Below are 124,470 nucleotides of genomic sequence, written 5' to 3'. Positions count from 1 at the left end.
AAAAATAAGTATTTTGCACAAGAACATTTAGTGGTAAAAAATGAGCTTTAGAATATGCCACATAAAAGATGAAAATATGACAAGAATCCAAGATAGATCCTAAACCTGCTACTGTTCTCTGTCTGAACAGGCACTATTCTTGTCTTAATTGCCCTTGATCTTGGTTTCTGTATAAAACAGCCCTATCTCATCCAACTATAGTATCTGCCTGTGATCAGCAAATATCCTTTTTTTTAAGCAAAAACACAGGCCGGGCTGCACAGCTACCCAAAGAAATCTTCAAAGATGTTTGAATTCTGTAGGAAGAAATATTGCTGGAAGATCAGAAGGTGGCATTTCTATTCCAGAGTTCGTAAGTAACCAATATGCACTGACTCGGTGAGCTGCTGTGCTGCTGGAGGGGTGGTGTCCCTCAAAATTGGGAAATTATTCCTTGTGCTGTTTGAAAATCCCTACAGTAACGTTTGCCCAAAGAAATTTTAGTGCCTTTGTCTTACTTTTGTCCATTTCTCATGTTCCAGAAATTTCATCCTCTTTGGTTAGAGATGGTATTCAGTCTAGAGGAGCATCAGCACACCCAACCTCTGAGGCATGAAGACTTCAGTGAGGAAAGGTGTTGATGCCGAATGTGGTCTGCACTCTGAGACGTGGCTTTGCGTACACTTAGTGATTCTTCTGTACACGCTCTGGAAAGTACATTTAGCAGATTTTTTTAGCACTAAGGTGTAATCTACATTAAATATTCCACCTATTTTTCATGCATTTCTGCATAAATCACCTGATAAAGCTGTACCAGTATTTTGTTTAATAGCAGAAGCACAACAACACAATAGAAACTGTGATGTGGTTTAAGGGTTGTCATGGTGAGTTTTCTTCCTCAGGCTTCAAACATCACAGGATGCTGATAATGTGAATCCAAACTACAAGAGTTAAGTTTTTTCTTCCATCTGTGTCATAGTCTAGCTGAGCTATGATTATTTTTTTAAATGTCCACACCGTTAAAAAGTCTCATTAAGAGCATTTTACTTTGGCATTATGTCAGCCCTCATTTTGCCTAAGCAATTTATGTTGTCCAAAGGCTGCCAAGAGAGCTGATGTTCTGCTTGGAGCTGATGGCAAAAAGAGCTAATAAAGTTAGAAGAGTACTGGGTTCAGCCTGCTATATCGACCTCAAAAAGCTCACAGACAGCTCAGGAACTCTCACTGAAGGGAGTTGCTAAAAAAGCTGGTATGATGCAGTGATAAGAGGTCTCCAGATAATGAAGCAGCTGGGGATTTGGGGATTTCTTACAGGTGGTGCTGCATGAGTTGGTGCAGGCCAGAGGGTTGTAGCCGTGCTGTCCCTCTTTCCTAGGTCTGCTGTAGGTGGGGAGCAGTCTGTGAGTGAGACTGAGCCTGCCTGACCTGGCTGAGAGACCATCTTTGTCCTGTGTGCTGCACAGAGTAAGAGGGCTCGTCCTTCCCCTTTTCTCTAGGACTGTGATTAGGGCTGTCCCCGTTCCTGTGAAACGTTTTTTTGTTTTGTTTTGTTTTTTGTGTGTTTTTTTTTAGGCACTGTTGTCATGGGAGAGAGGAGTGAAGACTTCCACTAGCTCAAGCCCTGCTGCTCTGCCTGGCTTTACATGTATGTCCCTGTAACTTGGGTTTATTCTGTTGTGTTCAATCACTGTAAGGACGTGAGTGCAGAAAACCTAACTCCTTGTGCTTTGGCAATGCATGGAAAGGGGGGCACCCCATGTGCACATCAGGTCTGAACTAGCAGTCTGACTTCCCTCCAGAGGGAGATAAGATGAATTATCCTTTAAAATATCCTCTAAAAAAAACTGTCTGGAGGGATTTGGGATGGTCACTATGGACTGGGTGGCTGAAGCTGGGGACAACCCCATTTTAGCCAGTATGGGAGCTGTGTTTCTGCAGTCCTGGGTGTTGTGTGCTTGCAGGAGGGCAGGATGCTCACCAAGCAATTCATGTGTGTTAAGCAATGTATGCTATGTAGTGACATGGAGCAGGTGGGGGCTGTCATGCCCCTGGAAATACAGTTAGAAACAGCTCCAAACAGCTCTTGTTATCAGCAGTCTCAGGCTGTAAAACGGTGAGCCTTGCTGGTTTATATTTATGCTGATAGGAAGTTCGCATGTACTTAAGTGCAGTTCCTTGTTTTTCAGCTGCATCCGCATGTGGCTGAATCCGGGTGAGTAACTGCAGGCACCCTGGTGGCTGTTTTTGTCTGGTAATGACGGGTGCTTAGCAGAAACTGGGGAACCCCACTACAGACAGGAGTTTTTTCTGGGTGTGTTTTGGGTATGTTTTCCATTTGCAGTGTCTCTTACTGCTGTGATTGCTGTGGCTCTGCTCTGTGTTTTTACTGGGAGAGCAGCCTCTCCTCTTGTGCTGATCCCATTTCTAACACCATCCTTGATCTCCACTGCCAGCTCCCCAGTGTAGAAGCAGGGGGCTAATGAATATGAGCTGCAGTTTGGAACTGCCAACACTGCAAGCTGGTTTAATAAAAGATATTAAATTGTTTCCTGGCTGCAGTTCTCCCTTGCTGTGATGTTTGTCATCTTTTTTTTTTTTTTTTGAAGGCCCTCAAACTTCACAGCACGAGTGAGACTACAGGGATGGAGAAGGCTGTTCTAGAAAAGCAGCAAAATTGGTCTAACTGGAAAGCAGTATTTTACCACCATATTCGGTCCTGCAACAGAGAAGGCACTGCTGTCAGCAGAAGGAAAATGGCCTTTATTAACAAATACCCATGGCAGAGCTCCACTATACATGTGAAGGAGGCCAACCAGCAGTCACAATGAGCTGTGAAGGAAGGGAGCTGGGCCCGTGTTGTGGTAAGCTGGCATTGTTCGGGTCTGGAGGGTGGGAGAGAACCACCTGCAAATATAAGACACTGCAGACCAGGCCCTGCATTGCTGTTCTGGTGCATCTGTGAAAGGCCTGTTTGTCTCTAGGCAGGCCCTTCACTAGGCTGAATTAAGCTAATTCGCTAGGTTGGATTAAGCCAACGTGAGGAGTGTGAACTCACCAAAGTAGTTTTGACTCCTGTTGAAATGCTCTTCTAATTTGTGCTTGTGAGGAGGATGCCACTACATTAGAGTAAGGCAAGGTTGCCTGTACTGGTAATCAAGAGTGGTATTTGAGCTGTCAGAAAATGGCTTTGCTAGATTTGGTTATTAAGTACAATAAAGAACAGAATGAACTAGTGCTGAATGTGTGTGAGAAAGATGTATTTAGATTTTTTTTTTTTTTAAGCCAACTCACTGCATACTTAGTAACTGGAGAAGCTGAATTTGAGGAGTGCAGGCACAGATGGCAGAAAACTCTGCGCATTTGCTGTCTATATTAACATATGCATATGTTGTGCAGCATTAGGGACTTGCACCCATATCTGCTAACCTCAATCAAAGAAAGTAAAAAAGGTGATCCAGTTTTTGTAAGAAATGCAATGTTTTGTTTTATTTTTTTTAGAAAATAAATAAGTCAGAAATTTACAATACACAATTCCAGTATTATGTTAATGCCGCGGGGGAGATATGGTCTCTTCTTGTATGTCAGACCTGGTTTGGAACATCTCATTGCCCATGTCTACTTTAGCTGTTTTTTATAGCAGCACTTCATGATGCGTTTCTCAATGCAGTTTCTAGGTGTAACAGGTCTCATGTAATAAACGCTGCATGCTGTAGGTTTGCCATGACTGAGCTCACTTTTCCAGGAAAGACAGAAAGCTGAAGAACAAGTTGAGGGGTGAGGAAGGCTAACAGGTTGCCCTGTGGAGTGGCACGTTTGGGAGACAGACTGTCTCTGCAGTCAGGAACACCGCTCGTTGTCTCAAACTAAGGGCAAAAGTTTCACTAATGAGAGGCGGGAAGAAGCAACTTTTCAGAAAGGATTCTCACCTGTTTATCTTCTATGGCTGGTTTTAAAGACTCTGTACTGTCTGCAGCTCTGTATTGCCACAGCAAAAGGTGGCTTGAATGGCTAAGTGCATTGAAGGGTCAGTTCAATGCAAGGGTCTCTGGGTAGCTGGTGCTCAGACATAGTAGCTGCAAATCTGCTCAACTGCAGGTCCAGGATTATGTGCAGCAGTGTTTTGTTTTCTGTGGTTTCCCCCCTCCCCCCCCCCCCCCCCCAACACTTGTTCCTTGAAAAGATTAAAAATGTGGAAGGTTCAACTTCTATTATCTTACTGCCAGGATGAGCAGTTGTTGTAATAAAATAGTGGCAGTTCCCCTTTCCTTTTGTATCCCTAAGCATATTTTCTTCCACCACTTTTATTGTCTTGCTTATGGACAAAATGGACAACTGAAGAAAGATGAGTCTCTTTTTTTCATTTGGTCAGGTCAGTGCTTCCTCTCTCCTTATGAAGTCTGGTGAGTACAAGTGCTGAATTTTGCAAAGCCCATGTGAGTTGGTGCATTTATGCTTTGGCAGGCCAAACTCCAGTTCTTGGGCTAATATTTCAGGGCTTGATATAAGGAAGGCCAGAATGTCGCTACTCTGTACTGAATTATTGCTGTTTTCTGCCTTTTTAGGATCCATAAACAGAGTCTATCTTACATGGGGCTAGGAAAAGAGTTGGACCATATGTTTCCAGTTCCTTCCTTCTGGATGAGTGAGAACTTGCCGTGTCAAAGCTGTTCAGTGCAGAAGGTCATAAAACAGGTGAGAGAAAGTATGTGTGGAGGCAGGGGACAGTGATGTAAGTTCTGCATTCACAAAATAAGGTTTTGCTGTCCTAGAAAGTGGAAGTGTAAAGATGGCTAAGATGAACCTATCCTTTTTTTCTGACAAAGCCAAGATATTGGGAACCTGGACCTCCAAGTGTGTTTTGCTGGAAGATGTGATTTTAGTGAAGACAGATGACAAGAAGTATCTGCTAGGGCTGAGTGAGGCTGAGGACCATTTGCCCTTTTTAAAGTCATACAACTGGGCAATTTTCCTTCAGCATCAGGCTGTGGAACAAGACTTTTATGTTATGTCATCAACAGGGGGAAATTGGTATTAGTCCCAGGCAGGCATAATTCATAGCAAAATGGGAAGTGACTAAGGCTTTGGGGGAAGGTGTGAACAGTACTCTGGCAAACAGAAATGATGTGTGGTCTTCCCCTCCAGGCCCCAAAGAACATGGGTAGTTGAGGAGGCTGGCTTTTCCAGCAACAAGGAACATATTCTATAGATTACAGCTGAGCCCTCTGTTGTCATTAACTGGGATGGCAGCCTGTGAAAGAAGCTTCTGTTTTTTGCTGTTCTTTCTGCTACAGAATGGATAATTCAATGTATTTTTTTATGAGCTGAGCATAGCTTTCTGTGCAAGGTACTCTTATGGGCAATATAACTGGCTGGCTCTTAAAGTAACACAATTATTTTCAAACAGCTTAGAAATTTTGGTAAGTGCTGTTATCCTAAGCCTGTAATATGGAGCTAAATTAGCTCCATGGGAAAAAGTTTCTCTGACGCTCTAAAAATGTCAAATTATTGTAGGTGAGAACTCTGCATGTGTGTTTGTGTTAGCAGGAATAAATGCTAAGGCTAAGGCTCTTAGACTCCTCATAGTATTATTGCCTTATAATTGTCCAACAAGCCTGCTGAAGACTAGCAGGGTCTTCAGGAGATACTGGATCTAGATCTAAGAACGTGCCTGAAGACATGTCAGAGTTATAAATTTAGAATTAGGAGTGGGAATCAGCCCCTGGGGATAAGTGGAGGTTAAAAAGAAAGAGGAAAAGCTAGAATGCTAGTAATGCACATTGCCACAGAAGGAAATGCTCTTTTATGTTTTATGGATACCATTGCACTGAAAAATCTCCTCATCTGACTACCGGGGGGAAAAAGTTAAAAAGCCAACACTGGCTGTGCAAAGGAGTGGTATGCTAACAAAAAAAAAGATGGCATGAAGCTCTATCAAAACAACCCTCCTTCCTATAAAGAGAAGCTGTGTCTGTTAGCAGGTAGTGTTGCCAGAAGGAATGGCGCTTTACAGGACAAGAGTTTTTGCTGAGCACCTGACACCCACACTTATGTATATTTCACGGGGTGTTATTATTATATTATATATGCTTCTGTACATTTCACAGGCTGGTTGAAGCCTGTTAGTTAGGCTATTGTAGAATGTCTTTCAGTTAAAGTTTGTTCAAAGGAATCTAGCTCTGAGACTGCTATGATGTGAACAGATCTGTGATGAATGACGAAGGAACTTGGTCTGAAAATTGTCTGAACCCAGACTCAGGTATTAATGTAGACACTGCCATCAGTGTCAACAACTAGCTTGTCTTCAGCCACAGGTCCCTTCACTGCAGAATCAGGTTAGTGCTAAGACTGTAGAAGACAGTGAAGCATGCTCTGGAAGGTGAGCTCGTCAGACTACTTTCAATACCCAGAATACCAAAGTAGTAAATCCCTGAAGAATTTCAGGGGTTTCCCAGCATGGAAAGAGTAGTTTGTAAAGCTGGTCTTTAACTTCACTATATATGTCCATAAACATTCCTGAAGTGGAACAGTAAGTAAAGGAAGCATCTCTCAAAATCTACTTTCCTCAATATTACCATCTGTTTCAGTTTCTGGGGGTTCAGCCATAGCTATTGTAAGCCTTGACACCTCTGCCACAGGGATCTTCTCTTCCAGTTGCTCTGTAGAGTGTTGTTCTTCCTTAGGAATGCTCAGAACTGCTTCATTCCACATCTCTGGCTCTTCAGGAAAGACTACTTTTGCACAGTTCTTCATGATCTCCTGCACCTCTGTATTCAGGCTTTTCAATTTCTCCTCATACTCTGCCACTGCCTCCTGCTGAAGCTGCAAACAGAGACCTTGAATCATTCTCTAAACACTGAAACAAAATAGAGTTCAGGCTGCGAATGGTATAAAAACATGCTCTAAGAGAGGCCAATATGATGAAATATTAGCACTTTGCAATTTTGGTTTCAACCCACTACTGAATGACTTATCTCCATCCCCCAGGCAAATGTTATCTTCCCTGAGGACAAAGAGGGGAGGAAGGCTGCATGCTGATTTACATTATTCTGTTTTGCATCATAATTTGATGGATGACTTGTCTGCACATTCTTTGCATATCAACCTCTAAAGTACATGAACATGTTTTCTGTGTTCTGAGAGTATGAGTAGCTCAGGAATGAGCCTCACCTCTTCTAAAAATACAAGTTCCATCACATTTTAAATTTAGGGTTTTGTATGATTGGATGGAAGCTGTTGCTGGGAGAGGGAGTGTATGAGTGCAGCAACTCTGCCTCAGCTCTGTCGAGGCTCCTGTGGAGCCACCTTCTAAACCATTCATTTTCTCAACATACTGAGGGAGTGGGTGTCTGAAGTATGTGTGCAGAGGATGAGTGTAGCTGTAATTAAAGAATACACAAGGAAGGCTGATCCCCTGGGGTAGTGTGGATTTACTGTATGGAGTAGCAGCATTGAGCCTAAGAATCATTGCCCTTACCTGGCTTTCTTTCTCCTTGATTGCTCTCAGATTATCTGCCTGCTTCTCTTCCAGTTTCCGCTGATACCTGGCTGTTTTTTCTATCACCTTTAAGAGAAGAAAAAAAGAAAAAAAACACCAAATTTTAAGTTTTCATAAACAAATGCTTGTAACAGCAAGACAGGGTTATAAAGCACATGCCCACAGTAACGTTCTCACTCCCAATTCTGAACAACTTCTGCTGGTTCTGAGTTACTTGCCCAGTACTCAAGACCATGAACACCAATGCTACATAAGCACTGCAAAAGTATACATAACATGTACATGCACTCAACACACACAGGGCCATGCTCTAGAAGGGGATTGGTAGGACAATCTCCTCTTCTGTAAGATTTCACACATTATTAATTAAATAGATGTGGGGTTATGCTGCCAATTAGTAATGCTTACAAAAAAAAACGCTACATATTACCTGAATTAGGAAGTCAGAAGCTAGACTGCTCTGTTTGCACTATGTCTGCAGCCTGGTGGGAGGACTGATTAAATCCTGAAGGACCTGCAGTGTCTTAAGTGTAGTAACTGTCTTCAGCTGCACTTTAGTTGACTAAAGTACATGTTCAATCCTCAATACAGTAGCAATTTAATGGGATTTAAATACCTTAGAGAACTCGCATTCTGTCTGTGACACATGCTGATGACGTACATGAGACACCCCCACTTTGCAGGAAACAGACATGCTGTGGCAGATTGTCACAGAACTTACCAGTTTGATTGTTTGCACCACTTCCTGAATATGAGAGTTATTTATTTCTTTCTTCAACCTTTAAAGAAAAGAAATGTATAAAAAAAAATAGAATCCATCTGTTATCTTGATACAAAACCTGTTTATCAATACTGATAAAGTGTCATACAGCAAGATAGGACTGCTAGTGCCCACACAGAAAGACAGGTGTGGTATACTTGCTTAGCGTCCTCCTACATTACAAGCTTTCTCCAATTTTAGGAAAAGGCAAATAAACACCATTCAAATTTGACAGAGACATTAGTTAAACAATTGGATGTAAAATTCTTTTTTTTTTTTTTTTTTTCAGTTTAACAGACAGCAAAATGACCTTACTCTGAGCAAGAAGCAGAAGAGGCAGTGTACCCTCTTTTCTATACCCTTAAACATACAGAACTGTTAAAATTGATTCATATCAAGCAGTACTTGAGTACACAAGCCTGGTAGCAGAATATTATTTTTATAACAAAATGATTGTAAAGGAAGGATGCAGCCATTATATGCCCAAATACAACCTCTTAATTGAGAGGGCTGCTGAAATTTAGTACAGATTCTACAGAGGCTTGGGAAGACCTGGTTTTGATTCTACAGGGCAAAGTGCCCACTAAGGCATGAAGGCAGGCAGGAAATATTTAGAAGCACTCTTAGAATTCAACTGAACTGGCTGCAAGGTACGTTATCACTTTGGCAAGTAACTGAGACATGTAACAGAGCCAAAGACACAGGGGCCACAGGGGAGGGTCATCTCCAAGGTACCATTTCTCCATCATAACGACCTTGCCCTGTATTTTTGTATTAGCTCCTAATCCCTGCAGAAGGGAATATTTCTTTAGAAATGCTCTATGCCTCTCTGGCTATTCAGAAATCCAGTAAGTGACATGGATCTTGCTGACTGCCATACACAAAAAGAATTAAGCCTAGGCAGAAAGCTCCAGAAGCCGCTGTCAGCAGCAACTGCAGGAATGACATTATTATTGCAGCTAGGGAGCAGATGTTTGGCTTCACTGTGTATATGCCTGCGTACTGAAATGAAATTGCAAAAACAATGCTATGCTATGAGAGAGGGCAGGCCAGCAAACCTTCCTTGACCCCCTGTAGCTCTGCCACTACCTGTTTGGTTGCTTTAGAAAGTTTTCTTGATGGTGACAGAGACTGTGGAGTAGCACTGTTCCCTGCCTGAAGCAGTATAGCTAGCATTCCCCATAGGTAAAGACCAGTAACATCTTCCTCAGTACCTCTCCTGAGCAGCCTTGTCACTAGTATTCCGCATCATGGCTTGGATTCGGTCCACTCTCTTTGCCTCCAGCTTCTTCTTAATATCTTTAATATTACTGTGGAGAGAAAAGTGTGCTGTGAGAGACAGGACTGCTTATAAGCCCCACAGGCTGACAGAGCAGCGTTAGCCCACCACACATACTCTCTGAAGAGTGCCTACTGCATAGAAAAGCAAAGTTGAGTGATTGCAAGACAAAGTTGCAAGTCTTAAAAATATTTTAAGTCCTGGAGGTCTTTTTTTTTTTTTGTTCTCTTGAGTCAGAGCAAAAGTACAGGAGAAAACACATTATATAATTAGGTTGTATTGTATACCTACATTTGGATTCCTCTGGAGCAGCAGCACACTTACTGAAAGTACTTGAGGGAAAGGCTGTGGATGTGGTCTACCTAGATGTCAGAAAGGCTTTCGGCGCTGTTTCGAAAACTGTGTTTGGTTTTGTGCCCCTCACTACAAGAAGGACAGGAGGTGCTGAAGCATATCCAAAGAAGGGCAATGAAGTTAGTGAAGTGTCTGAAGAACAAGTCTTATGAGGAGCAGCTGAGTGGGATAATTTAGCCTGGAGAAAAGGAGGCTCAAGGGAGACCTTATCGCACTCTAATTACCTTAAGAGAGGTTGTATCGAGGTGGGCATTGGTCTCTTCTCCTAAGGAGCAAGTGATGGGACAAGAGGAAATGGCCTGAAGTTGTGTCAGAGGACGTTTAGACTGGATATTAGGAAAAAATTTCTTCACTGAAAGGGTTGTGAAGCACTGGAATAGCCTGCCCAGTGAAGTAGTTGAGTCACCATCCCTAGAGGTCTTCAAAATATTTTTAGATATGACATGGTTTAGTGATGGACTTGGTAGTGCTAGGTTATAAAGGTTGGACTAGATGATCTTAGAGGTTGTTCCAACCTAAGTGATTCTACCTTCTATGATTATACTTAAACTGCTAAATTAAAAAAAAAAAAAAAGAGAGAAGGAAATACATGGTTATATGAGAGCTAAAAAAGAACACCTGAGGCAGGTAGAATGGAGTGTCAACTACGGGATGTGATCCACAAAGCAGAGACCATAAATGCTTAGAAGACATTCGATCAGTGAGTAAGATAGTTTAAAAGAAAAAAAAAATAAAATCAAACAACTAAGAACTCTGTCCTTGACTGAGGCATATGTGGCCATCAAAAATGCTACCTAGAGGCCAGGGAAGGTGACAAGACAGGTGGAGAAAGGTGTTAGTGTTAGATGTAAGAGTCTGCTGACACAAAATCAGTGCCTACATGCTGGCCATCCAGGTACAAAATGATTACAGCAGGACAGTTGCTGAGGTGTACATGAGAATGGCCATCAGATTGTAGCCCATCCATCTGGAGTCCTGCATCCAACAGTGGAAAGAAGATATGCTTAAGGGAAGCAAAAGAAAGAGAACAGCCTTAGGGTAATTTTTCCCTTCTACACCTTACCAGTTTCCTGTCTATGCTCCAGTTTCTATGCATTTATCTCCCATGCACGTCTCTCATACTTAGAGTTTAGCTCTACTTTTAGACTGCTTCTTGCCCTGAGAGGCAAGGAACTGCATTTATTTGCTCTGTGGAAGTACTCCCTGAGTACTTCACTGGGTGTTCCACATTTCTTCTCTTATGAGAAACAGTGAGTAATCACTTCCCTGTTCTTCTTCTCCATACCATTCATGATTTTACACATTTGTCACATCCCCCTCAATCATCTGTTCTCCAAGCTGAGTCCTGTTTAATTTCTTTTTGTACAGAAATTACTCCTTACTGTTGATTATCCTTGTCACTCCTTGCTCTTTCAAAGGTTTTTGTTTAAGATGGCATACTGAAAAGGTGACTGCACTGTGGAAATACATCTGGAGGTTATGCTGACTTTACTATCTGCCTCTCCCACACGCTTCTCAATCTTTCTTCCATACAAGATCTCAAGAATCTTGCTCAAGATCTCTGAATCTTTCTCAGGTTCCTCACAGCCAGCTGTAGATGTAACTATACTAAATGATATTCTATTGGTAGGAAACCATTACCTAGCTACTCAATGGGTTTTTCTTAGTCCTGTCTGAATATAATTAATAGCCGAGAGAAACAGAATCTTTCTTGATGGGAGGATACAAAAAGAGGAAGTTTTGTCTGACTTAGCAACTAAGGGTTGTGAGAGGATTTAATGACAAAGAAGAATGAGCAAGGATTTTAGCTTCAGGAAAGTGTTACTGCAAGAACAAACGGATACATGTCTGGCTAGAAATTAGTGAATCGATTCTGGCAGCCTATTTAAGTAGCGGCCAAAACTCCACTCACTCTGAGCTGGTAAGTCTCTGGAAGGGATTAAGTGATGTACTGACTACAGCAGGCAGAAATGACATCCAGTGACTGACACTTTTACTTCCTATCTTTCTGAATTAGTCAGTCAAGGCTACTTACTACAGCTCAAACACTTGTACCTATTTAGTTCCTCGTGGTAGGAACACCATGCTGTGAGTCACAAGACAAGAGCTGTCTTCCCAACACTGCCACTGTGTAACTGTGAGAGAGCCTACATCACATTGCTGTGCCTCAATTTCTCACCAAAGAAATACTTCTCTTCTCCCATATTCACTCGCTCACTGTAGTACATTGCTCTGAGATCTAACAGAAAATGCTACCCGAAATAAGAGCTATGCATTATCACTTTGCTATTCAAGTACTAAATTTACCTTTCTGATGACTCCTTCAGTGCCTTCAGCTCAGCTGTCTGCTTCTCTTTGGCTAACTCCGTTATCTTGGTAACTTGCTGTTTGAGGGATGAAAACAAGATCAAAAACAAACAAAGATGAGACATAGTGCACCATCAATATCTAATTACCACCAGATTCAACTTTATCCCTCCCTGTACTGAATTCCAAGGGCCCGCTTGGAATCCACGAGGCTCTGTACAAACCCTTGCACCACATCAGAGAGCTCAGACATGCAAAAAGATCAGACTGTGCTAGTGGACTGACTGCACCAAGGCTTCAGAAGCATACTCTGTGAGCCAGGTCACACAACTCCAGGTTGTCTTTGTGGACAGCCTCCTATCTTTCTGTGCTGGAGACAACAACAGATTCATGGTACTTGTGGGTAAATGGGAAATAGCACTGGAGCCTACCTTCTAAACAACAAGCTAACAAGAGGATGAGCCTCCTATCCTGTGGAAACTATTGCTATAGTGTCAGTTCAGTGAACCTTCTCTGCACTGCTGAGATAGCTGGAAAGGAGAAAATCTGTCTGCTGGTCTAAGTGCCGTGTAGAGAGAACTCAGTTTTTTATTTCATTTTTGTAGCTTTGATCACTAAATCTCACATTTGACAGAGTTGGGAGATGGGGAGGTTTTGTTCCTTTGGCTTCTCTGTCTGGTGATAAGCATGATTTCTACATAATCTAGTTCTGAAGAAACTGGTTTTTTAGATTTTTTTTCAGGGTTGGTATACGATAGCCAGTATGGCATACAGCTTTACAAGGTTCTTGTCTAGCCAAAGTGCACCAGGGAAATTTAAGACATGATGCAAATTCCTCAGCAAAATAACAATAGGAAAAGGCCTCAGATTCCTGGAGTCACCCCCTTTTCATTACAATGGGTAGGTAGCATATGCCATACTTACTATTACTGTCTGTGGACTGCAATTTTTCTCCAGGCATTGTGTCTCTTGCTAGTGTTTGCTCAAGGTGGTGGGCCCAAGGGGGCAGGAAACACTCGCGCGCTGCAGGACCAACTGGCAACACCTCATGTAGGTACTTACTTTGACTTCAACTAAGACAAACTGGAAGGCACTTTCCAAATTTCAAGAGGAATGAGATCCAGCACTGCTGTCAGTGCTAAGGGATGGTCCTCAGAGTACTGTCCCTTGCAGGGCTTTCCATTCATTAGCATGGATGTGTGCCAATAGAAAGCACTGGATGTATTGTTGGGGCTGCTCTGTTCCCATGTGTCAGCTGTTCTGGTTGCGTGACAGCAGTGGATGCAACTGCCCCTACAGCATTGTCTGTAATGTTCTGATGCTTACCACTGGTGAACCTGCAGGGCTTCCGAGGTGTCACCCTACCTCTGATGGTATTGCATTGAGCAGGCAGCTGTGAGAAGCATGGTACAACCTGATGTACCCATGCTCCTATACAGTTTTGCACTTGGCACCATATGAAGCCAATAAATGCTATGTTAACCTGAAGCTAAGCTATCAGAAGAGATTGAGACAGAGCCTGATGTGCACCAGGGCAGTTGCTTCTCATATTTTTTTCAAATTGCAGGCCTTTAAAAATGTTTCTGCTGGATGTTGTAGCTTCTACCAACTAAGTATCACTGTCTACATTCTTTTAATTATACTGTATGGACCTAACAATTGCTATGAGGAGTGTTTTCTGCCCCGTGGCCACATTTCTGAGTTCACAGTTCAGTGAAGAACTTGGTTTTTCACATTGTCCTTGAAGGGGTTCTCCCAGGCTACATTTTTTGTCGACAGATGCAGTCCTTACCTCTGTGGCATGCTGTTCCTTCCTCCTTCGAATCCCATCATAGTGTTCTTCCCCCAGCTGGATGAGGTCCATCTTCAACCTCTCTTTCAGTTCCAAAACTTGGCTATCTATGCTTTCTGCCATTACTACAGGATTTGCACATGTAGTATCAACATCAGCTATTGTCAGACTCCTGCAGAACAGATACAGCAGCTGTGCTGCTTCTAGAGATGCTTATATGCTCCCAACAGTCCCACCCATCCATCCCTCAATAAAACCAGGGAGATGTGGATGTCCACATCACTCCATACTCCCCTCAGAGAAAGGGAGCACACTGCTCACCCGTGTTTATCTGAGGGGTTTTCATGACCCAGAGGCCAGATACCCCTGCTGAAAACCTTGTGCTGTATTTACCTCTTCTTCTGGGTTTTCCTGGAGTGTATTGCCCTTTTCTTGCCTCCATGGTAGATAGGTTCCGAAAAGAGGACAGAATATTTCTGCAGCAGCTCTTCCCTCCGTTTACTTCCTTTCCGTTCCAGCTCCTTTAGCTCCTTCTCCTGTTTCTTCAGCAGCTTCAGAAAGAGCTTCATCTGCTGCAGTTCTGCGAGGCTGGCTGTCTGAGGCTCTAAAATATAAAAATAGAGGCCGTTTTCTCTCACACACTATTTCTCACCCTTCTGTGATGTCTTTTGGGGTCAGACAGTTTTTTTCAGCACTGCCTTCATTCAGCTTTTCCTCTCTCTTTTAAGCTTTACATACAGCTCAGTTCCCCATCTGGTGGATGCCTGGCCTGGGGACAGCCAGAAGAATTGCTGCCTTTTGGTATTTTGGCCGCAAGAACACAATAGTGGTAACGTGCTATTAGGTCTATCTCAGGACTTGGATCTTTTTCCACAAGTCTAAGCATCCCAAACACACCCCAACTGTTAAGCTAGCTGGCAGTTCTAATTGCAAGTGAAAAGCTTTGTTATTTAATTACTTTTTTTTTTTTTTTTTGCAAAGCCAAGTTACAATGACAGGAGCTTTTATTCCTTCCAGTTCTAACAGCTGGCATTCCCTCAGTTGTCAGGAATGAGTGAAAGGCCTTTTAAGGTAGGTGAAAATATGAGGAGGGAAGGTGCCTGTGAACTGTTGGAGAACTTTGTTATCTGACAGTAGCAAGTCACTAAGATGTGGTTATCTGTGGCAGAAAAGCCACAAAGAGTTATCTTCTCAGGGGAAGTAACTGGTTTTTGGCGTGGAATGTGTAAAAATTAACAGAACTCGTGGGCGTGTCTGCAGTGCAATGCTGCACAGGGTGAACTACTTATAAAAGGCTTGAAGGCTTGTATTGAGGAAACTCAAGTATACAACTTAAATGCAAGTCTCGGTCAACAAGTTTAGACTTTCAAACCAGAGCCCACTACACTTCCATATTATGCGATGCCTCTTGCCAGAATACATATTTAATGTAATCATAGTACTGTCTCATGGAGCATTTTTGTTTATGAAGAACTTAAAAACAACCAACCAAACAAAAATGCAACCAAAACCAAAAACCACCACCACCAACAACAAAATATCTGCTGCATATAGCAATTATTTGGCAACATGTCCTGAGGGCAACAGGTTTACTCTTGTACCTTCTGTTCAATTTTGTAGTGTAGGCACACTGGTTATTAGTGTTTTGTATTGATTTGTACCATACTGCATTGGGACAAAAAAAAAAAAAAAAAAAACAGAAAAAAAAAACAGCTGAACAATACCTTATTACATGTCTGGTTTAGTCAAAGTAATGGACTCATCAAATCTGGCCAGAGCAGAACTTGTGTGATATCTCTAAGCCTCCTACCTTGCTATGAAGTTGAAGTGCGGCAGTGTTGCTGCAGCCTGTGGCCCCAGAAGGCTAATGCTTGAGTGGTCCAAAGCTCTTCTCACTAATCTGTGCTTATTACATCAGTGGCTGAGCGGGCATAAGACATAGACCATGGCAACTCCCAAGTCTCTTTTTTCCTGGAGAACTGCCGTGAGCCCATTCCCAGCCTGAGAGCTTGTTATGCACCAGAGCAGTTGTCAAACTGGGCAAATGGTGCTGTAGGCAGGGGAAGGGGGTTCCGACCCCAAGGGATTCAAGTAGTTTGTCCTTTATGCTGGCTACATCCAGCAGGGCTGAGTCAGGCCTTTATTAATTTACAAACAGGTTTCAATTCTATCCTGGTTGGAAATTAGGCAGCAAGGGAATACGAGATAACTGGCAAGGCCTCAGCCCATAGGAACAGCATAAAGGGAGTTACCTGTAATCTGTGTCACTTCTATCACATTTTCATCCTTGGCCAAAGCCATTGCTCCTGAAATCACAAGAAGTTCCTGTTTATGTTCTATCTTGAACCTTTGGGTTGAAAAAGGACAGTAGAGAGCTCATCAAGAACACGAGCCACACAAAGGTTGCTGGTGTGAATAGAAAAGAATTAATTAAGCTACTGAGATGCAAAAGTGCTTGGGAATATTGTTAACAGGCACAGCAGAAAAAGAACAGGATTCTTGACTTTGATGGAGAAAAAAGGGCATTTGGTCTGTAATAACTGAATATTGCTAGTGATAATTTGGAATGTGTTAACTTGCTTTGATTAGTTGAGGAGGATATTTGAGACTATAATGAAATTTGAAGAAACAGATTGCTTCAATGCCAACATATTTTAAAGGACACTAACTACATTAATACAGCTAATATGGAAGAAACACCGATTAGCTGTCAATTACTACACAATAGATCAGAACAGAATGAGTTAATCTAAGTGCATGGTAGAGGACATGCTCTTACCTAACTTGAAATTACTCTATCAATCAGTTTGGATTAGAAGCATATTAAAGGAATGTTCCCTCTGGCACTTTCACCAATGTATCTTTAATGTTTGTTGGTTTGTTTTGCAAGGCCAAGAGGGTGCCAGAATGAGAGGAACAAACAATGTGATATCTTTCTCTGCTACTCCATATTTGAACAGAGTAATAAATGCTTTTTATAGTAGTAAAAAATGAAAGAGACTTTGTCTCTTGACTTCTGGTCAGGCAAATCTGTAATTATTTTTTTTAACTCATGGCCGAGCAGAGTTGTATGGCTTTTGCTCTCATTATGTTAATAGGTCCCCATTTGATCTAGTGGTCAAAACTGGACTGTGCTCCATTCACAGTCTTGCAGAATGCCAGATGTGGGATCTGCTTACTCTGAACTTGTAGTGCATCTTATAAAAGAGTCTCATGATGAATAAAATTACCAGTCTATACGGCTCCCCAAATATTACATAACAGAATGCTGGTTTAAGTGCAGTTTCAAAATGTAGAGCTTTCAAAGAGATCTGAACATACTTAAAATGTCAGAAGTCAGAGCGATCTATAGAAAAAGAACCTTGAACAACAAAGAGGTGAAGAGCAGGAAGGTGTTAAGTGATAGAATCAAGCCAGATCTTACGACCTTTCTCTCACAAGCGTCCAGAACTCCCATGTCTTTGCTCAAAATTAAAGTCCAACCTCCAATTTCACACTTGGGATAAAAAGCTACATCTCTGCCACAGACCACTTCTCCCTCGATTCCCTCCTAAGGTAGTTACCTCCCAGGAAACAGTGATACTAGCCCAACAAGTTAGCCCCGACTTGGAGAGAAAAGACATTCATGCCAGTTGAGCCTTCAAATTGATTCCTAGTATTCCTAGTGGGTATCTGGGATTACTTTTTTGTTGTGGAGTAAAAGCAGTATACACGTCACATCTGCTCTTGCCACAACAGTCAAGGCATACCTACACCTTTTGCCCTTAATGACAAGGCTTTCCCTTCTGTAAACTCATCCCACACCCACAGCTTTACCTGCAGGTCCATTTGCAAAAGGGGTGGTGAATTTCCCAGTGGAGTCTGGTATCCCATTGCTTTCAGCAGATGGGAAGTTCCTCTGCATGTCAAGCCTCTAAAACAAAGATCAGAGGTAAATCAAAGCACAGCAGATGGAAACTGAGACCATCAGATTAGCAAACAAAAGCTGTAGCAAAGACACACAAAGCTGTTGTATGCTTTCTCCCATGTTGGACTAAGGAAATCTGACTGTTTCACACCACTAAGATTCCTTCTTCACTGGCAGTGGTATTAACCTCAGAGAACTAAGACAAAAGAAACTGTAGCAATGTATGAAACAGCCTCTGAAGTTTCTCCCACTGCTGTTAGTCTCAGACACTTTCCACTTCTATACTGAGGGTAGTTCTCTGCCTGCCTCTGGCTAGGAACAACAAATTAGACAGCCTTGTTCCAGGTTAGTGGAAATCCTGTTGGCAGCCCCTCTATTTCAGGCTGAATTCACACAGCATATTTTAGACTATGACAGAACTTGGGGAAACTTACCTCCACTGAGCCATCTTTTAGCTTAACTGACTTCTTATCTTGCAGACTGAAGAACTTAATCGGGTTGGATAGAGCAATAGTCAGATCTAGAAACAAAAAGGAGGTCTTTGCTTGGATTATCAAATAACTCGCTGTACTCCACTTTTTCTTGCCCTGTCTGGCCTAAATTGGGAAATTGTGGAGAAGGGATATTTTGTATTTTCTACTTGTAACAAGTTTCTCTCTGACATCACAGAGGGAGGGGACTGTCTTTACCTCAGTCCTATTCTACAGTGATGGCTCACAACTGATGTTTACAGCCAACTATAAGGAGCTGAGAAGAGTGTATTACTCCCAAAAGCTCCAAAGGCTAAGACTGCCAGCTTGCACACTTCCCTACTCCAACCCTAGTTCAATCCTGTATAAAACTGATATTTCTTATGAATCTGTGTTAAAACCATCAATTTCACTTGATTTCCCCCATGAATAATGTTCCTGTATATGAACACAGAGAAGGAGAGAGCAAACACAAGATGCCTGCAGTTAAAACCAAAGTATTCACAAGAACTTCTGTGGCTGATGCCATCAAAATTCTGCATGGCTTTGTTCATGATTGTTAAAAGGCTTTCCTGTTAATACCTCCAGGGGGTTGTTTTCCTCATTTATTTCTCAATCTCTCTTTGACCATTCCCTTTTTAAAGGAAGATCTCTGTATTCCAGTACCAGCAAAAACCTCCCCTCTCTTCATACAGGGAGGAACTTCTCTCCTGTGCTTCCTGCACAACCCTTTCTGTAAAACCCTATTGCTGCCAGTCCCTCACAGTCACCTCTGCACTTGGAAACTGCTCTGTGCCACTGTGCAAATGTAGTATGTGCACCATGGTCCACACAGGGAACAGGTCACAATAACAGCACAAGTGGCCACCTCTCTTCAGCTAAAAGCAAGGGTATGACAGGATGATGGTATGTGCTCAAGTCCCACTCTGACAAGGAATTAAGGGTGCAGTGGGAAAGCACCTCCACAGCTGGAAAAATGCTTCTAGATTTGAGAGCAGAAGATCGGAACAACCCCCCCCCCCCCACACACACACACTAATGCATACTACCTGCCCAAGCATCAGGAACATAATCCTTTACTTCCAGGTACACAAATAGAGAAGGCATAGTGAGTGGCATGTTGCTTTCACTGCGGAGACAAACATGGTGATAGCCTGAAAACAGAAAGCAGAAGAGGTAAGCTGACCCAATCTCTCTCCCTTCTCATCTGTGTACTCCAACAGTAAGAGTATCTGTCTACAGGAGGGCATTGTGAATATATTAAGGCATTAAACCAAGGCTTTAATAGGATGAATTGAAGGCACCACTGCCTACAGGTATATTCTACATCAGAGATTAATTAACAAAATTAGCAGATGTCCATATTTTCTTCACCAACTTCAAATGGATAGATCTCAAGGTTACAAAAGTTGAAGGGATTTCCACAAAATTTACCTGAGTGCACTGCAATAATGGGAATGACACGATGACCAATGAACTTCCCTCCTTCTTCATAAGCCACAATTTTTAGAGATGCCAGCTCAGGCATCATGATCTAAGGAAAACAAAACAAAACAGAGTAAGGCAACTATGTTCTGATCTCTAGTAGCATATTGGGTTCACTAGGTAGAACTTTACTCTCTTCTACTTCCAACAAAACAAAGCCATCTCTCCAGGAAAGTCATCGTCTGTTTCCACATCTTGTAATTTAAGGCTGCAGTTTGTCACAGACATAACTGAATTTACAAAAACTCCACAAAACACAGGCATCTCAGAGGAGAGACTTCAGGAGGGCAGGCTGCCTAAAGAAAGAACTGTGCAATAAATCCACTGAACTAGCATTTCCACAAAGCAATTCGCCAGAGAAGGAAATGAACTTGGAAGGATAATTTAGCAAGCTTGGTAACTTTGCCATAAGAGTTGCTTCATCAGCCTCCCCCATTTCCTTCTGCCATAAAATGAACTAAAAATTATTCTGTCAAAACTGTAGCTTGAAAAGTGTTTTCTGAAACAAGGATAATATTTATCTACCACATCCCAAGTAGGCTGAAAATATCTGCTATTTCACAGCGTGCTTGACAGAGATGAATTGTGTAACACGTATTTTGCCTTTGTAACTTACAGCAGAAAGGCCAGAGCTTACTATCACCCTTGACTTAACCTCCCCCCATGCCCTATAACTGAACCAGTGACCACTGAATTCTTGAAGACAAACAAGGCAGCTTTCTGTAATCTGGCACAGCTGAAAACCTCCTGCTGGTCCCATTACTTGTCCTGTACATCTGCACCAGATTCACAGTTTAACCACAGACATTCAGTTCCTTTCATGCGTGAAGTCTTCAAAGCTGATTAGTGAATTCAGTCTAAAGTGTTTCACAAAGGGGAGATTCTTGATGCCTGTTATTGCCAGAAATGTTCACAGCTCCCCTTATCCATACCTGGAAATCTTCATGGGGAGTTGTTTTGGACAACATTATTTGGGTATTATCTGAGGGTGCAACACGTAATAATGCCTCGGTGTGTCTAAAGCTGATGACTGAGATCTCCAGAAGAGAGTCCCTTCTGTTGTCATTGACCTCTCAAAGCAGTGCTTGTGACCAACAGGATCTGTAAAGATTCTCCATCTAAATGACAAAAAATGATACTACCTTTTCAAAAACAAAAGGCTCCTCTTTCCATACAGGGTTAATGGAATTGGCAGTGGAGGTCAGTTTGGTTCTGTATTTGCGTTTTGTGTCCCGTGGCAACCCAAACAGCTCTACTTCCACATATGTCTTCACACTACGGTCTGAGAGGAACTGACCAGAAAGTATCTAGAAACAAGCAGAAACATAATTAGCAACTGCTGAAAAGAATAAAACAAAAGAACCCACCCATACTTTCACCCTTTAAGGCCCCCTCCAGCCCCAAACATCTTTTCTGCTGCAGCTTCCAATCCACATTAGGCTTTTCGTCGCCCGTGTTTCTTGCTTCAACACTTCTTCCAACCTCCTCCCTCCCCATCATCACAGCCTTGGCTTCTTTGCGTGGCAGATGCTAATTTTCCATTTTCATGTGATTATGATTAATTTGATATAGTGAAAAGACTGGGAGTTGCCATGGTAACACTCTCCCACAGGACTCTCTGGGTTCATTTGCCACTAAGAACCCTACTGGGTAATAAATAGAGGGGACATACATGCCAGTTATACACGTGGTGACAGCAAATGGCTGTCAGGGGAGGAACAGCACCACGGTTTGTACTTGCCGTGACAGACAGGGTACTTGCCACCAGCACGTCAATGCGGTCCACAGAGAAAGGGTCAAATGGCTTGTCTGGACGCCGCATGAATTCATGCTTGAGCAGATAGCCACACTGGCCATTGAACTCAAACAGAGCCATGTTCTGCTGCATGGGGACATCTGAGGTACAAACAGAGGAGAACAATGAGAAAAATTACTGTGGGACCTCATCAGATGTCTTGTGTAGTACGCATGAGCTGAAAGATGCTGTACTTTTATAGTTTGTGCTAGCCAAGGGTTCATAAAGTCCTTTCAAAAACTAATTAAGCCTCTCAGCACCCTACAGGGAAAAATATTGCAGCAGCTGTTATAAGAAAGGTAAAGTGGTTTGCTTATGATTGCACCATAAATCATGGGTAGAACTAAATTAAAACCTACTCTAAGAAGTACCCACTATTTTGAGTGTGAAGTAAATAGTTGTCTCTACTCCTTCCTCCTGTCATTTTGGGCCTCCTCTCAGTCCATCTCCTCTGCTACTTATTGTCTTGTGGACAGCGTCTTGTGGCTTCTGCATCTGTCTTCAGTAAGATACACTCTTTGTAACCAATCTATCACTCTCCCTTTTTAAGTAAATCGTTTTTTTTCTCCTACTGATCCTATGAAGTCTCTTACACTCTTTATACATGAGATAGCAAAGAAGGAAGAACAGTAAAGAACACCATTATCTGGAGGCTTTTCTACGTCTCTTTCTTATGCTGGTTGTACAGCAAGGAATGGCCTTTCTTTCCTGCCCAGGTCAGTATACTGGAAATAATAGGACAGACAGTCCAGTCCTGTAGCCAGATGGAGCTATGCCTGCTGCCTTGTAAAAGAGGATGCAGCTTAGAGGAGGCAGGAGCTTCTGGTGCATCCATACAAGTTATTTACTCTGACATCATGTTACAGAACAGCCAGAGATGGTACCCAGATACTGGATGACAGCAAGCCCATGTATGTGTGCATGCACAAATATGTAGGACAGGCATCACAGGCACTGCATGCCAGGTTTGTGCCAGGCCTAGAAAAGTGCTTTTGGTCTGAGGGAGACTCAGGCAGAAGAGCAACACTTTGGGAACAAGGCACACAGAGTAAATGCATTCAGGGAAACAGTGGCCATAGGAAATAGCAGTGAAGGAAGAGACAATGAACATGAGCACACAGCCTTACCCACTAAGAAGCTGGAGGACAATGCGACACTCACCCATAGTCTGGAAGTTCAGTGCCACCATCTGACAGCCAACATTCCAGAACATCTGGGGCATGTAATTAGAGGAGTCCATCCGGGTGCCTTTGGGGTAAATCCGGCTCATCTGTCGCTTGTTGTATCTACATTTGCTCTATTGGAAACAAGTCTGGAGCACTCCTTATGTACCCTGGGGCTAGCTCGTGTATTCAGATTAAAGAGTTGTTTAAGCTCTTCTACGAATGCTCACAGCCTTCTAAAAAGAGAGGCCCACGCAACAACAGGCTCCTTTCCCACATCCCTTTCTGTTTAAAAGCAAACAGCTGACAGTCTTGGCTTTTACTACACCAGGATACAAGAATCTGTCAGGAATCTCTGTGAACAGCCCCCCAGCACACCCTGGAAGATCCCATATCTCTAGCACCTGCACTCTTCATACCTTTGATGAAGAGCTTACCAGGTCCTGAAACCAGAAAGCCAGTTGGACATATCTTAGCCTTAACTCAAGCTTCATATTAGCTCCCATGCTCCATACCACCAACTACCATGGGCAAACATTGCCAAAAGGATACTCTACAAACTGCATAGGGAACTTGGTTAGCAGATCATAAGCCTTCAGTTCCGTGAAGGAAGAGATGACATAACTCCGGTTCTTCTCTAGAAACAGGAAATAAGAAAGTGTTTAGACATAGGAAGCACGCAGCTCCCAATTCTGTGTGTGGGGACCAATGGGCTCAAGAAGCACTCAACCTGTTTATCACCACTTTCTTCCAGCTACTGGTTTCTATCAAGGCAATTTACCTTTCTCTGGTCCAGATGTGGTGACAGTTTGGAGGACCCTATCGTGTACAAAGAAATTGCATGCATTTGCAGCATTTCAGATATTTCTCTGTAACCAGCCAGGATCCTAATCACCACAGAAGAGGAAGGCCAGTTTCATACATTAAGAAAAGCTGGGCTGAATCCTGCCCTCAGAAGCAGCAAAGCAAGATCACATAGATGTCATTAGCCTTAAGCTGCTGCTTTTCATTTTCACTGATGTAACAGAGCAGTATCTGACATATCGTTGTCTTTTCCTTATCAATTCCTTACTACAAGGAGAAGGACAGAAGGAGAGTGTTTGTATTGTACATATGTTGTGGGAGAGAGAGAAAATGGCAGGAAATAGGTTCAAGCAAGTCACAAAAGAAAGTGGAGAACAGCAGCATTTGAAAGCCGTGTTCTCCTGGTCAAATGGAAATACTCAGGATCCTGAAAGAACTGAATATAACTTACGGGCAGAGACTTCAAAGGAGTCAAATTTGATAGGCTGTATGTAATTAACTAGGCTGGACATTTCCTCATACGCTGTCACTTCCAAACCAGCGGTGCCCTAGGCAGAAAAAAAATAGAAAAAACACATTAGAGAAGACAGATGAAACCTTTTCCAGAGGTGAAACAAAACACACCTGGGCTTCACATGCAATGAGCGCCAATGGCTGCCCTGACCAAAGCACACCAGTTTCTTTGGCTTCCTGATCTAACAATTACATTGTGGGCAGCATTGTCAAGGGCACACTGAATTTCTGGGTAGCTTGGCAAAAACTGAAACCAAGACATACAGAAAGGTATCAGTACATAAGAAGTCTAGGACCTCTTTAACCTCTCAAAGCATGGACTCTGGGACAAACCTGGGACATTTTTTGCCTCTTATGAGTGATACTAGGGAGAAGGAAATGGGAAACAGATCTCTTCTATTCAAGGCATTGCTGATCTGCTTCTTCCCTCTTCTGCAGCAGCACTTCATGTTTCTGTAACAACTTTTATCACACTAAGGCTGAGCCTCTCTAAACACCCTGAAGGCAGATATTTATCACCAAATCATGCAGAATATCAGAGTCAGAAATTATACCTCTTCAGCTATATCCTCTATGTATACTTGTCATAGCACAGGTTCACTTCCCTTTGCATTCTGGAATTAATCTCCATTCAGTGTGGTCAGGCCCGAAAAAGAAAATAAAACCACAGAAAAGGAAGAGAGACAGTAGTGACAGTACCTCATCTGACTGCATCTTTTTAATTTCCTCTTCATCCAGGTTTCCCAGCTGCTCATCCTCTTCCTCTGGTTCCTCTTCAGCCACATCGCCTGCCCAAACTAAGCGCACACAGCCCACATCAGTAGTACTTAGCCAGTAGCACATGGAGACAAGACATTGTGGCTGCTCACACAGCCTCCGGCTCTAACTCTGCTGACAGGGAAGAACTCTACAAAACCTCACAATCACATCACAGGAGCAAGAGTGGAATATCATATCATTATTAGCAAAATCCAAGTATGAATAGGCCAAACTGGACTAACACACCCAAGAGACCAAGTCATTCTTCCTGCAGGCCTCCCAAAAGCGATGATCACAATGCTGTTTTCCCCACCAAGGTCACACACATTTGTGGGACTGAATGTCTGATTTCTAGCTCCTCTGTAGGAGTGCACATCTTGTCTTCATAAGACTTCATGAGCTCCTGCCATGACAGGGACTGTAAAATTCACTGTTGTACCATTGGTAGAACTCTCTACCTGAGTCCAAGAAATGATGACCTTGGGAGGAGGAGGATGGGAGGAGAGTAGGGTCTGAATGTCTTATAGACCTTCAAGAACCTCAATGTGAGGACCAGTAATGAGAGATGCTAAGCTGGACCTCATTCTCACCAGGTAGAGGTAGATGATCCTTTCCAACCCAAACTGTTCTATGATTCCATTATTCTAAGGTGAATTTGTAGTTATCAGAGAGCTACCGGTGGTAAGAAGTTCTGCACTCTTCCACAAAAACAACATGTTCATTTGTGTATCAATGAATTACCAACCCATGCAGCCATATGCCTCAGAGTAGGCAGAACTGACTGATGGTCAGGGAATTAAGTTGGTTGTCTCTTTTGGGTTGGAATGAAGCATCTGAAAATATTCTGAAGATTTAACATACCTTCCAAGCTTATACTTCGTGAGATACCTGAATGAATGACTGGTATCGGCTTGCCTCAAGCTAGTATTGGGCGATTTAGAAGGTCTCCAGCAGGCCAGACTTGCTCATCTAGCTATAGTAGTCCCGTTTTCCCCTTTAGACATACCAGTATCTTCAGCATCCATAGGGGCTGGCTGCCCAATGAGTTCTGGTTCCACATTCCTCCCTTTCTTCAAAGAATTCTGCCTCTTCCCAGATACAGATTGTTTCTTTTTGTTCTTAATCAAGATTTTCCCTAAGAGATCCTTAGGACTTGGCAGGGGAACTCCTGGCTTCAGCTGCAACAGAGAAACTTCATACTGAACTTTCATCTCAAAGATAGAACTTGAAACACTCAGCAGTCCTGCCCCTCCCAGTGCCATTCCTCTGGCCATTTACTGGTGCATGGAAACATCTCTCACCCACTGTATAATTTAATTTTTCTATCTGCTGGCTCATCCTACTATATCTATGCAGATTTTTCCTAAGACTTCACTTTCCTGATGTCAGTTTCACACTGGCATTTTGTACCTTTCAGTCCTTTCAAGTTCTGCTGCTTGTGCATGCTGTTTCCAGCCACCCATCCTGCACCACAGCTAAAAAACCATCTACATGCCCTGGAGGCATCCACACACCTCTGGCTTTCAAATGCCACCTACTTCTCTCATTATCCCAGAGCCTCAGTCCTAGATCAGCACTCACGCCATATTTAAACTCTCTGCCTAAGGCAGATTTGAAAAGAAAAATCCTGAAGTAGGTGGGTTTGTGTGTGTCATACAAGGATGTGTGACTCAGACTGTGCTTCTAGACCTACACTCCCCGTACAGATAGCAACAGGCCTATTAATAATTTAGCTAATAGAATCACCCTTATCTGGTTCTCTCTTCCCCCCCCCCCCCCCCCCCCAGTTTCTCCCCATTGCCTGGACAAAGACATGAGTCTGAACAGGGGGCAACTGGCAATTCGCTCACTGCTTCTTTTCAGCTCTTCTGATCTCAGTGCTAAAGGCAGATGCTTGGACTAGGTGTTTTAACTCCCCTCTCCCCTATTTAACAAAAAGGAATTGCCTCATACTTTGCAGAACACAGGCACTGCCCATTATTTGTAAATCACTATCCATTCTTAAGGCAACTGAAGTAGTGCTGTGCATAAGGATCACTGAAAACACCACCTTCTCAACAACAATACGTGCTTGCACAAACTGTTGACTAGGGTCAAGCAGAGCAGGAGCTTTATTCAGCTATTCTAAGCGTAAAGTTATGCATGTCACTGACCTGTCCATCTATGCCCACAAGGGGATATTTCCAGGGTGTGAACAGGGATTTAGAAGCATTGGTAGGAAGAGTCTGAAATGCTGCTAAGCCCTTGTTCCTGTTTCTTTCCAAAGCAATTGCTGGCAGACAGATCTGAAACTATACCATGTACGAAAATACACTAACTCATCTTCGTACAACCAGTATAGCTTGATCACCTAGAGCTCAGTTTCCAAAGTCATTCAGGTGACAGTGCATTAAGAACAGAATCAGGCAAACACTTAGAAAAACCTCTGTGACTGCAAGGTCTTCCCTCCTCTTTCCGTGTTGCTCTCCACTATGAACCAAGCTCATTTACCTGCTGCACCCTATCTTTGTCACTGTCCTTCTATGTGTTGTGGCATCTCCTAGCACCGGGACTGACTGCTTTTTCAGAAAGACCTCTCCACTAATCCAAGTTCTTTAACCTCCTTCCCCAACTTCCACTTACTGGGTATTTTTCCAGTGGCTCTGTCAGCAGCATGTCTCCGAATATGGTTCGGCAGTACTCAGCCATCTTTGCCTGCTGCTTGGGCCTAGTATACAACGAGAGAAAACAGGAATGAACAGGAGAACAGATGCCCAAATCCAGAGCCTAGCATGAGCAACCATCTTGAGATCCACAAAACTCTACCCAGAAAACCATCTCTTGCCTTCTCACAAATACACGTATCCTGAAATCCCTTCCCAGGCTTCTCATTTTTTCATACTCTGCCACACCAAGTTAAAAGGTTACACACTTGTGGTTGCACTCACTCTGCAGCTTACATCTCACCTTTTGGCTCTGACCCCCTTTCAATTGATGCAAAAACCTCTAACAGTGTTTCATGTCAGCTCAGGCACTCACTTGAAACCAAGGAGCCCTTGCCTGTCTGCTCTGGACAACAGAGAACACAATTCTCCCACATTTGGTCCCCAATCACCAGACACTCACGAGTCCACGTGGTTCTCAAAGGACAGGATGACAGGGTAGAGAGATGTTTTAAAAGCACTTTCTGCAATGGCCTCGATTGCATCCTAAAGGAGAGAGAATGGTCACAGAGATGAGATCAGCAATCACTAATAGCATATCCATCTCCCCACTAAACTAATCCCCAAGTTTCAGATCTCCACACTCATCCTTGTCAGGGGGTTCTTTTTAATGTAACTAAACTTCTCTGGCAAGAAAGTGAGAGATGTCTTCTCTTTCATAGCTGTCCAGATTTCCAGCTCCAACCTTAAAGCCCTATAATTCTCTTTCACACAGCTGAAGTCAATAGTTTGCATAAACATGAAATTGAAGACCTGAAACTCAGTTGTTTTTTTCCTTACATGGCTTAATGTATCCAGAAATGACAGAATATCTAGCAAGAGAGGCAAGTCACTGCCAGATGCACTTCCAATTGGTAGAGAAAGGTATACACAGCACCAGATTAAACTGCCTCAAACCTAAGTTACATTTACCTCTGAACCTGTCCAATTTTCTATCATTTCACCTGCTCATAAAATTCTTCTGTCTAGCAGCAGAGAAAACTGGAATGTTCAGTCACCAGCAGCGCTGACATTTCAAATGCAAATACCATGGAAACATTCCCAGCATTAATGATGAAAAAATAATCGTATTTCCCTCAAGTCCCTGTTAAGCTGCCACAAACTTTCCACTATTTTCTTCCCTGGTGCTGCTAATTGACATGGTAAAGAAACATCATTTGTTCCTCTGCAATTACCTCCCAGCTTTTAGTCTGGTGTGTTTGTGCACTAACTTCACACAGTCCATGGCATACTGCACTACGACACACAGGCTGCAAATTAAACAAGGCCAGGGTTAGCACCATGACCTCAACCTGGGCAACCTCCTTCCTCCTTAAAAAATATTCCCCAAACAATTAAGCAGTCCCCTACGGCCCCCCCAAATCCTGTTTCAGCAGTGATTTTAGCACTGAGGGGTGCTGCCCCCAGCAGCTCCTCCATGGACCACTTGGACTCTGCCCAAGAAACCTTCAAGGTTCAGAGGAGGAGAAACTACAAAAGCAGCTGCTAAAAGGCCACAGGCAATGGCAGAAAAATGGATAGAGGTGTGGAGGGAAACATCTACACATTATGTAAAACTAAAACCTGGGCATATGTTAACAGGTTATAATTTCCTTGAGGTACAGTCACATGTTTTAGCAGAACTCTGCAATTACAGCAGCTACAGCTGTCATTATTTCTCCTATCTGTAGTGAACTGCTGTGCAAAATGCAGCAGTGCTATTACAGGATTTGGGAAATTACTGACACTGAATAAGACAATACCTCTGATCATTACTAAGGTTGTGGTGTTTTTTTCCCCCCACACATAAATATTTTAGTACTAGTGAAGTGTGGGAACTGGGGGAAGATAGGGAATAAGAATAAAGACAAAAAATAATAAAGAGTGACTCTGCCTTTTGGCAGCTGCTCTATAAATGAGGGCAGAAAAAATAAGCGTGGTGCATTGATTTTTAACTGGTGCATTGATGTTTGTAACTTCTGTGGTTAAATACCCTAAATTTTCAAGGGAGAAGTAGGCTTTGGACTGTGCTTCTGAAGCCCGGCAGCTAAATCCTTGGGGAATACGTCTGCCCAGCATGCTAGAGAGCAGTTGTTCCCCTGAACACATTCCACACAGTCATGTAATTAGGAAGTAATTAGAACTTTTTCCTCCAAAGCACCGCTATCTGAGACTGTAAAACACACAAACCTGCTGTAGAACAGTTAGAAAATGAACTCATTTTAAACATTTGTTTTCTAAAAGCCACCTTGATTGTTTCTCCGACTTGCATCCATCCATAAAATCCACCATCCTCACGCAACTTTCTATCCATACGTCCATCTTGCTACACAACTGCGTGTATGCAGGCACACCTACTCAACTGTCTCTCCATCACTTTTACTTGACTGCCTGCGTTTCAGTCATTCCTTCATCTTCATCCAGCTAACAACTTCTCTGGTGGTCCTCCCGCTCCAAAAATGTATGCAAACTCCAGCCTATTGCATATTTGCTCATCTTTCATTCTACCTACACATTCATTCACTTTGCCATCAGTCTTTCCCTCTCAAACATTTTTGCCCTCAGCCCATGCAGTTGACTGTTACCTCGGTCAGCTAGCCTCCTCGAGCTGAGATCAGTTTAAAACCAAGCAGGACTAAAAGTGAGGAGAAGATTCTTTCTGTACCTTGAAGAGGATCTCAGTTGTCATGGTGAATCCATGAGTGATGATCGGCTCCTCATCTGGGGGACGGCCCTTCCAGCAATCCAGCTCTACGCAACGACAGCCAGCCAGCAGTGTCTGGCGATACATTTCAGGAGACGAGATACCAGAAAACTGACCAGCTGCAGGAGAGCACAGGCAGGGAGGCTCTTTAGCTATTCATGTGGGACACTTTCTGCATAAACTAGAGCAACAGAACTCTGCTGTCTTTGAGCAGGTGTGCATGGCAGAATGACAAGACATTTTAGGTAACAGGGTGACATTTCTTCTTACACAGCATTTAAGTGTCAAGCCCCTTACTGTGCTTTACAGCCCTCAGCCCTCCAAACTTCAGGGTAGATGCACCTGCCTGATTAATTGTCAGGATCATTCATCCATCCCTGGTGATGGTACATACCTGCTGGAGCTGAAGCAGATTCTGGAACTGCCCATACCTGTTAAATATGTGTTGTGTGATGAATTGATGAAGTAGTGTGAGAGTGGCTGCGTCATGTCCTGGTACAGCACCAATTTATCCAGCGCTATCACATTGTTCTCAGGGCCACAGAGAAACCAGACCATCCCCTCTGGAGACAACTGCCCTACATAGAGAACAAAGATGTTAATGGTACTGAAACAAAATAGTTCTGGCACCTCGTCCCAGTGCACTGCAACACAGAGGTTTGTGAGAATCAGGCTGGTTGTTCCCCTGGGAAAGCCAGGATAGCAGAAGGTGTGAGATCCTCTACTATTTTCATGCTACCTTGACAGCAGGACATGACATAAAAACAAGACCTACGGGCCGAGCAAAACTCACCTCTTTGGATGTTAATCCCACTGGGCTCATATTTCTCTATCAGGCTCTGCACCTGCTCAGGTTTTGCTGGTGGGAAAAGGATGTCATTGAGGCGAGAGTCTCGCTGCTTCTTGTTGATGAACTTTGCCAAGTGTTCCTTGGTCATGTAGGGTTTTGCTTTTAAATGGCTAAGGGGAGAGAATTATAGGGGAGCAGAGGTAAGGCATGTATACTACTAAGAAAACTTCACAAGAGATTGGTCCTTGCCCAGGTTAGCAATGGGCACCCAGTTCTCTGGGCCCAATGTTCTGTCTGCGTTCCTTCCTGTAAAAGATGCTTCTCTCTGTGGCTATTTTTCTTCTTTTATATTCTTCCTAACTAATGTGCTACTGTTAAGAGGTTGTATAATGGAAGAAGGCGGCATAATTTGAGCTTCTGACTTGAACTCTAAAGGTAATTTCAGAACACATTGAATAGAAATTAAGTCCATTTAAGAATCCACAGGTTTAGCTACTTGAAAAGAATTCACTAGCTACTGGCAAAGCTCTGTGGTTCTAATGCTGTACATGGTCTTGTCTAAGGCTAGCCAAAAGCAGTATCACATTAGCACGATCTAGTGTTGACCTGGAATCAGCCCTTCCGATAGTGACTATTTAGAGCCCATGCAGCACAGTGACACCTGATCCCTTTTATCAGGGTTGTCAGTGGAAGAGTAAAGTGCACTGGCACTGTTTTGTGACATGGGTACCTGCCTTTATAGGCAGGCTTGAGAGCAGCCAAATAATAAATGTAGCAACCCCTCTCCCCACCTTTTTGCCTATCTTTTGCCACAAGAGATCAAATCCTTTTATGTGGCTTGAGGGAAACTTACTGTGAGGTAAATATCTCATCAATCTCAGGCCGTGGACACAGATTCATGAGGAAAGTTTTATACACAGTCTCAGGAAAGTCCTCTGGATTGATGGCATCATTCTGAGAATGAAAGAAGGACGTGTCAGTACCATTAACCCATGATGGTTTTCACCTCTGTTAACACTCAACACCCCCAGTCCAGCACTCAATTGTGAAAAGGCAAATAAGCAACTGGAACATCTAGCAAGGTGTTTAGGAAAGAGGAGATGGAGTGGAGAAACATTATAATGGCCTACTTCAGAACAGACAGTTATTTAAACTGTCCCTTGGTGCCTCTTGTGTGATGATATAAGACTAGTGCGTGGTGAACTGACAGGAACTGTTAGAGTTCCAGATTGTACTCTGCAGGTTGGTAGAAGTGCTAAGAGTAACCATGAGACCTGTTGCTTCAAAGAGCAGTGAAACAGGCAGAAGGGAATGTGCTGTTTCTTGTGCCACATAATGCAAGTGACAGAGCTGCAAGTGCTATTGCTTTACAAACAGTAAGAATTGATCTTAGCAGGCCTGCAGTTAAGGCAAGGTAGCTAGCAAAAGGACAGGGTTTCAAAGCAATTTAAGAGCATCTGGGTGACTGAAGTTTTTAAAGCCAAGGGAATCACAGTCAGGGTAGTCAGAAAGATTTTTCTCAAGCTAGAGAGATCTTTGGGTACCTAGTAAGACCCTTACCTTGCCTTTTGGAAGATGACAAGCACTTAATGCTGCTTCCACCCTTTTCCTGTCTGCAGGAAACATCTGAAAAATACTAAGCAGACAGGGAAAAAAGAAACTATCACCACAGGAGTCAAGTCAGAAAGCCTGGGTTTGGGTGGCTAGGAGCTGCAACCAGAGTGCAAGGCATTCAAAATGCACAACAAAGGAGACCAACAATAAGACATGAACCAAAGAAGGAAGGCAGTGTTTCTCCAAGAGTACCTGATGGACCAGATCTTATAAGCCTATGGTTGATTTTCTGACTGCTGCCTTAATATAGAAGTTCTATATTTTTGCACAGGGATCTAGAAGAGCCTTGTTACTAAGCTGCGTCAGCTTACTCCTAAAATCATTACTCGCTATCCTTGCCTACATCTCTTGGAGGTGCCCTCTTTGGTAGCTGTTCTCATGCTACAAATTCCCCATACTTCCTCCCACAAGACATTACCAATGCAGTAGCTGGCACTAGCCAGCAATAAGTTTGTAGTCAAGACAATATTCCAAAATAAGCAAACAAACATTGTGCATATTTGCTGGTTTAGAAGAAGGCAAAAATTTCTGTCCTGGAAACCAAAGGCTTTCCGTGAATTCAAGGAACAAACTCATTACAGAGGAAAAGACAAAAAAAAAAAAAAAAAAAAAAAAAAGCTCATCTTCAATTTAGAAAGCTGGGTATTGGTCTACAGGGTAGAACTCACCTGGTCAAGCCTTTGGCTTAAAGCAGCCTCTGCTGTATTACGGAATTAACATTAACTGAGCTTTCCCTAATTTCAGAATATCCCAATCAACAACAATGAGGTCTCTGCTGTGGATAAATTTAAATGTCAGGTCTATTACACTCCTGGCATCACAGCTGCTCAATGACAAAAAAGGAGAACAAAAAGTGCCAAACGTGTTGACAGGTGGAAAAGTGCTCAACTGGAGCTGCAGATGATTTATGCAAACTCAGTGCATGCTGGTTTCTCGAGCAGCCCTTTGCAAGGCAAAAAAATGCAGCACTCTTGTTATGCTTCAAAAGGGATTTAAATGTCAAAAGAGAAAGGCAAATAAATGTGGAATTAAAAAAAAAAATCTGATATGAAGTTCTGAAAACCTTGCATACACCTGCACCTGGAAATGCTGAATATTTTTATAAATCTGGCTCTTAATCCAGACCATTTTAAACAACTAATGCTTTAGACCATAAGTCTGTTTTTCTACTCTGCAAGAAAGAAAGACCAGGGCATTGAAGAGGGGTACAGGCTGCACCAGACATTTTTTGAGCTTATTTCAGAAAAATAAGCTGCTTTCTCTCTACAGTAATGCTACCTTGCTTGCATTTTAAAGATCAATTTAAAGTACTCTTTCCCTAGTGTGAGTTATTCATTAAAGAGCTATACATTTTTAAAAGCCCCTTGATGTGTACACTGGTTTCTGGTAGAATGAAATTCTACTGTTTTGTAGTTTAGAAAACAAACAACAAAAAATGTTTATTGTTGAATAATGATCAACCATCCAGGAGCACATTTAGCCAGCACAGATTTAATGTGGAATTGTTATGCAATATAACACACAGTAGGTAGTGTATTTATTACAGGTGATTAGCACGTGCCTCTTGTGACGCTGTAACACAGCATAAGCTTAGAAACAGAGTGGTTCAGAACTTTCCTGTGAATACCCATGAATGCACTCACTGCAGGTCCTTGTTCTTAAAACAAAAGATAAATTATGTACCTCAAAGGGAATTCAACACTGCATTGCAGCTTTTTTTTTAGTCTATGAGTTAATCGACATCAAGGAGTCACAGGGTCAGCCATGGAGTGATCTGACTAGGGAAGATACTGAGGGACACAAAACCAATTCTACATTTATGCCATGCAGTGCAGCGGAGAAGTAATAGGTCCATCTTTGCTTCAGCAAAGCAGCATTGGCTTATTCTCATGGCAGCCCTACCCTGATGAACAAAGCCAATACTTGTGGCATTGAGCTCAAATCTACCCTATCCTGTACTTGAGCCAGCTTTAACATTGGCTCAGTGGTCTGTCCTCAAAGGCTGTTTCCTTCATGCAGAGTGAAGATGGAAGGCAGTGGGATTACACCAGGGGAGAATAGGTATAGCAGTCGTACATGAAAACAGGAGTGAAAGCAATGGATCCCTACTTCAGGCTATCTGGAAAGTCAAGCAAAAAGTTCTCCTGTAGGAACGATACACATACAGAGCTCATTGCATGAAATCTCAAACAAGTCTTACAAATCTCAAAACTCAGGTTTGCAAAACAAATCCCCAGTTAGAATTTTACCAAAGTTGCTTAGCTTTGGAAGTGAAGTCCATGGCTGTTCAAGACAATTTCTTTTTGTAGATGAAGGAAGTGGTCACAAAAGGTCTCCTTTCCAGACCCAAACTATGTCCCAGATCCCTCACTGGGAGGAACCTAGGTGCAGCAGGACCTCATGACCTGAATACAGAGGCAATGGCCTTTACCTCTTAGGCCCAGTAGTAGGCAGCTGAAGCCACTGAGCTACCATCCTCTTACCAGCTCCTCTGTCTTTACTGTCTTTAATTGAACATACAACAAAAAACAACCAACCAACCAACCCATACTCACTTCCTGACAGGAATCTTTCCCTCTGCATTAAGCTGCATCTTCAGTTTCACCAGGCTGTGAAAAAAGAAGTCAAGATGATGAAAATTCACTTGTACAGTCTGACAGATTCTGTTAAGGAAGGAGCAAAAGAGAAAATGCAACTGGGAAAGGAAACCAACGGTTAACTGGAAAACGGGGTCCTGCAGACTGTTACCTTAACCTCAAGACAGAACCTATTCTCACTTCTTGGGAAAGAGAAACGGGAGAATTGTAAGAGAACTGATATCAGAATTATTACTCTGAAACGTATGACATAAATATGAGATAATGGTATCCTACTGTTCCTTAGTGATCCCAGGCTGCCAACCAAACAGCATTACAGACAAGAAAAAGAGGCAGCACGTTGCTGGGCCAAGCACTGTGATTGTGGGTGGGTGGGGGATATTTGAGGCTCAGAATTTCAGTTTGTCTAATACCACCTAATACCATGTGTGTGTTTGACTGGTACTGTGGTACCAGTCAGTTGTCATACAACAGAGGACCCATTTACCACCCCCTGCCCTGTGCCTTAAAGCTCCCAAGTTGAAAAAAGGACTCATTTGGAGACTGCCCAAAAGACTTGGAAGCTAAGAAGCCTTTTCTTTCTATTAGAGACAGAAAGAGCAACAAATACGTGTTTCAGAGAACAATGTTTGTTAGAAATCACTTACATTTTCTCCAGGAAGGTGTACCGAGAAGCATTGTATGTGAGGGGATTCCGAACGATGGCCATAATATCCTCTGCCCAGCTCTGGAGAAAAAACAAAGACACAAAGTGGAGGTAGTTGGGCATTACAGAACTGTGAGTAGGAACACCACGTTGAATATGGAGAGGGCATGGACATGTCCTGATACTGCTGGGCTACAAATCCCAGCTGCACCCTGGGCCTGGCTACATCCCCTTCCTACTGCCTATGCATACCAGCAGCCAAAAGTTTTCTTACTGAGTCATCTCAGTTGTCTATTCATACAAAGCACAAAACGACACACGTGAACAAAACCTTGCTGGTAACACTGACAAGGTTCAGGCTCCCTATCTTCCCTTCTTCTTTCCTGCTCCCCCTTGAATGTCCCAGCTCAGTGTTTCCCAGTGCTTCCTTGTCCTCAGGTCCTCATACCTTGCCAACATTTTCCTTGTAGGACACAAAGTTATGGAAAGTGAGGTCCACCATGTCAGGGCCAGATACAATAGTCAGAGTCTTAAGCAGAAAGGTGCTGTGAGGGTAATCCAAATTAAAAACTTCTCGGAGCTTCTGGCACTGCAAAATAAACAGAACAGGTCAGGACAAGTGAAGAATGAGGCGAACTGCACCTGAAAAAAAGTGAACAGGACCCAATGCAAACATTGACCCAAATCCACAGCAAGCTTTTTGGCATTTGCAAAATTATTTAATGCAATCTTCCTTGTCTTTCCCTATTTTTCCTTTTTATTCTGGAGCCTGCATTACCTTCATCCTTCAAGCAACAACAGTTGCGACCAACATCACTGCACAAACATGCTGTTTTGGTCTAAAAAAAGTACACATTGGAGACTGCTTTGAAAGAAATTCTTTGTGAATCTTCAGCCTGAACTTGAAGAGAGGCAGATGAGTATTTGGTCTGCCCATACTAGAGGTTCATAACCAAGTTATTACAGACAGCCATTTGTGAAAACATATGCTAAGAACGTATTTTAGATCAGCATGATACTTCTTGCTCTAGCCTCCCTTCACCACAAGAAAGGTGGTGATAGGGATCCCAGAAGGTCTACAGGGTTTAAGCCTGGTTATTGCAGAAAGAGGCCCTCTCCTTCCAAGTGACGTTTTCTGCGAGTTGTCAGTTGCTACATTTATTTTTTCCATAGCAATTGCAATGTGAGCCATTGCTGTAGGACCAGAGATTTGTTAAGTATAAGACTCATCCGATTAGTCATACTTGGATTTCATCACCATATGAAAGTATTTATAGAATCCCCTTAACTTATTTAGCATTTTCTGCATTCCTATGTAAGGCATCACTAAACCAAGGTATCCTGGAGTTACACTGATGGTCTCTTTTTATAACAAAAGGATAAAGTTCCCGTGTCCTCAAATAAAGCACAGCAATTTATTATTTGAAGTGCAGGATAAATCCACATTGAAGCAAACAGGGAGGCTGTCAAAGCATCTGCTCTTTCAGAAACTAAGAGCAAAATTCACAATCAGAGATTCTTAGAAAGGCACGTCATTCTCAGAAATTTAACTACAGCTGGAACTTGAACTCTCATTGTGTGCACGTGCAGTTAGACACATGGCTGAGTTATTTCATTTCAACAAATAATACCCTAACATCAGTAATACCCTAACACGTTGGAGTTACCACATCAACCTCAGCAAAAGAGCTTTTAGTTAAATGACTTTACATGTTTGCTATAAATTTAGAGCACTTAAAGTCAGCCACTGCAGCTCAGCTCCTGTTTAGCAACTCGTTAATCTGCTATTAACTGGACAATGTCTGAACCTTTGCAAGATGATGAAAATTAGCTTCCTGATCTTTCACGAACCTCAATTTAGCCAAAACCAATAAATAAATTGAAACAAAAACAAAAACAAAAAAAACCTCAGATATACAAGCAACTGTTTTCATTCCAGCGTGATTCAAATGCAACCAATTGTTTCTGCCACCGAATTTTCTCGTTATATTTGGACTATGATAGTTGAAACCGAAACAGATCAGCTTCAGGCATTCTCATATGCCTGCACTGTCTCACACAGAGAACTGCATATATATTTTATAAGGAACTACGCAGAATTTTTTTTTCCTACTGCATTTTTCTAAATTCCTGCAGCATCTGAAATTTGAACACACCTGCTGCAAGCAGGCATCTTTAGGAAAAACAAAATGAGCTGGATTATAACTCAAGACCATCTGACTGCTGTCTCTCACTTCACAGAAGCCTCTCCTTGGTGGTACCTGAAACCTGTGTGATCCAAGAATATTTGGAGGGAAAGAAGTGGGAAGGCAGTCAGTCACCCAAACAATTTGCTTATTTTCTAATAGCCACAGGGTTTCAGAAATGTGTCATTTTTGCATTGTAAGCAATTTTTCTCTGCAGAAGTGAACAGCATCCACACACCCTATTGCACTCACAGTGACTTCTTGATGGAGCTTGCACATTTGATAAGTGGCAAAGTGTCAGGATTTTAGTCTCAAATTTAACTTCATCTCGCAAACCCAGCAGTATTTGTTCAGCTTCCTTACCTCTGGTGTTGTAAATTATATGAAGCTAAGACAATGGAGAACTTGTGGTTTATGCTGAACTCATTTCCTGTATTTGTTACAAATCGGCTCCTCCCTCCCCTTCCGTCTCTGCAATCTGGTGGCCCTTGGCTCTCCCGCAGCCATTTCTGAGCAGGATGTGTCCCTAGCAGGCTGAATGCTGTACCAGGGCTTCTGCCCTTCTTGCTGTGCTCTGCCAGACAAAACTTGATGTGTACAGTGTTCAGTAATGGCCTGACCATCCTCTCAGAGCAAGCAGCTGATGGTTAGCCTTGCCCTATAGAGCTCTCTAGATACTTTATCAGTTTACGACACCCCCTAACACCTCTGTGGAGTTGTTAGCTTCGTTGTACAAGAAGCAAACTGAAGCAGGGAGAGGAAAAGAGAGGGAAGGATGATCTTCTTAGGGATCTAAATTGGGTCATATTTTCCCAGCAATTATTTCCTCCCTAGCCTTAAGCAAGTCACTCACTTACTTTGTGCTGCCTACTTTACACGAGGATTATCTCCCTCATGGGATAAATGCAGTGATGTTAGCATAACACCGAGCAAAAATGGGGAGAGCGGACTGTGTCTAAAGGCACCGAACCTCGTGCCATGTTTTCCTCTTTCATAACCTGTATTCCTTCAGCGCTTTCTGCTGCAGCTTCACTGGTAATCACGTAATGCCACACTGCAGGTGGACATAAAAGAAGAGAAGGAATTGGTATGTGAAAAGCAGGACAACCATGTTAGCTATGCAAATCAGAGGAAGGGAAACACAGTTAGGAAATCCACTTAAAAAAAAAAAAAAAAAAAAAAAAAAAACACAAACAGAAAACGACCAATCAGCAGAGTGGCTGAAATACAGAATCAGCTTTCATTTCCCTTCCTACCCTCCTGATTTCCCTAAAATCCTGATCTCAAAAAAAAAACCACATTCATAATCCAGAGAAAAGCAAATTCTCATGCAAACATAGACAAAAAACTAGGCTTAACACAAGAGATGGAAAGAGTCTTTTGTCTTTTCTCTGCTTGAAGCAGGATACAGCCAAATGCCAGCCAGGATTTGCTACAGCTGCACACACTCGCTGCACAATGACAATTCTGTGTCCCTGTGAAACACGTTATGTGATGCAGTGCTTGTGGTATTGGAGAACACAACTAGAAAAAACAAACTCTTTCCCCCTTACATTCTTTAGGACAGTAGTACCAAGCCCACAAGAAAACCTAAACAAGAGATCTGGTGCGTTCTCAAAGCTGTAAGAAGAGGAGTCAGAGAGGGCACGGTGAAGAGCAAACATGCCCCAGACTCTGGTCACTGTGCTCTGTCTAGAGGGGAAGGTGGTCCTGGGGACTGAAAGATTTTTGGAGAAGGAAGGTCTTGTTGGGTCACTCAACGGGAAAGGGAGCACCAAGATTATCCCAATGTCTTTGTCTCTTCAGGTAACGCTCGTGTTCTCTCCTTGGCAGATCTGCGGCACTGTGGGAGGCAGGAGGCTCGTGGCTGAGCTGCAGCAGGGAGTGCTGGTGGCACCTGCAGCAAGCATCTCAGAGAGACGAGGGAGAGAAAGATGCACAGATGAAGCACCTCACTGCTCTTATCTACAGGAGCTGGAAAACACAGCAGCACACAGATCCGCATGGCACAAAATAACCCACAGCCTTCTGGAATGAAACAGGAACAGACTGTGAGGGAGAGATCCAGGCTGTGCATCCTCAATAACTTCTGTCCCTGTAGTCCATAAGCTCATGCTGTCTCTCCCGCATTTCTGCAGCAAAAGGCCATTTTTCTGATGTGGCTGTTTGCTTTCTTGACCCCCTGCTCCACCATCAGTTTGCGAGCCAGAGGTTTCTACTTGCTTTTCTCATTCACATGTATCAGTTTGTCTCTGTACAGCTTCTTAGGATCATCACTCTTATTTGGAGGCCCAAATTTCAGACCTTGTTTAGGTCCATCCTGGGAACTGTGCTCACACCCATTGCTGAATGCAGAGCATAGCACTTGAGGTGTTGTTAGATGCCCAGAGATGCTTTCTCTAACCCTGCAATGCAGCAAAATGACTGACAGCCCCCAACCTGGTTATAGCCCACAGCTCAGCACTCTGCTCATCTCTGAGCAAATATGAATGCTCCCTACGTGGGTGGTTCCTAAACACTGCAGGTTCCTACTGCATTGTCCAAAGTCCATGAGAAATACCTCATACACGTTCAGCTCAGCATCCACATGTCTAGATTCAATGGCAACAATGTGTATAAGAGGACGAAATTGTATTATAATAATGAGCAATAGCAAGAAAACACAACTTTTGTTTTTATGAAAAATTATACGCATTTCAGAGCCAATGCCTTCTAAAATGTCTAAACAAAACCCAAGACGTAGCCAACAGCTCAGCAGCCTGGTCTACAGAACCATGTATTTTGGTCTTAATTATTACAGTGTGCAAGTGTTCTAGGGTCTTGGTGCACCAGAAGAAAACAAAATGGAGCAGCTGTTATTGTTCCTTGTTACTCAAAGAAAAACACAAAATTGCATTGTAAATAACATCTTGATCTGCTTTGGCATGCTGCTGAACTACTTTCAATAGCTTTTTATCTTGTCTCGTTTATGTTAAAAGTCTCTGCTAATTCTTATCTTTATTGCTCTTGAACTTGTGCCAGAGTTCATTCTGCCCTGTCTCTCTCTCAAAAAAAAAAAAAAAAAAAAAAAAAAAAAAAAAATCGAGAAAAAAAGCTGCAGAACATTTTGAGTAGCTCTCAAAAAAAAAAAAATAAAAAAAAAATTAAAAAAATAAAGTAAAGGGGGGGTGAGAAGGAGAAAATGCATACACATCGGAGAGGTCACAGGAGGACTTCAGCATGCTGTGTGCATGTTTATGTGCTAACATGCCAGGAGGCAAGGGCTCCAGCCAGAGGCAGGAACAGAGAGCCTTTGCTGAAAGGGCACAGCTGTTCCTCACCTTCAGTCAAGTTTAGTTCCCTGAAGTTTGCTGCCAGCTCTTAGCTACTTGTTCCTTCTTGGATGTTACACTCCTGTCTGCTCGACGCTCCCTAAGCACCCTGCAGTCAAAGAGAAAGTCCCTCTACCAACCCCTGCCTCACAGCTCGCAGGGACAACGCTGGGACCCGTACTGGTGAGGGAGTGCATGCAACAGCAGATGTTTTCAGAAATGGTCTTCTGCACAGAGCCCTTGGTGTTAGTCTTCTTGCCATGCAAAGAGAAGTTACAAAGAAAATACAAAACCTCTTCCTTTGGCAGCAGCAGCAGAATGTTACTGTCCTGAGTACCTTGTAGAAGAAAGCACTAGATGCCCATGGTAAAGCACTGCCCTTCCTGGTAATTGCTTTTGGCCATGATTCAGTAAGAAAACTGAATCACATGCTTTGTCTCACAGAGGCCATGGATTTACTATGGCTGGTGTCATTCGCAAGGCAAGGGGAAAGGATGCTTGATGTGGCATTGCTTGTATCTGAAGCTCTTCTAACAGCTGTGATCTGGTTCTCTTTGTCTTAAATATGAACCATTAGCCCCTTCACTTCCACTTTTCGCCAATAAGATGAGTAACTGTTTATTAATTTCAGCAGCTATATCCTACAACCATTCCAAGCCATTATTACGTAACAGGGGAAACCAGCACATTCTTTCATTCTTCTTCCCTTCACTTCTCACAGATCTTTCTCCGCTTTGTCACACCACTTTTCCATATTTATACCTTTTTGTAATTATGCACCAGAGCTGGATGCACTATGGGGAGGGTGTGGTGATTCTTGTTAAGAAATTTTTCACTGCTTTCGACATTTCTTTGAGTGTTCTCAAATTCTGTTCTCAAGAAAGCCAACTGAATACACAACTGAGGACTTCAAACATGCTCTGTAAGCAGTCAGGACAGTACAGCTGTACATAAACTGGACATTTCCAGGACTGGATAGCACATCTCTCCCACCACTTCGGTTCAACACCCACACAAGACCTCCCATCATCTCATAAGAGAAAGGTGGATAAGGAGCCAACCTAGTACATTTTATAAAGTGCTGTCAAAGAAATACCAGAAAATCTCCTGAAATAAAAAGATGTTATATTAAATGATTTTAAGATACAGGACTCAAAAAGCACTTCCAATCTTCACAGCAGAGGTTGTCATCATGTGCATCACTTCTGCATGTTGAAAATACTTAATAAATGACTGAAAGCTTGACCTTTGTTTCTTTGTTTGTAAAAAATGAACTGTAGCCAGTTTCCAAGACTGCAAAACACTGTTTCTAGCCTATTAAAATACAGAATACTAGAATATTGTATAGCTATTAATATGGCTATTAAAATAGCTAGAATACAACAGCTATAACAGGACAGCCCAAAGAACCATCCAGACGCCTGGGGAAGAGTATAAGAACAGGGCAAATCCAATCATACTTCCCTGGCACATTTCTGCAGCTTCCAGCAATTTGTGGCTAGGCAACTTCTTAAGCCAGCTCCAACCCCAACTTCCTGAGCCTACTTTCACTGGAGAGCTTGTGCAGCCTAATCATCTTTGTAGCCTTAGATGGTCTTGAACCTACTCTTCTCCTACAGCAGGTGGTTCTTCATTCTTCCAGTCCCTGCCTTGGCCTTCTGGAGCCCAAGCCATGTGGCTGGAGCTCTTTTTGGTGAAGACTAAGGCAAAATAGTCCTTATATACCTCATCCTTCTTCAAATCTCAGGTGACCAGGTCTCCTGTTTCCTTCCAGAGAGGGCCCAGAATTTCCCTAAACGTCCTTTCATCACCGATGTACCTATATAACCCATTCTTGTTGCCCTTGCTGAGCCTGGCCATATTTAATTCTAAAAGGGCTTTGGCTTTCCTAACCTGATCTCAGGCTGTTTGAACAATGTCTCTGCATCCCTCCCAGGCTATCTGTCCTTGCTTCAGCTCTCTGTAGGCCTTCTTCTTTTTCACGTGTTGTGCAGGAAGGCATCCCACAGCACAATGACACGTGTCAAACAGCAGCATCTCTTTTTGCTCGTGCTGAACCTGCCTTTGGAAAATTCCACTTGATGCATAGCTCTCATGGGAAGAAACACTGAGCAACAGCTTCATGCTCACCTTCTCCATTCAGCTCCTGATTTAACAGCATTCCACGATACTCTTCCCACAATCCCCTCCCCCCCCCCCTTTTTTGTCTGACTGCAGACTCTCTGCTCTTTCTCTTCCACTGATGCTCTTCCTACAGTAGCATAATTAATAAAAGTATGAAATGGCTATTTTCTACTTTTTCCAGTTCTTGGTCTAATTTGGTAAAGTCACTAGAAAAACAGAAATGGGGTGCATTCAGGTCGTACACAGTGGCATAATGGTATTTCCTAATTCCTTATAATTGTTAACAGACAACTTTTTTGACCAAATACGAGAGAACACTAAGTCAGCACTTTCATGGGTTTACTACTCAAAAACAAGATCATGAGGGTATGTGTAACGGTCAACTAAGAGCCTGTCAGAAGAAGGTTAAAATGTTTTTTTTTTTTTTTTCCTGTGTGTTGCCCGATGTTTATCCGTACTAAATTTCATCACTTATTAGATCATCCAGTCAATCAGCAATTCAAGGTCTTTCTACAAATCAGGCCTCATTTTATTACTACAAATAACTTGGTACCATTGGAAAACTGTCATCTCTGTACACCTCTTTTGTAGATCCCATATGAACATGGAATATGTCACAGGCCCAAGCACTGGTCTTTCTGGGAACATGGGAGTTTACTAGTTCTGTCTTCTCCTAGGACATCTTTTATATCTTTTTTTACTCTCAAGCAGTAATTTTTCCATACAAAGACCTCAGCTCTCATTCTGTTCTTTAAGAGTCTTTGACTAAAATGGGAATTACACAGGTCACTTTTTAATCTTATTGAAAAGATATAGAGCTACCTGTGGGACACTGCCACCGATTCCAACATTCTTGCCTTTTGCTACCCTGGTACTGCTCATGAACCCACCATACTCTTTACTAGAGCCTTTTTCTACTTTTATTAAAAATCTTTTAAAAGGCTATTTCAGGTACCAGCTTTGATGTGGAATGTGCTGATCACAAAACCATTGTGAATCACTCTTAAACTGGGGTTTGTCTTGTTTCCAGAGCACTTCCTTTCTGGGAGTAGTGGCTCATCACAGAAAGATGCTTTTTGAGTAGAAATTCCTTCTGTCTAGGGGCAGCCCTGGCACTGTACTTGTGCTGCCATGTTTCTCTTGGTAGTCTCCAATGCAAGTCTTCTTTAATTAGACCAAAATCTCAGTCATTCTCCTGCCTGCCTGGCTGCTGCTACCAAATGGACACCCATTTATGGCCTCAGTACTTCCACCACCAATTTAAAAACTACAAAGTTGGATTTATTTCACAAACTGGTTATTTGTGAAGTTTAACACCCTAGAAAACTGTCTCATAACTCTCCTTTGCATAGATCTTTTCCTTCAGTGTAGCACTCAGTTCTATTAGCTCCAAAAATTGTATGCTCTCAAATGAAAAAAAAATCTGATAGCTTTTTTCAAATATTATTCCCACAAAACAAGTTACAGATGAAATTGTAGGCTTGTTTACAACTCAAACATGTTTAATTCTAGTGATTTTTCTGAAAAGAAACAGTTTCTCAGAAGGAATTAAGATTTTTAAGAATTGTGAAAGATGGGTACTGCTTTTGAGCTCTGCTGTACCTTTATCATCCATCTTCTTAGGTTGTTTTGAGAAGCATCAGCCTCAGGGAACTTTGATTAGACATTTTTAGAGAGGTATTAGGAAAACATCCATACTTCTTGCGCAAAGAGGCTGCTCAAGTCTCTCAGTGTATATTGCAAAATCTTCCTCTTTTACATTAGACTGAGAATCACCTATGTTACCATATGGAGCCATTACCTTCACTTTTTTTCCTTTTCGCTTTCTAGCTTTACTTTAATTTTCTGCTTGTCTTTTTCACACACAGAAAAGTTCAAAGCAAACAAAAGTCAAACCCTGAAAAAAAAAAAAAAGTCCTAACAAGGACACAACTTTGCTGCAGGAAGCTTAAATTATAACTGAAACCAAAAACAAAGCCATAATCATGTGCTTCCCTTAGTATGCTACCCTGCAAACAGCTATTTGAAAAAAACAGTATCTTTTTTTCTGAAACTACATTTTTTTCCCCTTTAAAACCAAAACCAAAACCACCACACACTGTGTTGGACTCTAACTAACTACAGGTTTGTAGCTGCCTTGATCCAGCCTATGCATCTTTGTATGATAGCAACTCTATACAGAAGCATCACAGGACTCCTTCCTGGTGTAACTCAGTGATCAGAAAGGCCAGACCAAGGTTAAAACCAGCCAGATACATGGCACAGGAGAGAACACAGCTGCTGTGCACAACAGAAGATTGCTCTTTTGGCATGCACTTGGAACCTGACCTGTTGTTTCCCCAGCTTTCTGGCATATTCCTTCCAACAGCTTCATATACCACAGTCTGTGTCTTTCAGGTGCACAGTGAACTACTGGAAAGTTTAAAAACATGAGTAGACAGCTTTTCTATATTTACATAGTTCTGATGTGAAGAGAAAATGGTGCCTCAACCTTCTTATAACAGAAAGCCAAAGTAAACTGCCTCAGCTTATGCCAAAGCCCCAGACAGCCTTGCCATTCCCATACAAACTGACAGAAATGAAGCACTCACCTTGGGGATTTTGGCAAATCGCCCTACTCGAGTATCTCGGATGCTGGTGATATCCAGAATTTCCATTTCCTACAACAGAACAAGGACAAGGAAGGTTAAGGAAAGGAAGATATAAAGACAAAACCATTGCAGAGCCCCCAGAAGCTGCAAAGCTGGTCTGAGCCAGTGCCCTTCGTTGGGGAAGAGCACTCCGAACAGGAACAACACAGGCAGGGGAACATCAGCTGCTGATATGCTGAGCTGGCAGGCTGGTTAGCATAGAGGCAGTGTTGGTCTGCAGCGCCATCCTTTTCAGGGTGAGACCCTGTGTGGATTACAAAGGCTCTGACACTGGGATGAAATGAAACTCCTGTCTACCCATACAACAGGCCTCCGTTTTCCTGTCTTGACCACCAGATTCTGGGCTTCAGATATGGACTGTAGTCACAGTAGACCTGAGTTGGCCCAGACATCCAGGCAGAAACAACAGGAGTGGCAGAGCCTGGGCAGTATTTTTGCCAACCTTGGCAAGCAGGGAATGGGAACACCACTACAGCTGCATTTTTACCTCAGGGTACAATGGCAGGATGAGGATACTGAGCTAGAGCTGGGTAAATAAAACCCAAGAAAGCAGATAGTGTGACTTTTGAAATGAAAATGGTGAATCTAGGCAGAGCTGTGGCAGAACATGAAGTGCTCAGTAAGCACTGCAGGGGAAGAGCACAATGGTGGTGTGAGCCAAGTGTTCATCCTACTCTGTACCATTTGGATCAATTTAAGGAGACAGGTACTGCAGAAAAAGCATGCACATGGATTTGATGCACACGTAGCCTTTCCTACTCTACTATTACATTCTCTCACTTCTGTACCAGAGTCTAGTACTGGTTGTTGAGACAGGAACTCATGTCATGCGAGGGAGTATATGATATGCATAGAGGTTTGAATGGGGAAACTCCTCCCCAGCAAACAGTTTATACATCAATGCAATCCAGAATCTCCTGTCAGTGATATTATGAACCTGTCTTTTGCCTTCACACAATCAACACAGGGCAGCTGAGCTGGAAGGCAGGCAGCACCACTTCTCCCAACAAGCCTCCTGAAGCAATTCACATGGAAGACATTCCATGAGCTTCCCTGGGCAGCCCACTCCACATCCTCACTGTCCCTGCTACTGGCTAGTTGTTGTGTTTATTTTGTTTGTTCTTTTAATATCCAGCCTGAATTTCCTTCCTCTGTTACTAATTTACCTGCTCACAACATATCTGGAGAACAAATTATACTTGTTGCAGCAGATATTATTTTCCAAGATTGTAATAAAGAACAATGTGGATACCGTGTCTTCTGGCTGTATCCCCACTTTATTGTCAAGCAGGATGGAAATGTTAGTGCTAACCTCACTCCTTTTTGGTTCCCTAGCACAAAAACAGTGCAGCTTTTCCTTGCTGCTTATGACAAACAGATCTCAAGACGAGTCAGCCATAGAAAGATTAATAATCCATATGAGTTCAGCAACTGAACGAAGAACTCATGCTCTGTCTGTACCAGCACATCTCTTGTGCCTGGTCACTGTGCTTGTCAGCCTGCACATGACCTTTTCAAGCCTGCCCTAGCTCCTTCTGGCAGCCAGCATTTGCCCACCACCCTTACTAGCTCACACACACTCTGCGGATTCCCTCAGAGGGAAAGGCACCAAATGCTTGCCCAAGTATGTAAACCATGCTGTTGCTCCACTGCAGTTCTCAAAATTGTTTAGTTTATTTTAAGTGCTAACCAATGGCATTTTCCAGAAAAATGAGACCACCCTGTCTGGGTCTTCTCATGTCAGCTGGCTTCCTTATCCCAGCAGCTTTCCTAAGTAATTAAATCCCTCACACTACTAACCCAGTGAAATACTTCACTTCTGATAGGTGATAACAGCTCCCCTGGCCCATTTTATGCATCTCCAAATGCTACCACTTCTTGATGCTTGTCTGGAACCATTGCAGCCTAACTTCTATCACCAGGAGTGAGCACAGCCCTTGAAAAGGAGAATGAGAGTGACGGAGAGGGCTGAAAGACAAACACATCCTCTGCAGGGATGTCACAGTCCCCAGCCGTGCAATACTGTATTCTCAGATGTTAGGGCTGCGTGGCAGTGCTTTGCCCAAGCTGGCACTGGGGCACAATCTTCTGAGAATTTAGAGCTCACCAAAAGACGTCAGGCCTCTTGGCCAGCGTACTGTGGAGGAACACCGTCTCTGCCTTTATCTACCATGCCTCTTTAGCATGTAGGTCATGAGGAGGAAGTAGCACTGAACCACAGCTCTGCTCTGGAAAGCAGAAGTAAACCCAGCCTTCCACCTCCAGGCAAGCCAGACCTCTCCACCCTTTATTGTTACCCATCAGCAAGGAACAGAATTCTATTTCCTAAAATTGTGGCATCTAACTCCCCTCTGGCAGCCAGCATCCTGCGCTTTATCTCCATCAGTGTACGCACCACCTTGGCCTTAGAAGAGTACAACTCACTCTCCAGACCTGATGTAGTCTCTACACCACTACCTTTATTATTTATAAAGATAGCAGGTCAGTTAATTACACCACAGGCTACACAGAAGGTATGTTAGCCACTGCTGCACACACTTAACTGCACACTTATAGCTGTTTTTATTCTAGCTGCACCATTGTATTGGAATGAAGAATCCTTCAGCAAGCTGGATAACAGCAATATCAATACTACTCCTTTCTGACAAGTCCTTTGAAGCACATGTAGTGAACTTCACAGGTATAAGACTGTTTTTGCTTGTCACACTGAATGGCTGTGCTCACCTCTGGCACATTCACAGCTTAGTTTTCTGCTCTTGCTGGAACTCTGAAGATAAATTGGCCACTGAATAAGCACTAAACTTCCAGGTCTGTTGTGTGGGGTTTCCTGCTAAGTGGAATGAGCGTGGCTGCTTTCCTGTGTGCAGTACTCCAGCACTTCTGGTGTTCTAATTTTGCACAAACTTGAATTGACTATTTGGAGACCAACCTGTGAAATCTCAGCACTTACCTTATTCTGATAGGTCCAGTATAAGTAAAAGCCCTTTGGATCCACCCGAAGAATCACAGGAGAAGCATTTGCTGTTTCCTGACCAAAACAAACAACAAAAAAAAGACACAAAAGGTTAGCACCTTATGTGATTTGGGGAATCCATCATGGGATGCAATATTCTCAGTTAAAATATAGACCCAGTCGGGTGAATCATCTTCTGATTTATGGAAAGAACCAGATTATTTCAGTACATCTCAAGCGTAACAGCGTGAGGCTACAGAAGCTGATTTCTGCTGAAGCCCGGGTCTCACCTTACACTATGCATTTAGCTAAAATAACTCTTGGGACATTTCTATACAATTAATAGAGAAGAAAGTTCCTGTAGCTGTGACTATTTCATTTGAACTGCCTTCCCTCCAAAGCACCTACTCCCTCCTGAGCTCCAGAAGGAGCCTAAGCCAAGCATAGATGACATTCATCTGCGACACCTACCATCTAGATATCTATTTGTGCTAGTTACCTAGGCTCTCTTTACAGTCCATGGGGAGCTAGCCAGGAGGAGTTCAAGGAGGGGTCCATCTAATACAACAGATGAGTCTACTTTAGGAGGTTCTTAAACTCCATGGATTATATCTAAATGGACTATAAGAACCACATCCTATTTAAACACCCAGAAAGTTAGATAAAAATGATTTGGGGCTGATACAGAATCCTGTACACCAGGGCGGGGGCCCTCCAGATCAGAATGAAGGCACAAACTGCAAAGGAAACAGGCTGCTGCGAGGTTGCATACTTTGCCTCTAAATAATTACGCTGCTTCTGCATTTTCAGTTAAAGGCAACTTCACAGACAGTTCCAACACAATGCCCATTCCCATCTCCCACCAAGCCTGTGCTGAGAGATGAATTAGCACGAGCTTTTTGGAAACAACAGTAAAGAGTGCGCTGTGCCTCTGCTTGGGGCCAGCCCATCTGCTCATTCAGTCTAGTGGGCTCCTGACTGCATTTGACCTCTGGTGGTAACGATGATAGGATCGCAAGGCCTATCAGTCATTTCTAGGAAGGCTTCAAATTCACTTCAGGAAGTTGAAATACTCAGTTAGTGAGTTGAAGCCAGTAAAGAATTTGGAGATTGTATTGGTCATTTGGCCTTGGGTTCTTCAATTTGCTATTGAACTCATATTTTGCCCTAAAATATATCTTTATTCCCAGGGACCTCCATTTCCAGATTCATTATACTTCTTGGGCTGTGACCACTACAGTAAACTGCCCGTGCCATAATGAATCATATGTTCTTCTTCCACTCCCTGTCTTTCTCATACTATACTGGGGACAATGTTGTGCTGCACAGCATCACGCCTATGTTCCCAGAGCTCTCAGCTGGCTCTCTGAACACATGGCCTCATGCCATGAAGAGCAGAAACACTGTTCTACTACTACTAAATATTGTGTCAGGTTTCTAGATAAACCTTATCTCCTACAAAGCAGCTTGAAAATAAGTTGAGGCTGCAATAAGTACTGCCAAAAGGCATGCACCTGATCAGGGACATGGATGGCAGTGGGGTGCAGGTACACTCTCCCACAGGGTGGCTCCTTGGCAAAAAAAAGAGCTGGTGAATTCCACAGCAGATAGTCCCACAGCCAAACTGGCTGCTGCTCACACTGTGGAATTCAGTTCTAGGACAAAAAAGAAAGCAAGTGTTGTCTGTTAAAATCCTGTAATGTGGGTTCCATAATCTTAAATGGATAGAAAACATCTTTGCTTGTACTCAGAAGGTTAAGAGTCAGCATGGAGCCAAACCCATACACATCTGTTCCACTTAAGAGCCATCTACTACATTCAACCTTAGATATTGCAAGGGTTCCCAAGCTGATTCTCCCTCTTCTGGCTGGCAACCCCAGAACACTGGATACTAGACAAAGCCCAGCAGAGTTGCTCCATAGCTCAAGATGTTGCATGCTAACCCAGTGGGGATGGGTCAGAAGAATCCAGCCTAGCCTGGATCCTATCACACTCTCCTATAGAGAAGACATTACAAATGCTGGATAAGGTACAGGTAGCTCAGGGCGGGGCGTGGAGAGTGTTTTTGCTTTTCTTGAGAACCTGCTGGGTACAATGAAGGCCTCAGTGCTCCCCAAAACTACAGTGATGTAAGGAGCCAATCTGATCTACGTTCATTCCTTTGCCTCATTTATTGTAGAAAGAGGTCAAACCTGTTACCAACAGCATGGTCAGGTCACCTCAAAGAGTCAGACAATAAAACCAACACAGGTTCCATGACCCCTGAAGCTCTGTTTTTACTCTGACCCTCCACTAGCAACCCAACAGCCTGGAGCTCTTTCCATTTTCCTTTGCAGCCTGCTGTAACTGTAGAGTAGGAAAGCATGATGAGATGGAGCAATGTGACCAGAACAGACTACCTAAAGGCTTTTATAATTATTGGACATCAGGTTTCTAAGTCCAGTAATTAGACAAAGCCTTTTCAGGAGTGCTTACAGGTCTGTAAACCTTGGGCAAAAATCCACACGGGACTTGAGCTCCCTCATTCCTATTTGCTGTTGCAACCACAAGCACTTTGTCAGTCTTGGAAGTCCAGCTCAATTCACCCTGGGCTTCAAGGGAACCTGACTAACCCAGAAATTCCCAGTGTGTTTAACAACTTCAAGTTTTGGGGAAAGTGATCCCCCTGGACTGAGCATAGAAAGTCAGCAGCGATTTTTGGTAAAGCTCAGCCTTTGATTAGGCAAGTTTGGCTCCTGTTATCCTCAGAAGCTAAATCCCTGTTCAAAAGCAAAGCAGCCACAAGTACATTCCACAGGCAATGGCCCTGCTGGGAAGGAAGGGAGGGCTGCTCTTTCCACCAAAACCTGGTGTCATCTTCCTGCTTATGGAGAGCTAGTGGAATAATTGTCCAGTGATATTCCAACAAGTGTTCCTCAGCACTCATCCTTCCTGTCAGCAGTATATTACATTACTTTTTCATTTCTTTGTGCTGCTGGACCACCCCTGCTTATGCTGCACACAAGTGATCTACCTCCCCCGCATGCACTGCCTTGGGACTTAAAACTCTATTCCAGTTTTACGCCCACAAAAGCAGGCACTAATCCCTCCTGTGTTGCTGTGGGAGGCTCCTTCTAACGAACCTCATTTGCAACACCACATCAAATGCTTCCCCCAGATCTCGGTGAATGATCATAACCTGGCCTGCTCCCTGGCTTACCAAGATTCACACTCGATGGCACGCACATCAAACTCCAAACAAGACGGATGGGCAGCTGCCATCGCCTTGCCTGGGTGTGTGGGTATTAGGGGAAATACTCTTTGCCTTCTTAGAAAATGAGGAGGGGAACTATTACACCCAAATTAACTCTTCTGCTGATCCACGCTTTCTTCCCCTCCCAATGAAAGGCAAAACGAGACTGCAAACCAGGCCTTTTGAAGATACAAGAGAACACAGAGCTGAGGAGAGAAGCAGCTTTTTACAGCATCCACCAAGGCTCCGGCACTGCTAAAGCCCAGGCCCCTCGTTGCTCGGCCACCACGTTTGGTAGCTCACAGACCCGCAAGCCAGGCAGTCACGAAAGGACACGGCTCGCCCAGATCCACTCCAGCAGCAGGACTGTAAGAGGAAGCAACTTGGAATCTGATTGCCTCTCATCTGCAAAGCATGGAGAGCCCATGCAGCAAGTAAATCCTACCCCTCACACTCCCCAGATGTGTCCAACAGCAGCGTGTGCCTCAGCCCGGGGAGGCTGCCAGCCAGGACTGCCTTCCTGAGGGCTGGCTCACACAGAGCAGCAGGACCCAGGGGTCCTACACCTGCTGAACTGAGACCCAGCAGCACACTCCTTCCTTCTGGCCTCCCCAAGAACAAGAGATGCAGAAGTCACGTCACCAACTCCCAACATGTACGCCCTTCAGTTTTGGCCCTCAACTCTCCTGTTCTTCTCAGCTCACTCTCCTTCCTCAAACATCACTGCTCTCAGGTATGCCAGTGCCTCATCGCCCCCCAGCTGAACATACACACTCCCAGGCCGCCACAAACCCTGCCCAAAACACACCACCTGCCCCACCACCATGCTTACAATCTAGAGAAGCAAAAGCCCCGGTACTCACATCATCCCATTTGATGAAGCGCTCGCCCTTGGACAGATACTCCTTCACCTCCGGGGGCTGCAGGACAGGGGTAAGCATTGACATTGTCCCGTAGCTGTGCTCCTCAGCTAAAAGAAGCAATAGGAGTAGCACAGTTTGTTCCTCGTTGGCCCCCTCTCCTCTATCTCTGCCTCTCACATGGTAAGGCTCTCTGCCATCTCCACTGTTGGCATCAGAAAGCAAACAGCCTCTTACATCCCGGCCAAATTTAGGAGGGGCAGTGACAGGCAGGCGAGGACCGACGAATCTGCATTGTAAATCAACAGCTCTCCAAACAAGCACAAGAAGCTCAGCCCAAGGTCACCTAGAGGGAAGCCTGCGATGAGTGGAGATGCCCGCGTGGGCACACATGCACGCACACCGTCTTTCCAGGAGGGACCGACTCCTCAGGGCTGTACTTGTGAAGCGCACGGTTTGCAGCACTTCCGCAACTGAACTTCCTTAAATGTTCTCTTTGACAAAGTGCAGGCATTGCCAGTCGACACTCAAAACTATTTCAGCAGATGTGGTTACAGAACAGCTCAGGGTTTGGCTACAAGCAGACTGCCCCCTTCATGCAACCAGGACAAATATCACGTACAATTTATATTTTGCTCTGTTGACTCCATTTGTGGGGCCGCTTGCTGCACTGCCCCATCTAACTTTTTTCTTTGTTTTACAGGTTCTTCTTAACATTAGCCTCAAAGTGAGAAGGTGCTGGTGAGAAGGTCCACCAGCAGGGCAGATGGAAATTTCACAGGCAGATGAAAAAAAAAAAACCTTCACAAGAGTACTTAGGAACTGCAACATGCTCCAGATTCACTTTGGTCTCTGGGAGGTCCTCTGGGAGCACAGGATAATAAAGATGAGTAAGGTGGGGACTATAACAATGAAGCTGCAGGGAAGAAACAGAAAGGGGAACAGAAGGTTAATGGCAAACAGTGCAAAAACAAGTCCCCCACTCCCAAACTTGAAGAAAAGGAATTAAGCGTGGACAGCAGAGGAGAAAAGGAGCTTCTGCTGCCAGAAGTGTACTGGCTAACCACAAGGAGAGTGTCTTGTGTGAAGTACTGAAACAGGCAACATTAAGTCAAAAAGGTAGAGCCATGGAACTAAGTAGAAGTGGAGATAGCTGTACTGCACTTGCTGTAATAAGGTTTCCATCTTCATAGAAGATGCCAAGGATAAAATCCTACCAGGAAAGTCATAGTGTGTTGTTTATAAGGGCAATGAGACTATACCAAGTAAAGCAAAGGGAGCTAGCTCCATAATTTTGTTGTTCCTTCCCACCTTCGACTTACCCACTTCAGCAAGGCCAGTTGAAGGTGGATCAGTCATCCTTCCCTAGCCTATCTGAAGGAATCAGAAGGCATTTTCAAATGTCAGTGGCACGAGGGAGGAGAGAAATTGGAAGGAGATTAAATGGACCTGCAGGAAGTGCTCTAGCTGTAAGAATCAAAGATGGCAGCAATTGTCAGACAGATTCATGCTGCAGAAACACAATGCTGAGCAAACCTCACATCCTTTGTACCTTTCTTTCAAGAGTTTATCTGCCTGACAAACATTGAATTAGGGAGCTTCTACACTGCCAGCTACCATTGAGTTTTCTGCATTTACCAAAATATTTTGCAAGGCACTGTACTCTAAGGATTGGCTACCCAGCTGATGGCTGTTAGCTTTATTTTATTATGACAGAGAGCAGAGGTGGCTTACCCATCACTGTGGTTGCTCAGTGTCAGGGCTGAGACTGAGACATAGGAAAGCATCATCTCTAGTCTTATAACCAAGGCACGCTTGCAGTTTTAAGTTTCTTTGCTTATGTATCAAAGTTGCATGTGCTGAAAGAGCAGGGGGCACTGCAGGCCCAGCCATGGCAGCACAACCAAGCTCCCTCTTGCAGGGACTGCTGTTACTCCCAAGCAAAGTGGCAGATGACGGTGGCTACCCAGATCCCAAGGGCTGTGATGAAGGAGCTCACACATGCCAGCAACAGCCTGTGACTTGGCATAAATGTCAGTGAAACTCCAGGCACTGATGAGTGTTTTTTTTTTCCTCTGTTCTTCTTGTGAATAGCATAGGAACAGACCCTGAGGCTATATAGGTATGTAAAGCCCACAGGAACACAGGAGGCTGCAGTGAGGAGGGAAAATTTGGGCTACTCTCACCTGACCCCTTCTGTACGGCCTGAGCAGTTCCAGGACTGCTTGTCTTTGACTCAGGGAGCAGCTGTGAAACAGACGAACTTGCTCAGGAGTGCTGCAGTACTCCTGTAACTCCCATTGTGCAACACAAAGCACTAAAGGCAGGCCTTGGAGAACACAGCTGCGAAGCAGCAAAAGGTGGGATGAGCTTTGCCACCAGGTGCTGTCAGAAGTCCGCAAAATAAGGCAGCCACAGCAAGTGATTTCAGTGGGCACCCTGTATTTAACACAAATATAACAGCTTTATAAGCAATGCTTGCTTCTTGTCAGAACCAGGGTGTCACAGAACAGCAGCTTCTCTCCTGCATTCTCTCAGAGCTGTACATTTAACAGCTTTCACTGTCCCATCAACAAACCCAAAGCAAGCAAGAATTGTGCCGTGGCTTTACTTGCTTGGCACTCACGGTGAGCTTTCCCTGAAGGGTAACATAATAAATAAACACGAAGAAGCAACCAAGCCAGCAGCTGTCTTGAGAGGCTGCCTGGCACTGCAACACCAACTGCCAAGACCCCTCCTTGCAGAAAGATGGTCATTATAGCTGAAGCTCACTTCCTTTTGCATAACCCAGGCACCTTATCTCTTATTTCACACTCCTTGCTCTATGTCAGAGCTTCTGCCTCTTGCATGAAGAGACAGCTGATGGCATAGCGATAGAATAAAACAGTCCTGCCCTCTGCTGAAAGCTTTGATATCAAAGCAGGCAGAAGCAACAGCACTTGGAGCAGCATTTATTCTAAGCACCCTCTTGCAAAACCATCACCTGGTCTGTAGCCATCCCACATCCACTGCACCTCCTTTGCTTTCATCCTTTACCTTCACCACTGTACATCCCACCACCTACTACAAGAATTTCAATATCAAACATTTCCCTCACCCCCCGTGACTCTCTTACCTCCTTTGTCCTACCTATTCAGCAGCCTCTACCCCCCACAAAATACATGCAGAGGCAAGGTAGCCAGTTACCCTTCAGAGATTTTATGAGATAAGGTTTGTAGACAGAGCTTTTAAGACACACTATCTCCTGAACCACCTTGACTGGATGACTCCTCAGTTCTAGCAAATTCCTTTGTAACCTCAACCCCAACCCATTCCTAGCACACCCACTTCTTCTGAAATCTGTAAGAAATCTCTCCCAGCATTGCTCCATTATAATTATACTTTGCAGTGTGCAATACTGTCCTCTGCTGAATGAGCTATGATATTACACACACAGCCTTAGAGCATTACCTTCAAACACCAGTAATGAACTCACAGCCAAGCAAAACTGAATTAATCTTACTTGTCCTTTTGCTATTCTGCAGTCTGAGCCACAGGAATCCTGAACGGCTTAAGGAGACCCTCAGGACCACAAAGGCCAATATATCCTCACCATCCCTGGAGATTGGAACTGCTGAGTGTGTGCCAAGACATACTGCATGTCCTGCTTGCAGCCCAAACCACAAAGGCCAAGGATTCACAACAGCCCTCAGCTGACAGCTTCATCTTGATCTACAACAGCCATGCTGTCACATCAGAGGGCTGGGGGCTGCTACATCATGGAAAGACAAGTGGTCACAGGTGCCACACTATAAAAGCAGTGAGGTCTTGTGTAAAAATAAACAAATAAATAAAATGATCACGACCTGGCTAGATCCAAAACTGAGCAGGCACGTGCAGCCCTTACACTTACAACTCTGATTGCTTTCTGCATGATCCCAGACTACACTGCTGACTGAGTGCTGCCAGCAGAATCACACACAATTTAAGCATCCTATGCACTACTACAGTGCAAACGTAATCACTGCACAGGGGTGATGGGACCATGCAATTCCTAATTACAAACAAAAGAATAAAATTTCCCAAGAGAGGTCATGAACAGAAGAGCAAGAAAGATGAAGAGCAGCAGCACGCTAGGCAGAATGTGTCAATCTGATGTTACCTTGCAGTAACAGAGCAGCAAGAATATCTAATTGCCCTGCTTTGTTCATCTCCAGTACAGCGTAAGGAACACAAAATCATGATACTGGGGGACAAAGACCCCCCTTTGCTCTTGATCTCAACTTCTTTCACTGTACCAGCCCAACTAATTTCAACTTTACTGTTTTTGCTTTTTGCAGTCAATCAGTTCTACATCCTGGACGTTGCTCACTCTTCTTCTCATGGTTAGGCATATTTTTTTTCCACTTACATGGTCAGATCCCACAATAGCTATTGCTACCCACACAGGTCAAGTCCAGAAGAGTGCAGCCTCGTTGGGCAGGTCACAGAGAACAAGACATTTCAGCTGCAGCACGGAGGGCTTTGAAGATCAGGGTCAACACCTTAAATGACACACCACGGATATAGGCTTGTGTCCTGCTCCAGGTACTAACGGCTTTGGGAATGGGAGAATATTTTTAAGGTCATCGTGCTCATTTTCAGCTGAGAAACTATTATTTCTGAAGCATCAGTCTTCATTGTGGAATCCAGAATGGAAAATGACCTCTGATACACAACAGCTTTTGCTCAAAATGTTCAGGGTGCAGGAAAAACCAAGCTGCACTGGCACGATGCGTGGTTCTTGCCCCATCCAGACAAGATCCCAACCAAGAGCCTGGGTGTAGGCTCAGGTACTGACCACGTTTTGGCTCTTCCCCTTCAGTGAGCTCTGAGGCAGCCTCTTAGCATAGGATTTCCAGGGTAAGGCAACAGATTAGCTTTCGAGGGAGGATTAAATCCACACTTCCCTGAGAGTAAGTACATCTGTGTGTGCAGATTTAGAGAGATATCAGCTCAGTTCCCATCAAGCTGAGGCAGGTAACATGGCCTTCAGACCACAGATGGCTTTTTGTCATCCAGCACAGAATGGCTGACAGCGCAGAGTTCACCTTTGCCTGCTCTCTCCCAAGGAGGTACACCCAGACACATCAGTACTGTCATAGTGATCTCTCAACCCCGCATGAGTTATGAATTTATGCACTTTAAGACAGGACTACAAAGTAGTGCAAGTGCACTGCAGGTTTCCTATATCACTTGGACACCTGTGTCCACATAAGCCCCAATGCATGGACTTTGAAAGGCACAGTCCCAGTGAATCCCATTCAAAAAACTGAGGCTCCCAGTCCAGACTACACCCCAGTGCAGCACTACTCAGGGATGAAGGAATAAAAGACATGCTCTAAGCCTTCTTTGCTCTGCCCCTACCAGCTGCCTCCAGGTTAAATCAGCCTCAGCCTGCTACCCAAGAACCTGCTTTAGTAAGAGCCCTGTTATACCCAGCCTTCACCTCCCACTATTCCACTCCTTGCCAATGGCCTTTGCAAACTACGTGCCAAATACTTTGCCTCTGAGGTGAAACAACGACGTACTCAAGTTGTCTTGCAGCTAAGAATGTATTTTCCATCAGAGGCTGCAAAGCAACAAGCAGGCAGGTCAACAAGCAGGTCTACAGCCTCCACCATTTTAAGTGAATAGCACAAAAATCAGACTGGCAGGTTTTTCAGGGCAAGGACCACTTCCAGCTCTCAGGTTTCTCACTGACCTCTACCTGTATCATTGAGGCTATTGAAAAACCTCAAAAGGCAGCACGGCCTTTTGAGAAATAAAGCTGTCTGAAGCTAAGGGGGCAAGAACCCACTCGTGCATTGGTCTTTGCTAACCATCTGTGGAGGGGATGAAGGTTTTACAGCAGGTCCTGAAGAGATGAAGCCTGCTTTTGTTTGCTTTTAAGGAGAGGTTTGCTCTACTGATGCATCATTGTTGGCCACGACCCTGCTGTACACACAAGTGGATTACTGACCAGACCCATGCCACTGACTGATGAGCACATGAATACACACATGGCATGGCCATTACATCCTTCCACTGCTCCTCTGAGGGACTCATCTCCCTGCCTTACCAGGAAAGGCCCTTCTTACCTTGCTTATTTGTGCTTTTTACACAGCTTTTCTAGTCCTGACAGGTGCAATCAGCACTACATCTTAAATTACCTCCTTTCTCTCTAGAGGTTAAAATTAGAACTCTTTTGTTGTTGTTGTTGTTTTGTTTTTTATTTCATCACATTTATCTGACAGAGAACAAGCAACATGCAAATACAAAATGACTACAGACTCTTGGAAGAAAGCTCTCTATGAAACTTAACATCAGCTCTGACCCAGGCCACCTGTTACTACTTAGCGTGTACACCACTGGGTTAGTTGTCAGGGTTGATTTCATCCTGCAGTCCACAATTTGTGGTCTTTAAGGTCTGGGTAAGTGAGCCACAGTTGGTCCCCAGGATTACATGACCTCTGTAGTATTTTCCAGCTGATAATGATGCATAGTGGTCTGTAGGAAATAGCGTAATAACACTGTAACATAACCAAAATGATTTGGACACCTCTGTTGGCAGTGCACATAGCCAGATGAGTGGATATTGTCAAACTATTGGATCTGGAATAAATATTTTCCTGAGCAGAACAGCCAGTGGTTTGTAACACAAGGTTTATCTGAAGAAAACAGCAGTAATGCAGAATCCCTCTTAGGCTCATTACCAACAAGTCTCCTTTTTCACAGGTGTACAACACAGCAGAGACTTCTGCTGCTGTTTTTTGTGCTTTCTGCCCCTGGAAGCATCAGAACAGTCACTCTCTTAAGACTTTACAGCTCCATTTCCAGTCACAGCTTGAACCAGTATGACACAAGCGTGAAATCAGTAAGATGTAATGTACAAGAGTGCAGCTCCAGCAAAATCAGGAGAGGTTTCAGCCTGCTATCTTAATTCACTCAGTAACCCTTGCACAGGGTTATCAATAGAAGTCCAGCACATTTTCCCTATTCAGCTTCTGGAGCCTGGCACACAGAAATGAAGGAAGTCAAAAAGCTAACAGCAGCTTCTGAACGTTTCTGCAAGCAAATGCTTCCTGATCTCACAGTAGTTTTATCACATTCAAAGCTACATTATTTTAAGTAGGGTGAAAACCCATACTAATCCTGTATATGAAAGCATTTATGTGGATCTTTAAAACAGTTAAAACTTCACATTGCCTTAGTGTAACTCAGCAAGGACCCACACTTAAGCTAAGGCAAATTGACTTTGAAGAATGCACAAGCTGTTTGGTCTAACCAAGAGCCTGGCTGTATTAAGAGCGGGCCCTAAAGAGTGTCAGACATAGCCCTGGAGCAATCAAGCATGAATGAACTGGTACAAAAGCACCCTTCTCTATCCCAGGAAAACATCTATACTGGATTGAAGCAGCTGTAACCCATGCTAAGCCAGCATCACTGCATCAGGTCTGCATCATGAGATTACAGATATGGATTTCCTAGAAAATCCTGTTCCAGTGCTTGCAGGGGCAATCAAAAATGAGTGCGACTGAATAAAGTATTGTCATTCTGCGAACATTACAGGCTGCATTTTCAGAGAAGCTCTGACAGGGATCTGCCACACATACATGTGTGCAAATAACATAAACATGGTTGTATGTCTGCATGCATCAGGGAGAAAAAACACACGTACTTATTCTCCACACAAAGGTGGAAAAGTTCAGCTTCTTCCAACAAACCATGAAAATCAGAGGAAAAGATCCACAGTCGGGTTACATGGCCATCAATCGCTTTCCTACTGCTTGAAAAATGGTGATTATTTTCAAAATGCAGCCCGAAGAACTGCATTCGGATGCTAAGCCTGTGTGGGTGTATGCACACATACACATTTCCTCCTGGCAAAAAGCAGCACTGATTTGTGACTCTAGATTCCTGCAGAGATTGTGTTTATAGTCACAGCCTATACAGACAGCACAAGTTCACACCCAAAGAGATTTTATTTAGGAAAAAAAAAAAAAAAAAAAAAAAAAAAAGAGGAAAAGAAAAACATTCCCTCTCTTAGTGTCCCCATACTTGGTGAAATGAGGGCAACTTTTCCCTCCACAACTCCATGTGTGAAACCTACAGCTCAGAGTGCTGGGAACCCCTGGGACTAGAGCTTAACATTCAAGCAAACGGTGGGGTTTCTTATTCCAGTGAATGCCCAGGGCACTGTCAAGCCACCCTTGTCAGCCTTTTTTCAGTTTCAGAAATGTGTCATGAAAATAACAAGCCACAGAGAATTCACATTATCTTGGAGAACTCCCATGCCATCAGAAAGCTCTCTGAGTTCTGTATCCACTTGACAGTACATTAAACAAAAGCAGAGCTTCTGCAGTTTTGTAAGCACCTGTTATAAAGCTAGCCAAGCAGCTCTCCCCACGCCAGAGCCTGAACCATCATCTACTTACAGGAGTTTCTAAGCATTAAAAAAAAAAAAACAATGAATCCTTTTCAGACATACTTTTTCCCATAAATCTAGTGTGTTTTCCCATGGCATGTTCACTATCCAAAGCTCTCCTACAAGTAGGACATAGTCTTTATGCTAAGTAGATGACAGAATAAAACAGCTCACCAGATTGATGACACGAGGTTGAACTGTTGGTGCATCACTGCCTTGAGCTACCAGGAGCTTTTTGCCCAGGGCCCCTACCCTGAGCAAAACCAGATCTCACTGTTACATCTCAAATCTAGCATCACTTTTACTATCGTTCCCACCCATCTCATAACCTCTGCTTTCCAAGACAGCGCAAGACAGTGGGTTGTGCAAGCTTACTACAGCTAAATCAGAAGGTGAAGGAATTAAAAGAACATCCCCAGCCTCCCCCCAGTCTGTTACTGGATTAACAAGGGAGAGAAGTAGCACCTTCCTACATAAGACAGAGAAGATTTTGAAGTGTGGTAGGAAAAATGCCAGAGAGGAACGGAATCAGATTCCCTGCAGGCTTCAAACGAGATGGGAACAACAGTATAAAATCGGTGTAAAATGTTATTTCCTTTAGAAGAGTGGAAGAGTGGAGAGTTGAGCTTAAAAGACTGCCCCCTACCAAGGGCAGAGACATTCAGCATGACAGAAGGCTCAAGTCTAGCAAAGTATTTGCTCAAGAACTTTAGCCAAGAAAGAGGTGGATTTAAACATATCTATTCTGTCCTTTAAACAGTTGCAGGCTTCATCCGTCTCTCCCCTTCTCAACTCACAGATGTGACCAAGAACATTGTATAACAACACTACGTCCTTACAACTAATAAAGTCTGTAATCTACCTGCAGAAGTCATGTTGCTGGAGGCAGGCACCCAGAACAAAAACCAGAGCTAGAGTTCAGAAGAGGGATTGGACAGTGTCATGGGACTGAATTATGATTTTATTTTGTGTTATACAAGCTAGCATAAGTGCAGCGACCAAGAGGCACACCTCCCAGAGCAAGCTGATCGTTTGTAGGGTGTCACATCCAACTGCCTCCTAAGGACCGAGCACAGGAAGGGAAGGCAGAGCAGCTCCGTCATTAAACCAAAAGCACAGGAACAATGGGACCGTAGGAAGCCCTGCAGCCCATCCCTTGTCCCAAGGCAGGATCAGCTGTGACTTATCAGCACTGACAGGCATTGACTCAGAGAGCTTCAGGAGGCCTCCATTAGCAGGGGAGGCTCAACAACCTCCCAGGCAATCCACTCCAGTGCTCCACTGCTCTCAGAAACAAGGTCTGCACAGAGGTAATTTCTTAGGCCAATGATCTTCCCGTAATTAAGTCTTCTCTGTCCTGAAGCACTAGATGCTATCCACTGACTCTGAATGTGGAAAATCAATAGTACACGTTTATTTAGCTACATCCTTCCGGGGCCCTTGTAGAGCACACACGCATCCCATTGCAACAGGTAGCTGCAGAACTCAAGCACTGCTGATCAGTCAGGTGGGTGGAGCACCTAATCTTCAATAATATGCTTTGGCACTGAGGTTTTCAACTAAACACAAGCGTAGGGCAGTAAGTAGCAGGCTCATAAGAAGATGAGTCTCCCAGAGGACCCTCAGACATGAGAAACAGAAAATCAGAGGAGCTTTTACACATTCAGACCCCAAAGGGTACAGTGCCTGAACCAGAGCTTGGGAGAAAGGCTGGATGTCCAAGGGCTACACAGCTCTCCTCTGCTGGCAGGTCCAGTCGCAAGGTGCACCACAAGCCCTTCATTCCTCTCAGGCAAGCAACCCCTCTCGTGTTCTCAAGGCAAAATCTCAGAGAGGACTAATTTGCAAGTTTTGTCTAGTCTGATGCATTCATTAACTCCACAAGACCTCTCTGTGCTCTGGTCCCAGAGCTCTACTTCTGCACCACAGGAGGCTGTTTGATGCACAGTTTGGCATTTTTGCTGAAACCCAGAGGACAAAGAAAATATCTTTATTGCAGCCCTGGCTTCCTGGCTCTCGCTTGCCTTTAAAGCAGTTGTTAGCAAGGAGCTAAGTTTAGGAACAGAAGGCACGTGCCTTCTGGCAGCTGCTTGTACTTGAACAAAAAGACCTGGAGAGAAACTCACACCCATTTCTTCACAGCAAAAAGAAAGGCTCGCCCCCTGATTACAGCAAAAGCCAACAAGAATTAGTACTTTACCAACACACCTCTTGTCTTATTCAGAGCAGAGGGCTTGGCAGAGAGGAGAGTGCCTTAAGAACACTGATTTTCTCTGACACTGTGGTGAAATTATGAAGGCTAAGTCTTCACTGTGACCCAAAGGCACACCATGCCCTGAATAAGCAATGAATAAATGTAGCGGGGAGATGAAGACACCAGGCTCAAGGTATGATCTCAAGAGCAACACAGTTCAGTTTTAAAACTGCATAACTATAGTCCTGAAGAGTGAAGGAAGAGGAGCAAAAGAGGTGGGAAGGCAGGAAAGAATAACACGCTGAGCTGTCTACTGCCACAGCTTCTAGCTGAAGCAGCTTTGGCTGCTCCTAGAATCTACATTCAAGAGGTACGTGGTGTAGTTGGATCCCAATCACACTACACAGCACCTTTGCTGGGACTGCTTCTACAACTCCACAGCACATCCTTAGCAAATCTAGTCTGCCAAGATCTCCATTGATAGAAAAGGAGCACCATTAATTAATTGTTAGATTTAAAAACTGACTTTCAATGAGCAGAGGAGAGAAAAAAAAAAAAAAAAAAAAAAAAAAGGAAAAAAAAACACCAGTGAAAAAGCCACAAATATTTGCACAGATTAAAACTTTGTTTCCTTCCCAGGAGAGGGGAATCTGATTGTGGGGATATAGGACTAAAGCATGCAGCTGTAACCACTCATTAGTACCAGCTCATTGTTACATTCAGTCCCTGTGTTTCCTGTATCAACCTACTGAGTTGTTTAAACATTTTTTTTTTGAAAACAAAAACAAACAACAAAGTCAACATGTTATACATCTGAATAACTAGCAACACCAACTCTGAATTTTGTCTGCCAACTTCTAGACATTACAACAGGTTTAAAGTTAAGTAATACGGGATGATGTAAGATTTCCAAGGACAGATTTAAAATGCAAGATAACAACATGGACTAGACAGGCAGCATGCAAAAACTGTCAGGGTCTCCAAAAGCAGCTAGCAGCATCACACCCTTTAGCTCTTCCCTCCACACAGGAGCAGGGTGTGTATACAGAACATCCCATGACTGCATAGCTGCTCTCCCTCCCCAAAAGCAGATCAGCTCAAGGAGATAAAAATGTATACTGCAGCCAGGCGGCTGCACTGTTACCAAAATCAGCTCACCTTGATGGACTGTTTAGAGCCCCAGATTATTTCACCCTTCTAGGAACAATCAGCCAGAGCCATCCAGTGCCACTTACTGGGGTGTTTCGTAGCCCCTTTCTGAAGGCTCCCCTTGCTGCTGGACACTGCCATGCCCACCTTATGGTTATGAGGAACCATAACCAGGTTAATGAGGAAAGCGCTGGGAGTCAGCAGGTACAGATTGTCACTACGATGCCACCCTTACGCACGCATGCAATAGCCCTAGAGCTTTTAGTTAACGCAATCCACATTTTGCCAAGAACTGTAATTGCTTTGAAAGTACTCCATCTTAATCCCTATCCCCAGTAGTCTTCCTCAGAGCTGCAAGTTCCTTGCTTCTTCCTGCAAAAAGCTGGGGGGGGGGGGGGGGTGGTTTCCCTTCTCTCCCAGCCCTCCAGGTTTTATCCCGTTATTAAAGGAAAAAGCAGAATGCTAGGGTAAATTCCAAACTCACTCATCCCCTTTCTCTGAGGTTTTTCTGGGTGATGGTCTTCTCTTCAGCTGCCATGGGCCTCTTTTGCAACTGCAACTCCTTGTTGCAGACAAAAGGGTTTCAGGTGCAACACACCTGGCTGCCCCAAGAGTGATGGGAGGGAAGAAAAGACAATGATTATAAAAAGCACAACGTAACCCTTTGAGAAATAAACATCTTGCACCATAAAGGGAAAAAGAAGGGGAAAAAAAGCTAATCCATACCCAGGAACAGCATTTCAGCTGCCTTCAGAATAAGCTGACAAAATGTTTTTGTGGGGTAATAACACGCAGAGAGTAAGGCCAACCCAAATCTCAGCAGCTGTAACTCCACTTTGGATTATTCCAGCAAGTTTGGTGTTAGCCCAACCAGAATGGCACTAAAACTGCCTCTCCAAAAACTGCGGACTTGTATCAGGAATAGCGCAGCCAGGAGAGGCAGGGAGGTAATTGTCCCTCTGTACTGTGTTCAGCTTTGGGTCCCTCACTACAAGAAGGACATTGAGGTGCTCGAGTGTGTCCAGAGAAGGGCTACAAAGCTGGTGAGGGGTCTGGAGAACAAGTCCTAAGAGGAGCAACTGAGGGAACTTGGGGTGTTTGGTCTGGGGAAGAGAAGGCTCAGGGGAGACCTTATTGCTCTCTGCAACTGCCTGAAAGGAAGCTGTGGGGAGCTGGGGTCAGCCTCTTTTTGCAGATAGCTAGTGATAGGGCTAGAGGGAATGGCTTTAAGTTGCGCCAGGGGAGGTTCAGGCTGGAAATGAGGAGACGTTTCTGCTCAGAAAGAGCAGTCAGGCACTGGGACGGGCTGCCCAGGGAGGTGGTGGAGCCACCATCCCTGGGGGTGTTCAAGGAAAGGTTGGATGTGGTGCTTGGGGACATGGATCAGTGGGGAAAGTGGTGGAAGGGGTGTGGTTGTACCAGATGGTCTTGAAGAGCTTTTCCATCCTTAATGACTCTACAATTAGCACCATCACAGCACCGCCGCGGGAGGGCAGCACACACCCTATAGCGCTGTTTCCCCACAACACCCCCGCGCTTCCCCAGCCCCAAGGCCCCCCTGAGGGGGCTGAGCAGGGCCGTGAGGAGGCGTTGGCGGCGGCCATCAGCCCTTTAAGCTCAGCCCCCCAGAGCCCCGCTCCCTCCTCCCCTTCCTGCGGGCGGTGCCGCCGCTTTTAGGGCCGCCCCGCGGCGGCTGCCGGAGCCGGCGGAGCAGCGCGGGCACGGGGCGGCGGCAGCAGCAGTGCCATGTCCTGAGGGGAGGAAGAAGAGAAGGAGGAGGAGGCGGCGGCGGCCGGCGGCTTGGAGCCCCCACCACGGAGGGGTCGGTGGAGCAGCGGGCCAAGGGCCGGGCCCCCATGAAGGAGAAGGAGGCCGGGGCGGAGCGGGGCAAGCCCGCCACCTACACCGGGGACAAGAAGGCGCGCATGGCGGCCAAGACCAACAAGAAGTGGGTGCGCCTGGCCACCGTGCTGGCCTACGTGCTGTCCGTCTCGCTGGCCGCCATCGTCCTCGCCGTCTACTACAGCCTCATCTGGCAGCCGGTGCGCGGCGGCGCCGGCCCGGTCGCCAACTCCTCCTCGCAGCCCCACGTTTCCCCGGCGCCCGGCTCCAGCTCCCCGCGGCCTCTCGCCACCACGCAGGAGGCAGCGGCTTCGAGCGGCCTCGCCCAGGCGGGGGGAGGCCCGAAGGAGCCTCCTCCATCCCCGGCTTCTTCATCTTCTTCTTCTGCCTCCCCCTCGCCGCCTCCTTCCAAGGGCCCCCAGTTGCGGCCGGGGTCGCACGGAGGCGGCGCCCCCCCCTGAGGAGCCCCCGCGGCGAGGGCGCTGGAGGCTGACCGCTGGAGGACGGTGGCTGCGGGACATCCTTATCTTCCCCTAATCCCCGAAATTCGTCCTCCGAAGGGGGGTGTTGGTGGCTTCCTTCTGGGCTAGCTTCTCCCTCCGACCCCGCGTTGGACTCGCGAGCTGCTGGCGCCCGGCTGTCACCGGGAGGATGTCGGTGGGGCCCCAAAGCTGTGGCTGTTGGCAGGACCGGCCGGGGACAGTGTGGATGTAGAGGCTGTAACCCGTTGTTTAAGTACCGAGTTTTGTTTAGCCGATGAGCATAAACTTATTTAAACAGATGTGAAAGAGGTAAATTGACTTGTTTACTACATTAAAATATTTTCCCAAGATGAAAGTCTCTGTAACACAGCATGTTCTCTTTGGCGATGGGCTTGGGGAGGGAGGATCGGGGCAAATGTAGAGCTGGAAGGACTCCGGGTAGCAAAAATGACTTGCCCGCTGCGACAGGCAGCTCTGACATACCGTGCTGTTGCTTTTATTTGTCGTTGGTGTCCTTAGGAGAAACCTCTGTGTGTGCCCAGCTCCTGCCAGTTGCAGCATTGGTGATGAGAGAAGGTCTGAGCTATCCCAATGGGAGCAGGTGGGTGCTGGTGGTGCCTGGTGCCCTGTGTGGGCTGGCTGGGCACAGCACCTTGCTGGCACCCCAGGGCCCACAGGAGGTAGGTCTGTGCTAGCCTAGTGTGCACTGAGCAGGCTTTACTCAGAATATGATGCTTGCCTGCTGTGCAGTCTTCAAGGCTGATCTGCCTGGCTCTGTTCATTGATGATGGGTGCAAAAGAGTGGTGTTTAATGGCTGTAGGATGTGGGCTCTCAGCTAGGAAGCTGCCAGACCGAGCAGCTGCTCTTCAGATGGATGGTTTTGGTTGAATGAGTTAACTGTTAGGCTGCCAAGCTATTCAGCATCCCTGGGAAATGATCCTCGGAGCTCAGATTGCCTCTGCTGAGGATGAAAACCGTGCTCTGATGTATTGTGTTTCAGTTGTACAAATCACATAGGTACTGTAAAATATATGGCACTCCTGTTTTATTGGGTAAATAGCTGCTAAATCAGTATGCTGTGGAGCAGTGGTGATATTAGGCCTGCTTCAGTGGCTCAGGTGTGATTTTCCACCTTTATACAGTTTTTTGGACAGCATGCAGGCAAGTCTGTATGTTGTTACTGTGCTAGAAAAGGAGACTAGCTGATAAGAAGGAAAAAGATCATGCTTAGTCATTTTGAACAAAAATGCATGCGTGATCATTGCCACCTTTCTGCGGGGCGGGTGGAAGAAAGCAAGAAGTGGTGCAGGAGCTGAAAAGTCCCAATCTGCTGCTGTATCAGGTGGCTGCCCTTCCACACTGCAACCTCCAGAGCTGCTTCTAAGCTCTTCCTATTTATCCGGTGTAGTGACAGGGCTCTGTTTTGTAGCTGTGGCCAGGCAGTTGGCTGGGTTTAGCCCCATGTGTGTTCATTCTGTAGCAGTGGGTGACTTTGTTCCCTTGGCAGTTCAGTCTGTGATATACTGATACCTGCTCATAGGGCTGCAGCATGCATGCAGTGGTTCTGGCGCCTAGTGATGATGCTGTTTGCTGTCTCCCATATCTACATCTGGTTTTAGAAGCAAAGGCTTACTGCAGCTTCCTAGGAGAGGAATGGTCAAAGCAGAAACAAAGCAGGTGTACCAGTTGAGTTTAGTCTGTCTCTTGGCTCTAGTACTAAATGCAGAAGCAGTTAGGAAGTGTCTCTGGCAGGGAGCTTGTGTTTAATTGTTAAAACTATCTTTAAAGATAAATAAAAGCTGGGTGGAATTATACAGAGACAAGGATTTCTCTGGTGCTGGTGTGCAGCTCACAACTGGTGAGCCTGTAGTGGCTCTGAACAGTGCATCTGATGTACACTGGATGTACATAGGCTCCTGGCGTTTTTCCTCCTCTTCTCAGGAGACTAATGGGGCATGTCTGTCTAGAGCAGATGGAAGAGGAAGTGAATTGAATTAAATGGGCTGCATTGCCCTCTTCCAACCTCTCATGCGTATCTGTGGAGGGATGCCTTGTATTCAGGAGCTGTAACAACTTAAAGCTCTTCACCTGGTTTGTGGTTTTGGTGGCAAAGGATCTGCAGGACAGTGGTTGTGATCAGAAACCCTTTATCAGAGAGAATAGACCCATTGGTGGTGGTTGCCTCCCTTTCTGGTGCTGAAAATGGTTGGTTAGCAATAGTTGGTTAGCCAGAATTAAGAGGGCTGTGGTTGTTCTCATTCCTCTATGGAAGTGCAGGCTTGATGAGTTCCCAGGCTGCTTTTGTATCCTCTCTGCTGATAAATCGTGATTTAGGTGAAACACTTATTCCCCTACCTGTTACAGCTGGCTGTGGAGCATCCTGTTACTTCACTACAGCTGTACCAGGTGTGCAAGGGGAAATTTTGGCTTGTAAAGGTATAGAATGATTTCAAACTGCTGGCCTAATGACTAGGAATATTTTGTAATTTGAACAGTGTTTTGCAAAGCTCTTCTGGACCTAGGCTTTTCAGTTTAAATCTCTTCTATGTCCTTTCCCCAGCTGGGAATTAGTACTCAGAAGGACATTAAGTTGTTGTCTGCCTTCAGTGAGCCCATATTTATGCTTGTTCATACTCTTCATGGGCCAAGAAATCAGTGGCTAAATGCACTTTGTAAGTACTTCCAGTAATCAAAATGGCTTGTCTGGACTGGTTTCTATGTGTAAGTTAACTCCTAGTACCCTGATTCTTTTATTTTTTGGGGGGAAGGTAGGTTGGCTGCAAGAGATAATGGCTGGATTGTCTTTCAGGGCTGTGAGTTCTTGCATTATGTTGCAGTTGTAGTACTGAAACAGTCATCTGCAACTTGACCACACTTTTAGTGCCATGAAGTGGTGCAGTCACCAGCTTTGGCTAAACCTGAAATTTAAGAAGCCAGACCACATTGCTATCTGTTGCGTTATATTGGTCTTTCCCTTAATTGTTTCTGTTGGGAAGTCACTGAAGTAGGTGAGTGTTTCTCTAACCACTGTAATTGCATCAGGTGAGATAAGGCTCAGGCTGTTACATTGTTTCCTAGATAGAAATCACTAACACTGCAATTTGTGGTGATGTTCTCTTGGAATTGCTGGCAAGATTGATCCCTTTCCACAAATGCTGTCCCACGTGTTCCTTGCCTGCAGAACTGTGTCTGTTTCCAGTGTGTGAGCAGATCTGTGAGAGGGAGCTGTGTGAAAGGTAGTTCGGATGAAGGTAAGTCAAATGTCCAGTGTTGAATCTTAGGCTCTTTCCTTGAGGGAGTATAAGGATGTTAACAGGAGTGTCAAAACCTCTTGCTATGGGATGTTCCTGTAAAGGAATGATGGTTCTAAGGATATGGCAGGACCAGCGATATCTGTACTTCTTTTCCCTTGAGCTTTTTATTTATTAAAAGCACTAATGATTCTGTATTGCCAACTTCTCTGCAGCAGTTTAAGTTCTGGGTTTATTGTTCAGGGTATGAATCCCAGATTTTTGTTCTCTAAGCCTTGAAGAGTTTGCAGCACAGCAGTCACTGTGTATTTGTGCTTCAGGTGCAGCATGGTTCTGAACTGCACTGACACAGTGCATCATTGCCAGGTGTCAGGAGAAAGTGAATGACACAGTAGCTTTTAATTTTCCAATTCCTAGTCACAGTAGGAATTTTTCTCTTGAGAGAATGGAGAAAAGACTAGGTCATGTTCTGGTTTAACTTTTTGGCTGAGAAGGGTCTCACGAGTGAGGAATTGGACTTCAGGTGAGAAAACTAATACTACCTCATCCAACTCCCACGTGACAAGTGACCCTCTAGCACTCGTGCTATGCCACATCTGTTTAGATCCTCACAGAAGGATTCAAACTGCAAGACCAGTCAAAAGGAAGTGCTGCCTAAAAGGAGCAACAGGTGAAGCGTTAGTTAATGACGTCCAGTCAAAGGTGCCTCTAGATCAGGGGGTATTTTTAAAACTTCTGTGTTTTTTTTTTTCCTTGTGTGTCGATGCCTTTGGGCTTCACCTATCTATTGAGATACAATACTTGCCCCATTGAGTTCAATTTGTTCAAGGAGTGTGTTATGATTCGCGTGCAGAGGAACCAGGAGGAAGGGAAATAGCTGGAAAAAAGTTACTGGAGCATGTGATGTGAGCCAGCTGCTGGAGCACATTTTCACCTTCTGAAAGCTACCTTTTCCCCCAGCATATCTTCTCACTTGGTCTCAGCAGAATAAGGGGAATTGGATTAATCTCCAATTTTTAGGACTGGACTGTAATTCTCAGAAGGAAGGTGTTGCATTTTTACTCCAGATGTTGGCTTAATTCATTAGTGTGGCCGCAAAGCAATCCTGTGGTGTAGTGTTGATAGTAAAATCAGTGGCTGTCTCTGAGCATCGTGGATCTCCTTCAGAGAAGCCTAAATTAATTTCAGTGGGCCACTGGAGTGTTACACATGTGTTTGTGTTACCAGTGACTGGCTGGGAGTCCTGGGAGGAGCTGGTGTGAGCAAAGAGAATGGTAGGAGAAACAGTCACTTTGGAGCTGGAATGTAAAGCAAAGGAGGTCAAGTGTGATTTCCGGCTATTCCGTATGTCTTCAGAGGCAGTGAGCTTTGGGAATACCTCATTTCTGGTTAGCTGCTGTGTTGCTGCACTGAATTGGTGTGCTCAGGGCATGGCTGCAGGCTTCCCAGTGTGTTCCCTTCGCCTGCTAGCAACTGCAGGAGCATGTGAGGCTGTGAACTGGTTGAGCTATTGTTGTACCTTGCCAAAGGAAGGCAGCAGGCAGTATTTTAGCTTCACAGCAATGCTCTACTCTGCTCTCTATCTCTAATTGACTTTAAGTATTCCTTGTAACCAAGAAAGCACTAACTACTGTATTACATACTTCAAATACAAAAACTTCTCAGGAAATGCCAGCTTAGCTTCAGGCTCCTATGCTGTTTGCATGTGGAGTGGAATTGGTGTGGAAAATTTGTGAATGTTTCTGTTCTTTCTACTTTTAGCCTCTCTTTATAGGGCTTTACTTAGGAATTTGTGTGGTAGCCTTCTGCTGTAGTATTAGATTTGTTGAAATAAGGAATGGAGAGCCAGAACTGCTGTCAAGATTTTCTCTTGTTGCTTCCTGTAGTAATTGGCCTTGTAAAGCTCTGGAAAATGAAGTACTTCCAACCTTGCCCAGGTGTGTTTTTGTCCTTAGGATGAGTTTAATCATCTCTTTAAATCAAGAATTGATTTCCTAGTCGGAAATCAATTTTGCTACCGAGTTGTTGCATTGAAATTGACGGTAAACTTTGCCAACCAGCAGTATCTCAGTGGCAAGCCGTTCCTGTGGCTTAAAGAAAAAGGGTTTTTCTGTGTGAGTGTTGTTGCTCTTTTCCTGTTATTAAGAATAATTAAGAGTGAATTTAACAAAACCCCTGAGCTACCAAGCACTACTGGGAGGGAACAGGTGCCTCTCTAGGCAGATTAATTTGCACTCTACAAGCTGCAATTGCATTTGCTTGCAAGAAAGGTGACATTGCAATGAGGCAGCTTTGACACCTGTGGAAAAGCAAGCCTTGTGTTTTGAGGCAGGTTGTCATCATTACAGTGAGCCTGCTGGGTGGGTTGACTTCACCAGACCAGGAGGTGAGCCCTTTCCTAAGGGCTGAGTGATCTGAATTGGAGCTCTTGCTCTTAAAAAGTAAATGCTACGAATTCTGCTCACATGTAGAGAAAGCCATGAATAGAGGGCTGAGAAACACTAAGAAACTGGAACTTTTTCTCATAACTTTTATTTAATATAAATAACACCTCTACATCAGATTTTCCAACTCTTCAATCTTTTCTCTCACTGAATATAAGAAATAGCTACCCAAAGCTTTTTCATTTTTTTTTCTGAAAAATTCCAATCCAGGCACCAACCAAAGTGCGTTCAAGCAGGGTGTTGGTAAGCAAGAAGAAATTACGCTGAGGACGGGCACCATCTGCACAGCACAATCCACAGACCTTGGTACAGACTCGATCCTTCCCAGGCATCATGAAGTGCAGAGTTGCTTGGATTTATGAGGGGTAGGGGGGAAAGAAGGGGATGGAGGGCGAAGTGTTTTTTTCCTTTGAAAGAGGAAAGTTGTTGCTATATCTTGTGTCAATAAGATAAAGTATAGCAACAATTGAAGTTGGATTTTCATCTCTACAACTAAGTCCTGGGCCAGAGGCAATGTAAAAGTTGCTCTCTGTTGGCTGTTTGATTGCTGCTTGAGTGCAACAACAAGCTCTTGATCAGAGAATATTCCGTGTGTGGGCTGAGGCAAGATGGCAGTGATTCTGACTGGATCAAGACTGAGGTCAGTGAGCTGTTTTCATCTTAAATAAATAAATAAGCAAGTGTTTGAGCCAGTTGGTTGAGGAAAACCAGCCTTGAAGTGATGGAGAATTTCCATGACCTGGAGCAGACTTATAATCTGGTTTGCATCTATCTGTTCTCTTATCTGTTGGATAAGTCCAAATAAACCCAGTCTGGGCTTGGGTGGGGGAAAGCATTCCTACTAATAAAACATGAAAGCAGCACGCTCTGTTTCTTGCTAATGCCTGGTCTGGAGCCAGTAACCTCTCCTGAATTTGGCACATAGAGGAGGTTCTCATGGTTGTCTTCCATGAGATAGGTACTGTGGATCTGAGTTACGTAGAATAGCAAAGTGTTTGTGCAAATATTAGTTTATTAAAACAGCATACAATAGTTCAGTCCACACATGCCAATGCCATCACCAAGGCAGTCTGCCATTTTGGTTAGCCAATGCATCTTGCAGTGACATTCAATAAATCTCCATGCATAAGTATCTGCACATACATTTACTCCCGAAACTGCTTCAAGTTTTAGGGCAGTGCTTCTCAATGAGAATGATAGCCTCGCTTGTTTTGTCATTTAGAAGTCAGGAATTATGTTATTCCCTGTACCTGCTTTCTGCCTTCTTAATGGGGAGGCACATTTCAGCCAGTTCCTAGCTTGCTGTCAGTCTTTGATCTGCTTGGAAATCTAAACAGCTGGGATTCTTGCTCATTTATGCTATGAGTGCTCATTCAGTTCCTTGATTTGAAAGGCACCTTTTAAGGCCAGGACAAATGGTATCCTGGGCAGCTTCCAATGGAACTGCTACCCTCTTACTTGTGCACAAGGCTAGGGAAGGCACAACCAGGAAGGTGAAAGCAGTTGACAAGAAGCCTGGACTTTCAGCTCCAATTTGGCTGGGGTCCTGTTGCCAGCTCCTTCCTTGCAGCAGGGTGTTAAGGGAAATTATTGCATTTGTGCTGCCCTCCTCCTTGCTGCAGGCATCTCCACTTAGTGTAGCCTTTGTGCTTCTCAGTCTTAAGCAGCCTCAGTGCTTTGCCAAGCTGCATACATACCTGCTCAATGCAGCAGCCACCTTACTTAGAAAAAAAGCATGTTCCTGACGTGCTCATTCAGCATCTGCTGCTTCTGCCCTACCATATCTAACTGGAGGAGAAAGGTGACCTTGGAAAGGACGAGATGCTGTGGCTGCTGTGTGCTTGTCGAAAGCACCCCAAGGAGGCTCTGTCCCCTCTGTGCCCACAACCTGTGCAACTCCCATACATCTCTGCCACCACTTCAACCACGTACAAACCCCTACTGCAACAGCTGCCCTGAGCTCTACTTCTTCACCCACCTACTGCACTACAACCTAGCACCTCTCACCCTGTCTCCTAATGCTCTGCTTTGTCGCTTGTCCCCATGCAACCGCTGGGGAGAGCTCACCCAACCCCTGCTGTCCTCCAGACACACACGGTTCCCTCTTAGCCTTGGGGAGGGAATGGGTGGGCTGCCCAGAAAGCTGAATCTTAACTTTAAACTGAATTAGTTATTAAATAAAATAAAGTGCATCCAGTAGACGTTTCATTGGCTTGCCACACAGCTGCAATATAGGCAAAACAAATACCAAAGAAAAGTGTAGGGAGTGTGTGTAGCCTTTCCTGTCCTTTGGCAGCAGGATAGGAAGGGCTGATGCTGAAACTGAGTGGGGAATGGTGAAGGGGGGACCCTGTCTGTGGTGGATGAAGGGCGCAGGGCAGGTGCTGAAAGCTGATTTCATAGAAGGTCAGAGCGAGGACAAGGCTGTGCTCCTCTTCTCTTCTCATCCACCACCTTCAGCACGTTATCCTGGTGAAACAAGAGCAGAGACAGTAGCAGGATTATCAGCCTTCAGGGAACCGCTGAGCAGTAAATTAAAAGTGTCTGCTGAGCTTCAATGTGACCTTCCTGCACGGCTGGGGCTGCCTGGGGGGTCCCAGCATCGCATAACCCAGATACCGACCTGCCAAGAGCCCCAACCTGGGGGCTCTGCAGCCCAGGGGACGCACCAAATGTGTGAGCCTGGGGGAAATATGTTCCTGCTCCTCTGGGCTGGATAAGACTTCTTTACTTTCTCCTTTTGGCTTAAGGACACTAATTTTTGTATGTTTTTGTGTGTGCTCGTATAGCACTGGAGCCCCAAAAAGAGGGACTGATTTTGGGTAGGAGTCTGTGGCCCACTCTTGTGAACCCCGGCCTGGGGATGCAGCATTTGTGTTCACAGGAAGGGGAATGAGCTTTTCTCTGGGGAAAATCCTAATCTGTGACTTGAGGCTGTTGTTCTGTAGCTGTCTCTAGACGTAGATACATTGATTTCAATTAGGAAAGACAGACTTTTTTTCTTCTGGTTGCCAGATGCTTGTGTGCTGCTCAGAGCTGCTGAGTTGGCATTTGCCTGCATCCATGTCTAAATCCACAGGTCTGCCTTTTGCTGACGTGGATTTCAACACCCAGAGCTCACAAGAAAGGATAGAGGGGAAACATAAAAGGAAAAAGCAGATGAAATACCATGAGGGCAGGAGTAGCTTGGCTCACATAAAAGGGAAGATCCAAAGGAATCATTTAACGACACAACCACAGATACCTGATAAGAAACCACAAAGAAATGATGCCCAAGGTACTGAACTAATCGATGCTATGTGCGGTTGAAAGAAGAGTCTAAGGCTGTTGCCAGAGATGTTTTTTATTGTCCTGTATGTGTGCAATGGACAGGGCTGGCTGTATCTTGCTGCTGAGGGGTTGCTCAGTGCTGCAGGAGCAGCACGCTCCTGGACATTATTGGGAAGGGGCAGGAAGCAGATTTTAGAGTTGCGCTTCATGGCTTGGATGTTATAATCTGTTTTACAAGTCTGTACTGACTCCAGAGCTAGCTCTGTTTATTGTTAATCTATTTTGCTATTAGTGCTTCCAAAAGCCTTGTTGACAACCCTGTGCTATTTAGCAGTGGTGGGCAAGTCTCTTCCCTGATTTGCAACATTACCTTTTCAATACAGGCACCTTGTTTCTGTGCATGAGTCTTTACAGCCAAGACACTGGTGGGCTTTAAAGTCATTACTTTTTTTTTTAGCAGTGAGGCACAGTAATTAGCATTTCTCTCATTTTACGCTGCATCTTCCTTTCCATGCGTAACTGAAGGGCTGGTCGGGGACTTGGTGAGCTCTGTGCTGGTACAACATCCCCGTGGCTGGCGTTACTCTTTGTGACTCAGGGCTCAGGAGAGCCATGCGGCCGTGGGCTGCCTCTGCCATCAGCAGCAAGGGGACACAGAGCCAAATTTGTGTGTCACCATCACACGAGAACATTAAATGCGGACTGGTGGCAGTGTGTCTCAGAAGCCTCGGGCGTTCCCCAACTTGACAAAGCCTGGCTGGATGTGGGAAGTCGCTGGGATGACTTTTGTAGCCAAGCCAACAACAGGTTGCTGTAAGACCTACTGGTTAAACCTCATGTCATGGGGCGAGATGCACCTGAACACTGGGGCTGAAGGTAGCTGAAGAAGTCTGGCACTTTTGGCCCTTTGTCCATCAGCTAAGATTGGCACCATCCATCCTCTGCGCGGGCTGGGAGGCGGAATTTTGTTTGATCTCTCCCAGGGCAGGTCCAGAGTTCCCATAGACAGTTTTGTTCTTAGTGGACCACTCAGAGAGTCAGTCTTGTGAAATACCACGTGGCAAACTCAGACATGTTGTGTAAGGACCATCTGTCAGACATCACTACACCAGATTTCCTCACTTGGCTTTTTTTAAAGTGGATATATAGCTGATGTTTCAGCATATGCTGAAAGGCCACAAAAAGGACCGGTAAGATCATGAGGCGTGTTCTTCTACCTAGCACAACCATAGAACATCCCTGACTTAATTCTAATTTCAACTAGAACCATTTTTTAAGGGGAAAAAAAATCCTAATTCTTTCTAGATTTGTCTCTGGTAGAAAACTTATCACTGCAACCAACCCTTGATGAGTTTAAATATATAAAATCAGATTTTGGTGGAGATTCCTGCTGGAGTGGTTTGGGGTACTGTCACTCTCCACAGTCTGTGTGTTCCTTCTCAACCCCAGAGCTGGCAGAAAGGAAGACGCAGACCACAATGTGGTGTAGTTATCTCTCCCTCCTTTTCATCTGGGGTTTACATTAAGAGGGTTGATGCAGGCGTCTGAGGTATGGGCACATGCTCTGCGGTAACAGAGACAAACCAAAGACAAGGCAGAAGCTCTTGAAAGGTGCAGGAGAGATTTAGGAGAACAGCTCCCACATTTCTGGGCAGGATGTGTACACCGATGCTGTTGGGTACCAGTGGAAGCACAGTGCTTTCACAGCAGTCACCAGCATTTACAGGAACATACACAACTTTGTCACCAAATTCATCCTGCTGCTGTCACAAGCACCACATTGCCTAATCCCTGCCAGAAATACTCTGGCCAAGCCAGCCTTACAGGTAGCGAGTCCCTGCTGCAGCCATGGCACCCTTCAAATCCTCTGACAGGTAGTAACTTTTGCCTAATTTCTGCATATTTATCCACAGACTTCTTCAATACACCAATTCTTGCACCTAATTATGTTCAGGCTGGAATGGCCTTTTCCTTCAGTGGTGTTTACTACCCCGCTCTGCCTTCATTTTGCTAGACTAAACAACCATTCCTTCAGTATCCCTGCAGTCCCTCCCCGTGTTCCTTCCATCCAAGTTCATTCCTCTTGAACCATTCTCACATACGACACTTGAAAACCTAGGGATTATTTTCCCATATCGTGCCACTGGAAGGACTTTGTAATTCCAGAGGAATGAGGACAACTGCTCCAGGTCTTGTATTAAGCCGCAGCACTCCCTGATCCTGTGTGAGGACTAAGCTCTCTCCTTTGGTGGCATGTGGTGCTAGGAGGTGCTCTGGGAAGTTGAAATGCTGTGGCATGACGGTGGGCTCCCCACAGCACTGGGTCACACAAGATGGTATCTTCTCACCTCATGAACCTTGAGGAAACCTTCGGCAGCTCCAGTACTGCCCTGTGAGGCGTTGGTTTCTGCTTGTGGGGCGTCCTGCACCAACCTTTAGCGCTGGTTTGCAGCAGAGAGCTGGCCTCTCCCAACCCCTGGGTCCTGCGGCACACAGGCCCTGCCTGCCCCACTCCTCTTTACGTCAGCCGGAGCTGCGAGGTCAGATCCCTGGAGCTGCTCTGGAAATTTACCCCCCAGCTGCATTTTCTCTAAAGATGTTAAGATTAATTTTCTCAAGAGAATTCAGGGAAAAGCTTCTGTGGTTTTTTGTGTATCGTTTACTTCTCTGGGACTTGTTGGACATTCTCCAGGGATTCCAAGCCTGTACTTTGGGTAAATATTTATTCCTTGTTATTTGAAGCAAAGGATGAAAGCCCCACCACACACTCTGTGCAGCATCTCCAACTGGTTTGAAGGTGCAGGAGATTTTTAGTGCCATAAATAGACATTAACAGGGGAAGCTGTGAAATCCACATGGTGGCTGCTTACAGAACTGGGTGAGCAGCACTTGTGGTGGGGAGTGAAATCTGGAGGGTTACTGCTGCTACTGACACGGGCTGTGCTTTGCGCTGTGTGAGATCCTGGAACTGGGGACATTTCCCTGACATCAGGTGAAGTGACCTGGTGCATTTTTATTTTTTTTTAAAACCTGGATAGAAATTCCACAATATAACCCCTTAATGGAATGGATATTTTTACATTCCTTTGGGGGTTGATAGGTTTTGTTTTGCAAAATGATCCCATCTGTTTCTAGGTTGATTTTTCAAACATCACACCGTAACAAAACTGAATTACTAGCATAACATTAAAATTTTCTGTTCTGGAAAGGTTTACTGAAAGCTCCAGTTTGGGTTTTATGAAATTCAAAATGTTGAGGAAGACACGTTTCTGGTATTTGTCAAATCTGCATTTTCTGTGAGATTATTATTTTTTTTTTCTGTGAAGTTACCTATTACCTCCTAGCAGGATTTTCTTAATCAGCCTGATAACCCACACCAGTGCATCCTTCCAGATTCTTCTCTTTAAGCATGGTCAAATCTCATGTGGTCCTAGTTATATTAATCACTTCGTTTTGCTGCAAACCCTCTGTGCTCCATGACAACAGCCATTCAGACAGTATCACCTGGACTGTCATCACAAGTTTCTCTCACGTTTTCTACCAGGCACTTCAGATCCCAGTATAACATCAGGTGGTTACATGAACACAGTAAAGGTTTCTGGCTGGGACATGCCTGGATTTACCAAGACAGAGCTGCTCAGCACCTCCTGGAGATACAACAACCCATTTGCCTTGCCACGTGAAGTCCTTCATCTACAGGGAAATTGTGTTAGTGTTGTTCGTGCATCACAGAGTGAAAAACACCCCCCTTTGCCCTGCTGCAAAGGGATAATCTTGTAATTTTGTTGCTCTGACATCAGATCAATACAATTAGGCATGGGCATCTGCAATTTGGTGTATGCGTAAATTGTTTAAAACTCAGCATGAGCCACCAGACCACAGCCTCTTAACTGGATTATAGTTCAGGACTGCCTGTTCCCGAAAGATTATACTCAAGTGGTAAGAAGAACCAAATAATTCAGGTGGTTTTGGCACCTGAATTCGTTGTGCTAGACACCAAAGGAATAATCAAACTTTTTCATTCTAACAAAAAAGCACAGATCTTTGTGTAATGCTTGGCTTTATTGCTATTTCAGCTTCCTGAATGATGCTCTTTTCCTGGTTCTTGCTAAACTCAGCTCTGAGTAACAATGCTGCCCTTTTTACTAGATAGGCCAAGAAAGGCATTAGCCTGCCACATGCGGTTACATTCCTGAAGGGACTCCAGCTGATGTAGTGATCTCCCTGCCAAAGATGGCCACACCTATTAAGTCTTTTTGCAGGCCATATACAATGGCTCCTCTGAACAGAGGTTTCCTCTAGGTTGCATTTTTGGCTGTCCTTGCCCTAAAGCATCATCTGAGGTCAGGTGCAGGCGTAAGTCTCAATAATCCCCAAAACAAATAGAGGATTCTACCAAGGACACAAATGCACCTCAAATGAGGGCAAACCGAAGGCATCTGGGTCCAAAGAAATTCTGTGATGTAACACTTTGGGGAGAATTACAAGAAAACAAGCTAGGGCTTTGCAGCATTTTATACATAGCGTGGTCCAAAACTAATCCGTCTGTAGAGCAGAAGGAAACAGAAGCCACGAGAGAAGGGAAGTGATTGTTACCAGCCTGTAGTTATTTATGACTGCCATCTGTGTCATTATGCAGCCTGTCATGTTGATTTGGGAATTTCAAAGCAACAGCAGGAATAGACATAAGACCTTTTCGCTCCAAACACACTGACAACTTAACCGATTTGAGCCAAATGAGCTTTTGCTTTTTGGGTTGTTGTTGTTGTTGTCATCGTTGCTATTTTGTTGCTCCTAGGAGCCCTGCTGTCAAGCCACAGAGATGAACTGTTCTGGTTGTGCTAAGCTAGTGCTTGAGAAATCCAGGTCTTGATTTTTATTTTTATCTTTTTCTCCTGTCAAGAGATGTTCATGACAAATTGGATACAGGGAGCAGAGACTTAAAGATGGGGCCCTCTGTCTTCCTTTTGGCTCACCCCACTGCAAATAAATCATGGCATAACTCACCCTCTCTGCAAATGATCTTGTTCGGGAAGCCAGCCCTGATAGTGTCCTGTCACTGGTACAGAGGGAGAGGTCAAATTGCTTTGTGGTGACTTCAGTATGTAGGAGGTGACAGCGATGCTCTAGTACATCACTGAAGACAAACAGCCAAGCTGCACTCACTCACTCATTCCCTAAATGCTGTTGCAATCAATATAATGGGAAAACAAACAAACAAACAAACAAAACATACAGAAGAAACCTATTTCTGAGATGGGGGACACAGAAATGGCTGCACTGGCTCACCCTGACGCCTCCATGGATGCCCAGCCAGTGAGAAAGTTGGAGGCTTCAAAGGAAGGTGCAAAAAACCTTCAAATGAAACAATCACACACCAGTTTGCTCAGAGAGGTTACCCTTATTTATCATATGTGCTTGCTGTGAGTCAATGATCAGTGATTGCCCTGGAGTCTAAAAAGAATGAAAGAGCATTCTTTTAAAGTAAGGTGTGATGTAGCTGTGCCTATTCCTGTGATCCTAACACAGGTCAGCACTGGCTGAAGGCTGAATGGCTGAATCCCCCTAAATGACCTGCCATCCATATCCTGCAAAAGGCTCCCCTGAAACTTAAAGCATCTCCTAGATGTACAGGAAATACCAAAAAAAATGAAAGTATATTGCTTTAATCTGTCTCCACCAGATGGTGGGACCTGCACAGGTTAGTCACACCTGGAAATTTTGTTTGTGCTCTTTGGAAAGAGGTCAGTGAGGCAATGGCATGATCTCTTGGTAGGGGGGTGGGTGCTGCATAGGAAGGAAATGGGGATGGAGGGGAAGGCAGGCAGGATGAAATGGGGTTGTAGAAGGTAAATATCTCCATCTATCACTGTGTGCCCCTCACAGGCCCCACATGCTGCCTCTGCCTTCAGTAGTCTCAGTAGCTATATGCTAGGGCTGATGGGGTGGCATTTCCATGCTTGGTGTATCCCAAGCAATAAATATTTCAGAGAATAAAATTGGTCTCAGTTTCCAGCTAAGTCAAACAGATGCACAAGTGCTTAAGTGCCAACACCAGCTTAAGTCGCCTTGTCTTCTCCAAGACATAAGGCTATGTTTATAATTAAGCCTGCCTTAATGACTTCACTGAAGAGCAATGGAGCAAAGAGCTGTGCTGAAGTGGACTCAGGGTCCCATTACCAAACCATAGGAATCTCCTTTGCATTGCTGTGATGAAAACGGACTGCTCTAATTTATTGTTGCCTCTTAGCTGGTGTCTAATTAATGACTACTTTTCTCACTCAGGATAATTCTGATTCTTCCATTCTCTACTTTTGTGGGTGTTTCTGGTAGATTGGAGAGGCCTCGAAAGCACAGTCACGCTGCGTGCATCCAGGTCTCAACATTTTCCTAAATACTGTTGGAATTAATTTCCCTCACTTGAAGGAATCTCAGTTCCAGTACAGAACCAGCATCTTGGTGTTTGTCTTTTTTAAAAAGCTGTAACACTTGTGCTTCTCCATGCCTTTTGTATAGTACTGGATTATAGTGAAAGTCTCTTTGTTAGCAGCTTAACCACTTCATCCCTAAGCTCCTTTGTGCCTTGGGGATGAATACTAAACAAAACCCGGTGACAAGCTGCTGGTTAGGTGTCTGAAGAAAAGCCTGTAGGAGCTGGGGAAAGGCGCTTGGTGGGGGCGATGTGCCTGCCTAGCTTTGAGCAGCTAATTGCCTGGAGTGCCTACTTAGAAGTATCGCTGCTGCCTCTCTGCTTACAGGAGTACTGCTGGAGTACTTGCTGCTGCCTCTCTTCTCAGTGCCAGAGCAATTTAGGGGTTAGGCAGGCTGGACTGCATTCTGGAAGTGCCGATCTTTCTCCTTCCAAGAAAGAGGAAGCTCAGATCTTAAGTTAGGTGTCTCTGTGCTAGGCATGAGGTAGCTGGAGTAAACTGCGACCTTACTCCCTAACCTGGTGGCAGGATCACATCCTGACTTATTGGTCTGATCTAGCACTTACAGGTATGACTCCCTGATCTGTGATAGTGCTTGGAAAGAACATATTCGGCAAAGGTAACTGCCAAAGATCTCCTACTCTCTGTCCTTGCCCCTTCTTCCTAATTTCTACCTTACTTTTCTACCTGTCACATACTTTGTTCCTTTCTCCTGGCTTTTCTTGTTCTGTATCTGCCTTTCTGGAAGAAACTTCTTTGCTTGAGTAAAACCTGGAGCTTTGCTACATAACCAGCTCTGTTCTTCCCCCTTTCTATTTGGTTCATAGGCCTTAGGAACAGGAACCATCTCATCCTGCCTTACTCATTATTGTTGCCATATACGTAATTCAAACTTTACATTCACTGAGGTTAGCAGTCACAAATCGTGTACTGGAAAGAGAATCCTATGTGAAGTCCAGCTTTTTCAAACTACTGCCCACAAGGTGGGCCTCTAAAGCTGTGTGAGTGTTTTGGAACCAGGACTACACTAACCTCTAGTTATTCTAGCTGTGATTACCACAGAGACAGAAGTAAATTCATACTGCTATCCCCACCTTTCTGAGATTATCCATTTCCAGGAATAGTTTCAGCTTGTGTCCTGACTAATGCCTGTCACTGACCAGACTCAGCAGTCCAATTTTCCATACAGATTTTCCTGTCTGACTTTCCATTGTTTCCCTGTCCACTCCAGGGCAGGTCTTTGTGATACACAGTTTTAGGATATCTGAGGGATCCATATCACTGGTAACAAACACTTCTGAATAGTTATCTCGTATGTTGTCTTTATGGCCGCAGAAAATGGAACTGTGAACCTGTACTACGGCTATGAGAGCTACAGGATAGCAAACTCCATGAAGAGTGGTGTCAGGAACTCACCTTCCATCTCAGGCAAGCTGGTGCAATCCTTGTTAGTTGAGCGTGTCCCTGCTGTCCTTGTCCTTGCAATCTTCAGGCTGGTCCCCTTCCCTGGACTGTGATTTTGCTGTGTTCTGCTCAGGCATAACAGTTTTGTCAGAGTTGTCTTTCCTTGGGGGCAAAGGCTTGCTTGTGTGTTCAGTGCCTTCAGCATCTTCAGCTCCTTTCAGAGCAAGTGTTTGTCCCTCAAGGGCAGTGTTTTGGGTCAGCTCCTCCCCATTTTGTCTCACCATCTGTCCTTGACCTGCATCCAGTCTGTCTTCTGCTGCTGTGTCTGGCTTTCCTCCATGGCTATTTGAAGAGTCCTCAGTGGATTCCTGTTCTGAAGCTGTGTTTTTCTTAAAGCTAACTCCATCTAAATCATCTCCCGTGGAAAAGGTCTCCTCACTGCTGTGCATGGCGGCCTGCACAGCATTTGGAAGGCTACTTTGTGAGGCACTGCTATTTGTGCTCTCCTCCTGAGAGATGTCAGCAGTGCCAGGCTTCCCATTGCCATCTTCCTCAACAGGTTCCTTACTTGGCTTGGGACCTGGCTCTGAGTCTCCTGTGCTGGCTGCAGAGACCTCCATACCGAGCCCCTTCACTCCTCTCCGTTCCTCCTTCTGGCCATTGGGGGCAGACTGGGCCTTCCCACTTCGCCTTTGTGATGATGAGGCCCCATGATCTTGGAGGCTTGGCTGTTTCACCTTCTCCTCCAGCTCAGCTGTGCAGTTCTCTTCCACTCCCTCCTCATTTCTGCTCTTCTGCTTGTCTGTACCAAGGCTCCTCTAAGAAAAGGAGGATACGTTTATGTCAGCTTATTGTTCAGTATCCAGTATTCCTTGTCTATGATGATACCCAAAACACGAGAACAAATTTGCTGAGGCCATTAAAGGAAGCAAAAGGATGTAGGTGATGTAGGGACCAGACTAAGTGAGGGTTGTTATACTGACAATTTAAGGGCCAATGCAAGAAGTCAAGTTGCTCTCCCATCGTGCCGCCTGGAGAGTGCTAGCAAGGGGCACATTTACTCCAACACAGAGGTCTCCCCTCTCTGCACGGTCTAATAGCCTCCAACTTTCCTGATAGTGCATGTTTTGAGTAAACTCAACAGCCACCCTTGAACTAATGAATTCACCTGGCTGTCGGGGTCATCCTTCAGAAAAGACATGTCCTCGCCTTCTTTTGCATCCCATCTGTGAAGGAAAAAAATGCGGAATTTAGGCCTTCAGTTTCTCATATCAAACAGCCACTCTCTCTGGCTGGGCAAGGATTTCTACCATGTCCATCCATTCCTTGTCTGAGCCCCTTGTCCAGGCAAAAACGAATAAAGGTGGTTAACCTAACTGGTCCAGTTCCTTTTCCTGGCAACTGCAAAACACTCAGCCCATCCAGAGGCAGTCATCTGAGGCTACTAAATCTTAATGAACTGGCTGTTATAATTCTAAATGTAATGAAAACATAAAATCCAATTGCCAGAACAGACATTTGTTGTTAGACTAATAAGATATATGGTGATATGCTTATGGTGATGTCTGCCACAGCCTGGTCCTGCTTGTCTGACAGTGCCCAAACATCCCAGATCTCCACAACGGCAGACACAGAGGCAGACAGTGAAGGATAAAATTGCTCTGAAGTACTTTGGGAGATGGTAGGCATGGACATGTGGAAGGCTGCAAGGATGGCCATAAGGGTCAGACTGAAGGTCCAGCTCACCCAGGCCCTATTGCCTGCTTGGGATCACTGGCAGATGCTTGGGGTAGAGTTTGAAAAGAGGGCAAGTGTGTCTAACACCTCCCCTCCCAACTTCCAGAAATGTGCAGCTCTGGAATTTCCTGAGCTCAGATGGTATCTCTGTGTTGAGTCATGCTCACACAGTACACAGTCTCTTCCAAGGATTTGTGTAAGTGCATTTTGGCCCCATAATAAATTTTGCAGCAGCTACAATATCCCATGCTAAAGAGGGCAACAGCTCTGCTTAAAAAGCTGCATGGAGAAGTGTTGTCTTTTGCTTCTTTGAATTTGCCAGGGTGAATGTAGATCTGAATTTGTCCATGCAGAGCTACCAGGCAGGGCAGGCCTTAGAAACCCTTCCCTTCTCATATGTGTGCCTGGTGAATCGTGTCACATGCACACACATAAATGTAAATATATATATGTCGTCCCTGCCACAAACTCTTAAAATAAGTGTGCAAAGGTGTGTGAGATTTAATTCTTCTCTAGACAGACTCTGCTGGGCTCACTGGCCTCTTCAGTTGGCAAATATAGGCCAAGATACAAGAAATGAAAACACACATTAAGGTGACTGCAGAGTCAGGCATTTCCAGAGGCACAAGCGCACGGTTAAGGCAACCCCACGTGCCCTTGTGAAAATTGTGTGGGAATTACCATCACAGCCTCCAATGTAGAATCACATCAAGCTACTTCACACTCAGCAAAGTCCCTAGGGCAGGAGCAAGTTGCATTTGCAAGCACCTGAAGGCTCTCTGAGGGTGTGGAGCTGAGTATGCTGTCCTCAATAAGCCTGGCGATGAAGCAGCTTGGAGCCGTGCTTTAAGGTTTAGGGGCAGTTGTGACCCAGCACACAGAGCACAGCCAACAAGGTCTTGTCCTGAATACAGGATAGGTCCCTGCCACTGGCTGTGCCAACTCAAACTGCAGAAGGGCCCCCAGCATTGGTGTATTTCCAGCAGTACCCTGCAAGAGCCTTGAAAGTCGGGCTGTACAGGCAGAACCCATCACACAGAGTCAATAGTGTTAAATTTGGGCATGGGCTGCCCTTGTCACCAGTTCCATCTGCATGCAGCATCAGTGTTGGTGGGTCTACTGACCACTTTCCCCAGATAAATGTATAAGCAGAGGAATGACGTGCTGACTGCAGGTTTCTGCCTCACCCTGCTCTGCCTACTCAGCCACTGCATGGCTCCTGCAGAGCCAGCCCAGAACAGACCACCCCCACAGGTCTAAAGATAGCCAAAACTAGCTAGACAGCAATTCTGAAATAATCAACACCTCAGCCTGATGTGTTCCTCCCCCCCATCATTACTGCTAACACACCAGAGTGCGTTACTAATCTCTGACACGCAACAAATATACTCAACACGTTCCTTAGCATAGCTAGTGCTATCCCTGGGATGTTCTCACACAGCAATGTGGCTCCAAATTCTTTTGGGGACAAGGTGCAGCCAGAAGTTACCACCAGACATCATGATCCAAATGGCTCTTACCACTGCTGTTGAGTCGCTTGGACTTAAACGGGAGAGAAGTTCGCAAGTGGTAAAGGGCAGATAGGAGCGGAGGTAAGGAATAATCAGCACCCCTAAAGCACCCTGAGCCTTTCTGAAATGAGAAGAAAGGCCTCAGGAATAGATCTTCCCAAAGAGAAGCAGGGGAAGAAAGGATGCTCCTCCGGTTTCAGAGACAAGGTTACATGGCCAGACGGGACCCCTTCCAGGTCAACAGAGGATGTGGAAGCAGCAGAAGTCCATGAGGTGAGATGGATGGGCAGGAGAGCTACTCTGAAATAATTCTGGCAGGATGGTGCTGAGGGAGGTGGCCATGCTGCAGCAGATGAATGCTTGGCTTCCTCTTGCCCCTAATTTTCCAAGGTCCACAGGTGAAGGTAAGGACTTAAGGGCACGACTCCATGCTCCAGCTACTCATCTCAGTAGTGTTTAAGATACTTCTTTGTAGTTTTAAATGAACCATGACTTTCCATGCTGGCAGCTGATAAGTGAGAGGTACTGAAAGGGCAAACAAGAATGAAAAAAATAAATCAAGCAACCTTCTAGCCCCATTTCTAATGGAAGATGTTCAGGGAAGGGTATGATGAATTATTTCATTGTTAAATAAAATGAGAAAAAAGAAAAAGAATCAACGTCTCTGTGGAGACAATAGTACATGAGATTTTATAATTTCATCAGCAAGATAATTTAGGCATCTAAACAGGATGCCAGCACCAGCCATTCTGGGGCCTTAAAGCCTTTAAATGGGTATGAATAATATCCTGACTAAACCCAGCAGCCCTAGAGGAGTTAGATGCCCTAAAATGCCTCCAAGCCTCTGCACTGGAGGCACAAATATACTGGAAAATGTACCTTCCCGGTCTGTTGTGACAGAAGTAACAGGCTGTGGATGCCCAAGACAAGCCAGGCATCCTCTCTGATGCACACCTTTTGGGTCTCCCAACAGAAAGTGCTAAATCTTGCTGTGCAATCTGGCCAGCTGAGCTTCCCCTCTTCCCAGGCAAAGAACGGATCCCAGAGACAGCTGTCACTTTGAACTGGCTGACCTCGCTGGTGGGCTTTGGCTCTCGTGTTCTTCAAGCAGGGATGTGTGAGGCATAAGGGAGTTTAAGCCTGCAGCACTCATTGCAATAAACCTCTTGTTAAATGGGCAGGGTGTGTGTGAGAAAATCAAAGGAATAATCAGAATAATACTGTATTATTACAGCAGTTAAAAGTGCCGATACCCACGTACAGCCCTCTGCAGTCTGAAATGATGCCAGCTGTCCTAGCTGCTGGCAGGGAGGAGGTTGCTTTCAATGACCTAGCCAAGCTCTGGAGCTGAAAAGTCAGAGACCGCTGTGAGAAGAAACTAGAACTAGTGAGGGGCAGCTCAACAAGATGTCGTCAAACAGCACACCAAGCTGGCCAGCCAGAGTCCCAGCCCACAATTATTTCTTTGAATTTCTGCCATAAGACAGCTCGCCAAGGCATTCCTTCTGAGCATGGCTCTGAGAACGCAGCACAGAAGGGGAAAGAAATGTCTCAGGACCCTGGGTGATTTCTGGAAACCAGTCAGCATCTGTCTGTCACAGGCACACTTTGGGGCATAAGTCTTTGCTGAAGAGGAGGAAAGGAGATGGAGACAGGGCAGTGGGCAGGCTCCCATCCCTTCCCCGGGGTCTGACTGGTGCAGAGATGGAACCCGAGGCAGGATCTGGGTGAAGCTGTTTGACCCGCAGGCTGTGGCAAGGAGGGAGCAGATCGTTGCGTGATGCATCTGTCTGCTTTGCCTATAAAAGGGAAGCAACAAACTCTTTGTCCTTTCCAAGGCGCCACACAAAATCAACACAGCTCTTTCATTTAGTGTTCTCCCAGCACATATTTAACCAGCTATACACATCTAATCTGTACAGCTAAAATGTCCTCAGAGCAGAAAATGACTGTATTAGGATTAAACTTTAAGATTAAACATTGGAAAGGCATGAGGCTTATCTTGTCATCAAATCCTTCTAACAACATCATATTTTCTGAAGTCTTTCCTTATATTCTGCTGCTTAGGAGAAAAGAGAGGGCAGGGCCAGGGGTGTGCTACATCTGGGTGAGCAAACTCACTGATCCCACACTTTCTACACCCAAGAAGGGCCCAGAGATTCATCCCAGCTCGCATGGTGAGATAAGATGAGCATGGCCAACAGTTGAAGGTGTGACCAGAATAAATCAGATACACCACTACATGAAGCTCCCTTCTGTGCTTTCCAACCAAACCATGAGAAGCAGAAAAACAAGAAGATCCCAGCAGGAAGCATGAAAAAAGGTATTTGCAGTGAGTGTAACTCAAGTTCCCAGCAAACACTGACAGGGAAACCACAATGCCCCTGTTCTGTGCAATTTCTTCCAGCCTGTGGGAACACCAAGCATGTGCCCCACAATGAGACACAATCTGCTCTGCAGCAATCAGCTCTCTGAACCCTTTTCAAAGCAGAAGACACAGCACTAGATGTGCATTTATTTTAAAAGAACAGATGAATCAAAGTCCAAAGAAAAGATGTCTCAGGAAATAGTGTTCTCTAATTAGCCTGGAGGACACCTGGACAATAGATGATAACTGATCCAGTTAAGTTCAGGGGGATCTAGAAGCAATTCTGCATTAGTAACCTTCCCTTTGAATCAATCTTAGCCCAAAACTGGTGTGTGACTTCAGGAAAGCTGTATACCATAAGTGCTATCTTTCAAAAAGGATGATGACCTAAAGCCTAGATCATTTGTGGCTGTTAAAAATCTTACTACTAGTGTAAGGGTAGCAGTATCTGCTCAACTGATACTTGCCATTTAACTTATATTTATTATTGGATGGACATTTTTTTCTTTCCGTTTCTCTTCTCCAGTGCCACTGTTGAAGTAATTCTTGTGCATTTATCACAAACAACCAAATTTTGGCAGCAAACCTCTGAGCCACACTTGCCCCTGAGGGCTGTTGTTGAGGTCTGGGAGTTTGGTTTGGGCCTGATTGGGTTGGCATGTTCAGACAGGGCAGAACTGTGCAAAGTCACTGTGTCCTTCATGGTTGTGAAGAGCCACATCCAGCCTGCAGTCTGAAGCAGTCTAGGGTATTCACAGAAAGTAACAACATAAAGCAAATTTACTGGCATGCCCATCTTGCACATCCTCTGGGAACTGCTGTAATTCCCTAGTGCTGCAGTCACTGTTTGGGGAGAGCAAGCTTGAGCACAGCTCAGCAGCTTTTCTTTCCAAAGCACATGTTGTGGGGATGGAGCTGAAGAATGGAAAGGGCTTGAGTGTAACTTCCAAACAAAGCTAACCTGATTATTTGCATGCTGCTGATACTATTCTTCATCATTTTCTCAGAATTAAATTAAATTGTGAAAAGTATGATTAACTAATGGGACTTAGAAAGACAGAGGACAACCTATCTTTATGCTTAAGTAGATTCCCAATTCAGAACGTAACTAGCTGAGAGATGTGGCTGCTGAGGTGCATTTCCTCAAAGCACAGTCACTGGAGACAAAAGCAACATTAAAAAACACTCCAGGCTTGATATAGTGTCAGGCTCTGCACATTAGACCTAATACTATCCTGACAGCAGAATTCTGCATGCACAGACCCTGTCTCCCACCCTTAATCTCAACCAAGTAGCAGCAAGCAGCAGCTGACCTCCAACCAGTTAATGTCTTCTGGGTAATGCTGTGAGTACTCCTATAAAACACATATCAGTTTGTGCATCTATTTAACTGTGTGGTCATAACTGACCTGGATGGTAGAAGAGTGCTAACATTAAAGGCTACTGGAATGTTTTTTTGTTCTGGATAAATGAAGAGGCTTGGGGTATGCAATCAACCCTTCATCCTTTTGTTGCCTATTAAGGGGCATGGCAATGCTGTATGATCACTGTTATTAAACTGTTAGATAGTGTGGCTCCAGGAACCTGGAGACTGCACTGAAATTTAATTACAGAGAGCAGCAGGGGAAGGGGGCCCCTGGGAGGATGTGGGCGAACCTGTAAAATGCACTTAGTTTTGCTGATATTCTGAAATTGCTTCAGTGAAAATTAATATATTGTTGTGTGCTGCCCACAGCTGGCAGGAACAGGCCACTTCCCTCCTCACCAGGTTAGGGATCTTTAAGATTTTTTTTAAGGAAGAAAAGACACTTGTACTGTACCCTCAATCCTAATTACTACTGGATCAGCTAAGAACTATTTTTGGAGGCTGGTTCCCAATATCAGCGATGCCTGGAAGTTAGATAAGATTCATCCAAAAGCCTCCTGTGGCATGTGCCAGTGCTACCCAAATCTGGTCCCAGAGTAATGGTGCCCCTCTATCTCCCCGGCTACTCTGCAGAGTTAATGCACCGGGTTGGTACAGTGATGATGCACTCCACAGAAGTCACAAATGCCACTAAATTAACTGCTAGTTTGTGGCACTATTGCCAGCACCTTTACCTTCTGGCTCTGCCGGTCAGTCTGTCCTTTCCTTTGGCTCGGCTGCTCATTGCTTTGGGACCGGGATTGTTCACATTCACGCTGTGCTGTCCTCCACCTAGAAGACAGGTTGGAAAGACCATGCAAACGCAGGCAGAACTGTCTGATGGACTACTGAAAGGGCTAAAATCCCCATATCACTGGAAGTACCTCTGGAAGAGGAAGCTTCTGAAGCTATATGCCTACTATACGTGTATTATCTGAAGCAATGAGTACAAAGTGAGAATTTAGGGGTGTTTCTTCTGCATTTTCTATGAAAAATTCCAATCATTAATTTAGAATTTATTCTTTGGACTCGGTCTCCCTTGTGCTGTTCTTGGGAGGCTGTTTTTTTTCTCCCTTGACACAGAGCACAGACCTTATCACAAGGCTAGGAAAGCAGCCACGTGATATGTGTCCAACAGGCATTCCAAGTCTGTGAGAGTGCCTGGAGAGAACTCTTTCCGTGAGGGTATAGAGAAGGTCCTGACATTGAGTGGGATGACATGACTGAATCATGTGGTTTACTCACCTCTCCCATTGGGAGGAAAAGACCTGTGCTGGAATTTCCTTGCGTTTCTTCCCCCTAAAAGGACAAAGCAAAGCACGCACAAAAGTGAGTGAGGCTCTGTAATGGACAGGTAGCAGAGAGCCTGGCGTTCAAATAGGGTGTTGCAAGGGAAAGCTTTGTTCTGCCAGTCCATCTCCTGAGAAACAGGAGTCGTGATGGACTTATGCTAGTAAAGAAGCCAGCATGTACCACAGGGATCAGAGATGATGTGCTCTGGAATAGGATTGCCTCTCAAACCACTGTTTGGGAAAGGAGGCAGTACTGAGCCTCCATATTGTGTTGTAAAAGGTTATAGAACCCATGCCACTGCTCTCCTTGGGAAGGTAAAAAGCACTAGCACCCAGATGCTCAAATCCCATCCCCTGAGCACTCTGCAAAGCAGAGAGGGCTGAGACCCCAACACTGCGCGCAGAGGCATTTGCCCAGGAAAGCAGAGTTTCACAACTGACAGCCACAACAGCTGTGGCACTGGGATTCGCACGATCAGCATTCACTAGCGTCAGGACAGAATCTAGGCGTCCCTTGCCAACCTTTCTTATTGCTGGGATTATCCAAGGCTGGCTCCCCATCCTTAACAAAGTCCTCTTCAAACCTGCAGGTTAAAAACAGGCATTGTCAGACCTGACCATTCTCCTCCAGTGTGCAAAAGCGTGGGCAGGAGACCTTGAGATGATGCAAGTTCCAGTCATCGGCCCTTCTGCACCTGCCCACTGGCAAGTAAGTGCAGGTTTGTCAGCTGAAGCTGAAACTGCATGCACTAACTGGGAGAAATGAGGCTGTGAGGCAATTCTACCCCAAAGGAGAACCTCTAAAACCTTAACATCAGTACCTATATATGTATTTAATTCTATGAACATCCTTAAAACCTATAGATCCCTGTAGTGTAACTGTACAAAGCTCACATGCAGCTTCCCAAGCTTCTAGCTACTATCTGAAGTAGCTTCAGGACTTGTCATCTCAAATCAGACCTGTGGATCAGACTTGTTTGGATGGTTTCTAATCCTGCTTGTTGAGTATTATGGTTTTTCTCTTTTAAATGGGTAAACAGGAGAACAGTAGGGCTCAGAGCTGTCTTGCCAGCAATACTCAGCATCCACTGAAGTTAATTCACTTCTGTCAGTTCGGGTCTTGCTGACTGAAAATCTACATATTCAGCCCTATTTTTCAGACGAAAGGTTATCCCATCCTCCTGCCTTGTATAAACTCTTTTATCAGCAAACCCATCCCCTAGCTCTGCACCCTATCAAAACCCTATCCTGCTGCAGGTGCTCATCATTCTCCAAAGCTTTCTAGACACTGTGATCCAGCTAGACAAGCACCATTAGAGGTGCAATGTTTAAAGGGGAAATGTCAGACCCCATTATGAGCTCTCCCATGTTACCACCCCAGCATTTCCCCTGTGCCATATAGGTGGCCCTCACACCACAGTGCCTACAAGGGCTGAGCTCATGAGGTGAGGAGGATTTAAGCACATTGGCCCATCCTGTGATTGAAAAGGAAAAACAAGTGGGGCTGTGCTGTGGGCTAGCAACACAAGTTTGTCCATTCCTGCTTCAAGAAGAGCACCTGCACCTGCACCCTTCTGTCACTGGACCTGTGGAGATGGTGAGAACCCTCTGGATGCAGACTGAACAGTAATTCATGCTCCCCTCCCTCCCTCAGTCCTTGTCCTGGTAGGACCAAAGGCAGGCAATTCTTCTCAGCACAAAATATCTCCTGTCAGGGTAGGAGACCTCATGTCAGAAAGAAAAAATGAGAATTGCTCTGGTATCTGGTCCCACTGACAGGCATGGTCAGGAGAAAGAGGTAGCAATATGGATTTAGTCAGGGAGAGGCAGATGACAGCATAGAATTTGATAAACAATGAACATCTGCACAAGGTCTTATCACTGGCTTTAAATGGCCTGCTGCAGACAAACCACCCCAGGACACTGGAGGACCTACATGTGCTCTGACTTCTCCACATCCCAAGCCCGTCGCCACTCGCCCTTGGAGTTCTTGTGACGTGCCAGTCGCTCCAGGTCAATCTGATCTCGCTCTCTCTTCCAGCGTATGTACTCGGAGCGTTCCCGTCCGGTCATGGGGAAACTCAGGTCTCCAGGACTCTTCTGGAGTGACTTCCCACTCTCCTAGTGGAGGTAAAAGACCCACTTGTTAAATGTCTGAGGCAAAAGACACGCTTGGTAAATGTCTGAAATGTCTGCATTCAGCATACTTTGTTGTGTCACCACCATAAATGCTCAGTAATGTTTGAAACCAGGTCAGAGTGACGTGAGCTTCTGCCTCCATAAAGCAGCGTGTACACAGAAGGGCTCTTTTTTACCCATAGCCTGAATATGCCAGTCCCAGGGGTGGTAACATTTCATTGACTTTATGAAGAGGGAAACTGAGGCAGGAAGAAGTTATACAGCTTGCTCAGAGCCACCTTGTGAACCCATGGTCAAATCAGAACTAGCAACCATTCCCTCCCAGTAATATTCAACTATGAGAAGGATAATTTGTGACAACATATTTCTGAATAGTTGTTCCACTTTGTCCAGGCTAACACGGACAGCACTGCATTTCTAAGGATTAAAATCTGTCAGACTAAAACCCTGAATTTTGTCATCTGGATACATTCCTGTTATTTTAAAGAGATGGGGCTTCACTTCTATTTCTCTGACCTGAACTGCAATGTTTCTGGGTTCCTGCAATAATAACTATCCTCTTGATCTGGGGAGCAGGCAGGAAAGACATCAGTTTTCATTCTATATATTCAGTACCTAACCACATAATTTTAAAACATACCCCTGTAATTCTGTGTTCGGGTGGCCACAGGATTGATTCACCCCATTTGCACTTGCAGTCACTTTAACTGTAGGCATAAATTAGCCATGGCTTTCACTTACCGTGTTCCTGCTCTCTTATAGGTTTCACAACCAAATCTTCCCAATTTTTCCTAGAACAGACACTCTACCATGGTTTACTTATGGCATATAGCTAGTTCCTGGAGCGTCTGCAACATTTCACATTTCTGAGGGTTTGAACTCTCATAGAAGATGCACCAGGCTGGTGAATCCCCCCAGATGAATACACTGGAATCAGGATTATGCCTATGAAATCCTTCTCACTGACAGGGCCAAGAAGAAAGAGACTGTTGTGACCACCAGACATCCACAAGAGCCCACAGTCACAGGGCTGGTGCCAACCCTGCACCAGGGCCCACAGGGCTGCGGGTGCCAAGAGCAGCATCCTCAGAGTGAAGGGGCTCTTCACCTTCATTGCTTTCAGCCTCTTTGTTTATTACTCCTCATAATAAACCAGATAAGGGCTTCCACTGTTCAAACATGTAAAGCTTAATGAAAAGGTAGTTCAGAGGTGTTGGAGCTCTGTGAAGCTGTAGCAAAACATGTGAACAGGGAGAGGTGGGTAACCGAGCCATCAGGTTAATGGATGTGATAGAAATAGAAGCCAGCTGACCACTGTGTGTTGTCAGGTAACACTGTGCAGCAAACAGCTTAGTGCAGAGCTGAGTCCTGGGGTGTTAATTACCGGTGGGTAATTCATCACTTCATATGTGAGCCCTTCCATGCCAGCCACCCTCACTCCTTCCCCATATGTGAATTAACTCCTCAGTGTTGCGCTGCTGATAAAAGCAGAGCAGCAGGCAAAGAGCGACTGAAAGCCCTGTTGCCAAGGAAATCCACCCGTGTGGGCTGGAGTTGGGGTGGCAGTAATTGCTCCTCCATTTCTTAGCTGGCAGGAGCTGGAGGACCTAAGACTGCATCCCTGAGAATGGTGAGATGGGATCTGCAGAAAGGCAGGACCTGTCAGGGCAACCACTGGTCCTTGGGTTAGACAAGAGGTCTAGAGATGCTCTGGAGCTCCAGAGCCAGCAAGGCACAGCAGGTCCTGACACAATAGATCTTGATGTATCCCAAGATGGGGGCACATAAGAGCTGAGCAGCATACAGTTGGTGAGAGAAGGGTGCAAACTCCAGACTCAGAGGATAAGAGAGATGTGCTCTGGTCCATTGCCTTGACCCGTAGCAAAAGGGAAGACAAAAGTAGGGAAAAGACTGAGACTGATGCCCATGCTTTCCTGTGGGTAGATGCAGATGTAGATGTGGGGCCTATCAAGCAGGGGGAGCTAGTTCCTGACCCTCCACCCCCTCCTCACCTTGGTTGGGGCACAGCTGTGGTTAGCTGGACTGCAAGGCCATCCTTTTGCCCTGTTCTGCTCTGGGGGGCTCAGCTGGAATTAATGGTTATGAGCCCATCTGTGTCCTCTTAATGAATCATGTTGAGGTGGGTCTATTCAATTTGTGCTCCATTAATTAAGAGCATCTGCAGGCTCAGGGGAGCCAGCATGTCCTCCAGGGTTTGCATTAAACAGGCAGTGGGAAGGCCTGTGCTTTAATTTACCTTCATCCTACTCAGCTTCTGTTGAAGTGAGGAGCTGTAGCTAATGAGGCCTGAGACTTTTCAACCCACAAGCAAATGTTTTTTGGGAGAGAAAACAGCTAGGGCTGTGCTTTTGCGCATGCGTAGGTGTACATCCTGACATTCCCACTGCTGTACTAGGGACATGAGCGGCCACAACAAGGTGTGATGAGCAGGTCCCTTCTGCTGAAGCTGGCTTTCAAGCCTTACCATGCCTTAGATGTGCTAGCTGCTCAGCAAAGCTTTGGATGAGGAGAAGAATAAGCAGTGGGGACCACATCAGAGCACACTGCGGCTTGTTTTAGCATGAAGGCAACTCTTATTGACAGGGAGGTAAATCCTGCTGGTTTCCTTTCCCAAAACAAGTGTCCCTTAAAAGGGACATTGGGCCTTACTCACCTTCCGGCTGTGCTCACTTTCTGGGCCTCTGTCACTGTCTGATCTCCTCTTCTCTGCTGTTCTTCTCTCCTCTGCCTGCAAGGGCACAGACACAGGAATTATTTCAGGGATTAACCAAGGACTCCTGGCTGAGGAGTTCATGCCCATCATGACATGTTAGAGCTGCCCAGAAAAAATCAGCAAAAGAGGAGAGAGTGGTTCCCGGGACCCTGAATCAAACTGATATGGAAAAGATAGGCTGAAAAGTAAGGAGTGTAAGAAGAAAAGCAAGCAAAAGGGATGAATTCCTACAAGTCACTCTTCCTCCCAAGCCAGAGATAGAGAAGTGACCTCTACAGTCCCAGTTCTTCTGAGGAAGACCAAATTTTGTGTACCTTTACAGATTTGGACCCAAGACCCTGTTTATGATCCAACAGTACAAGAGCTGGGAGTCCATCTGAGATGCAGCTAAAAGTCACCGTGGTAATGATGGGAGATATTTTTTTTTGTCCCTGTAAAACACCAAGCTGCTCTACCAGAATCCATCCCCTCATCTACTGAGTTTAGCCATGCTGCCACCAGATTTATAGAATCAGAATATCCTGAGTTGGAAGGGACCAACAAGTATCATCAGGTCCAACTCCTGGCTCCACACAGGACCACCCAAAACTCACATGTTGTTGTCCAAAAGCTTCTTGAACTCTGGCAGCTTAGTGCCATGACCACATCTCTGGGGAGCCTGTCCCAGTACTTGACCACCCTCTGGGTGCAGAGCCTTTCCCTAAACCCCAGCCTGATCCTCCCCTGTCCCAGCTCCATGCCGTTCCCTCGGGTCCTGTCGCTGTCCCCAGAGAGCAGAGCTCAGCGCCTGCCCCTCCACTCCCCTCATGAGGGAGCTGCAGGCTGCCATGAGGCCTCCCCTCAGCCGCTCTGTGTGGGCTGAACAAACCAAGGGACCTCAGCTGCTCCTCACACATCTTCCCCTCTAGACTCTTAACCATCTCTGTAGCCCTCCTTTGGACACTCTGTAAATTTTATGTCCTTATACCGTGGTGCCCAAACTGCACACAGTGCTCGAGGTGAGGCTGCAGCAGGCAGAGCAGAGCAGGACAATCCTTTCTCTTGACCACGAGCGATGCCATGCCTGATGCACCCCAGAATACGGTTGGCCCTCCTGGCTGCCAGGGCATACTGATGGCTCAGATTCAACTTGCTATTGATCAAAACCCCCAGATCCCTCTCTGTGGGGATGCTCTCCAGCCCCTCATCTCCCTGTCTGTATGTATAGCCAGGGCTGCCCTGTCCCAGGTGCAGAATCTGGAACTTGCTCTTATTAAATGTCATACAGTTGGTAATTGCTCAGCTCTCTAATCTAGCAAGACTGGCAAGCTCTGCTCTAGTGTTGACATCCCTCAGCCTGGCAGGAGGTGAAAATTAGCCTCTCTGTCTTAATGAGCTACAAACACTAAACACAAGGCATGCTATGGACTAGGCAGCTCTTGGCCCCTGTATGGCCCTGGTGGTACTGCCACAGATGCAGCCACAGCCAAGGCTGGGGTGGGATCATAGCAGCTCTTAGCAAAATAAAGCCTGCAGAGCATAATCATCTTCTACAAAAGGCTTTCTGCCCTGATTAAATAATAGCTAGAGTGCCACTGGGAGGGCTGCTCGTTGTTGCTCCAGGATAAGGAGCACGTATGGGGGAGATGACAAAAAGGCACCGGCCTGGTCCCCACACTGCGGCAGCCCTTGGGGCAGGGGGTGTTTGCCTTCTCGAGAGAGGCTCCTGCTCCCGTCCAGCCGCTGCTGCAGCATGTGACATTGCAGCACAGCGGCTGCCAAGCGGCACAACATTTATTACAGAGGCCTCTCCCCTGTTTTGTAGCCGTACATGGCAGCCCTGGGGCCGCTTTGCATAAACGCTGCCAGCTCGCAGCGAGGCCTTGGCGTGCTGCAGCCCTGGTGGGCCCCCCCTCGCACCCAGCAGAGCTGAGGCATCCCCAAGTTCCCCTCCTGCTGAACCGCTATGGGGCTGGGGGGTGTGTGGGGCTGAGATTATCGTGCTCTTGTTTTGCACAGCCAGGCAAAACTGAAAAACAAAGAGGGAAGTCACAGCACAAACTGCCAGGTCAGCCATTCGAGAAAGAGTCAGTGCTGTGAGGTCCAACCCTGGCTGGAAAGAGGACTTTTATTCCAATTATATTCTATCCCCAGGCTTTACCCAGCATGACAGGGCTGGATGCTGGAAACCTGGGATACTTGTCTCCACACCTTCCAGCTCTACCCAGCCTCTTAATGCAACTCATCCCCCCTGCAGCCTGTTTGCACATACGCTGTGGGAGCTGGAGAATGGATGAACTCACCCCACAGCAGCAAGCAGTCTTTTATGGGGTCATGCATGTGTGCTAAATCGGAGGCACAAGGGAAGCATGACCTTACAGCCAGCGTTCACTGACACTGTACTTGGCACACGACAGCTTCACTGGTCTCACTGGTGTGAAGCTGTGTAAACTGATGCTATGAGGAAGACATTAGCTACATAGTCATAGGATTTGTCAAAAAAAGGTTTGGGAAAAAAGTGCAAAGGGTGTGTGCCCAGAGAGGCCACCCCATTTTTTGCAACAGGTCAGGACATAGTAAAAGGCAATACTGAGTATTTATTCAAAAACGTTGCTGTGAAAATTTATGTAACCAAAAATGCTCACCCCCGGCTCAAAGTCAATTCCTCTTCCAGCCCCATGTGAAGAATCTAGCAGCCAGAGATCTAACAAAGTTCTGCAGCCCTAAACTGAGACATTGCATTTATAAAGAGATTAAAAATGCAGAAAGCTGGAAACTTTGCTTATCTGAGGAGGCTGGCTGGGGAGCAAGGTGCAGATGGATGTTTAGCCTTTGAAGCAACTGTAAAATAAACTGTCCATTTTAGAAAGAGCACAAAGGAACCAGCTGCTGCAGAAGAGCTGGAGCCCCTCTGTCCCTGGAGGAAACAGGAGGATTAAGAGGAGAGACAGGAGAAAAGGAGCACTGCTTGTCTTGGAAATGCCAAAGACAGCTCATGGGGAAACTGAGGCAGGGAGCTGCATGGGGGTGATTATCGTTACATCTGAGTCTGCATATTTCTCATGCAAGCTCACACAAGAAGTGATTTGGCTTGGCCCCTTTACAATGCCTGATTGTGTCCCCAAAGATGGGAACCGGAAAGCCAGAGCATCCGCACAGCCGGAGCGCTGAGCCAGGGTGTGCGTAAGCTGCATGCTGCGGGGGGAGCAGTGTGTCTCTGCCTGTCTGCAGCCCTGCACAGCTTGTCTTCAGCCCTGTCTTTGCCAAGGAGCAGGGAAGAGTGAGACTGCGCCCAGGAAATGTACTTGGACAGCCTGGTGGAAGGACTGTGCTGCAGCTCGCGAGACAAGGGAAGACGCAGCTGCTGCGTGGCTGGCCAGCCCGGAGGCTGTCCTGCTCTGGGCACCAGCACTTCAGTGCACAACACAAATCGTTCTGTTCCAGGGACACTGTCTAACTCTACATCCTATTAAACTCCCCTCCTCTCCCCTCAAAGCCAAGCTGCCTTGTTCCTTAGTCTCCTTCTGGTTTTGCTTCACAAAAGGCACTGTGGAAAATAGAGAGAACCAAAAATATCTGGTTCTATCCTACCAGAAAAGCAGGTCTGAACTGTGCAGTTTAAGAGAATATGTTACCTTTGCTTTTGTATTGGCTCAGGAGCAGATTTTTGCATTTTCTCCATGCTGCCCCAGAGCTGCTGTTAGCCTGTTACGACACACCCAGGCCATAGGGAAGCAAAACATGTTTTTCTCCTCCTTCCTCCTCTCCGCCCCCAAAATTATGAAATATGACAATGACATTATCAACTCATAGTTTAACTGTTCCTGCACAGCAGGGAAAGAGATGTGAGGAGGGAGCAAAAATCCGAATTAGACAGAGTAGATTATGTTGCTTATGCTAAGATTTATTCAAGGATTTCTCAGCCATAGAATGGTGCAGGGAACTTGCTAGACAGGCTTTGATGTCTCTGGTTTACTTCACCGTCATCTTATTTTAAAAATAAGTGTTAACAAGATGCGTTAAATTAACCTTCTGGTACCCACTTCTCTGGGCACATGACGGTAACCAGAACTCACATTTCTTCTGCAGGAGGAGGTTTTTGTAAGAGCTTAGAGCTGGTTTTCCAGATCTCAGATCTCCCGCTGGGCAGGATTTTTGAAACTAGCTCAGTGCATGAGGGGATAATTTTTTTCCAACTCTTTTGAAAAATCTGCCTATTAATTGTGATGCCTGAAGGGAGCTAAAGGCTTCTCAGCCACCCTTTATGCCTGTCCCTGCCTCCCACATGCAGAGCAGTATTTCTCCTGCCCCAACTTTGGTTCCTCTCCTCTGCAAGCATGGGGAGATCAGACTCATCTGCATAAGTCCCCAAAAGCAGCTTTTGTGTCTCTTGATTAAAAACAGTAATTTTTGATATATAATCCTGGGAAACTGTTAATAAAGTGACAATTTAAGAGCTCTGAAGCCATATCTACTGTCCATTTAAAAGATGATTTGTAACCTGCTAATTAATCATTGTGCTCCACTGGTCCTGGGCTGCTAGCTTGCTTCTCTAACGTAGTAATGACACTGAAACCGTGCCAGAGCATGGAATGGCTTTTTAGGAAAAGTAGAGCTAAATATTAGGCATTATCCCTGTCCCTGTGTGCAGGAAGAGTCCTGATGGGGTGAGAGTTAGGGGCATCCAGGCAGGGTGGGAAGAAAGGTTTTAGATGTGGCATCACCAAGCCAGCAGCAGCACTGGAGGCCATGCAGCTGTATTGGGATGATTCGTTCTGCAAAGTGATGAGATAACTTGTTCTGCCCACCTCTGTGCTACCAGGACTATTCTACCTAGTTCACTGGGTAGAGAAAAACAGGGCTCAATATGGCAGAGTAATATGTCCTGGACTGGGACTGTTTTGGAAAGGAAAATTATGAAAACATCTTTTTGTTTCTCGCATTTCCTCTTACGCACAGCCTTTGCCACAACTGTGCACTGCCAGCTGTGATGTGGTATAGGACTGACAATGTGGCACTAGCTAGAAGCACGCAGGGTAGTGAGAATGGGAGTCTTTTGTTTGTTTGCTTAGCTTCTTCTTAATGAATTTCATCGTGAATAAAAATAGAGAAAAATGTGGGATAGCAAGGATGGTCTTCAAATGTTATAATAGGATATATTTAGCAAGTGCAGGAAGGAGGGGCTAGATTTGACAGTGGCCAGGCTACAGGATGTTACTGAAAGGAAAGTGATGGGTGTGATCCCTCTCCCAGGCATTGCAAGCCTCTGTGAGGAGAGCACAAATAACCCAGAATGAGCAGGGAACCAGCTGGGCCACGAGGGGAAAAAGGCAAAAGAAGGGACTGCACTGGGATGGTGAGAGAGACTGAGAGCTAATACTCGAACTGGGGGTCTCAGCTGAGGTCTGAATGAACAGCTACACCGATGCCCCATCAGGCAGCTGAATCATTTGGGGATGAAAATGAAGTTTCCTTGGGGATCAACAACTAATAAAAGGGTAGAAAACAGAAAGTGGCAAGAAAATGTCGGTTTCCACAGCGGATTAGCAGGGGTGTGCCACTGGAACATGCTTTGCTCAACATGCTCATAAATGGTCTGGAAAAGGAGCTGAATAGAGAGATGACAGTTTGCTGATGATACTAAATCATCCAGGGCAAAGAATGTAATTTGCCAGCAAAGAGCTGCAAAAGATCTCTTGACATTGAATGCCTGCATCATAAAATTACAGATGAAATTCAATATCAATAATACCAAATAACTCACATGGAGAAAAACGCCTCTTCTTATATACAAACACACAGTGGTGAAGTCTGAATTACGATTACCACTCAGGAATGAAATCTTGGTATTATTGTGACTAGTTCTCTGAAAATGTTAGCTCAATTATTTTAGGAAAAAAAAATAAAGGCAAAGGAAATGCAAAATTGTTAGGACAAGAACAGAGAAGAAGCCAGAAACATCACTGCATTACTGAGTACATCCACAATGAGCCCACAGCTTGAATACCATGTACATCTCTGGACCTCTTGTATTAAAAGAATTTAGTAAAACTAATATATATATATTTAAAGACACAAACAAGGGCAACGAGGGTGATCAAAAACACTGGAATTCTTCCTCACAAAACATGTCTAAATAGGTCTGGACTCTTAAGCCTGAATAAAGATGGCTGAAGGAAGATATGAAACAGGTCAATAAAATCATTTGTGCTTCGGAAAAGTGAACAGGGGATGATCTATGTACTGCTTCCTGTGATGCAAAAACATTGGATGAGTGTTACAAATTCTGACCTTCTCTCTGCATTGTAGTCTTCCAGTGCCTCTTGGAGAAACTCATTGCTCTGAGGCACATTACATGAGGCGTCCATGCCTGTTTTCATTTTTTCAAGTACTATCTCAACCAGCAAAGAGAAGCACTTGTTTAAAACACTAGTCCTCAATGCAGCTTAGGAACAGCTGAAATGACAGGGTGGGCCAGACCAAGCGTCACATGCCTCAACCAACCCAAGCTAGCACGATGTGTGAGATGCCAATGTGCCAATGTGATCTGTCGCTTCAGGCCCCATCTTCCTCTCCCAGATCCTGGGAAAAGGTTGACCAAGTGCAGATGGAAGAAAGTAGCCTGTAGAGGTGACTGTGAAACCCAAACCCTTAACTGTCTTTCAGCCACATCCTTTGAGTCACACCTTGCAAGGTGCCTGCACACTGAGGGATGGTTTCTGCCCTGGCTGTAGTAGCTGTTGGCTGGAGTTACACAGTTAATGTGGAAATAAGAAGGCATCTTCATTAGCTAGGGAAGAACAGGGCTTGATCATTCTAGGGAAATGAAAGCAAGCAAACGATGGAAGCAAGGAAATCTCCTGTGCTTAGCTGGACTCTGAAACATATCCAATTGGTAACAGGTATTGGAAACTGGAGTTTCAAACATGCAGCTTTATATCTTTTTCTAAATTATACGATGAATACAAAGAACAACAACAATTACTACCATAAAAGCCCATTTTTAAAATGATTTCTACTAACCCCTCTGTTTCCCAGCCCTTGGAAGTATGCTCTGTGAAAACACCTGTGCCTTCTCCCTGCCTCCTGTGCAAACTGAGAGAGTATACAGATCCTGAAAGCACCCTGAAAGCTCCCCTTCTGTTCTCTGTGAGTTTCTGAGAGGCTAGGAGAGGTATGCTGCAAAGCTCGGTAACAGAAAGCAGAGCACATTTTTTTTGTGTGTGCCAGCAAGAAGCATGATGCTATTGCTAAATGGGTCTTGTCAGTGACATGAGTCCAAGGCTGCTGTTGAGCCAGACTATCTGTCCTGCCAGCAGACAGGTGATCAAGTGAAACTGATCTTTCCTTTCAATCTTAAGTAGCACTGAGGGCATGTATTACTCCTTGGTACTGTTGTTTAGTAGCTAGACTTATACCAAGCCTCTGTGGCTCTCCTGTGCTCCCAACAGAGATCCTGTTCTTGTTCAGCCAAGGCATGAAGGCCCCAAATGGCTCTACACAATCTCTTTCCCTGCAGATGTCAGCATCCAGCAGGCCTCCCTCACAGCCTGTTGTTGCTAGAAAAGTAATGGGGCTTTGGTCCTACCCTCTACCAACTGAGCTTTGGATTAAGGAGGAAAAAAAAAAAAAAAAAAAGGGTAAAGATTTTAAATGAACTTTGGTATCTGAGGAGGAGCAGCATGGAGTTGTTTGCATTCCCCGGGGATTATCAGGATTGGGTTCTAGCCCAAGCTGGGTGAAAGAGACCACTGTGACTATATACAGTTGAGGAAAGACGAGATGACAGTTACATGAGTTCCTCGGACTGCTATATGAAGGCAATTGCGTTCACTGGGATTGAATTTAAATGAGTGAGCTTAAATGAATGGCAGCAGAGCGGGACCTGAAAGTTGCAGGAGCAAGACCTGAGACACAACCTGTGCTCACTCACCAAAATCAAACCAGCCAGGCATCAGGAACATCACACTTTACTTGCCAATCTACAATTCAAAGCATCAAATCTTCAATGTTTTGTGTAGAAAGGTGTGGGAAGACATGGCTTTAAGCTGGTGCAGCTGTAGGCTTGCTCTTGCACACACTCTTAGTCTAACCACTTTGAGATCCATACAAGCACGGCATCACCAAAAACACATAGGATATAGGATACGTGGACTCAGCCTCCAATTTCACATTTTATAGTAAAAGCAGATGAGATATTACCTTTCCCAGGCCTGTCCACACACTTTTAGAACAGAGCTCAGGATATGAGATTTATGGTATTCAGAGAGTTGCTTGGTAGCCATAAGAAAGGAACTTGTGGGCTTTCAGGGTCTAGGTAAACTCTGGGGAGGAGGAGAAGCTGACGATACATGTGGGTAGTTGGCAGATGGCTGGCTGCTGTCCCAGAGAGGGTGCTGCACAGGTCTCCCAGTGCTCCTGGGTGTGTTTGGCAGCTACAATAAGTGTTTTCTTTTGTAGTCTTCACTGGCCCTGTTTGCTGCAGGCATTCTTACTTATCTTGCAAACCCTCAAATAGGAAAATATCACATGCCTCTCTGTGTGTGTGTAAAGAGGAAGGTATTTGCAAAGAGGTATTTGAAATATGCTTCAAAGTTCAGCCAGCTCACCCAGTAGGCTATGGCGAGGTGCAGCAGGACTTGGGTTTAGAAGCAAATATTGCCCAGCTCTGTTAACTTTTAAGTTGTGCAGTGTGTCAAGAGGACAGGGCTCTTGACTCACAATCTGTTGTACGGCTCCAAACAGAAGGCAGTAAGAGACAGGGGTCATTTGTGAGCTTCATGCCACATATCTGGCAGTGCTTTCATCAGCCCTCCTGAAACAGCATCTGGTATTTCTTATTCACCTTGTACATTTAAAAGCAAGCTAGCTCTAGCTAGGAGCACAGAGAAGGGAAATGGGATTGTAGCCTTTCCCCTTTCACAGTGATAAAAGCCAGAGAGTTTTACGATGATAAACTCCACACTTTTAACATATAGTCTCTCCCAGTGTCCTGTTGCTGGGCTAGCTCCTAATCTGTCCCCATGGCACTTCACATGCCAGCAAAACTAGTGGATGCCACTGATTCTTTGCAGTCCAGTAATTCACAAAGCACTTACTTTTTCCTTGTTATCCATGGTGATGGCAATCTGCATCCTTCTCCCCCGGCGGAAAGCCACCAAGTGGTCTGTCTCCTCTTCACTGAGGTCTGGCACTCTGCCCGGGCCAGGGAAGCACTCGGTGCGTTTCTCGCTGACAATCCGCTTGCCCTGGAAAGAACAGGATGAACTTAAGGACACCTCCATTAGCCCTACGCAGTTCCCTTCCCACCCCTGAATTGCACAGGATTTTGGCCTGGCAAAACAGAAACACAAGCCAGGCTTCTTTGTTTGTAAAGCTAGAAACTTTAAGGGATATATAACATTACATAGCCTTGTTTAACTGAGTACATACTACTAGGTAGGGTGGAATTTCCCCTGTTCAGATGTTTTGCAGCATGAACAAGATTGGTATTTTTATTCCGGACAGGTGAGCCACACTGCATTTTTGTCTTTGACACACATACGAAGTTGTCCTCTCAACAAGCAAAATGTCTGAGTAAAACATGAGGCTACACTGGGGCAGAAACCTATAGGGTGAGATAGAAAGGAAATAGTGGTGTTCTCTCCACTCTTGTCTGCATAGCAGTTACTACCCCAAAGTGTATTAGCACTTGATAATTTATTATCTTCATAATCATTGTGCATCTGTATTTCTGGGATGATTTATTCAGCAGAGGAATAGTTTAGAAAACTGATATATAAACTCCTTAAACAAGGGCAGTTTACCCCCTTTCACATATTATTTCCAGCTGTTTGTATCAGCTCATGTCTTTACTGCATGGATTTACATCTGGTTCTAATTTTGTTAATTATCTTTGTAGCTGGTTGAGCTCCAGCCAATGCCCTCAGCCATCACTTCCACAAAATGAGTACATCTTTTGTACAAAAATGCATACTTTTTCTCATTTAAAAGTATCATATTTCAGTTCCATCATGTGCCTTTTTATTTTTGTCTTACAGGGAAATAAAATACTTGGTAAGTCATCTCCATTTTTATCTCTGATCTTTTTCTTTTCTATTCTATATGATTCTTCTGATCAACTCTGTCAGGGTTCATCCCTTAGAAGCTTCCCTCCCTAAAGGATGGTACATTTTCTTCTGGTTTTCTCCCTGGACTTCCACACATACCAGAGTCTTGACTTTATGGGTCTCAGAACCTCCAAGCTAAGTTCAGTGAACCTTGGGAACTCTTTGTCGCTACAAACTTCATTTCAAAAACAAATAGTACACACTGACCTCGGATTTGTATGGAAGTCTTGCAAGCATCAGTGAATTTGCCATGAAATATGATATCAAGATGTCTTGCATTAGCCTCATCTTCACTTGGCTCTGCCAGAAGTGCAGATGTTAACATGGAGGGAGCGTTGGTGTAGACAGCCTCCGTAAGCAAGACCTTTTTTATCGTTTGTCCAGTCATCGAGCTTCCTAAAACACAATACCCACTTTGGAAAGTAGTGGAATATTTTCAACATCAGACCTTCCGTCTCTTGCTTTTTCTGCTTTCACATTGTGTAGTTTTGCTGTCTCAGCAGAGACTGTTCTTGAGTTGGTCTATGCGTGCAGGTTGAGGAGTGGGTCCGTGTCCTGCTGTTGGTTCCAACCACCAGAGCTGTGTGGACACAGTGGGGATTTTTTATACATTCCCTTAACCGTGTAGAGCTCTGGTTTCAGGTTTCAGCTCTCGCTTCTAACAAGTTTTGCTGCCCTTAGTAGGACCCTTGCTATTTCTGCTTTTCTTGAAATAACTGAAGCCACATGTTGTATTCACAGTAAGGATCTGCTGCCAATCTGCTCAATGCCGTTCTGGTTCTTTCTGTGGTGTTCCCAATGTTTGTGTCAACGCAGTCTACTTTGACTGCTGCCATGGACCAAGTAGATATCTGTGAGCCACCCCCCAGCACTGTCAAGATCTTTTTCCTGAGAGAGTAAAAGTTGATAATCAAGAGAACAGGCAATCATTTAAATAAGGAGTACAACTGCCTGGGCGTCTACCATGGCCAGCCAGTCAGCTGCACTTCTACCTGGAGCACGTATGTATGCCCTGAAGGTGTCCCCATTATCTAAAAGCTCTGTGAGCTATTTTAAAGGTCTTAGACTAAGTATCTGTCTCAAGAAAGATGTGATTTTAGCAGCTGGGACAGAGCCAGAAAGCTCAAACCAGAATCTAAACTGCTCTGAAATCCCAGTTTTACCTTTCCTCCATTAGTAGGGCATACTATAGTGTCCTTAACTGCACATCCCATTGCAGTCACAAGATTACCAGTGATTGCATTACTACAGCTTAATAGCTGACTGCCTGATTTTTAAAATAAAGTGAGAACAAGCTGAAGATGTGAAGACAGATAGCAACTTTGTCATCAGTGACCAGAGGATGTTGGATTTTAGGATACTGAGAGCACTGAGGAAGGCAAGCAGCAGACTAGAGACCATGGGCTTCTGGAAAGGAGATTTTGGCTTGTTCAGGGAACTGGTATGCAGGGTCCCACAGGAAGCAGTCTGAAGGGGAAAGGAGCCCAGGAAACCTGACTGGTTTTCATAGACAAGGCTTGAGACCGTAAATAAGGACTTACTGTTGTGCAAGAAATGAGCAGGTGTGGTAGGAGGCCACCGTGGCTGAGCAGGGAGCTCCTGGTTACACTTAAATGTGAAAAGAGAGTCTGTGGGAGGTGGGAAGGAATAGGGTCTCAAAGAAGAATATAGGAGCAGCACCTGGGGGTGCAGGAATGGAGTTAGGAAAGCCAAAGCTCAACTGGGATTGAAACTGGGGAGAGATGTGGAGGTCAGCAAGAAGGACTTCTGTACGTATATTAGCATCAAAGAAAGATGAAGAAAGATGTTGGCCTGCTGTGGAATGGGGTGAGCAACTTAGTGCTACGAGACATGGAAAAAAATGAGGTACTCTATACTTTTGTTGCCACAGTCTTTTACTGGCAAGATCTGCCCAGCCTCTCAGACATGCTCAGAGAAAGGTCAAGAGGCAAGGGAGACAAGCTGCCACAAGGGGAAGTACGGCTCAAGTGGAGGGAAAAAAATCACAATAGTAGCGGTCAAACAGTTGAAAACAGGTGCCCAAAGCAGCTGGGAAATACCCATTGATGGAGATTTTCAGAATTTGACTGGACTCAGCCCTGAGCAACCTCTGACAACCTTGAAGTCAGCTGTGGACAGTAGCTGGGGACAGGACTAGATGGCCTCCTGATGTCCCATTCCACATCAGTTGTTTTATGGTTCTGTTGTTGTTTTCAGGTTGTTAGCCTGCCTCAACTCTGAAGGAAAACCTGTTTAGATTTTGTGTGTGTACATGCACAAACGTATGTGTGCAGATGTGTGCAAGCATAGTAATTTTGCCTGTTTTCTTCAGCTTGTGGCTTTTACATGTATACAGCAAAAACTAGGTAATACAGACATGAATTCAGTATCAACCAAACACAATGTTTGGAAGTACTTAGGTCGTGGCTTTTAAGTGGTACCTGCTTCTCAATGACAGAATCACCTCATGTCCAGAGCTAACATAGCTCCGTTGCCAGAACTGTTGGCCAATACAAACACAGGATGTTTTAAAACTAGAAGTATATTTCAAGTCCTATTTATATTCTGTGATTCATGTATTTTATTCCTAATTTTCACTGAAACCAGAGACCGGAATTATAATGGTCAGCACAGGATTCCTACTTGCAGTCAAAGCCACCAATGTGGCTTTTCTTTACGCTGCTGCAAATCAGTATTAATGGACGTGGGTAGACAAAAAATTAACCTTTTGAATAGACTATCTTGGTCTCATATTTCAGACCACAGAGCTGTGATGGATAATTTGAAGCTGCAAATCTCTTCTGCCATCCTCTTTGGGTTCATAGGGCAATATCTGTGGTCACAGGAGTATTCTCATTCATGTTAGCAGTTATGCTGAGCTGACCCAGTAGCTCAGAAACACAGAATTAACATGGTCATTTTAGGAAGATACAAATGGGAAATGCCTTGTGATAAACACAGGAAAATGCAGTTTTATTTGACTCTTCCTTTATAGACTATGTAAACAGCTACCTCTTATACAGTAGCTTGCCAAATTAGCTAACTGAATCATGTGTCTTCCAGACATATGAACAAATATTTCCCATTGAAATGAAAAGCAAGTGAAAATAAAAAGTCTTGTTAGCTGCTCTGAAAACCTAAGCATTCCTATTTAAACTTTCTCCCACAGCTAGTGAGGATGAAGTGGAAAACGCCATTGTGTGTGCTTCACAATTCCCCTTTATGAGGGAAACTAAACAGTTTCTTATGCCTTGAGACATGGAAGAAAAGTGCTTAGCAGTTTTTCAAGGCCCCCTACACATCATGGGTTCACAACTTAACCCTAGTAATGCCACGGCAGTCACAACAGGGACAAAACCAGCCACCCCTAGTTTCGGAATATATGTAGGTGTATGCAAGATTGTACCCCTCTTTTTTCTCTCCCGACACCAGCCTGTCCTCTTCTAAAAACCTGTTCCTTACTCACATCTGTTGGGTGGAGGTCTCTATAAAGCAATCTGGGCAATTGCCCAAGGCAATCTGTAAGGCAATTTTCTGTGAAAAAGTCTCTTTCTTTCTTTTCCCCAGCTTCTGCCTCCCTGTCAGCAACCCTCGAGCCAAGGAGGCTGCCTACTGCCACCCAGGAACTGTGCAGCCCAAGCAATGCACCGCTGCTTCCTCAGTATGCAAACAGTCCCACAAAGGACAGCGTTCTCCCACCATAAGAGCAAAATTCTTGGGAATCACAGGAACGACTCAGGTTAGACCCCCTGCATAAGGCTCAGTTTTCCATGACAACTATCTGGGGAAGTGCTGAGAGCTGCTGGTAACCTCTGAAGATAGCCGGATCCATTGTGCCTTGCAGAATGGGCTCTGAGCTGCTTGCTGTCCTGTTTCCCTGCTCTATTTCTGGCATGAATCAGAGGCTGAAAATAGGGTTGACTTTGCCTTGGAACCACTGAATTGCTCAAGACTGTTACTTACTTTGGTGCTGAAGCTGTACATTACTTTTTTCTTCAATTGTTATTATTCCCAGGAAATACCTTTGCTCCAGGGATAATTCTGAATTTCCTGGGGCATTCAAGGCAATATATTTTTCCTTCTGTTAAACCCTAAGCAGGCATGTGCAGTAATCCCAGGCTGTCCTGGTGAGGTTAATTAATGAAGTTAGGCTTAATTAATGAGTTGGGCTGCCCTGCCCTAAGCAAAACACCAATACAAGGTGTTTAACATCCCCGTTAATGTTTATTTATTGATTTATTTATATTATTATTTTATATTTTGTTTTATTTTGTTTTGTTTGTTTGTTTTTCATGAAGAAAGCAAGTCCAGTGATGGCTTAGCAGGATCATAGCAAGCTATGAGTCCGTGACTTGTACATCAAACTTTAATTCCAGGTTAAGTCCACAGCCATACCCTAGAGCTCTTTTAGGTGTTTAGGTGGCAATGACCTGTCCTTTGGACAAATAACACGGTCACAAGTAACTCCTGCCAGGGAGGCTCAGCACTGAGTGGGTATGTCTGAAAGACGGGCTAATCCCTTACTGCCTGAGAAAGTCCTTCCTGAGGAGGGACACAGGGCATGAGCAAAAACAACAGCAAAGCCCCAGTGTGAAAACCCAAGAACCAATGCAGAGGGGCTTGTACCCAAACACAGTGAACGAGACTGAAGGTCCAAAGCGCATTACTGGATTTACAGGAAGGTGGCACCTTCCTAGGGACATTATACGTTAAAAGTCACAGTAGGAAGGCTGGCACATTGGCAAAGCCATTAAACCCTGCAGTTTACGGAGCAGATGGCAGGGAAAGCCGAGAGGCTGATACAGGAAATATCTCTTTAGCAGAGCAGTGATAGCTAGACTTACATGTAAATAGGAGTGGGAGACCACTGACTTTTCCATGAAATACCCTTTTCCCTCCCTCCCTATGCTACTTTTGGCTAAGATGGGTCGCCTGAAGGCACATTCTGCTTAACATGCCAGCACATCTTTTGCTCATTTACTATTTTAAGAATATCAGAGATTTCCTAGATTGCTTGTCCCACATTGGGAAATCCGGGCCCTCAGCGGGCGAGCTCCCAAAGTGAGGGATGTCAGATGAGGAAAGTGCCCGTGCAGAGCCAACGGGAACAGGGAGCAGGGCCCAAACAGGCAGCAGTGCCTGGCAGAGCCACCTCCTCCCCTCCATGGGACCTGTCCCTGCTCACTCGCTGCCTGTGTGAGATTTGAGACTCTGGCACTAGCTATTTAGCTGCAGGCAGGCAAAGCTACACTGCTCGTGACAGCTACACCCTGGTAACAGTTCACTGAGAATCTGCAAATGGAGAAATGCCCCTCTTATGTCTGAGGTATGCCCCAGATGGAAAAGGGGGTGTTAAAAATGCCCACCTGAGGGGTGTCAGGAAAAAGAACATGGGGAACAAAGACATACCCTGGAGTGCTGTCCAGTTTATACAACTTTCCAGATGCCCTTCCATTGGAGCTTCTCCCTTTGTTGTGATTTGTGACACTGAGGTTTTAGTGCAAATTGTTTTCTGCACAGCCCAGCTGCTCTGTTGCTTGAACCTTGCAGTGGTCATAGGAAAAACGTTGGTGGGGCAAATGAAATAGGCCTATTTTGTCATTCCAGTATCACCAAGCAAGTCTCTTTGCGGACACCTGGTGAAGCCTTGCTCACTGGGAAGCTGAGGCAAATTATCTACACTCTCTTTTAATCTTCAGCAGCCCAGAGGATGCCTTAATAGAGCAGTATTAACAAGTAAGATTGTACTTCATGTGACAGCAAATACAATTTTGTCCAAAATCCTGGTAATTTTCCTCTCTCACCCTGCACAGTTCCACACTCTTCCTACTCACCCATTTGAAGAACTAAATTTAAGGTAACTAAAGGAATGTTCTGAACTGACGCCACCAGAACATTCGGCAATAAATCAGTTTTCCTCTGTCATCAAGTCAGGCTGCTGGGTTGTGCTTTACACCAACACTCACGAGCCCCTGGGGGGTTGCTAAGGCCTGAAAAAGGTACTTAATGCAGCAAATTTGTATATACTGTACAATAGGGAACTTATGGGAAGTTTCCATCGAGGTCTGCATTTCCGGCAGAAAAAATCTCAGAGGTCTATTAATTGGCCATGCTGAAAAACATTGATGCAGAGTTTAAGGCAGCAATGTGCTTTAGCTGCCAGTGCTCTGCGCTAATACAAATCCCCATCTAGGATTTGAATTCTGAGCTGTAGATTACGGAAAAGGCTCCAGGGGACACAGCCTGTCTGTGAGAGGCATTCACTCTGCAAATGTAATTGCTTCAAATGAAAGTCCTCCACATACAACTACATGGCCATGAGAAACCTTGGAGGAGACTCTTAAATATTTCACTGATAAAGTTCAGTCAGTAATGAGGGATTTCTACGTATCCTCTATTCTAAGAAAAAAAAAAAAAAGGCATTTTTTTTCTTTCTTTTGTATTAGAAGGTGGTTTGGTTGTTATGGAATGTGATTTCATTCGAAAGGGATGTTCACGCTACTGGTTATGTATCTGGTATGGAGGAAATGAGCGGCCTCATTCTCTTTCTCCTGAAAAATCATTCTGAAAGCTACATTATTTCCAAAATGATTCAGTTCCTTCAAGGTAACATACAATGACTTTATAATGGTGCAGTGATTGTAGCCTGCTTCTTCATGGAAAGAAAGGCTAGCTAGGTCAGGGAGAAACAGAAATGAAAAGGCATTCGAGGCACAAAATTGGAAAAACATTTCCAAGCTGCCTCGGAGGGAGTAAATGGCTCTCTGCCTTTTGTTTACAGCCAAGGTTTTCAGCACTCCTACCTCAAAGCGCCAGGGTAGCAGGAAGGGTGGGGGCTCGCTTCATTACCCTGGGAAATGGCTTTGGCCTGGACCTCACTTCACAAAAGCCCTCTCGGATTTTGTGGGCCAAGCATGTTGCTGTGCCTAAAAGGGGCTCTAGGGGAGCAACATTTTGCTGCCACTGTTTCCTTTTCCCAGTGCTGCCCTGGCAGAAATGGGATGACCTCGTCTGTCCCAGTGGCTTAGCAAGGCAGGAGATGGAGGACTGAAGCTTTCTGTCTGCTTCCCGTGGGCACGGTCTGCACAAAGGGTCTGTGCTCATCTTGGCGATATGTCTCCAGGTGTCTCACTGGTGTCTAATTAGTGTTAATCAATTAACAGATAATTCTGCTTCCTATGCTCTTGTGGAACATATTAAACATCAAGAAAAAGTACCAGCTGCAGCAGTAACCTTCTCCAGAGGCTCACTAACTAGAGGGCTTCCCTGAGTTCCCATGCAGGTGCCCGTGCACGTGCAGGTATTATGTTTTTCCAGGGGAGGTGGCATTTCTGGTCCTTGTTCCTATTGATCTCAGTGGCCAAACTCAGTAACTCCAACATGAACAGGATCATTTCCCTGGGATATACCAGAGGTAAATAAGAGCGTGAAGCTCATACAGGCGCATATTTCCTTGGGCATGTTGCCAAGACTAACTGCCAAACTCTTATCAAATCCTTCCTGCCAAAACTTCAAAAAATCATTACATCTAGATGCACAGACTCCACGAGAGATAGGGGTAGCAGCTAGGAAGGAATGTTCTGGCATGATCAATTTCAATTACTTTTTCTGTTTCGCAAAATTTCTAATTAAGTCTGAAAATACTGGGGCACATTTGCTGCCCAGCACATTGGCAGCTGCAACTGATACTCATGTCACTTTGGATTTTATTCTGCATTTAGGACTTTCTGGAATAGAGCAACAGGGAGAAATGATGCTGTTTTTACCACTAAACATCATTGCCTCCCCGGGAATAGCTAAGGAGCAATGCAGCTAAATCTGTCTGGGCTCTTGCTTATCTCCATCCCCTTTCCAGGCACAGCAACAGAGTTTAACACCCTGCTGCTGGCCCAAGTGGTGGGCAATAAGGCATCTGCTCTCCCAGAAAGGGCTCTGCGTGGGCTATGGATGGAGCTGCTGGGAGGTTTAGCAAGGCCTGGGGGCTGATTCCAGCAAATGACACATGGGGAGGAAAACACAGCGCATGGCAACTCGAGGTGTAGACTGAGGCTATGACAAGGGATCAAGAAATGAGAAGAAAGGAATGGGAGGGGATCTATTCCCTTCAGAGAGGAGACACTGGGGGACAGGCTGAGCAGAAAGCTCAAGTGAGAGGCAGAACAGAAGCCCCTTTGTAATCTTCTTCCCTGCTCACCTTGGCTTTGTTGTCCATGGTAACAGCCAGCTGCATCCTCTTCCCCATTCTGAATGTGAACATATGATCTGCTTCCTCCTCCTCCTCCTCCTCTTCCTCACTGCCGATGCCAAATCCAGGGCTTGTAGCACAGGGACTCCATTTCTCGCTCACCACCCTTTTGTCCTGGGAAATGAAGCACTTCCATGAGCAAATCCCAGCCCCTCAGCTCACCGGGGTGTTCCCCTTCCCCAAACACACTTGCCCATGAGCAAGGCAGGCCAGTTAAGGAAATGGCAAGCCTTGCCCTGAGGAAGTTTTCTGTGCCCGGCGCTGTGCCGTGACATTCCTATGGAACAAGGGGCTCGTTGTCTGCTCGGCAGCAAAAGCCACAATTACAGAGGGTCTGGAAAATCCTTTGCACTTACAAATCTGACATTTCAGACTAAAATGCCAGAGTTTTAGGAAACAAATGTCACCCTCCTCTCTTTCTGCAGCACTCTGAGTTAGATCAGGAAAGCCTATGTCCTGATGGAGATTGCCTGGGAAGCCAAGTGGATGGCTCCTGAGGGTCGTGCTCACCATCGAGAGGGCTGGGCTATCTTGTCCATAGTGTTCAGTCTGGGTAATTGCATCTTTCAGGTCCTGTATGAGAGAAAAATGTGTGCAACAACGCACCTCCAGAGAAAAGCAAGGGCCAGGGCGTGGTGAAGTGAGCAATGCACTAGCCTGGATCTACCAACCCAGGAGCGCGGACTGCGGAGGAGGAGGGTTGGTTTGGCTCAGCCTTGGACATCCCCCAGGGGTTAATGCAGGACTGGCCTGGTGATTTACCAGCTCCCACACTGCCAGGAGAGGAGGACAAGCTTTGCCAGACACAGATCTGGGGCAGTCAGGAAGGATGCCTGGGACTTGCAGCATTTGACCCAAAGCCTCAGAGCAGCCAAAGGCTATTTGCTTTGCAAGTACAAAGCCTAAGGAGACTGTGACTTTGCCCGGCCTGCAAGTATCCTCAGATGCACTGGCACTTGTGGAGGTCCTGCTGGAGAGAGAGCTGGCTTGGAGGCAGCACTTACGTTGTGAGCTTTGGTGATGGTAATAGTGAGTCCGTCTTGCTTGGGTCTCCTGGAAGTTACAGCCATTCCCTCCTGCTCAGCTCGCTTTTTGTCCTCTTCTATTTCCTGAAACAGATACGTCTTTATCGTCAGCCTGAACCTGTCCCTCTACAGATGTTGTCCATGTTTCTGTTTAGAATTTCTCCTAAATTCTTCTACCTCCACTTTTGAAAGGGAGTGGACCAACTTGTGTCCCTTCCACATGCCCTTGGAAGGGGTGACAGTGGCTGGGACATATGGAGAGGCTGGGAGACACACCAGGCCTGCAGAAAGGGAGAGCTGTGCACAAAAGCCAGGGTGTCCATGCCAGACTGGGGCCAGGACATTATGTCTTGCCAGGAGAAGGTGGCTGTGATCTGCCTATCTACTAGGCAGCTTCTAGAAGCCAAGTGATGGTAGTTAGGTATGTAACATTTCATATGAAGTGAGGGTTCCTCTCCCTGACTGCTTGTAGCATTCAGTCCTTCCTATAGCTTTCAGCAAGGTACCATTTTGTTGCTGTCACCAGAAAAGGTCCAAAATGACTCCTCTGGTATCAAAGGAAATAAATCTTCTAACCAGTCCAGAACTCCACTGAGTCCTTCAGCTCTAGGTCTAAGATACAACAGGTCTTTGCTGGATTCAAGACTACCTGCCCAGCTGGCAAATGTTCATCAGCTCCAAAACCAAGAGGCTTTGTGCACAGGGAAAGAGGTGGGAAAGGTGTGATAGAGACAGAGGTAGCATGAGAAGAAACGCTGATGTAGGAATGGAGACATCAGCAAGCCTGGTTTCTAATTTCAGGAGCCATAGCAAAGGGCAGAGCTTGGCCCACCTGCTCCAAACAGTATCCTGTGAATAATGTTATCTAACCAAGTTGTTCCTATGCTACTGACTGTTTTCTTCATGCAGAGAGCTGTGAGGACTCCAAAACAGAGGTGGGGAAGATAAGAATCAAGTAGACTTACCTGGTATCTTCGTATGAGCGCTTCATTCTTCTTCCGCAAAGCCAGGATTTTCTTATCAAGTTCAACATCTTTCTGTTCTTTCTTCCTTAGCACGGCATCATCCACTGTGGCATCCTGAAAACAGAAGGAGCAAAGCTTTTCCCAGTCATGGCACCAACAGGAAACAAACCTCATCCTTCTCCTTGGATGGGGGGAAAGCTGAAGGGTCTTTGCCTTTCATTTCTGTCCTTAGACCTCCACTTAAAAGGACACTGTACCTTTTTAGTTGAATTGTTGAATTCTTCCTGACAGAATTGACTCTTTTTTATAATTTTTTTTTTTTTTTAACACTTCTGTTTGGCAGTGAGGTAATTGGAGCAAAAATGCGATGGCCCACTTTGATGGCTGGCAGTAGGCTCCAGAGTTAACACAGCACTTATTAAATGAGACCTCTCCCTGCTGCTGGTTCAGGTGCTGCCAGGCACACCCAATGCCCTCCGTCTGCATTCAGCCAGCACCTAGGTTACCGCAGGGAATTGCAAAGCAGATTTCTAAATTCTAGTGACAGCAGCGTCTGGTGGAAATTAATGCTGATGGGTATCAACTCGCTGCAGCAAGCTGATCCATTTCGTCTAGCCTCTGCTTGGTGTTTACAGGAAGAGCAAGGTGGCAGGGCTGAGATCTCCGAGGCACTACAGGTTTATTTTTAATCAGTGTTTTTGTGCTCTCCTTATCAGCATGGCATCTGCGTGCCTCTCCTCTGCTCACACGCAGCTGGGTGAGACAAAGTGAGACCGGTGAGGGGAGGAGAGAAAACCCTAGGTTTATGGGCAGGCACTGGGCAGCCTGCCTTCCTTGCTGTTTGGACCTGTGCAGGAAATCTGCCGTGGGATCACTGCAGCAAATCTGCAGCCCACCTGCACCAGGAAAAAAAAAAAAAAAAAAAAAAAAAAGAAAAGATGGGGCCCAGGGAGAAAGCTGGGCCCCATCTCCAACCCCAGCCTCGGAAACCTCCGAGCCCAGCCGTTGTGCTCTCACCTGGGCTCCTCACCCAAGGAGCCCCCTTCAGGGATGGGCATGGCACCTCTGGGGAAGTAGATTTAATAAAAATGGAGAAGTGAGGACACAGCAGGAGGTAAAGAAGAAGAAGACCCTTCTGGAGGGGGAGGAGAGGGGGTCTGGCTGAGTGGGGACCCTGGAGGGGCTGCTGCCAGTGGGGGGCCCTGGCGCTGCCTGAAAGGGCCAGGGCTGGGGAGCAAAAATACAGGGGGAGAGGTGCTGGGAGGGGAGCGGGATGTTTTTTAAAGCCTGAATCCGGCATTAATAGATGGTTAATTGGCAAAGAAAACCAATTGAAATTTCTTGAATCACTAAAGCGTTTTTGCCCATGACGCATTAGCGACTCATGCTTTTTGCCAAAGCCCTCCCTGTCCCTGTTGGCTTCCTAATTCCTCACCAAAATAACAAGCCCTTTAGGACAATTATCAGTTTCCCCATTTTCACAGGACCTCATCACTGCAAGTATTTCTGCTGCCCTCCCTTCTCCCAGGCCCAACAGCTCCCAGCTGTGCCCATCCCAAGGGCAAAACCCCCAAACCATCCTCCACAGCTTGCTCCGTAGCATTTGAGTGCCATTTTGCAGATGAATTTTACATATATATATTTATGCTGCCTATATATATATATATATATTTATATATTTATTTATTTATTTATTTATTTATTTTTACTTCTTTTTTTTAACTCTACCTGCAGCCATGGACAAAAACGTTCTCCCTAGTAACCCTGTCAGCCCCACTGGTGAAAGCCAGAGCAGCAAAGCCTGGGAAGAGTTTCTGCACAGGCTGGAGGGGTTTTTCCTTCATTAATCATGACATAGCAGGTGTGACCTCCCTCAGGGAAGGATACGTCAGGGTCTAGCCACGGCAGCTGGGGACACAGGATCTGGGTCTGACAGCCGCCGTGCCCAGGGTCCAGCCTCGAGCCGTAGCCAGTGGGCTCGTGAGTCCCTTTTCCTGGGAAGGGAGGGTTTATCCTGCATTCCTGCTTTTTGCCTGGTTCTAATTAGGTCACCAGAGGAAAAAGTGGAGCGGTGGGTATCCAGAGAAGGTGCTGTCAAACAAAGTTTTTCTTAAAATGAGCAAACACACAGTGAGAAGCACGATGCTTGAAAGGAAAGAGTAAAACCACAAAGCTGTAGCCCAGGGGAGGGAAAGCCTTTGACTCTGCTCCATGTTCCCAGCTAGGTTTGTGCACCTCATCCAGCGACTTACAGGGCTTCAGCCTCCTGAAGCTGTGCTTGCAGTGTGCCTGTACATCAAATGAGGCTGGATTTAGGCTCTGTGAACCTGACCCTTGATTTTTTGTGTCTCTTACAGTGGAGTTGTTAGCATTTTACCAGGATGGGAAATGCCCAGGAATATCCTGCCTGTTTGAGAGAGCAGGATTTTGGATAAACTGGATGAATTACTGTCTTACAAGGTTTTTGGCTACCCAGGAGATGGACAGAAGTAGGAAGAGGGGCACGTTTGATCCACCAGCCCTTTGGTAGTGGCCATGCTGTGGTTTTGTCCTGTATTGGTGCAGAACCTGGGCCATGCTAATGCAGAAAATAACTTTAGATAGCACGTGGGAATTCAGCCAGGGGTTAGCATCGCTGCTCTTCCAACAGTGTCACGGGGCTCCTGGGAACCAGGGCTGCAAATCATCTGCTGTTGTATATGGTCAACGCTCGCTTTCAAAGGAAGGGATCTCCAGCTGCTGAATCACTGCACATCCCTGCAATGCAAGGTATTCCTTTCAAGGGCTCTACATGAAAAAAAAAAACAAAACAGAGCTAATGACATTTCAGCTCTGATCAAGCAGACCTGTGCTTGATCTGGACCATCACTGCAAAGAATAGGGTGATGGAGGGGGCAGAAATCTCCCCCCCAAAATATTCTTTTGAGAGAGGTTGACAGTGTGATACCGTCAAGGAGCAGGAGGTGGGCTGGATGTGGATGTTGTCAGAGACCAGAGAGGAAAAGCGCAGGAAAACCAGTTTGCACAAGCACATCTTCAGTCGTATCCCCACAGAGAGGCATTTCATTGGTGCTGATGTAGCAGCCCTCGCCAAGGGCGGCTCTGCCAGGACACAGGAACACATTCACGTTCAGGTGGAATAATCGGGACATTTAAACCACTCCCCCATGTTCTTCTGGTGGACAATGGGATTTTGTCAAGGTCTACAGAGAATGAAAGGCGCTTTCCCATCGCCATCCATCATCCAGGTATGTGACAGGTGAGTCGATTGTATACGTGGGTGGATACAGTTTCGTGGCCATTTTGCAAGCCTGATTAAAGCTGAATTCAGTGTTTACCTGAACAGAAGCTATTCTGTGAGCTCTAAATTGGCAGGTTCGGCGTTTGCCGGGTGCTGGGGTGTTGGCTGCTTGAGGGTGGGATCAAAGCGGTGCATGCCCTCAAACACACCCCTTTCATCTTCAAATCGCTTTGAACAAAGACTGACGGAGCCGCCCGCTCGGGCAGAATTCAGAAACTCCTGCAGAGACTGTACTCGCACTCTTCTCTTTTAGCAGGCAAAAGATGGAGAAGTCCTGCCAGGCCGTTCTGCCTCCCTGCACGTTTGTCAGCATTTTGCGTCGCCACACAGCTACTGCGGGGGGAAGGGGGTCTTTCTATTTCCAGCTGGAAACAAATCACTCAGAGGGAAGTTTTGCTGGTATTCACAGCTTCACCTCCACATTATTAATGAAGCCATTTGGGTACTTCTGCGTGATGTTTCAGCGAGTGCTGGGGAGCTGCGGATGCCCCTTTCTCATAGCCCCTGGGGCCACCAAGCATCCCACGGGGCACAGAGGCGCCGAGCAGCGTTTTGAGCCCACACAGCGGCTCGCAGGGGCTCACCCATTGTGCAAGGCAGCCAAGTCAGCGTTTGCTGGCCAGCCACCGCGCCGAGCAGGCCAACAGCCGGGGGGATGTGTCCACCTCTCACCGCAGGAACGAAGCTGCCACCCCAGCCCCTGCTGAAGCTGGTGCTTGGGATGAGAAGTGGCCACGCTGTGCCCTTCCCAGAATAAAGCTCTTCCGGGGAAGCCAGGTGCCCGTATGTCACGGCGATGGGCGAGTTATAAATGGCTTTGGCAGAACGACTGTGAGATGGCTTTGAATCAGAAAGCAGCCGAGCCCGGTTCCTCCTCGATAGCGAGGCAGAGCTGCAGAAAGGGAGGCCTGCTTCTATCCCCAATAAAATGTCACGGAAGGAGAAATGGAGAGCAAGTGCCTTCGCACTTCAATTACATGCCGACATCTCACTCTGCCGTGCCCCTGCACCCCGGTGGCACACACACGCGCACAGTGCAGCTCATCAGGGGCTGAGGGGTGTCTTGCTCAGGGCTGTGTCTGCATGCAGCGTTTTCCTGCATACCTCTCCGACCATCTGCCTCTCCAGTGAGAGCCCTCGGAGGCAGCACGGGTGGGAAAGAGCGAGGGACAGGAGGTTGGGGGGAGGGACGGGAAGAGAGGAGCGGGGGCTCAAGCTAACACTCTTCTGCACGAGCAAACGCATCCGCTCTTTTTAAGAGATATTCTCTGCCCTTGACAGCTGCGGCTGAAACCCTTGCTGGGATGGGCGACATCCAGCCCTCCCCGGCTGGGTGCTCTCTGTTCCAGTCTCCCACCCACCCGGGAGCACATTATCCTGAGCCTGCCACCGCAACCTGCGACATGCGAGCCCCGGCACCCAAAATCCTCCCCCCCCCCAGCATTCCCCCCCTCCTCTATGACGCAGCAGGGTTCGTTTACTCTCTGTAGGCAAGGAATAAAAAAATAATAAATAAATAAAAAACAACAAAGCCACAAGCACCAAAAGGCCACCCTGAGCGCGAGTCGTTCCGTGGTCTTTTTAGGCGAGAGCCCCCGCTGCCCCACGCCCCCCCGGGACCCCAAAGGCAGCACTCACAGCTCGGTGCATGTCGGACGTCGGCAGCAAAGCCCGGTGGATTCCAGCGCAGAGCTAAAAGAGGAGAGCCATCAGACGGCCTTTCTCAGCACTGGTTGCACAGCATACAAGATCATGTTTTGATTACAAAAGCCTCGCCTGGGCTCCCAGCCAAGAGCACTGGCTGCCTAATATACCAAGCGCAGACAGGGTTTTGAGTGCCTGTGTCCTCCTCTCCGATCTCACTCTCTTTTTAAAAGAAACACTCCCCCTTTTCCCCCCTCCTGACTCCTTTTAACTTCCTGATGCCACAAGCCCTTGTTCAAAGTGGAGAAAGCTAGCGAACAATGAAAAATGGATCAGGCAAACAGCTTGACTTCGCTTCGTGGCCATTCATGGGGTCGTGTTATTTGTTATGCATGGCTAGCTGCACGCCTGGCGGGGAATTGTGAAAATATCTGGGGTCCTGAATGTCTTGTCAGTGCGAGTATGTGCATGAGCCTTCATGGGAAAACAAGTGCCAGACTTGCCTTTTTCTCTTTATTTTCATTATTCTCTGGGAATTATTTCCCTGCGTTAAAAAGGCACCTTTCATTCAGGGAGGGGGGAGAAGCGATGCTGTGGGCTGTATGCTGTCAGGTTGGCACTGTGAGTGGCAAAAAGCGCAGCTAAGGGAGAGGGTCCCTTGGTAAGCCCCCACTGAAACTGCCAAAAGGACCCCATAAGAGTCACAGAGAGGCTTTCCGAAACAGGCAGCGTTTATCTTCTTTGTCTTGGGTTGCTGCACTCAAGCCCTTATCTCAGCACCTTGTCCCATCCTATGTGCTATGCCCACCCTCATTGCAGACAGGTGCCTTTTTCCTCACCCTCCGAGAGACCCAGACCCTACAAGAGATGAACAGGAGCTGGAAGCACACACGGGGATATTTTGTTGCCCAAGGACTTTCCCCCACCCCAAACTTCATGAGAATCCTGTTTTGTTTACATGTCATAGCATTAAAAAAGGAGTTGCTCTGCTGCAGGTACCTATCCCCTCTAATGCTTCTGAGCAGGTCAACCACTCACAAAATCCAGAAAGCTCAAACCCAGATCTGACATGGTTAAAAGGAAGCTTTCAAAAGACTTTGAAGAACTTTGAACCCAGCCCCTCCTCTGCACTTAACTCTAACTACTGGAGATCAGGGCTACTAAAGGAGGGGAAAGCATGGCTTAGCTAAAGTGCTTTGAGGGAAAGACTGACCCATATTAATTAGTAGCTTCTCCAATGATGAAAGGGACTTGAAGCCATTTCCCAGGCAATGCCTCTGGATGCAGGCTTGAGGAAGGAAATGAAGACTCTCATGTGGATGGAAGCTTGGGAGAAAGACACAAGAGCCTTGCTAGAGCCCAAGTGCCCAGCAAGAGGTTTGTGATAGAGAAGCCTGTGCAGGTGTGGAGCCATGCAAAGACCTTCCTCGCCCTGGGAACCCACCTGAGCCAGAGGGAACTGGAAGGATGCTGCTGCCTTGGGTTTCCAGGGGAGTATAGTCCCTTGTGAGGGTGGAGCCCATTTTTAGTTGGGCTGGGGGCCAGAGGGACAGGGTCGGCCCTGGAAGATGCTGCTGGGCTGACTCAGGGAGGCAATGCTCATGGAAACACTTTCTTCCAGTGCCAGTGCCATATCCTGCTTGTACGGTGGACATGTTTCTGAGCTCAAGGAATCTGCACACACCAACAACCAGCTCCAGATTAACACAAAGACCCACTCGATTATCCCAAATATTGAGGCCAGATTGTATGCACAGTGCAGGGTAAATGCCACGCGCAGTGGGGTCTGTTGTGCTACCCCTGGATCTCATTAGCTAGCGGTGCTCTTCATGCCCAAGCTGTCAAAGCTTGAGCTGAGCACTCACAAGCAGTTCCTACAGATTTCACAGCCACGGCATCCCAGGTCCCTGCT

The 124,470-nt window shown here is 45.3% G+C and overlaps 3 protein-coding genes across 5 annotated transcripts; 1 reads left to right on the top strand and 2 right to left on the bottom strand.

The window, feature by feature from the left end:
* Window positions 1-4,160: 4,160 nt before the first annotated feature.
* On the bottom strand, window positions 4,161-53,642 carry PLCB2 (phospholipase C beta 2). 3 transcript variants are annotated; one of them, XM_082761421.1, is made up of 32 exons: window positions 53,215-53,642; window positions 49,117-49,194; window positions 46,107-46,175; window positions 36,343-36,483; window positions 35,896-35,975; window positions 35,207-35,260; window positions 32,598-32,673; window positions 31,891-31,991; window positions 31,041-31,207; window positions 30,679-30,825; window positions 30,209-30,366; window positions 27,968-28,050; window positions 27,485-27,569; window positions 25,869-26,040; window positions 24,803-24,900; window positions 24,042-24,138; window positions 23,339-23,423; window positions 22,785-22,909; window positions 21,570-21,724; window positions 20,971-21,135; window positions 19,778-19,877; window positions 19,393-19,497; window positions 18,308-18,393; window positions 17,783-17,879; window positions 16,219-16,272; window positions 14,360-14,570; window positions 13,967-14,138; window positions 12,175-12,251; window positions 9,449-9,544; window positions 8,196-8,253; window positions 7,454-7,540; window positions 4,161-6,798 (listed from the first exon to the last, which is right to left on the bottom strand). In XM_082761421.1, the coding sequence occupies exons 1-32, from the start codon at window positions 53,296-53,298 to the stop codon at window positions 6,526-6,528; spliced, it is 3,636 nt and encodes a 1,211-aa protein (XP_082617547.1). In that variant the 5' UTR covers window positions 53,299-53,642; the 3' UTR covers window positions 4,161-6,525. The 3 variants fall into 3 exon arrangements, 2 of the variants coding, with proteins under 2 accessions (XP_082617547.1, XP_082617548.1); XM_082761422.1 differs by lacking the exon at window positions 16,219-16,272; XR_014317595.1 differs by lacking the exons at window positions 4,161-6,798; window positions 7,454-7,540; window positions 8,196-8,253; ... (2 more) ...; window positions 13,967-14,138; window positions 14,360-14,570 and having other exon boundaries at window positions 16,247-16,272; window positions 17,783-17,877.
* A 12,955-nt stretch (window positions 53,643-66,597) lies between these two features.
* On the top strand, window positions 66,598-67,662 carry INAFM2 (InaF motif containing 2). Its single transcript, XM_082761724.1, has one exon. The coding sequence runs from the start codon at window positions 66,836-66,838 to the stop codon at window positions 67,280-67,282; it is 447 nt and encodes a 148-aa protein (XP_082617850.1). The 5' UTR covers window positions 66,598-66,835; the 3' UTR covers window positions 67,283-67,662.
* Window positions 67,663-72,951: 5,289 nt separating this feature from the next.
* Window positions 72,952-122,739, bottom strand: CCDC9B (coiled-coil domain containing 9B). Its single transcript, XM_082760802.1, has 13 exons — window positions 122,553-122,739; window positions 117,614-117,727; window positions 116,628-116,732; window positions 115,573-115,737; window positions 106,368-106,517; window positions 97,231-97,305; window positions 94,354-94,538; window positions 92,940-93,001; window positions 92,371-92,424; window positions 91,821-91,917; window positions 85,273-85,330; window positions 84,117-84,922; window positions 72,952-75,468 (listed from the first exon to the last, which is right to left on the bottom strand). Exons 1-12 carry the CDS (start codon window positions 122,562-122,564, stop codon window positions 84,149-84,151), a joined length of 1,851 nt encoding a protein of 616 aa, XP_082616928.1. The 5' UTR covers window positions 122,565-122,739; the 3' UTR covers window positions 72,952-75,468; window positions 84,117-84,148.
* Between the last annotated feature and the right edge of the window lie 1,731 nt (window positions 122,740-124,470).

The sequence above is a fragment of the Aythya marila genome, assembly GCF_965140915.1.
Source record: "Aythya marila genome assembly, chromosome: 5".
NCBI lineage: Eukaryota > Metazoa > Chordata > Aves > Anseriformes > Anatidae > Aythya > Aythya marila.
The sequence above is the reverse complement of the archived record's forward strand: the minus strand, read 5'-3'. Positions and strand labels throughout refer to the sequence as shown.

Bases quoted from the DNA above. Each gene is read 5' to 3' on its own strand.
- PLCB2 (XM_082761421.1), bottom strand. From the start codon at position 53,298: ATGTCAATGCTTACCCCTGTCCTGCAGCCCCCGGAGGTGAAGGAGTAT. The intron at 14,139-14,359 runs GTAAATACAGCA...TCTGTTCTGCAG, and splicing joins AGGAAAACCCAGAAGAAGAG to GAGTCTGACAATAGCTGATG. The intron at 9,545-12,174 runs GTAAATTTAGTA...TTCTCTCCACAG, and splicing joins CTGAAGGAGTCATCAGAAAG to TAATATTAAAGATATTAAGA.
- INAFM2 (XM_082761724.1), top strand. From the start codon at position 66,836: ATGAAGGAGAAGGAGGCCGGGGCGGAGCGGGGCAAGCCCGCCACCTAC.
- CCDC9B (XM_082760802.1), bottom strand. The intron at 85,331-91,820 runs GTAAAGGTGCTG...TTTCCTTCACAG, and splicing joins CTGACCGGCAGAGCCAGAAG to ATGGGATGCAAAAGAAGGCG. The intron at 84,923-85,272 runs GTGAATTCATTA...TCCTTTTCTTAG, and splicing joins AGGATGACCCCGACAGCCAG to AGGAGCCTTGGTACAGACAA.